Here is a 107,907-nt window from a genome sequence, read left to right as displayed (position 1 = left end):
TTGTCAAATAATTTAGACAGAACAAAGACTCCTTGTGATAAGACTTTCTAAATTGCTGTGTGAAATACTTTTCATCCAGTTTAAGGAGAGTCGTTACCATAACTTTGTATTTCAGCAAGTTGTATTTCAGTGAGTGAGCGCTTTCATTAAAGTTACCGAATAAACAGTTGCTTTATACAGATCTCAGCGATGAGCAGTTGACTGAGTCTCAGACTGTCCTTATATAGCATTTTGGGCTTTCTAACATCCATCATGAGCTGGAGGGGAATTCCTTTGCTGTCAGTAAAATCTACCCCTGTCATTCAGAACAGCCGCAGCCAGTTGGATTACACGCTTTTCTAGACAACACAGAAAACGGATTATTAGCAGAAACTAGTGTTCTGTTCCAACACCTCATGAGCTGCCTGGGAGTGTTTTGGGGATGTGAGAGTTTCTAGATTGTCAAGTTAAGAGGTGGCTGACAAGTCAGACCCCCGATTTGGCAGGGACATGGATAAGTTGGTGGATCATCCTGGTCAAGACCCCTATTAGGAAAAACTATCATACGAACATAATAGATGGCAGTTTGTAAGTTATTGGTACAAGATGGTCATGGTCCCCACTTCTGATATTTCAACTGGTCAATGTAAACCAGCTACGACATACCGTAACAGTTATCACTGTTAAGGGATTATCAAAAAAAGTATTTAATCATGGTTGGTCAACATAATACTTTGTGTATTTAAAAGTCAGGTGTATGTCAACTTCTGGACAGGGTGACCAGTGTAAATTGTTATTTTGTTTAAACATACAGCCGTGGAAACAATTAAGAGACCATTCCAAATGTTCATTTAATCAGCATTTCTAGATGTATTGTGGCCATTCCAGTTCAGTCAGTGTGTGTTGAATTTCAACAAAATCAAACCTCATGAGTGACAAAGTCATTCAACAGCAATGTGAAAGACTGACAGCATGACAAGACTCATGCAAACTGTGATAAAAATCCAGGTTATCACAAAAAATTGTTTTTGACGCACGAATGTTCAAATAATCGATCCGCAATAACTATTTGAATATTAAAAATGCTATTCGCAAATTCATAAGAATAAAACTGCCTCACCACAAGATTAAGTTACCGCTACAGAAGACCTTAGAGTTGTCACGTTTTATTTAACGCTTCTTCACTTCATCTGTAATGATTTTATAATATACAGAAAATATAAAAAATAATTTGTATGTGTTCCTAAATCTTTGTTCACTCAGATCGTTTAAATATTTTAAGTTTACACACCGGATGCCCGGATCACGTTTTATGCTTGGCTCACATCACCATATTAAAATGTTTCAAAACTGGTGAGCCACAGAATTTGTTAACATTCCTTACATTAGGTATGAAAATGCCAACGTAATATTTAAGGATTAACAATAATTCATTTATTACCATAACTTGTTTGGGGCGGTTGTTCTTAGTAAATTCATATTCGTTCGTTAACAATGTATTAAGTAATGCTAATATGAACAACTTGAAACATGAAAATGTACATTTCACTGCAACTAATGTTAATGAATTTTGTGTCTGTTGAATTTAAACAAAATCAAACCTCAGGAGTGACAGTGTCAACCAACAGAATGATAAGAAGTAAAGGTTATTAAAGTCCCAGTGAAATTAAAAATGACAATTCTTGTTTTTTTTTATGAAATTTTGCAGCATTCATAGTAAATAGCTTATCAAGGTGGGTCATTTTCTTTTTAAAATTCACCTACCCTTATAATCTTCAGTTAAAATCTGAAAATGCACTGCTGCCCTGAAATGACGTAAATTAGACTGCTTAGCCGGAGCATCCATTAACTCCTCCCCTTCAAATGTCAGTCTGCTGCCAGTTTCATTTCAAAATCAATGCAACAGCTGTTTTTACACATCCAATCAATTCGCAGTGAAAAACGCAAGCCACACCCACTAATTTTCTCCTTTGAAATTCCTTTTCACTCGGAAATGTGTCAGAATACGGAAGTAAAAACGATCACAACTTCCGGTTCACGGGGACTTTAAAAATCAAGGTCATCACATTAAAAAAAAACATTTTTTTACTTTTCCTAAATACATGCACAAATATTACTGTTGTGTTGCTTAAAGGAACAATACGGCATTTTTAGGAGGATTTATTGACAGAAATGCAATATAATATACAAAACTATTTCTTCAGAGGTGTATAAAGACCTTACATAATGAACCATTAAGTTTGTAATACCTTAGAATAAGCTGTTTATATCTACATATACAGAGCGGCCCTACATACATTGAATTCACCGCCATGTTTTGTACAGCAGCCCTAAAGGACAAACAACTCTACAACCCCCGTTTCCTCTTCCTCTCCGCTGCGGTATCGTGGTGAAACGGATCGCGAGAAGATCCGTGATCCGTACGGATCGTGCTCTCCGGTGCGGAACGCATGTGACCCATGGATTAACTGAAAGTTTATTCATCATTGAGTAAAAGAGAAAAACGCGCTCTCGCTCGCTCTCTCCAGTATCTGGACGAGCACAATATTAAAGCGGTTCCAGATGAAAAATGACGCTCAAAACTGCTCCGTCACACAGCTAACATTACAACAACAACATCTTGGTATGTTACTCACATACTGATCCGAATCAATGCAACCTCCTCGGGGGTGATTTTTAGACGATCTTTCTCTCAAACGTCTCTCTTCTGGAAAGTATATCCATAGTGAGTATCTCTGCTAAAAAGCCTTACCGCGGGTCCTAACGCGTCTCTGCTGGATAGTCTTTATAATATTAACACAGGTCCTTGCTCCTGCCTGACTTTTATCCTTCTTTTTAAACGTAAAATCCGCAAACCTTTTATTTTATGTAATACATAAGTTATAGCTCTTTCTACAGTCTTTCTAATGCCCGCAAAATCTCTTCCCTGCGTCAACATGAGAACGACATCTTTTTGTTCTGTGGTGGCCACCGTCGTGTTTGGACTGAGCGATTCATGGCAAATCTATAATACAACGCTAGTGGCCGCTGTTAATTAAGAACTGCGCCTTTAAAAGTGAATATGAACTTTATTTGATGTATTTAAGGTCTGTCTGTTTTTTTGCAAATAAATGCAAATAGAAACAATGTTTTTATTCGAAATTTGGGAGAAATATTGTTAGTAGTTCATGGAATGAAACAAAATAGTGAAACAAAATATTTTTACCAAAACACATACCTGCACAAAACTGAAAATAATTTTGATATGGACTCCTAATTTTTTTCTGTGGCTATATTCTTCCATTAATGCTCTTAAGAAGCTATAAAATACATACATGTATCTCAGAGGACAAAGTAATAACAATCGATGCTAATGACCATTTTCATAGGTTAAAGTCCCCGTGAACCAGAAGTTGCGATCGTTTTTACTTCTGTATTTTGACGCATTTCCGAGTGAAATGGAATTTAGAATGAGAAAAATAGTGGGCGTGTCTTTAGTCTTTCTCTGCAATTTGATTGGATGTACAGTCCTGCTCACCATTATTGGCACCCTTGGTAAATATGAGCAAAGAAGGCTGTAAAAATAAATCTGCATTGTTTCTCCTTTTTTTCTAAAAATCTACAAAATTCCAACATTTCATTGAAGGAAAACAATTTGAAGTGGGGGGAATATCACATTGAGAAAAAAAAAAATTCTTCCATATATGTTGGCCACAATTATTGGCACCCTTGATTTAATTCACCCCGCAACCTTAATTTATAAGTGTTTTCTTTTCAAGCTGATGAGGTTTGAGAATACATTGAGTCATCGGAGTCCATTCCTCCATAAAGAATTTCTCCAGATCCTTCAAATGTTGGTCCTCCCTCTTCTTCAGTTCATATCACTCATTTTCTATAGGGTTCAGATCAGGGAACTGGGATGGCTATGGCAGGATCTTGATGTTGTGTTCAGTGACTCATTTTTTATTGATGTTGATGTTTATTTTGAACCAATGTGCTGATGGACGATCTAACCACGACCCATTATAATATTTCTAGCAGAGCAAGTCAGGTTTTGATTTTTTTATTTGTTGGTATTTGATATAAAACATGATGACGTGTATCTGAACAAAATGTCCAGAACCTCTGGTATAAAAATAGGTTCACAACAATGAAGATATGGTGACATATTTAACTGTGGACATAGGGCATTCTTTTATCCCTGTGTGCACCAAACCTATCTTGTGTTATTGCTGCCAAAAAAACTCTTTTTCATTTCATATGGCCATAGACCCCAGTCCTGGTTGAAGTTCCAGTATGGCAGATTAATATGGTGCAGTTTATTTTTGCATAAGAGCAGAAGATTTGTTTCTTGAACAGTGTCCCAAACAACTTGTGGTGATGGAGGTGCAGTTTTCCTTTATTTTTATTAAATGCTTTCTGACCCCAAAATTCAACTGATTACTGCAATTTTCCATCTGTGCTCTTTGAAGAGTCTTTGGCCACTCAAATTCTTCTCCTAGTTGTGCATTGAGACAATATAGACACACATCCTGTTTCAAGCTGATTTTCAACATTTCCAGTCCATTAAAACTTCTTGATCATTGCATGCCTAATATTTATTCTCCTGTGCAACAAGAAGTCATAACTGGACAATGTCATGTTTCTAGTCACATTGGTGTGCTAAGAAAATGTAAATATCAATGGGAATATACTTGGGAGGTATTTTACTAGGGGTAATTATACCAATAATTGTGGCCAGGGTGTATTAGAGAAAAAAAATTCTCAATGTGATATGCCCCCTACTTCAAATTTTTACTTTAATGAAATGTTGGAATATTGTATATTTTTAAATAATGTAGAATTATTTTCACAGCCGCCTTTGCTCATATTTACCAAGTGTGCCAATAATGGTGAGCAGGACTGTAGGGGTGTGCGATATTATCGTAAATCTTGTTTTAACGATGTGCTAAGTCATGTCACGCGTTTTTTAAGCTCCACTAAAAACAGCACTCAGTGTTCACAAATACTTTGGTCAAGCACTGCACATGCACGTTCACAGAGCAGCTCTATTTCTGCTCTCAAATGGAGCAGAGGTGCTCAGCGCGCGATCACACAGTGGACAGCGTCAGGTGATGTGATGTTACCCGAGGAGTTAATTAGTGTTTTCCTGATGAAAACTGACAGTTCAGAAGATAAAATCCATATAGATTTAGAAGGCTCAATGCAAAGCTCTGATGTGGGAGCAATAAGGCTTAAATCCAAATGAGAGCATGCGTGAACGAGCCGTTCGACTTTGTTTAAAAACAGTTCCAAAGAAAAGAGCAATACAACTAACTTAATCTAAAACATAAGCATGCCACACAAGTTTGCTTTTGGTAGGCTATTCTTTTCTATTTCAGATTGCTTCTTGCTTGTATGCTGCACAGCTCACCAGTGATGTGTTGCGTTTCCACTTGAATGATTCCATTTAAAGACAGTTTCCTTAAAGGGTAGTTTATTCAAAATATCATAATTTCTGTTCATTCAAACATAATTTATTCTAGCATTGTTTATCTACCCTTATGTTGTTGAAAACCTATATATGACTCTTCTGTGAAACACAGAAGTTATTTTGAGAAATGTCTCAATGGTTTTGTGTCCATACAATGGAAGTCAGTGGGGTTCAGTGTTTACATTTGTTCTTTAAAATATCTTTTAAGTTCTGCACAAGTAATAGTCACTAAGGTTGACATGAGAATGTGTGAATGCTGACAGGATTTAATGAGAAAATCTTTCTCATTCTCTATTAATAATATCAACAATGAATATTCTGGTAACATGTAAGATGGAGCTAGTACAACATATTAAGATGCAAAATATCATCTGCTTATTGTTATCAGGAAATCCCAGAAAATATCTAGATATAATTTTTTGAGCCAACATCGCATATCCCCATTTTTAAATGGAACTGGTAGCAGACTGACAGTTGAAGGGGAGGAGTTTACGGATGCTCCACCCAAGCCGTCTAAGTTACATAATTTAAGACAGAGCCATTGAGAGAGTTGTGTCAATTCTGCTGACTCCAACGATTTATCACATTAAACTATTTACAACTACAACATTTCATGAAAAAATAGGCATTCTACTTTTTAATTTCAGTGGGACTTTAACAGCCACTTTACTCAGATATATTGTACTGACTTATTGAGCACCAGGGCGAAAAAAGTCAGGTGTAGGTAAACTTTTGGATAGGGTGACCATAGTAAATTATTTAATTCTTCATGCTACATTTTTATCTCTTTTTCATTTAGTTATGCCTTTCAGAAGCTATTAAACATATATACGTTTTCATTTTCAGAGGTTTACATCAACCTGACTTTTAATGCATCATGTTGCCTTGAGTATCAGGGAATGTTTGTAACACCGCGTCTACACCGGACGCGACCGGCGCGACACGACATAAGACATTAGAAACGCATTAGAACCCATTATAATTTTACATTTTTTCCACACTGGATGCAATGGGACAAACCCATTAAGAACAAGCAGGTTGTCATGTCCACGCCGGTCACATCCGGTGTAAGTTTTGTAATAGTTGTGTATGAGTTCATCATCATTTAGTCACTGCTGGACAGGGGTCAAATATGCAGAAGATGCTGAATAAGCAAAGATCGTGGAGGATTTTCTAAAGGCTAGTGAATGTGAAATGGCTCTGGACTAACAAGAAACTATTTAACAACAATCACAAAACAAAAACTGTCATTGATTGCCTACAACACACAGTATTAGGAATCAGGTGTATGTAAACTTTCGAGCTGGTTAATTTTATAAATTTATGTAAAATAACTTCAGGGCACTCAACATTAAAAAGATAAATAAAAATGTATCAAACAAATTTAAACATTTTCTTTATTTTGCTAGGTGTATATAAACTCGACCACAACTGTATATATGCACAAGTGGGTTTGTGGGCCTATTGTAGGATACCTGGTTCATACACAATGTATTATTCTGCAAGGATATAGACCACTTCGCGAGATGTAAATACTGGTCCAGCAGCACTTCCACTTTCATTTTTTTAAATATATATATTTTTAATCTTACTAATATAAATAAATCTATCTGAACAAATGTCTTCAAGATTTAGTTATATATGCAAGATAAAAAAAACGAATAACATTTTTTACCGTAAGGACTTCTAGGCCAGTCTTTACATCTTGCAAAGTGGTCTATAGAAAATCTTTAAACATTTAGATTCGGTTAAGAATGTTCTGTTGGTTGTATTCGGTTCAAACACTTGTGCAGTGTTAAAAAAACTAAAACAGTAAGTTGTTCTGGACCAGCGTTGTTTACGTCTTCCAAAGTGGTCTATAGAACTGCATATGCATATCTTATATGCATAACTGTTAATGCTTCAATACAAGAAAACTTTAATGTTTTGTAACTTTTTCTTCTATTGAGCAACTCTTATTTCAAATTCATAATAAAAAACACAGAACAAATACAGGATCCAAAGACGTACAACTTTATTTATTTGTAAACAACAAAACATAAAAAACCTGCATAGAAAATGTTTAAAGTCCACAAAAGACGAGAGAACAAGACAGCAGACCACGAAGTATTTTCTACAGTCTCATCAGCCTTATTCTCAAAATAAAACATGACGGTTCTGTTGCTTTGGTTGAGGGGGTGACAGATGGAGGGCTGGCGAGTGCTGATATAAAAGTCAAAGAGAGATGGAGAGAGTCACAGGCCTCTTCAGCCATCATCCTCCCCAACCGACCCGGCATCAGAGTTGTTACTTTGATCCCGCTTTAATCGTTATATTTTAAAAAGGCAAAACCGATGCCAGGTCTGTGCTTCGGGGTGAATTCTCCCCACATCTCTTTGCTTAGCCCGTCTCACAGCCAAACACTGTGACTTTAAGAGATTAAAAATATCGTTGTATATCAAATTTCAGTGCCAGGGACACCGGGTCTAAACCTCTGTCGCCTCAATTACATTTACGAAATAAACAACTGGCCTCGGAAAGCTCTTGAAAACCAATTTCTTGAGCTTTAAGGCATTTCTGATTCATCTCAAGGCAATGAATTGTGTAGCAGCCATTACATTTGAGCACATTCACCGTAGTACACGACGCAAACCCAATTAAAGAGGAAAACGGCAAGCTGTTTTATTTACCTCCAAGGTCAAAGCTATAAAACCGAGTCAGGACTGTGTGAATATCATGAGGTTGAGACATATGCTGGTATAAATGTTACGAGTTCACCCCCTCCCTGACTGTTAACTGTTAAGTGGTATGTGGTTGAAAAAGATCACGTGGAATTCAACGACAGCATTTTCTTTCCATCATAACACACAAAAACTAACAAAGGATTCACTATCAAACTGTAGGAAAACAAATATTGAATTTTAATCAAATCTCTACAAAGCTACCTGAGTTGTTTTAATGTGTGTATACACATTTTTTCCATAAGATAATACAATCATAAAAAGGGTCTATGACCATACAATTCTGAACTGTTACATTTTCTGTTTTTTCCCCGGTAAGGAAGAGGTCATAAGCTGGAATACACCAGAAATGGTGACAAACCCGTACAATTAGTGACCAGAGGTCCAAAAACAAAACAAAACAAAAAAAACACATGAAAAAAGGATAAACAAAATAGTAGTACACAATGTTAAATTCAAAAACACAAACTGAGTTTGATAACAGCGTCTTTCTATTAAACGGAGCAAAATCTATTTTACAGACAGCAACATTATCTGGATGACATATCAGTTCTGAAAAAGTGATTCGTCTGTAGAAGCTACACTTCTGTAATGTTCTGATTTCTGTCGGAAAAAATCACTGCTCGAGTGGCTTTTACCAATACTAGATCTCGCACGAGAAGCACAACGTGTAAAACGACCGATTCCTTCACCAAATCTAACACTACCAGCACATAGACGGAGATCGGTGGTAAACAATCTGCTCATAAACTTTAATAGCACACGCATAAGAACATCTTCTTCAGGCATTTTACGTTCTTTAAAGCCATCAACAGCGTGTTGAGATACAAGAACTTTCTATGTCAGTTTTATTCATCTTTGGGCAAACGTGAAAAAGATTTTCATAAATACATCATTATACCACGGTTTAATTTGAAGGTCTTTGGCAGTTTTCCAGTACTGATTCCAAAAGCTAAAGCTAAGAAGGGCTGCGGCAAGGCATGTGAATCGATCTCAATGAGGTACCTTACTCTGTAAAGCTAAAGAGTACAATCTTAGTCAACCACTAACCCAGCAAACCTTTTTTGGTATATCATAAAAGTGGCCGTTTACCTCCTCCCCTTGACATCCATATTTTACATCCACCTGACCATTTCAGCATGCAAAAATATACATTTAAACGTTCCCTCTTTAAGAGAGCAGGGATAATAGATTGAATGCGATAGTAATACTGTAAGACAGAGCAGATCTGTGTTTAGGTGGAAGCAGCACATCTTTCATTCTTTATTGCATAAGCTTTCCATTAATACAGGCCTTGCTGGTCTTGTGGATGTCTCTGTGTGGAACGTCTGTCATCGAACGTCTTTGTTCATTTTAATAATGCGTTTATAAACAAAACTATATAATTACCACGTCTCTTTAAAATCCAACATAAATAACCCCATGATCTACAACCAATATATTTTTATAACAACAATGTCATATATTTAAGAATAAAGATTCGCAGAATCACAGGGTGATCTGCATAATAAATGAGAACGAAACGCTACTGTGACTATCAGAATTTTTTGGCACACGTCCATTCCCTATAAATTACCCTTTGGCAAGATATTCGATTAAGATTTTAAGCATCACAAAAAGGCACGGCTAACTACAAGCAAGCACATTAATACTTATCATTGGACCGAATGGACACAGGACAGCTGCAGCCAATAGTAACAAGGCCAAGACGAAACATTACGATTACTTGCAAACAGGTCATCAAAGGTTCCTGCTGAATTTGAATGTTCAGTCATCTAACTGTGTAAAACTGAAACATTAGCACATGAATGTGTATGTTTAATAGGACTACATTATGCGAGCGGTCATCACATGTATGAACCAAACTCAATGGCATTGGGGTGGTACAACTAGTCATTCTCAATGCCACTTCCAAAAATTCATATCACAACAGACTTTCCTGTTGGTCACAAACAGTACCATTAGATCACACCGGGCAGACTAAAATTGGGGAGGGAAGCGTGTGCTTTTGTTCAGTGCTATAAATTCTCATTTTCATTCCCCAATGCTTTGCTTCCAATTTCCCTTTAATCAATTGAGCACAGAACAAACAACACATTCAAACGGTTACTCGCAAGTCAGACACAAACGATCCAATTTTTAACCGGGCTCAATTGATTCTAAGTGTTTTCAAATGATGTTACGCTGACACTGAATGGTCTCCATGGAGATCCTTTTTCACGGCCTGCAATGCTTCCTGTGTCCATTTAAATCAATAGAACAACAAACCAAATTGTGATCTAATGCAGCTGTTTGTAATGAGACCCTAACAAAGCAAGCTCAGGTAAAAGTCTTGAGCCTGTGTGTATATATATGTCCAATTTTGAGACATCTTTAAAGAATACAATTAAAATGTAATAATAATAATATAATCAAAAACATCTTTGTGAAACTGGATTACATCCTTGTTTTCCCAACTGTATCAGTCATGTGCCTATACGGTTTTTACTTGAACAAAATCATCTGGGAGAAAAACAACAAACACGAAGATAATGGCCTACTCATTTTTACACTTTGATATTTAGTGTCTACATTCTGTTTGTATGCCCCACCCCCCAAAAATATCTCAAGATCATCTTTAAATATTAAACTTTTTCCCTCATAACACATTTTAAATAATCATGGGTATTTGTTTTTTTGCATTTGCCAGAGAAAACGTCTTGATTACATCACGAGGGATATTTGAAATGTCTACATTCTAATGATTTTCCGTCCATAACATACATTTTTGGTAATCGCTTCCAATTGCATAACATTCAAATGGACATGACCGTAAAGTGAGGTAAAAGTGTAATGAGGCTCACGAACCCAGAGGTAAAGTACGGTAAATGAGGTAAGAGGTTTAGATGAGGTACACTATAAATGTCCAATTTAAAATATACATGAGAATTCCAAAGGACATAGCAGTAGATATATCAAAACCTTATCCTAATGTTCCTGCCAAAACACGTGGCTCTTTTTTGAGAAACATTCAGGGATTTCACTTGCGTTCTGTGCACAGTAACAATCAGGTAAATTTTGTGCGAACTGTGCAAATAACCAAACATTGCTTCATTTTTTTCAATTGTCCTGTCCTCACATTCTATGAAAAAACAACATTGAGGTAGACATTTTTTTATAAAACTTCACGGACTAGGTCTCTGCACAAACGCAAGTACATTCATACATAAGCTAGATGAGGTAGGTGTAATGCAGAGAGAAAATATTTCAAGAATGCAAGAAATTCCCTGAGAAACAAAAAAGAAAAAGAACGATTTGAAGACACATACCAAGAGCAAAACCCTTTCAGCGCGCAGCAGGCGAAACCAAACAATCATTTGGTGGTAAGCCATCAGTGAGAATCATACAAAGCAAGACAGTGTCGTCTTAAGTCACCTTAATATCATTAAACTGCATTTGCTCCTGATAGATGCGCAAAACCTTCTTTTCCATTCGTCTACATCTACAGTTCTGTCTCGAAATTTAAAGGTCAGAACATGAGGATTCGGTTATTCCCAAAGTCCACAGCAACGATCATTCCATCAGGGGTAACCGCTATACCCGAGGGGCGGTCCATCTGCCCGAAGCCGCTTCCGTGAGTCCCAAACTTGCATAAAAAGTTGCCGTTGGGTTCAAACACCTGAATGCGATGGTTGCGCGAGTCAGCAACGATAATTCGATCCTCCTGGTCCACGGCTACGCCTTGCGGGCGCAAGAACTGACCGTCTCCCGTTCCCTCGGACCCGAGGAAGCGAGCCGACTGGCAGTCGGGCCTGATGACGAGCAGCCGATGATTGTTGAAATCCGTCACCACGAGATGGCCTTCCTGATTGAAGGCCACACCACGCGGCGAATCGAAATGTTTCCAGAGGGCACCCTCAAAGCCGTATTTGTTGAGGAATGTCCCATCAGGCCCGAAGAGTTGCACGCGGTGGTTGCGCGTATCTGAAACCAGGATCTTTCCCTCGGAGTTGACGGCTACATCCCACGGGTAATTGAACTGCCCGTTTTTGGTTCCCTTCTCGCCAAATTTGAGAAGAAACTGCCCATCGAAGGTGAAGATCTGGATGCGGTGATTGTCCTTATCCGCCACAATGATTCTTCTCTGGCTATCGCAGGCGACCCCCGCAGGCCGGTCGAACTGACCTGGACGAGAGCCCAAAGTGCCAAACTTGTGGTGGAACGTGCCGCACGGTTTGAAGATCTGCACTCGGTTGTTGCTTCTGTCAGCCACCACCACGTAGCCTTCCTTATCCACGCAGATGCCCCAAGGTCTACACAGTTGCCCATCCCCATCCCCCTCTCCTCCAAACGTAGCCATGGGCAAGCCAACCCCTCCGTAACTGCGACCAGACTTGACCATCACCTTGAAGGGACTTCCCTCGATGTGCTGATTACATATGAGCACTGAGAGCAAATGCTCCCCTTCGCTCTTGGGAAGATAGCTGACCGTGTACGTTCCATCTTGGTGGTCAGAAACATCGGCGCTGAAGAGATTACCATCCGGACTCATGAGCACAACAGACACGCAGTCACCGCCAGACATGCGGGGCTCACCGTCGTGATCGTACCCGACAACGGTAAAGGAAGCCAGCTTTCCCTGCAGCGCTCTTTTGAGGCCTTCGCCGTGAGCTTTTGAAGCTGTGCCGAAGGCTCCACTGCTAATGAGGCCCATAGACTTGATGGCGATCAGGAGAGCCTGATCCGGTGGAGTGAACATGATGCGATCGTCTTCCTGGGGCTGCAGGATGCAGCGAAGGGATTTGAGCTCCTGCAGTTGATTTAACATGTGCTCGCGTGCTAACAGGATGTCTATGCTCCGGCCCTCTTCTAGTACCTGTGTCACTGTGGCGATTGTGCTATCCAACTTAGTGAGATTCTGGTGTAGTTTCTCAACCTGCAGGTAAAGTGATTTAGCCTTCACCTGTCGGATCTTTTCCACCTGTGTAGGAAACCAAAAGACGTCTTTATAGAAAAACAAAAATGGTGGAGTTGGCACTACAGAAACGAAAGAATGCTTTAGTATACTACAGTCTCCAGTGTGCAATTCTAACCCGGCAAATATCTAGGGTGTAGCATTTACTGGTTATTTTTAGCATGTACTTGTGTTTGTTTACCTTCCAGAGCAGTTCACACTCACGTTCCTCTAGAGCTTTCTTATGTCGGAGAGTGATCGTCTTCACCTCTGACTGCACAACCTTGGCCTTTAGCTCCACCTGCTCAGCAATGGCCTGTGCTTTCTCGATGCTCAGCTGAAAGATTTCAAGAATCATGAATTAGACCGAATGCATACTCATCCGTTAACCATGCTAAATTAGCATTTCAGAGATTTAGCAATTCTACAGATAAATTACAGCATTAACGTTACAAGAATGAAGACGACAACAACCTACTCCAGCATTCAAAACAACTAAAATGTCTTAATTTGAAAGGATGCAGGAAAGCGCTAAGGCGTCCATTGTGATGTGTCACAAAGAAGGGATAAAGGTCAATCTCTGGTGCCCTGCCCCCTAACATCTGCTTAAACACCAGATTGGATCCGTACACAGCCCCACACTTGCCAGCTAGCATCAAAACTGTCCACCAACCCATTGGAAAGTCTTCATATAAACCAAAATCTGCCTTTCCTGAAGTTTCCTGAAACCAGGAATCTCGGTTGCTCCCATTTCATTAAGAACTATTTAAAATGTAAAGCGTTTTTTAGCCTCCATGCCTCTTCTTTCACACTTTCAATATTTTGGATTACTGATAAAACAAAATTGAATCAGTGATGGCACCTGAAACGCTCACAATGGTAGCAAAATATCAGAAGAATTGTCACATGACCTAGGGTCAAAGAGTTTCACTATTTAGGAAAACACTGTGGGAAAGAATAGTTAAGTATTAAAAAAACCTAGTCTAAGCTAAATCTATGGCTAAAAAGGTACCAGCACCATAAACATGACGTACAACAAAAGTACAACTGTTAAAGTCATAGACACTCAACACGAATGTAACCGTTATAAATGTTCAATTTATGAACACATCCATCATGGGAATTCACTACTTTTCACTGTAAATATCCATCCTAGCATTAAAATCTTTTATAAAAAAAGTTATAAAAACTTTTATGTATAATTAAGCTGTCAATCAAAGAAAGCAGGCCAATCAACAGTCAAATATGGGAACCGGGCAAACAGAAAAGGCAGCTGCAAATGACTGTCGTAAATGCAGTAAATGAGATTATACAGCGTTACAAAAACCTACACTGCCAGAGGCTCATTTATAGAGTGGGCCCTTCTCAAACAGGGTACTTTCAGAATAGAGATTATGGCCCCGGGCCTTCAGCATTGTTCAAACTCTGGGTGTGCTTTCAGACCCATAAATGTTTAGAGGCTTCTTATTTAACACCATCCAGTAACAGGATTAGAGACATATTGGGACACGCAGCCAATCAAATGCATTAAAGCACAGGTCGGCATCATTCAGTTGATGTGACAGGGCAGAACATGATGGAGCGTTAGGAGCGGTTCAGACAACTAATGGGTAAACACATCGCCTGTGTATAACATATTCATATAACATATACTTCATTTTAAAATATGCTTTTTAAAACGCGTTGTTTATTTCAAAGTTGTCGTCTCTTTTTACGGGCATTCCTGAGTGATCGATTCGTTTGAGTCGATTCTTTTGAAAGCATTAATTGAACAATGGGCAAAACCACTTGAATAGGCTAATGAATCAGTTCAAATGATTTGTTCAGTTCGCAGCACGATCTGAATCATCTGAAGCAGGATTACTCATTCCTCGTAGCTCGAAACTTAAGAACAGGCAGAACACAAAGAGCGTTGGATGAAGTGGATATTAATCTATATCTATACAATCAAAACTGCAAATGTGTCATATTGTTTGCCAGCAATGATAATTGCCCGCCATATGCGCGCACCCGCGCGACCTGTTCGTCAGACACAGCAACATGCGCGTTACCTGTCAGACACAGAGACGTGGGCTTGCAGAAATATACATTTGAAGAACAGAAGGAAGAAAACTTGTTGATGGGCGTGTGGTTCACTGTTTACTGTTTGTTTACAAGTAAGAGCGTTTCACAACACACACGTGACAACACGAGAAAACATGAAATTTGTTCAAAAATGTGTAGGCCTAGGCCTATTTCCTTTAAGAGAGCACTGCAGATGTTCTAATCTAGATCATTTTAGGAAATGTTCTGAGTTTAGTTCATGCTTTAGTTTGACATGGTCTATTATTCTAAATAAGTTGTGTATACTACATTGACATCAGGACTAGATGAAATTTACAGAAATGCTTGTCTCTTCTGTGTTTGTCTATTATTTAGTCTCTCTAGTATATTGCAAAGATATCTGCTTATGATAATTAAAAATATTGATTAAAATGTAATATTAAAATATTGGCGTTAATATTAATTTTATGTAGTAGGCCTATATAATCAGATACAAAGTAACTAAGTAACTAGCTACTTGAGTAGTTTTTTCATTGCATACTTTTTTTCTTTTACTCAAGTAAATTTTAAAATAGTGACTTTTACTTGAGTAACAATTTCTCTAGTTACTTGTACTTTTACTTGAGTAAAGATTTTGGCTACTCTATCCACCTTTGTGTACATTCACAAAAAACAATTCACGTGCGTAAAATAAAATTATATTCTTATAAAATATGTTTCACAAACGCTTGATACAATTCACAGACGTACAACTGTGCACAAATATTTCGAAAGTTTAAAATGTACAAGTTTATCATTGAATGTGCAAATTCTCACTCGCGTGTGAATTGCCCTGGATTTGTGTGTGTGTATTTTGAGACTCTTGGCAGCGCTGTCCCTCCCACTTGAGTTGTCATCCTGTTTAGCCAATCAGATTCAACCTTACCATTCAACCAATCATAATCGTGGAGAGCACAGAACTCAACTAGTGTTAGCACTAAAGGCTCGTTTGTACAGCTTCGCTAATCTACTCTCTGAGCTGTGATGCAGTATTAAAACATAATACAGCCACGCAATAAATCTGTTTTTATTTTGTAGAAAAAAAGTATGAAATAGTGAGTGAACATGACCATTAAAACTACACAACCAGCAGTCACTTCCACTGAACTGCTAAAATCCGTCTGGGTAACAAACTGTGCCTGTTTGAGATGTGTTCATGTTTGTATGTCCATACAATTAGGGCTGCAGCTATCGATTCTTTTACTAATCGAGTATTCTACTGATTTTCCATCGATTAATCGGGTATTCGGATAATAAGTACTTTTTCTTTATTAAAAAGCAATACTAAATATACAAGAGAAAATAAGACAGGTCTCTTAAAATGAGTAAAACAACTAATCTGTTTCCTTTTTAGAACAATTAGTTTTTATTGCTGAAATAGAATACATTAATATCTGCAAAAACTAAACCCATTTAGTACATTCCATTGCCATATTAAATTCAAAATGCAATATAATACAAATATATAAATAAGAAACATGAATAAAAATGGAACTAATAATTTCAAACAATAGCCTATGACTTTTATTTTGGAAGGTTGTCAGAAGACCCTTATTTTTTAGTATGTCTGTTTCTTCACTCAAACAATAACATGTTTGTGAAATAAACTCTCAGCGCAACTCTGGAGGTGAAGTTCATGTCCTCATTCAACGAAACGACAGACAGATGACATGTGTAAATACAGGATCGGTGTCCACTAGTCCGCATCTAGTTTGATGGACAATGCAGCCGGAAAACAAGTTTCACTCGTAAAATAGACTAAAACCAAGTCAAATATCAGTTCACCATTTCAATAAGCTATTAGGGCTGTGGCAGTTTTTTACCACCGCGGTGTAATAGACAATTCGACCGCGATGGTGCGGTGGTTGAGAAATATATATATTTATATAAATATATTTATATTATTATATTTGGCGTGTAGCAACCAATGACGATGGAAAGAAATATAGACCTTATTTAAATACTTGAATTGTTAAATAATGTGAATATTGATATTATAATAATATGAGGATGAAACATCCTCAAATGTTTAACGCGCAAATCCATCAGTGAAACGGCACGCTACAGCATATAAAACATTGAAATAAACATCAGTAAATAATGAAAACTTAAATGATATAAGAAAGCTAAATACTAAATAAAAAAGCTCTTGTTGCAGTAACTTCAGTCAGTGGCGTATTAACCCTTACAGTCCTTAACAATTCCATTGAAACGAACTGTTTAAACCTACCTTGGCTTTCCTATTCAGATTGCCATAAAAACTTTACTTTTTCCGACTCGTTGATGTGAAACTTACTTGTTGACATTGTCCAGATTAAAATGTGTTCAGCTGCACTAAATGCGAGTTCAGAAGATGTGCACAGGAGCGCAAATGAAGAGATGTCTCTCCGCAACTGCGGCAAAACCTGCGCGCGCTCCGACACTAAGCAAGCGGGTCATAGCCAGTTTTGATTTTACGTATCTGTTCATTTCTCAACAAGATCCATTGCAGAAGCCGCAGAATAACCTGGGTTTTGCCGTGCAGGCCTGCGCTCGAACGCACCAACGGACACGTATGCCAATAATTTCTGTTAATTTAAAATCTTTTAAATAAAACCACCCACAACTGAAAGGCTACAACTAGCAATCGTTATCGCAACTCTCATATTTATTACACCTATATTTGTCAGAGTGACGTGCATTACCGCCGGTGGCAGTTCACCGTCATGGCACTTTACCACCGCGGTGGTGCGGTTGTTACGGCAACCGTCACAGCCCTATAAGCTATCAGTTATTTATCAGCATGAGAAACACGTGTGAGCGTGTGAACATACTAAAATGCGTGTGTCTCACGGTGAATGCATGAGACTGTAACATGAATAGAGTTTAGCGGGCTGTGCGTCAGTAATAACGGTCCGTGGGGAAACGCAGTGCTCCGTGTGTACTGTAGTTAAATGGATTAAACGAGGCTTCGAGGCAGCAAAAATTGCCTCGATGATTTTTTGTATTCGAATAACTCGAGTTACTCGAGGAATCGTTTCAGCCCTACATACAATGTATGTTTTAAATGAACAAGGGCAAACAAGAACAATAAATGACTAGTTCTTGGAAACATTGTTTTGTATGGGCACATAGATTTGTAGCTAGCCGCCTGTTGGAAAATATCTCGCTTAAGGGGGCTGAAAAATCACTAAATTGGCAACACAGGAAGTAAGTCAAACTGCGCAAAAGGTGCGCAGAGCAGTTTTCCTTGAGTCCTGTGCTCTCCGCGTTTATGATTGGTTGAATGGTAAGCTTGAATCTGATTGGCTAAAAAGTACAACAACCCACGTGGGAGGGGTTGCGCTGCCAGGAGTGTCAAAAAACACACACACATCCAAGGCGATTCACACGTGAGTGACGATTTACACATTCACATAACACGATAAACATGCACATTTTAAACTTTCGAAATATTTGTGCACGGTCGTATATTTGCGAAACGTACTTTATGAGAAAATAGTTTTGTTTTACGCACGCGAATTGCTTTTTGTAAATGTATATTTATACTTTGTGCACGTAAATTAGGTTTTATTCATGTGAAACTATTTACGCATGTGTGTATCTTGTTTTACGCGTGAATAATTAATGAGACTAAAATCGCTCCATAAACAGAAAACTAGTATGTAAATAGTACATTTAAGTAGCACATTTGTATACGATTTGAAACAAAAATATTGACCAAAGTCCATATACCACTTTAAAAATGCAACGTTCTACATAAACAAGTGTGCAATGTTGTAAGGCCAGACAAACAGTGGCGGCTGCTCATGCGTGAAGCAGGTTGGGGGCTTATTCAAATGTAATCGGGGCTCAGGGACATGAACTCCCATTGGAATTCATTTTCTATAGTGCCCTCCTCTAAATGAAACCAATCTCTTGTGCTTTACACTTTCAAATTCACTGCTGGTTTCCTTGCCAACAGGCCTTGTGTCACTGGAAAAGGATGGATCTGAACGGCCCTAATGGGGGCTTTTTCACCCCCCACCCTTCGCTCATGGTTCCTCTCTAAAGAGTGACAGAGATGGAAACATTTCCTCTGTGTGCGACTAATGATCCGCCCCGCTAGGGCCATCAGAGAGCTGAATAGAGGCAGTAAGCGAGCACTGGGCCACCCCCTCTCCTTCTGCATCTATTCTCTTCATTCAGGCTGAGTGGGGGTGAGCACGCACAGTGATGCTAATGGAAGCACATTTCTACAGTTTTAAACCTTTTGCTTTGACAAAGCAGAGATCAGGACCCTACGCAGAGGCGCATGACTTGTGTTTATATAGGTGATGGGCAAGGCAAAGAATTCATGTATATGAAACAAGCTATGTAATAAATGTATAAATTGCATTTAAATGGACATGATCCGAGTTTTATGAAAGCAGAAAATGTTCTGCAGCTCATATAGTATTTTATTACACATCTCGCTGGAATGCTTGATTCTGATTGGCCAGTCGCGACATTTACAGGTTCGTTATTCCCAGATAACAGTATAATAAGTTTTTTTGACAAATTAAATATAAATATGTCTTTCAATAACATATATGACATTATATTTACAAATGATTAAACCAAATTGCATGTTTGTGACATTTTAACGTTGTTTCTTACCTTAAAACCGAAAGTAAACAGCTTTTCCTCGCGGAAGGTCTGCTTTCGTTAAAAATTAGCTAATAAAATATTTCAAATTCACATTTCATGTCCAGTTTTTGCTCATGTGCCAAGTGGCCGGGTAATAAGCGGTATAATGTACAAAGCAGCCGGCTGTTATCGCGAAATAATAAGCCCCTTCAGTGCGATACCTCTCCGCTTCGCCTCGGGTCCTGACTAGGGTTGGGAATCGAAAATCAATTCCAATTTGGAATCGGAATCGAAAGGCTAGGAATCGGATCGGAATCGAAAGGAATAGGAATCGGATACTTGAGATTAAAATTTGAATTCCTCTTATCAATTCCTGTGTGCATATTTTCAGAAAAGTACATGCGTTGCATGATCTGCTGATATCTCAATAAAAGCCCTTATGAAAATTATCGATATTTTTTACTATAGTAAGCATAGTTTAGCTATAGAATTTGCATTAAAGCAAAGTAATCACAAATTAACCATAGTTGCATTATAGTAACTGCAGTTTAACCATGATGTAGTTCAACTATGATAATACAAATTGTAATAAATCAGAAAAGGTGTGTTTCTATGTGTAAATATACACAAAACGGTGCTCATAAATATATAAATATATTTTGCAAACAAGTCAATAAGCAGGCTAAATGACCATACAGGTTGGTATCTGAATGTTTTACTTCAACTGTGGAATCGAAACTGGGAATCGATAAGAATCGAAATCGATAAGCAGAATCGGAATTGGAATCGATAAAATTGAAACGATTCCCAACCCTAGTCCTGACCACACTGTCGGGGCTTATTTCTGCGATAACAGCCAGCAGCCTGTACATTTGTGCCTGCGCTTGTTATACCTGCTAAACATAGTGAGGTGCAAGTACAAAAAAGAAGATATTTTAAAGAATGTTGGTAACAGAACAACCCATTGACTTGCATTGGCTTTGTGTCCGTACAATAGAGTTGAATGGGTGCCGCCATCGTTTTATCATTAACAATCTTCAAAATATCTTCTTTTGTGTTTTTTGTGTTCTGCAGAAAAAATTCATACAGGTTTGAAAAGACAAGAGTGTACTTAAATGATGACAGAATTTTCATTTTTTGGATGAACTATCATTTAATACAGGCAGTGAAGGACGCAGTCATGCAAAGAAAATCTCCACTAAATCTGTATTTTATGTGATCACCGGAGACACATCTGAAATGCACATGATCAGACCACCAGAGATGGATCTTAATAGCAGGCATAAACAGGTCACATGAGGGGAAAGAAGACCCAAGATGTTCACAAACCTGCACGGCCTGTCTGCCCTGCTGTGCGTCTGCAAGCAGCTGGATGGTCAGAGCTCTGGAGTCCTGCAGGGCTTCCTGCAGGTAGGTGAAACTGTGACCCGCGTGTCTGCCCACGCTGCACTCCCTGCAGATCGGCACGGCGCAGCTGTCGCAATAAAAACGCAGCACCTGTTAATGAAAGCAAGAGAAAGCGTGTGAAATCGATTGATTTGCAAATATGAACTTACAACGCAGACCATTACAGCTTAAGAAACTAAAAAAGGTTTCTCATCAGAAGCATTAAGAGCCAGACACAGATGAGTGGCAGTCTGTGTGCGTTAAGGGCAAAGGTCACGCTAGTGCTAAAATGACTCTGATATAAAGCTCATAAATAGTTATGTTGGTCAACTGCCAAGACTATAAATGTTTACAGTAAGATGTACGAGAGAGATGTGTTTATCACATATGTTCCAATAAAAGCATATGCACACATCCAGTTCAGACAGAGTACATTTATTTCACTCCTCTGAAATCTAATAAGCAAACCTTTTATAAACTTGTGTTGTAGAAAAGATAACAATGGTGGCTACAAATACTATTCCCTTTTAAGTGCACTTTATAGCCACTTTCATCTGAGTCGGCCTGCATTGTTCCAATATTCAGCATGCAGTTTTGATTTAGCCACCAATAGAATGTCTTAAATCCGTACCATGACACAAAACACTGAATGTAGAATCTATTCAATGACTTGCCAGAGGAAATGATGCGAGTTTCCTGTGCTCTGACAGTCTGCTGATGGATTGCTTGAAGTCTATTGTTCCATCACTCAACTCACCCCTTTAAAAGTCTTTTCATTGTTTCTTTAAATGCATTTTGAAACATTGCTCAAACAGGACACGTCCATCAATCAAAGCATAAAAGAACTTTTACAGTGACACTTGGGGTGAGTTTATAGTTGGGCTAAAACATTTATAAAGCAGAAATTGGGAATTGTTTGACAACAGTGATTATTTTCTGTTTTAACGCCATGTCAGCTTCTATGGCTATGTTCATGACGAGAGACGGGTTTAAAAAAATGAAACAAAGATAAGAATACATTTGGATTAACGTGATTAAAAACCTTTGAAAAAGTATCAACAGATAAAACAAGACAACTGGACTACAGTGCACCCTTTAAAATCACATACAGCCATTCAATAATATATAATTAACATTTTTTAAATGGTTTTTAATTCAAACATTGTGAAATGTTTTTTGTTTATTTATTTGTATTTTAATAAATTATTGAAATTCACTTATTTATTATATAATATAATCTTTACATCAGCCTCTGCTTTGTCCTGGGTAGCACAAAGAACCTGGGACCGGATTCACAAAACTGTTCTTTTTTATTGGAATAAATCCAGAGAATAACAATAATAGTGAATCTATACATTCATTTTTCCCCTTAACAATTACTAAGGGTGTACATAAACAATCAAATCACAACCCTCAGTACGAAACGAATGTCCTTTTGACAAAATATAAGATTGTTCTTAAGATAAACTATAGGAAGCTCATAAGAATGTTTTTTTTTTAAGAAGTTCTGAAATATTTTCTTGAGAACATCTTCATTTTTTCATAAGAATAAAATGTTGTATGCTTTGTAAATCAATCTTGCGGAAAAAATGTAAGAACTGCCTTAAGAAGTTTTTTCGGGAATATAAAACAGTCCTAACTTTTTCTTGAATTACAGTTTAAGAAAACATCTGGCAGTTAAGAATTTTCTTCTTAAGAGTGTTTTGTGAATCCGCCCCGCGGAAGATGTAAACTTTGAAAGAGGATAATAAGTATCATTCGCTATTTTGTCTTAAGATCTCTTATGCAACTTTTTCATGTTAATATTACTTTAAAAAACAGGACAAATCAAACAGTTTTTTGCATGCATGCATTTATTCCGATTTGTTTCTGCAAAGGATGTATAAAGCTACACACACGTCAATAACTTTTGCAATATGTTATTTACATGACAGAATCAAACATCAGCCAACAATTCACGCTTCTGACAACCCTACCAGAGATTAACAATTAAAAACCGAGTAAGTAGCTTAGATCCATCTGCGCCAAACAATCTCCAGCTACCTCAGAGTCAAGTGTCAGGTACAGTATTCACTGTTAAACCCCACCAGGTCACCTTCTCATACCTTAATGGTTTTACCAAAGACCAGATCAAACCCTAATTATATCTCGCTCGGCGCTACGACTCCGCCAGCTGCGCGTAAATCTAGAGTCGTGGTTCCACTAGAGTTAACTGCTCGTAAAAGCGAGTCCCCTCTCTGCGGGCCAGATGCTACAACCGCTCTTGTGTGTGCAGAGGTCACGTGGCAGCGGGGCCCTGGAAGCGGCCTTCCGGAGTGACGGGAATTAGCAGGAAGCCCCCCACAGAGGTAGGGGAAAACAGACTGAACTTTGAGTAACCACCTATCATTTTCGTGCAGTTGGTATGTAGCCTGTTCAACCGTAGCCAATTCATAATAATCACACCGCCAACAAAACTCAAATTTCACTAACACAACTATACAGCCGCGGAAAATTAAGAGACCATTTGCAGTTTTTCTGAATTTACTATTTATAAGTATGTGTTGTTAGTGTGAACTACTAACAATATTTCTCCCAAATTTCAAATAAAATTATAGTTTCTATTTACATTTATACGTTTATTTGTTTCCATTTACATTTATTAAAAAACTGGAGAAACCGGTCAAAATAACAGAAAAGATGCTGTGTATTTTTTAATACTGCAAAGTATTGCAAAGAAATACTGCAACGAAAACAAGTTCGAATATTCGTTTATTTAATGTAAGTCAATAATGACGTAATTTGTTTCATTTTTATTTAGTCACAATTTCACATCAAGCTCATAATTATCATTAAATATTCATAACGCATTAATATTATATCCAGTATATAGGTTTTTTAATGTTGAAAAACAAAAACTGCATTTAAACCTGCGCAGAACGGTATAATACAAAAAGAAAACAGACAAAACAAAACACAATGCATATTGACAGTCTGTGATGTATGGTTATCTTGTTTATTTTGTTTTACATGTTCTTCATAAGAAAAACAAGCATATATTACCTCTAGTACCTGTAACTTGAAGGCGACGACCATATTTGAACTTCTAGAAGGAAAATTCAAGCTTATAGGTATGGAAAAAGGTGCCAGTCCTATGTTAAGGCAAAATTCATTAACATTAGTTGCAGTGAAATGTACATTTTCATGTTTCAAGTTGTTGAAATTAGCATTACTTAATACATTGTTAACGAACGAATATGAATTTACTAAGAACAACCGCCCCGAACAAGTTATGGTAATAAATGAATTATTGTTAATCCTTATATATTATGTTGACATTTTCATACCTAATGTAAGGAATGTTAACGAATTCTGTGGCTCACCAGTTTTGAAACATTTTAATATGGTGATGTGAGCCAAGTAGTGTTGTCAAAAGTACCGGTACTTCGGGTCCAAGTCGGTACCTAAAAATAAAAAAGTTGTCGGTACCTAATTTTCACAAGACCCGGTAGTACCGACGTACCGGGTCAACCGGGTACTGATGCTCTGTCTGACAGGTTGTCAGTCGGAAACTTTTCATAGACGCAATAAGACGTGATGAGCGGATAAGCGCGGCTCCGATCCACAAGAGATGCGCACAGAAATACTTCAGATTAAAGTCATATCACGAAGAAAACGAACAGAGTTTTGTGGTGAAACGAGGAAGCATCCGGATTTAAGTTAACAAGTTCAAGCGGTAAGTTTCAAATTCTGTTCGCTTTTGCATTATGAATGTTGTAGCATATGTTAAGTTAAAGGTTACGTTAAAACAAACGTCCCTGTTTGCGTGTTAATTTGTTAGCGCCAATGCTAATCCAGTCAAGTGTCCTTATTAACCATTTAATGCTTTTATAACTGTAATGGAGTAAAATAAATGGGAGGACAGGATGGGGTTTACAGTACCTATTTTATTTAGGCCTATCATACTAACTGCATGACTAGCAATGTGTATGTCTTGGATGGATAACTCTATTAGGTTTAAAAAGCCACATTTAAACTAAAGAAAAATCTATCTGTTGCATTTATTATTTTAATATACAGTTACCTTAATGTAAGTAATCTTGTGTAAATGCAGTATAAAAACTGAGGTTTGATGTAATACTGCATATGCATGTTTGTTCAGTCAGTTGACTTACTGAAGTTTATTCTATTTGTCTTCTACAGCAGCAGACTGAGGAGGATGTTCATCAGCATGAAAGACCCCAGTGAGCACACAACCGTTTCAGCAACAATTAACTTATACTTCATGTATACAAAATGGCATTGCTTTCTATACATTTATATTAACAATGAGCTTTATTAATAAAATTGGGTTTCAATTAGCATGTACTGGTGTTTTGCTTTGGTACCGAAATTGGTACCGAGAACCGTGGAATTTTACTGGTACTGGTACCGACTACTGAAATTTTGGTACCGTGACAACACTAGAGCCAAGCATAAAACGCGATCTGGGCATCCGGTGTGTAAACTTAAAATATTTAAACGATCTGAGTGAACAAAGATTTAGGAACACATACAAATTATTTTTTATATTTTCTGTATATTATAAAATCATTACAGATGAAGTGAAGAAGCGTTAAATAAGACGTGACAACTCTAAGGTCTTCTGTAGCGGTAACTTAATCTTGTGGTGAGGCAGTTTTATTCTTATGAATTTGCGAATAGCATTTTTAATATTCAAATAGTTATTGCGGATCGAATATTTGAACATTTGTGCGTCAAAAACAATTTTTTGTGATAACCTGGATTTTTATCACAGTTTGCATGAGTCTTGTCATGCTGTCAGTCTTTCACATTGCTGTTGAATGACTTTGTCACTCATGAGGTTTGATTTTGTTGAAATTCAACAGACACTGACTGAACTGGAATGGCCACAATACATCTAGAAATGCTGATTAAATGAACATTTGGAATGGTCTCTTAATTTTTTCCACGGCTGTATGTCCAATGGCTCTATGCAGTCGAGCAGATACGGTCCACTAGACTATGACAAAGACAAACGGTTATCTAAAATACACAAGCTGTTTCTCATCTCTAGGAATTGTATGAACCATGTTAGTGTCATCATTTTCATGGTAAAGGCCTAAACACCATTGCAATGATGTAATTGTTTGTTTCTATGCATAATGCATAATAGTGATGCATATACAATGCAAATTTTGCATCTTTATTTTACTAACAATCTTGGGCTTGTTTGGCAAGAGAATTTTCTTCCCCAGCATGCAATACAGACCCAAGCTCCCTTGACTTTCAAGTTAACTGCTTCTCTAAAGAAACTGCTATGACGGCAGGTATAAATCTTTGATGAAGCGCCTGCATTTCTTTCTTGCCTGTGCATTCGCTTATCACACAGCAAGGCTCTCGGTTCGCTTTCGCTCTTTTAGCCTTCCTGACCCCTGCTTAAACTTTCCAAAGCATTCGGACTCAGAATCTTCAACCTGGTGGTTGATAAAAAGTGGGACCAGATCCGCCTCTATGGACCCAAGAATTATTGAGAGATTTTTACTTTTACTCTCAGAGAAAAGTGCACAAGCTTCTTGTTGTGCCTGTGGGGTCCATCGGTCTTTCTTTAAAGCATGTGTGGGAAGACATAGTTTCTCATTCTGAGGTAAAATGAGAGTCAGTTGATTTTCAGAAGCGTGCTTGTCAATTTAGGAGGTGAATATACTGTAGGTGCTCAAATATAGCTTGAATGGCTTTGGATAAAAGTGTCTGCCAAAATGTAAAATGTCTGTTACATATGGCGCACAAAAGAGGCATCCACTTTTCTTATACCTCTAACCAACAGTTATGATTAGAGGATAGAGTTATAGTAAGAGTTGGGTCAAATGACCTAAAAATCCCTTTGCACCAGATGGACCTTGCCAAAGGTGACATCTATTATTTTTTCGAGCATTCTGTATGTTAGGCCCGGAAGACCTATCGTTTCATACAGTCATGTGACCACGGTAATATTGAGACAATTTTGCTTTTACGATAACACGATATCGAAAATATTGTTACATATAGCAATAAGCCCCAAGCAGTGGGGAAGCAGTGGGTTACAGTGCATTTTATAACAGCTAAGGGCGTTGTGGCATGACGTGAAGCGCCAAAAACCCCTTAGCTGTTATAAAATGCACTGTAACCCATTGCTTCGCAGGGCTTATTGCTTTTATAAAACGGTTATTCCATATGTGTAGCAAGGTTTCATAAAATAAAGTAAATTAAATTATTTAGGCTATAATGTGGTCAGCCGTTATAAATCTGGGTATTTTAGTATTTTATAACGGGCTTAGAACTCGGCTCAGCCAATCAGAATCAAGGACCGGAACTGACCGTTTTATAATCTCTATTAGAACAGCATTCTAAAACATTGACTCTGCAAAACCCAATAAACACTGTCAGTGACATCATACTTAACGGAACAGTTCACCAAGAACTTAAATGTTCCCCATAATTTACTCATCCTAATGCCATTCTATGTATACTGGTTTTTATGTGTCTTATAGTCATTGTTTGTAAAAGAAAACGTATTATGTATTAACCTCCTGTACTGGAAAGAATGACTTATGATGAATTATGCACTTTTGGAGCTTCAAAAACTGGTGCTTTTCAATAGCATTACATTGATCACTCTGGTTTGTCTGAAGAAAAAAGGTCACATACACCTAGGATGGCATGAGGGTGAGTAATTATAGAGTAAATTTCGTTTTGGAGTGAACTATTCCTTTACCATGTTTAGATGGTTCAAATAAGAGTTATAATAATGCAACTGCTTGAGCTTTTAGCTGCAGGGCAAGATCAGTCGCTTATCGGTTCTGACTGGATTCTGAATGCCACAAGCTTGTGCAGATGAGCACATGGGTTCACTTTGGGCAGTAAGACATAACAGAGGGCTAGCTTGATGTGAAACATCCTTTTGTAAGTGATGCAATATGCAAAAGAGACCAATTCATTGTGGATTATGTCAAAACTTAACGCCTCACAAAACATCAGAAATCCCAATGCAGACCAGATTGTGCCTTAAATTATTTGCAGCTCTAGTCAAATGATAAATACATTAATCTGGAATGACAGCCACTAGGGGTGTAACAATACTTCGTACTACGATATTTCGCGATGCAAAAAAGTCACAATGCGCATCGAAGAGAGATGGGGATATTTTACGATATGATGTTTAATTGTATTCGTTGAGCGGTCAAGACACTACCTACTCTGCGCCAGCGTGTCACGTGTGCTTATCTCACATATGCGGTAGAGAGAGAAGTCTCTGGGAGAAGTTGAAGCATAAGACACAATCTGTGTCTCCACGTAATTTACAAAGCGTCTTATTTTCCCTCACAATTGCCGGTAAAACACAGCCAACTTGAAGTTTAGTTTAGCACAAACATTTTTATATGCCAATGTTAGTTTATCCGCTAACGTGAGCTGCTGCATAACGTGATATGCAACAAAGCCAAAATAAACTAGCGCTGTACCGATTAGAGAAGTGAGTCGTACTGTAGGATTAAAAGATTGAATGACATGCTAAAAATCGAACCATGTGATTTGCATGATTGAAGAAATGTAATGCAGTTTATGTAATATGTCTTTTTGAAAAAAAAATCTCATTCATTACTGTCTCAAGCAAAGACAGAGCAGCTTCAAAGAGACATGAGCCAATAGCGTTTGAGTGTGAGCTCTGTTAGAGCGTTTCATTGGTTGAATGTACTGAATGAATACGCCCTTCACTGAACGAACGAGTCAGTTGAGTCAAAATGAGACTGAATGAACTGCTACATGTCGTTCATGGTCTAATATTCTCTGTTATAACAATGCATATCCAGTAGTTTGTATGACCTGGTTTAATTTAATTCCAAGTCAATTATGTCGAAACAGTTAAATCTTTGTATGGAACATTTAATTACACAATTTAAATTAGTTAAACCAGATAGATTTTAGTAGACTAAATATAATGTAGATTTAGTGTAGACTAAAACTAAAATGATGGGGATGACTAAAATATGACTAAATCTAAATCAAAATTTGCTGTCAAAATTGACACTCAGTGACAAACCTGCAGTACAGCAGGTTCAGTTAAGCCTTAAAATGTTAAAATTCTTTATTAAGTTGTATGTGCAACAAAAAAAGTTACTGAAATTGTTCATATTTTGAAAATAAGTGTTATTTGAATTTCAGTTTCATTTTTTAATTTTGTTCAAAATATCGAGATGTGTATCGTATTGTGAACCCAGCATCGAGACGTACCGAATCGTGAGCTGAGTGTATCGTTACACCCCTAATAGCCACATTAGAGCTTTAATACCAACAAACCCAGGCAAAGCTTATGTCACACTAATGTAAGCACTATGAACTATCCGCCAGGTGAACTTTTCTGGGAAGTCACACAACCCTTTGAGGTTTTCCCTTTTCCCACAACACACACCATCAAAATTTACTCAAACGTTTTTCTCCACACACAACCACATGGCTCTGTAGCACCCAGCTGCCAGGGGAGGTAACAATCCTACTGGCTGTTCATGAAGAGGCAAAAACAAAATCAGCTGGGCCCCTGACACACTGGACTTCTGCACACACACGTGCGTGAGAGTTTCGTGAAGCGTGAATGAGTTTATACAGACATGCTCTGCAGGTTTGGTCTCAACGCGCTGAATTAAAAAAGGTTTTTTGCCCTAAAAATACAGAATCATCAATGAATTCCAATAAATGAGAGGAAAATGACTAAATTAATACAGATAATACAAATAAAATGAAAAAAAGACAAGTGAAATGCATCAGCCCTGTTTCCATTACATTTCTGCTTTTTAAAGGTCCAATGTGTATTTTTTGGAGGATCTGTTGACAGAAATGCAACATACTATACATAACTGTGTGTTCAGAGGTGTATAAAGACCTTACATAATAAAGCGCTATGTTTTTATTATCTCAGAATGAGCAATTTCTATCCACATACATTTTCTTGTCTTGCTTCTCAACGGGTGATGACCTCAAAATATTAACCTTTTACCACAGCTTTGTACATTAAACTCAAAATTTGCACAATAAGCAGTTTCACAACATTGAACACAAGGCTTGTAATATGAAAACCTTCCTGAAAGCAATTACATCATCGCATATTAAAATTAATTCAGCCCCAAACAGCACAATACAATTAACAAATTTTTTTCATTGACTGTTGTTAAACCACCTTATAAAACTGAAAATACCCCCACATAAAACTACATTTAAAACATCTACAAAACAACATTTCTCAGCCAGCCCAAACTAAAAACTGACGGTAGACAAAAAAACTCCTACTTTTAAGTCGCTTTGGATAAAAGCATCTGCCAAATGAATAAATGTAAAAACGACAGAGACCTTTCGTCTCCTTTGATGATCCGCACCAGAGGGATGAAAAAACCCTAAACACACAAAGACAAGCTTCTAGACCCATCACCACCTCAAAACGTGGTATCCATCCCATACCAGACCCTTTGATGAGCTGCCAGAGGTTTCTTATATAAAATTCCACAAGCACTTCCATGTGGTAATGCTGTGTGTATGTGGACGAGGAGAGGAAACTCCATCTGGAGAGCCGCTAAGCCAAACACACACACATACATGTGTAAAAATGTCAGAGGTGAAGGTTGAACAGTTCTGATGAAGTCACACTTGCACAATGCACTACTGCCACATGCTGCTGTATATCAGGATGGCATCGATGGCACCACAATGACCAAAGCAGCTGTTTCCGTCCACAAGCTCATACAGATCTAATTTCAGCATATAAGGGGGTAAAGAGGAACATGTAGACCCGGCAGCACGTCATCAACATGCTGCACAAACTTACGGTTAAAGGGATAGTTCACCCAAATATGAAAAATCTTTCATCATTTAAAGTCATTCCAAACCTCAGTTTCCACTATATTCATTTCGCCACCGTGGCAGCCACCATGCCAAAGATCCTCCCCGCCATGACTACAGTTATGCACTGTTTCCCATACATTCATAATTTGTCCGGCCATTGTTGCCAAGTTTGCAACTCTTTCACTAGATTTAGCAACTTTCCGACCTCTTTAGCAGCTTTTGTTCAGAAGACGCATATAACGACAAACCTAGCGTCTTTTTGGATAAACCACTCATTCAGTGGGAAAATTTCGATAGTACTGCCCGCTTGCACGAGGTCTCGCTTTCCTGGGGCAGGAAACGCATCTGTGTGTGAGCGGTAGACGGCAGGGAGAAGCCGAAGACGCTAAACGGAAAGCCTACTACTTGCCAAAAAACACGGTTGCCTGATGACGTCAGACTCGAAACACCAAGGATTTAGTGAGAGAACGGCTAATGATAATGCCCTGGCTTCCACTCTTTAAAGGTGTGCTGAACTGGCCGTTTTTATTATTTTATACTGTTGTCTGAGGTCTACTTATGACTTCGCATGGTTTTTACATTTGAAAACATCAAAATCAATAAGTAATAGGCTATTTTCTACCCGGGTTTTGAGGCTGTCTGGTCAAACGCTCTGTTTTAATGGGCGTGCCGTGCCGCATTGAAGACTTGGAAGTAAATGTCCACTGCTATGATTGGATAGCAGTTTGCGTAGTAAACTTAGTTGGAGGAGCCTTCTGTGAATTTGGTTAGACACCTAACGTTAGGTTACACATTATAAGGACATATCAAGCGATCCCTATTACAAAAGCAATAGTGACGCATAGGACAAAAATGTTTTACTCACATAAGATTGTTGCGCCATTCCTGTCAGATCCAATATTGACTGCACAGCACTGCTTTTTAATTTTAGTCTCTCTGCAAATCCAGCGCCTTGTTCACAAAGGAATCCAAATGAAGCGAACAAATGCTCAATGTTTCATCCACGTGAGCAGGAACATACTTAAAAATAAACTTCAACCACGCATTCCTAATATCAGAATCCGAAGGAAGCGACTGTGTTCTTCCACAACCAGGCGCTGCACAATGTTACATGTTTGTTGCTTGGTTAGGGCTGTCACGATTATTAAATAATCGTCTCATCGCGATTGCTTGACCTCATCGCGATGATTTTGGATCATCGCAATTATCGCACATCTCTATAGAAGACACTAGGGGGAGCTGTAGTGCATCTGCATATTGCATATTTTAGTGTATATATTGTTACTAAAGCATGGTAACACTTGTAAAATGTACCACCACAACACAATCACTTAAAAAAAAAAACTAAAACATATACCATAAAAATAACCTGCAGTACAATTTAATATTATTTAAGCAAATCTCAGTGTGAAAACCAGTCTACCAAAATTTCATTAACACACAAGTAAAATTTTACTGTAGTCTTGCAAGTGAGAAAAAAACAGACTAGAAGCTTTTCTATGACTGATAGTATTTTAATGGTGGCTTCAATTCACACCTCTTCAATTTACTTCATTTACAAGTATTTGGCGGTTGTATTATTGACAGGTAAAAACCTAAACCTTAAATATATGACGACCCAATTTTTTCCGATGTATTTCCAAGAAAAAAACATAGTCTTGTATTCAGAACAATATGGTCATTTCAATCGCTGAATCAAAAATGAATGAGAATTAAATGTCAAAGCTCAAAAACAGACAATTAATCGCCATAATCGTCAAAGCCCTAAAACAGACAATTAATCGCCACAATCGCAATGATTTATTAGGCAATTAATCGTCAATCAAATTTAATAATCGTGACAGCCCTATGCTTGGTTGCTCTAAATAAAAATAACAGTGAAAGAAGTTAGGGCTGTGCAAAAATATCGATACATGTAACTATCGCAATATTTTTCTTTTCGATAGTGTATCGATAGTGATACCTCTACTATCGATATTTTTTTTAAATCATGTCATATACATACGGCCAAAAGTAAGTGGAAGCGAGCATGGCGAAAAATATAAGAACACTTGGAGCTCTCAGAGCTGATGTGTGGGTGTGCTCTGGTATTCAAAATAAGTCATGGAGTAATGAGTTATATAAAATAATGCTGTTTGTAGGCTTCACAAGTCATGACACAAGTCACTTGGCTACAGCAGTGCATTAGACAAAAAGTTTATTAAAAAAAGTAACAATGACATTTATTGTGCTTTCACGGATGTGACACCAGCACATTTACAGCACGGATGAAGCAGAGGTTTAAACTGTCCATGTTCAGTGTTTTAACTGTAATGCACCACAACAGCCAAGTGACTTGCGTGAGCCACCTTATTCCCCTGTGCTACCTAGGGCTGTCACGATTATGAAATTTGATTGACGATTAATTGTCTAATAAATCATTGCGATTATGACGATTAATTGTCTGTTTAGGGCTTTGACGATTATGACGATTAATTGTCTGTTTTTGAGCTTTGACATTTAATTCTCATACATTTTTGATTCAGTGATTGAAACGACCATATTGTTCTGAATACAAGACTATGTTTTTTTCTTGGAAATACATAGGAAAAAATTGGGTCATCATATATTTAAGGTTTAGGCTTTTACCTGTCAATAATACAACCACCAAATACTTGTAAATTGATCACGTGTGAATTGAAGCCACCATTAAAATACTATCAGTCATAGAAAAGCTTCTAGTCTGTTTTTTTAAAAAAATAAAATTTTACTTGTGTGTTAATGAAATTTTGGTAGACTGGTTTTCACACTGAGATTTGCTTAAATATTAAATTGTACTGCATTTGTATATGTTTTTTTTTTTTTTTTAAGTGATTGTGTTGTGGTGGTACATTTTACAAGTACCATGCTTTAGTAACAATATATACACTAAAATATGCAATACGCAGATGCACTACAGCTCCCCCTAGTGTCTTCTATAGAGATGTGCAATAATTGCGATGATCTGAAACCATCGCGATGAGGTCAAACAATCGCGATGAGACGATTATTTAATAATCGTGACAGCCCTAGTGCTACCCACTTGAGGGGTGCAATCCACAGTTTGAGAACCCAAACCTCTGATCTAAAGGTCCATGCATCGCACATCATGGCCACTCTGCAGAGGTAAGGGATGTTTTTACACTTATCCTTACAGAAAACCCCCGGTGGTGCACAGCATGTTGTATTTCTAGCTCTACTTTTCACATATTCTATTTAAAGTAGGGATGCTCATATTGACCATTAACTGATCGTTAAAATTTTGACTGGTTAATACTATCTGTTAAACGATTTAAAAGGTATGTTTATTTTAAGTTTAATAATATTAATAATATAATAATAATGACGTTTTTAAATGACTATTTAATCGTACATGTTTTTAGTTTTCTGTATGGTGAAAGAAAAACATGCTAAGCATCAACTCACGGAGCGTGCAGACGTGTGCGACTAGGTGTAAATGCCCTCCGAAACGTTTTTGAGACAGATTAAAATCCGATCACGCAAGTCACTTGACGAAACAGGACATGTGTAATTCATCTGATTGTTGAGGCCACCTTTGTCAGGGCTTTACTCCTCCAAACGGAGTGCCACTGCCAGCCTTGCTCCAGCTCAAATTCTTTGTTTTAAATGTAGACACGGGACAATCACGCTCACAATGCGCTGTGACATTCTCTGTCTTCCCGGCGTGTCTACGGCTCAGCAAAGATAATAGCGGAGCTACTGCAAGGGAATTTCGGTGCTAGCCATCAATTTATCCTTTACATAAACTTATCTCATGGATGCTTAGCATCGGCTGCCCGTGCGCTTTGGAGAAGGTGTTTTCTGCCACGGGTCTAATTGTCAACAAGCTCCAGACTGTCACCACAACACGTAAACATGTTACTTTATTAAATAAAAACTCCAAGCTTTGGATTGAGGTAGGCCTGCTATTTTTATTTGATGAAAAAACTTTCTGACGGATATAAACTTTGCCAGTTCTTCTGTGTTTTTGTTTTGTCATATTTTGTTAATTAATTCATTTTTTTTCTTGCCTGTTTATTTTATGCTTTGGATTTATATATTATTTTAGTTTTTCTCTATTGTCCAAAACGCCGCAGGTTCGTGAAAATGTGATAATATGTGAATGCAGGTGCGGTTGTTGATGTATTCGTTATGCTGCTGTTTGCATGTTAAAATAAATCTGTGAAAAAAATGTTTGTATATTTAACGTGTCACAGACCCTCGTCAACTGTAGCTGTGTCTCATTTCGAAGTCTGTGTCCTCCGGATGTCGCATGCGAAGGTGTATGCGGCGGACAAACGCGACCTCCAGAGGATGCAGCCTTCGAAATGAGACGCAGCATGTATTTTTTTAATTCCAGTTTATTATTAGAATCTTATCGGTTAACGTTCGGATAACGAGTGTCGGTTCTCGGTTAGGGAAATTAACTGAAATGAGCATCCCTAATTTAAAGTATTGCAATATATCTCAAATGTGTATCGTATCGAAATACATAGCAATATATTGTATCGTGACCCATCTATCGTGATATGTATCGTATCGGGAGGCACTTGCTAATACACAGCCCTAAAAGAAGTCCTCACTTTTGCACATATGACACGGAGCTAGCCGCTCTCGAGAGCCCTTTGCTAAAGTGACAGGGTTGCCAGATCTTCACAGAAAAAATAAGCAAATAAAGACAAGACAAAAACAAACCTTAAAATGCAAATTGTTTATATATTTATAGTTTGTCAATCATCACAAATGCGGGAGTGTGTACTATGTGTGGCTAAAGTCATTCGCGAACCAGTGGGCGGGGCTAGAGAAGTAGTCATTGATATTTTTCTGTGAAGGCGGTGTTCAACCTATGTCATAGATAGGTGCATTTCAGGACCTGGCATTCGCTGGGCCTGGTGTCAATAACAGTTGTAATTTCAGTAACAACGGATTTTTCAGTTCTGACACTTACAGGATGTTCGCTTGAATACAATTCCCTCTTATATAACAAAAGCTCGGGTTAAAATTGAGGTCCTAATTCATTGCCCCTTTAAGGTGTGTGTGGTGATTTTATCAGACGATGTGGCTTGGTTATGAAACAGAACTGACAACAGAAACAGAAAATATGTAAATGACAATGGCTTAATTGGGCAATAAGCTGTCTGTAATGTCCAGAGAGTAAAATCGAAAGGGGTCTGAAGTTGCAACTTTCGCTGCCTTCGTGCTCTCTCAGAAATTCGATAATTCCCACTTAAACCCAGAAATAATTCATGAAACGGTGCTCTTTTCATGTTACTAATGATTTAGTAGCATTAAAACATAACATGTTACTAAATACTTTTAATAAAAGTAAATCCAGACGTTACTTTTGGGTTTCTGGTGGGAAGTATCCCACTTCCTAGGTGTCTTGAATGCAGTATTAAATCTACATCATGACGTCACGACTATGTTAATTAGCATGTGACGTCATCAAGCGCCACAGTTTCACAAAATCCTAGCGGAAACACTGAAACCTGTATGACTTTCTTTCTTCTGCAGAACACAAATAATATTTTGAAGAACATTGGTAAACAAACACATTGGACTCCATTGACTTCCATTGTATGAACACAAAATCACAGACACATTCCTCAAAATATTTTCTGTTGTGTTCCACAGGGAAAAAAAATAATATACAGATTTAGAACAACATGAGAGTGAATAAATGACAACAGTTTCATTTTATTTTGTAGGTGAAAATCAAACACTACTTATTAATCCTTACAAAAAAAAGCTTTTAATGTGTTTAATGTGTTTTTAAGAACTCTTAATGTGTACAGAGTCTATGAAAAGAACATCTTTCTATTGTTTTTTTCTTTAACTAATCCATTGTCCAGGATTAAATACATGACACCAAATGGCCTGTTTGTTTCCTCAGTTTCAAATGTGACAAATGACTTCCTGTTCAATTCTGGTTATAAAAATCTCGCTGCTGAGCCCTGAAACAAAACAACCCAAGTCTAGACGATGGAGACGAATGTCTGGTAAAACTTGGACTAGAGTGTTTTGACTGGTGGAAACAGTAAAAGTTTCCACTGTGGCCCCTACCGAGTGCACTCCTTTCTCCATCCTGACTGACTACATCTGCCTTTCTTCTTCCAACAGCATTAAATGTTCAGACATGTGTTCCTCCAGCACTGTACCCTGCTTTACAGCTACAGGCCAGACACGTTTAAAAACGCTTGGGGGAGAAAGGAATGCAGTAAGCCCAGTTAAAACCCTGTTTAAAGCCCTTTCTGTTAATAACGGAATTGTAATGTTTCAGCGTTTTTGAGCACATATAGAGAATCACTTGGAGTCCAACAGACGGCTGGGCTTTGTATCAGCAAGAGATCTGCTGTATAATGTGCTGACATGTTCACATTCCTCTCGGACGTCGCCTCCACCGGAGGAAAACCCTCTCGGCAAACTCCACTTAACCCCTGAAAGCTTCTCTCTCCTCCAGATGGCCTGTGTCTCGGCTCCTTAGAGCGGAGTTTGTTTTAAGTGTAGCCCGGCATATTCTATATCAAAGCCGCAAGATGAGTGCATATGAACATGGTTAAAACCAAGAGAGACATGGGGTAATAGAGTTCCAGCGACAGGCTGTAAAACACACACTGAACAGCATTCATGAAAGACCCCCTGCCAAAGCCAGATACATACCATGAAAAAGTTCTCAGAGCGACCAAAGACCACGACAGAGGCCCGTTGCGTAACTTGTTTCAAGTACGTTGCACGTGCAACATGATGGTCTCACGGCAACTTGTTTTGGCCAAGATAGAACAGGACACTTACATGGACAAAGGTCACTTGGCAAATCAATAAAAACTATAGTTAAACCATGGTAACCACAAATAAAGTAAAGTATTGCTATAACCATAGTTATAGTAATAATCTATACTAGTAGACTAGAATTCAACCTGGCAAAAAACATCCAGAGGCAAATTGTACTGTTATTCACAGCCATAACTCTGACACATTTTTTTGCAAACAAAAGCCCTATTCGCACGGGATTAGTATTACCTGGGGACCTCTGGTCATTTGTAATAATCGCAGAGATTGTCTGTGATCTTAATCCCGTGCGAATCGGCCATGTCTGTAATTTGTAAAGTAAAAATTCCCTCACAAATTACCTACCATATTTTGACGAACACCAAAGTCCTGTGATAATATTAGTCCAGTGCGAATCGGCATCTCTGTGATTTGGCGCGCTCATATATCATTTTTCAAGGTTTATCCACCGTTTGCTAATAATGTAGGCTGTTTTGATATTAATTTGGTTGCGGATTCATTTCCACACATTGTCAAAACTGTTGTTTTGACCGGGAGTCTTCCGTTTATTTATTTATCTTGGAAACGCTTGTAAAAGCACTTTTCACATAGAGATCCCAGAAAATACACGGAAAATGTGTCCGGGAATTTGTCCCGGGATCGTTAGATTTTGTTCATCCACACTGCCAGTGATTTTCTGGAATCTGTGCGTGCATTCACACACATTCCGTGAAGATCCCGTAAAGACACATGGCGTAATATACTGCAAAGTTATGTAATGTGCATTTTTTTTGTTGTGAAATGAGGGTTGATAACTGTGAACGATACTTGTGTTTTTAGGTGGCTAAATAGCGCAGTTATTATTGCCTTCCTTTATTAATTAGGCCTATTTTATTTAGGCCTAATTAATAATCTCTTTTTTTGGTTATTATTCTGTAGCATGTATTTTTGCCTTTTGCAAATGACAAAGACGTCAATTTTAAAAAAACTTAGGCTATAAAAAAGGCTACAGCCCAACAAGATTATGCTAAATATTAGCTAAACATAAAATGTCATATGAATACATATAAATGCAAATTGTTCAGTATTGTTCAGTGCAAATTTACACAACCTTAATAAAAAAATATAACGGAATCCTGCGAAGTTAAAATGAGCCAGTATTTTTGCAACATAGCCTAATGCAATACAAAAGGCACGGTATAATATTTTTTCAGTAATATTATGTACAACAATGTGAGTTTAAAAATAAGTTTATCGTTTTTTAAAACAAAATTTGAGAAAAGTTTTTGAGCATTTAGATTTTGTAACCATTTCGGAATAAGATCATGCAGATCGAATGAAAAACCCGCTAATAGGACCTAAAGCATATTGCACATAATTCTATTAAAACCACAAATAAACACTAAGGTCGGTATATGATCATGATGTTTATAAATTATATTTATAATGTTTTTGTTGAGAAAAACAAGCACATAAATCTTCGGGTGATAGTTTGGAGTTAGTGTGTTAACAAGCGGGTTTCCATCACTCTGGTTTTATTCGCATTTTGAAGTTTCGCATCAGAAACGAGTGATGGAAACACCAAATTTCGAATTAAAAACCTTTAATTCGCAAAAAAAAGCCTTTACGCTCGCTTGAGGTGGTTTTTCATTTTTCGAAAAAGAGTTACTGCGAATAATGGGAGATGAAAATGCATTTGCCGAATAAATTCCTCCAAAAAGTCACGTAACTTCACTATGAGACGGCGAAACCTGACTAAACAGAGTACTGATCTTGCATTTATTGTGTTTCGTAATAGTCTGCTTGTGCAAGTATTATTATATATGAAAATTATAATATTTAGTGGCTTCTCTTACTATTCTTACTGATATTTAGTGGCAGTTTATTAGGACAGTGACGGCTGACTAGTTGGATGGAAACGGTTCTTATTCGCAAATGTTTTATGCGATATTTCCAATTTTGCACAGAAACACTCGGGCTTCTCCGCAGCACGAGCACGGAAGGTGCACACAGCCGTTTTTAAGGTTGGTAAGCGATCAAGTTTATTGAAGCGCTGTGTATTTTCGTGTTAATATTTTTGATAGAAGTAATTTCAAGTTTAAACAGCGTTTAGAAGCAGACAACTCTATTCTCGCATCTGACCTTATGTTTGGTGATTAGGACTCTTGCATTCATCCATGATTAAGCTAAAGACAAATAGTAGTTTTTTATTTACAAACGAAAAAAAAATAATCGCTTAACTAGGCTATATTTGTTTTCATAGCCAAATTATTTACTATTTATTATAGATGTGTGCCATCACTACATGGCTTTTACGGCATTGTTTCTGCCTTTTGTTCACACAGGGCGCTTTCCGGGACTGATCCCGTTAATGTTATAGGTCCCCTTTCCAGAATAATTTTTCGGATCTATCCGGGATGTTGCGTTCACACAGAAGGCACTCTGGCAATTTTCCGGGATCAGCGGGCTGTGTGAATGGGGATTTAACATTGTCAGCATTTGAGACCCGTGATCGCGCACCGGACAGAAGATCACCGCGATCGCGGGTCTCAAATGCTGACAGGTCATATATCATTAAACACCATACAACAATAGGCTATTCAAACTATATGCAAAGCCTTGCCATCACATCCGGGAAATAAGTCAGTAAATTTGAGTAAAATCACAGGCTTCACTTATCCCGTGCGAATGCGCTACATGATCACAGACAATCTCTGCAACTATTACAAATGACCAGAGGTCCCCAGCTAATACTAATCCCATGCGAATAGGGCTATAGCCTGTAATTTTTTCAAAAGTGATCTTATATCACATCAGCTCCAAGTAAGTGTCGAATAAAAGGAAGATATTAAGTTAAAGGGACAATATCCAGCTAAAGGGACAATATCCAGCTAATCAACCCCTCCATCTGCAACATTCTTTAATCCTTTAATCCAGCAACAGCTCAGAATTGGAAAATGAACTAAAAGAAAAAAGAACTCTGCAGTTCTGTCACAGAAAAAGATGGATAGCTCATGAGAGACAGCTGGGTCAGGGCTACTTTCTATGGTACTTCATTGACCCAACTAATCTCACATAGAATCCATACTGGCAGTTTGGGACGACCCCTAACCCAAGCCAGACCCTAAGGCAAGAGACAGCAAGCTTTTAGATATTATGCTTTCTCTTGTTCGTATATCAGGCAAGCAACTATGAAGGTATTTCAGTAGCAAAACTTGAGAGCATGTAGATTTTAATTTGTGAACTTGTAAAGTAAGTATTTGTACCTGCAAACTAAAATGTACACTCACAGCCCCAATGTGAAAACTTGTAAAATAAAAAACTGAAGTTGAATGTTGAGATTTGCACTCGTGGACAAAACTCACAAATCTGTCTTCTGAATTTGAAGTTGCAGAAAAATAGTCATAATGTGTAAACTGGCATTTACAAAATACATTGGCAGATACAAATGAATAGCACATATTTACACGTTTTCCTAGATTCAGATTTGAATTGCAACCACAAATAGGCATCTACAACCTCTCAAATCTGTCACTGCAGTTTCAAATCTTCCCGCCTTGACTTTTGCTACTACTTTCGCGATAAACCTGTTGCAAAACTAACTTGTGCACTTGAAAGCTCAGAGGCGAGAGAAAGAACGGCATTTGATGACAACACGTGGCTGAGCCACACCGCCCCCTATTGGTGGGAAAAATCACAAATGAATGGAGTTTTTTAAATCACTAATACAGTATTTAATTAAAGATGAAACTCTAAATCAATAAATACATTTTCCTTAACAAAAATACTACTTACGGACACTTTTTTACTACAAATTAAATTTTCTATTTTATTCTCTTTTATATTTACTGCAGTATATCTTAGTTCACATCATGGCCACTCTGCAGAGGTAAGGGATGTTTTTAGGGCTGCAGCTATCGATTCTTTTACTAATCAAGTATTCTACTGATTTTTCCATCGATTAATCGGGTATTCGGATAATAAGTACTTTTTCTTTATTAAAAAGCAATACTAAATATACAAGAGAAAATAAGACAGGTCTCTTAAAATGAGTAAAACAACTAATTTGTTTCCTTTTTAGAACAATTAGTTTTTATTGCTGAAATAGCATACATTAATATCTGTGAAAACTAAACCCATTTAGTACATTCCATTGCCATATTAAATTCAAAATGCAATATAATACAAATATATAAATAAGAAACATGAATAAAAATGGAAATAATAATTTCAAACAATAGCCTATGACTTTTATTTTGGCAGGTTGTCAGAAGACGCTTATTTTTTAGTATGTCTGTTTCTTCACTCAAACAATAACATGTTTGTGAAATAAACTCTCAGCGCAACTCTGGAGGTGAAGTTCATGTCCTCATTCAGCGCAGACGCAGACAAATTCATGAGCATCACGCGTGTAGCACGTTAAACTGTGCAGTTCATTCACTCAGACACGCAGACCAGACAGATGAAATGTGTAAATAACAGGATTCGGTGTCCACTAGTCCGCATCTAGTTTGATGGACTCAATGCAGCCGGAAAACAAGTTTCACTCGTAAAATAGACTAAAACTAAGTAAAATATCAGTTCACCGTTTCAATAAGCTATTAGGGCTGTGACGGTGGCAGTTTTTTACCACTGCGGTGGTAATAGATGGTGCGGTGGTTGAGAAATATATATTATTTATATAAATAATATTTATATTATTATATTTGCGTGTAGCAACCACATGACGAGTGGAAGAGAAATATAGACCTTATTTAAATACTTGAAATTGTTAAATAATTGAAATATGATATCTGAAATAAATGAGGATGAAACATCCGTCAATGTTTAACGCGCAAATCCATCAGTGAAACGGCACACTACAGCATATAAAACATTTAAATAAACATCAGTAAATAATGAAAACTTAAATGATATAAGAAAGCTAAATACTAAATAAAAAAGCTCTTGTTGCAGTAACTTCAGTCAGTGGCGTATTAACCCTTACAGTCCTTAACAATTCCATTTGAAACAAACTGTTTAAACCTACATTGGCTTTCCTATTCAGATTGCCATAAAAACTTTACTTTTTCCGACTCGTTGATGTGAAACTTACTTGTTGACATTGTCCAGATTAAAATGTGTACAGCTGCACTAAATGCGCGTTCAGAAGATGTGCACAGGAGCTCAAATGAATAGATGTCTCTCCGCAACCGCGGCAAAACCTGCGCGCGCTCCGACTAAAAAAGCAAGCGGGTCATAGCCAGTTTTGATTTTACGTATCTGTTCATTTCACAATAAGATCCATTGCAAAACCCGCAGAATAACCTGGGTTTTGCCGTGCAGGCCTGCGCTCAAACGCACCAATGGAAACGTATGCCAATAATTTCTGTTAATTTAAAATCTTTTAAATAAAACCATCCACAACTGAAAGGCTACAACTAGCAATCGTTATCGCAACTCTCATATTTATTACTCCTATATTTGTCAGAGTGACGTGCACTACCGCCGGTGGCAGTTCACCACCGTCATGGCACTTTACCATCGCGGTGGTGCGGTTGTTACGGCAACCGTCACAGCCCTATAAGCTATCAGTTATTTATCAGCATGAGAAATACGTGTGAGCGTGTGAACATACTAAAACGCGTGTGTCGCACGGTGAATGCATTTGCATGAGACTTGAGAGCCCTGTAACATGAATAGAGTTTAGCAGGCTGTGCGTCAGTAATAACGGTCCGTGGGGAAACGCAGTGCTCCGTGTGTACTGTAGTTAAATGGATTAAACGAGGCTTCGAGGCAACAAAAATTGCCTCGATGATTTTTTGTATTCGAATAACTCGAGTTACTCGAGGAATCGTTTCAGCCCTAGATGTTTTTACACTTATCCTTACAGAAACCCCCCGGTGGTGCACAGCAAGTTGTATTTCTAGCTCTACTTTTTACATTTTCTATTTAAAGTAGGGATGTAACGATTCACCATGAGCCGGTTGAAAATCGATTATAATGTGTGACAATTCAAATCGGTTGAAGTGTGAACTGAATCGCAACACATTTTTTGAACGGCAGGGGCCGCCATGTTCACTGCAAACTAAACGTGGACATGCTGATATTTCTTAGAGTACATTCCTCGAGATCATAAAAAATACATTTCATTTAGTGTTTAATTTTGCCGTGTTTGAATGTAAGCAATCTGCCAAGTTGTAAATCCGAAGGTGAACGAATAAAGTTATTAGCTTATAAAAAGGTAATTGACTCTGAATCACGCGAACAAGTCATGACCTGTCCGAATCTTTAACCACAATGTATCTACGTCACTAGAAATAATCCCCGCCTAGGACTGACTGCGAAAACTTAACTCTCTCCTCCCCAAACACTGTACTAGCTCGTTCGTGACGTGTGCATCATGTCTAAGAGAAGCTGTGTTCTATGTAGTGAAACTAAGTCAGTCTTATTTTCACTACCAAAGGAAGTACCTCTGAGGAAAAAATGGTTACTATTTATTTTTCAAACGACACCAAAGGAGTATAAACCGAACGTTTTACTTTGCGCGCGTCATTTTACCGAAGATTGCTTCATCAATCTTGGCGCCTTTACTGCAGGATACATTAAACGTCTTTCCTTAAAAGATGTTGCAATACCAACTTTATTTGGACCTGTAAGCTCCACCGAATCACAACCTGTAAGTGTGACTCTTTATTTTTGTCTTTACTTAAAATTAAATTTGTGTGACGTTATCTCATGTCTGTGTTTAGCTAACGTTACCGTTATTTTTGGGGTTGTTACTGTTTGTTTACCTAATGTTAGCTATAAACTCGTTGCGCTAATGTAAGTGTTCAACCATATTAACTCACAAAGTCTTTATTTCAAGAACTGCGTGGTGTACTATAGTTATAATAACATCTGAAGATACGAACACCGTACACTGTATGCCGTGATAACTAACTGTTACAAGAGAAGTGTCTAAAACAGTCCTTTTTCTTACTGGCATCTGTATAAGGATTAAAGAATGATTCGTCAGACTCGGGCTCGAACTGGTAAGGTAAAATCGACGCCATCTCTCTCTATACACTGTTAATATCCAACCACCTGCAAACCGTAATACAGTAGTAATGATAGGCGGTCCATTTGTGACACATGCTGAACGCGTTTGACCAATCACAGCAGACTACACCATCTGACCAATCACAGCAGACTACACTATCTGACCAATCAGATCAGACTACGCTGGCGGAAAGGTGGAGATTACACAGATGAATCGCGGAACGAATCATTTGAGAGTCAGTCAAGAAGTAAGGTAATAAAAACTGATTATTACGAAATAATAGTATTTTTACATCATGTATGTACGTAAACTTGTTGTCGGACACTCCATAAACCAAAATAAGCCCTTAAAAATATTGAGGAATGTACTCTTTAAATGTTTCTTAAATGCAAAAAAATCCAAGGAAAGCACAGACAGTATTAGTTTGTTTATATTAAAGAGACCTTTTCTATTATTCATTTGTTTTAAAATTGCAGTTTAGTTTTTGTTATTTGAAATAAAACAATTTTACTATACAAAGAAACGTGAAGCATTTAAGAAATAATGCAAGGGAAGTTGTTCATTTCTCATTTGTTTCAACTCATTTTGTAAAAATAAACTGAGTAAATCGTGAATCGCATCACATCGTGAGCTGAGTGAATCGTTACATCCCTAATTTAAATACACAGCCCTAATGTTTTACCCAAAAGCACATTTTCTGCCATTTTTTACTTACAATTATATTTGCCTAAACTTTCCTGCATAAAACAAAAAAGCCAGGATGTTCAGACTTAAGAGTCACTATTTACAGTTCATACACTGAAAGTGTATGGTGACTGAGGCTGTTAGTCACGAAAGTTCAGCCAAACGTCTCATTGTTTGTTCCGAGAAAGAGAGATCATCACACGTTTGGAAGCAAATCATGTGGGAAAGCAAATGATGACTTTTCAAAATGAAACCATCCCTTTAAACTCTCTGTGTAAGTACAGTGTACTAGACCTCTTCCCCTACAACAAAAGAAGTCAATAGTGTAAACTGTGGACAGTGCATAAATAATGCAAAGGCAATTACTTTCAAACAAAGAGATGCACACACCGTTACTACGTCCATTCATTTAAGCGGGAAATTTAAGGTTTTAGTTCAGACTTCAGTGCATGATGCCATGATGACTAGCGCTGTTAACCGTAAGCTATGAATCACTTTGGGAGCAGGATGTCACTAGATGTTCCTCACTGACCCCGTGCTCTAACACATTACTGTTTGACCTTTCATCAGGAGGGTTTCTTGACCTCCAACACACACACACAGCTTTCCTCACGGAGTAGCAGGAATGTAAAAAGCATCTAATGGCTAGATCTGTTTACTTTAACCAAAGAACTCCATCAGGACAGAGAAAGAGCGAGATGTAAACGGTGATTGAGAATCCCACCGCTCTCCCAGGGGGATTCTGGGAAGTGATGTCATAGGTTTCTGTAGACACAGTCTCGGACCAAGAGCTTTTTTATTCCCCCCTCACTGAGCATCCAACCCGATCTCCTCAATCTGCGTATAAATAACAAGAGTTTTGCTTTCCGATTGCATTAATACATACGCCAAGACCCGATTTTGTGTTGCTTTCGGTCGTTTGCCTGGTGTCATAACGAGACGCTGAATGATTTTATAAATACATATTATTCGTACTTAATAGATATTTTAGGTCGCTTTCACGTTTGAAGTTTAGTTCGGAACGAGGCGCGGTTCGCATGAAAAAAAGCTGTCAAGCGAACCCGGGTGCTCACCTGGCTACCGAACCCGAGACTACCTGAAGGAGGCGGCAGGACAATGGTAATCCACTGTTTCCTCAAAATAGTCTGTTTGCAAGCAGCAGAAAGCCGTCTGCATGCAACGCGCTTGCAGTAAACCCAAATGTCATTTACTGACATATTGATCCGTGTTCTGTCATGCGCAGTGCACATTTTTGATGAATTAAGATGAACGCAAACGCACCAGGGTTCAACAGAATCAAGTCGAGTCTGAAACCAAACCAACGCTGCGGGGGGCGCCAGGAACAATCGCACTCAAGTTCGGACCGCAGCAAACGAGCCCAATCTGAAAACGCCCTTAGTCGCATTGTGGATGCGTCTGCCCTCCAGCGAAGCTAATGGGAAATATTGGCATATCATACGGCGTTTGTATTACTAGGGCTGTCACGATTATTAAATAATCGTCTCATCGCGATTGTTTGACCTCATCGCGATGGTTTCAGATCATCGCAATTATTGCACATCTCTATAGAAGACACCAGGGGGAGCTGTAGTGCATCTGCATATTGCATATTTTAGTATATTGTAACTAAAGCATGGTAATACTTGTAAAATGTACCACCACAACACAATCACTTAAAAAAAAAAACTAGATTTTTTTTTTTTAGATTTAGATTTTTAAAATTTTTTAGATTTAGATTTTAGATTTTTAAATCTAAAATCTAAAAAATCTACTTGTAAAATGTACCACCACAACACAATCACTTAAAAAAAAAAACTAAAGCATATACCATACAAATCACCTGCAGTACAATTTAATATTATTTAAGCAAATCTCAGTGTGAAAAACAGTCTACCAAAATTTCAATAACATACAAGTAAAATTTTATTGTAGTCTTGCAAGTTAGAAAAAAACAGACTAGAAGCTTTTCTATGACTGATAGTATTTTAATGGTGGCTTCAATTCCTCCTGATCAATTTACTTCATTTACAAGTATTTGGCAGTTGTATTATTGACATGTAAAAGCCTAAACCTTAAATATATGACGACACAATTTTTTCCGATGTATTTCCAAGAAAAAGAACATAGTCTTTATATTCAGAACAATATGGTGGTTTCAATCGCTGAATAAAAAATGTATGAGAATTAAATGTCAAAGCTCAAAAACAGACAATTAATCGTCATAATCGCGAAAGCCATAAAACAGACAATTAATCGTCAGAATCGCAATGATTTATCAGACAATTAATCGTCAGTCAAATTTCATAATCGTGACAGCCCTATGTATTACATGCAATCGGAAAGCGAAACTCTTATTATTTATACGCAGATTGATGAGACCGGGTTGGAGCATAAGCTTGGCTCTCTTAAGACATCACTTTGTGTTGATTCACTACACGTGTCTTATCATTATTCCTCCAACTCAATCAACATGACAAAAAAAACTTTATACGTCTCAGTTTGAGAATTAAGGATCAGTGGGATCCAGTGTTGTCATATATGGAGATAGAACAATGGCCAGTCTCCTGCGGTTTATAAGAGAGGCAGTTTAAAACACACAGTGAAACTGGAGTCATGTTGTGCGTATGTGGTTGATGCACAGTGTGGTGCATTTCTGGTTAAGAGCAGAACATTGTGATCCACTGAACAACATCTATACCATAACTGACAATATATTAAGAGTTCAAAAATGAGATTACGATGTTAAGTGAATGTCCTCCACACATACTATATGTTACTCAAATAATTTTGCTTCAAAACCCGCTTAACATTCTGCTCGCTCTGAAATATCTGCTATCGCTTAAAGTAAATGTAGGAGCCTGATGAAAAATGCTCATTTAAATGAAAAGTCATCTGACGGATTTAGAGGGTTTTGCATCTGAACTCTTCATATTCTGCATTAAAAAAATGGCCTCTCTCTCTCACCATCCTATAAAAAAACCTCACACACACATTACAATGTGTTATGTTAAATGGAAAATAAATGAACACATGAAGGAACTATCCAAGTATGTTGAATATTACAAGCTTATGTTGAAGGTAGACATATGCCCGGTTAACCGAAAATATATATCACGTAATTTATGCACAACTTGTGAGTGAAGCACGGTAAAATGCTGCTGCATCCGAAAGCCAGAGGGCGCTCTCGTGCAGAAACTCCAAATACGCACTGCAGAAGAAGACCATAACCCACGTAGTAGTAGGAAATGCCTAAGGACATGTTTTTATCACCGATCCTCAAGCCTCCTCAGGTATTTTCATGATAATAAAGTATATTTATAATGATCATGTTTGACGGGTGTTGCTTTTTCAAATGCACGTTATAAGCGACTCAAACTCGCACTGCTTTTAGATCGAGCAGCATTTCCTACTGATCCCAGAGCCATGCTTCACGGACAAGCTACGCATCAATAAAATAAACGATACCTTGCATTATCGCAGCCGGCTCGGTTTCAGCAGGATTTGGTGGTAACCGCGGTTAACCGGGCACATGACTAGTTGAACGCAATACAAGTAGTAACAAACCAAGTAGTTAACTTAAATAAATTAACTCTCAATCAGTTTTGAAAAAACTGAACATGAACGTGGAAACAAAATGAATTAAACATGTTTCAATATTATATAGTAATAAATGTAATATTCAATGTTTTGGAAAGAAATCCATCATTTACACACCATTATGAAACGTATTATTTCAATGAAAACCTGTATTTAAAAAACATCTGTCATCTGAACTCGGTTAGCTAAAATAGGCCTTTTCTGGCCTTACATGGCCATTAAAAATTCTGCCTTTACAGGCCACTGGTACATACACAGTGTGCAAATATACATAATACAATATATAAAATAATAGACATGTGATGTTTATGCAGACGTATGTAATAACAATGCTCCGGAAAAAAGAATTTGCACATATAAACAGCACTTCCACCTCAATTAAGAAAATATACAGATGTTGCATAGACCATGCCACACAAAAAGACATTTCTGGAAAGCATCATTAAATCCAATCCAAAGTGCCACCCAGTGTAACGCGCTCCAGTATCAGTGTTGGGCTTATTACTACTAAACACCAAAGCGCAAAGGCACAATACTGATGGTTTGAACACACAAGCTTTCAGTATCAGCCCACCCTGCTGAAAAAAAAAACAATACAATTTCTTATAGGGTCTATTAATTTCCATTAAAACCATTACAAAGTTACGTAATGTAGTGAGTTAGTGTTTTGGGCATCTCGATTTTATGGTTCTCAATTGGTTCCCATCCACCCGATAACATCCCACAAATAGAACACAACACATTACCAGATGAGACCCAAAGATATGAGAAGTTTCTATTAAAACCTATACAATTCCCATTATATCTGTGATGGTTTCTATTGTTTTTTTCAGCAGGGCAGGTACTTAACCACCATGCAAATCCTTATAAAAGATAACTCACCATGACGTTATGGCAAGTTATCATGCTTTATCATTTATCATCCAACTCACCGCATTGTCATGTTGCTGGCAGAAGTCCATCCTCTCCTGGAAAACATTCAGCATTGCGAAGCTGTTATGGAAGGACTGAGACATGTTCACTGGGGTGTTGGAGTTGCTGGTGCGGTTGGCCAGGTGCAAGCTCTCCATCAGCCCCTCGATGAAGTGGTCTTTGGTGAGGCGAACCCTCTGGTGGGCCCGCACACAGTTATCACAGAGGTACTCCTGGCAGTCCAGGCAGTGCGAGGTAGCGGGGTTACCCTCATCACAAGAGCTGCACTGAGGATCCGAGAGGTGCTGGGGTCTCAGAAGACCACCGTGATGGACCACCGAAGAAGACCGCCCGTTCTTGCCTTGCTCTTCAGCGGAAACCACCACATCCAGCAGGTTGCTGAAGAGGAAGTTGGAGGAGGGCAGGGAGTCTACGCCTGATTCGGATAATGATACTTTTTGGTCACATGTGGGGCATCTGAGCTTCAGAGGGTCACAGGGGTTCCGGTGGCCCTCCAGGCATTGCCGGCAGAAGGCGTGCAGACAGGGCAGGACGTGCAGTCTCCTGGTGGATGAGGTAGATGACGAGCTGGAGGTCTGGGAGGAAGAGGAGGAGGTAGAGGAGTTGGAGGAGATCGGAGCAGAGCAGCCGCACAGCTCCTTGCACAGCGGACATGTTTGCAGGTCGGAGTCTGGGAAAGACGCCATTTGCGCAGCGGACCAGAGGATAACTTTAGACATAAAGATGCGTTAAGACACACGACGGCTTGCGAAAAGATTTCCCTGATAAATTTAGCAAAGGTGATGCAGATTGAACAGGCTGTTACGTTACTGTTTACTACATTCCGCTATTAAGATATACATTTACCACTTGCAATTTGGTGCCGCTGTTTTTATTGTCGATATTAACTTGAATGCAGCTGCATTAGCGAAGCTCAATTAAAATAATCTTCCTGATCTACAATAACGCTCGGACTCGTATAATAAACTCTATGCTCTAACTTCTCTAGTGCACTTTAAGCATTTGGAAACAAAGTGTCATTTCGAGGCCTTATAATCCCTCGGTGTGGGCCATTAACATTGTTGCGAAACATGAAATCCGCTGCAAGGTCCCTGCTCCGATCCTCCCCCACCGCCGCATGACGAGAGGGGCAAACGCGCACGATACACTGTCACTTTTTATCTTCCCAAACGCAAAAATGTCCGTTTTCCATGAACGCGCGTCATTCGACCATCTGCGCGCTTTTATTCTCGATATGCAGCTTATGCTCTCGTGCAGGACGCAATTAAATTATTCAAAGTATGTCCCATGTAGACCTTTAGCACGCCTTCAAGCTCTCGTTACGGTTATGTATCTCATGCAAAAAAAGCCCATTTTAACTTCCCTCAGTCCAGTTACGGTACAGTTTGGCGAAGAGTAAATGGCAACCGTCCGACCTTACGACGATTCCACTTAATGCAACGAAGCAGGGTTGCGGTTTTCCCAAGCTTTCAGCTGCACATCCGACGGGAAAGACACGCACAGCCCATGTTCGTCTCGTAGCAAAACAAACGCGCCTCTTTAATCCGCGTTCATTTTCAATAGTGAATAACGCTCGCGCGAACAATTCAACAGCGCGTGATCGTCAACCGAATGCGTACGTACTGGAAGGCTCGTGCACACTTCCGCCAGAGATCACTGGGGAGGGGCGGGGACGAGAGGGGCGGGAAAGGGAATCGACCAATAATATTCTGCGAGGGGGGGATATTTTACTGGGAACGTGTTTTTGGGGCATTGTTTACAATAAATAAATATTTTGTTTTTGTTGTTTATTTTGTTGTTTATTTGTTGTTTATTGTTTAATTCAATTTTTTTCAAAAGCTGGTTGTCCCAATCAATTGACAAATAGCTATTAATATGAAGTAAATGTATTTCTTTCTTCTCAAGCAGTTCTTACAGAACAGTGATTTGTAAATCCTATGACTGCTTTTCTTTTTTCTTAGGAAGTCGTTTTTTGTGATGGGGTGTGCTAAGAGTGTAATTTTATACATTTGTGTGGGTGACCCTCAAAGCAGAAAATATGTGCTACTTGCTAGGTCAGTTTTTTCACCTACAGTATTATTTTTTTTAATAATGCCATTCATAATCATAATTCTAAATGATGTTCAGAAGAATGTGAGTTAAAAGGAACATGTTTCTTGTTTGGTTTGATGAAAAGATGTTTATTTATAGGAGTCACAGGACTGTGGCAGTACATTGGACAAAAGAAGTTGATAAACCGTCTCCTTGAACATGAAGACCCCCTGTGTGTTCCCTCACTTCAGTCATTACTTAAATCTCTCACAGCCATCATCTCTCAACAGTACACGTTCATTCCCCCCACACACCTGAAACTATGAAATCAATTTCAGCCCTTTGTAATTGATGCTACCCCTCCTGAGGCCCCCTTGTGTAATAGATAGCTACCACATGTAGAACTGGCTTTTGTGCGCATTTATGGGCACTTAGGACAGGGTGCTGGGGTGGCTCTTGTGACAAGGGAGGAAGCTTCTCGGTGGGGCTTAGGCTCCAGATGCAGGCTGCCCAATAAAGCAGTGGGATGCCAGGCTGAAAGACAGAGCTTTGGGAGGGACCCTTTGACCCCATTATTGTAGGCTGGGATTAGGGGTTGTGCAGGCTGCCCACACTCCGGCCATCCGAAGGACATTCCATTGATCTGCATGAGGAAAAATCTGGAACGGGGGTTGGGTGAGGGCAGAGGCTCAGCAAAACTAAGCAAAGCAAGGAAGGGTCATGTCACATGGTGGAAATGACCACAGGCCATGTGGACAAGGGTTATGACTGTGTGCATGTGTGCGTGCACGTAATCAGGACTGTTTTTTTCTCATTCCCAGGAAATAGCTCGTCTTTCAAACTGTCACTTTTAATCAACATCTGCAATTATAAGATAGTTTTATAAAAGTCCAATTCCTGTCCATTTAGTTTTAAAAATGTTTGTAAGGATTGGAGATGGCAACTCTCATTCAGAAGTTGCAGTGTGCAATTATGAATGTACACAAATACAACAACATCAAAACTAAATATATATATAAGTGTGATGCAGCCAAGGGACGGCTTTTGTGCATTTGTGATTGCCTTTAATATGTGCGTCTACGCCTCAACAATGCATCTGATAGATGCATTATCAGCGGAGTTTTCTGCAGACTTGTCTTAATCATGGGATTACATTTATATCCACTTACTGAACAAAGACTCCTGTCTTGTTGATCACCATTGCCTTGACTAATTGATAATTAGCCAAATTTTTTGTGCGAACAGCTTTCATTGTTATTAATACGCTCAACTCAGTACTCAGAGGAAGAGGTTATTTGATTATTTGAAAGGATATTCTAGTTTATTTCTAGATAACTGAATTCAGGCAGATTTCAGTAAAAAGCTGTTTGAATAATGAACTGCTTGAATATGAACAAAAGCACCAGTAATTGTTAAAGTTGTTGACCGGGTCAACCAGGGGCGCAACTGCACATTTTCTGAGGGGTATGCGAGATCAGTATTGGCGCCCCCCATCGGCCACCCCAATGTAGAAAACACACAAAAAATACAAAATCCGCAGACGAGCTGTATATTACCTTTGGAGTCATTCTAGTTATATTTTACATCATGTGAAGGTGACAATCAGATTTGCATCTATAACAGAAGCATGAAGGTTTCCTTTTAAATAAACACTTTTTCAACTGCTTCACAGTGTAACAACAGATACACAATTCTGAAAAGATAATAACAATCTGAAAAATAATGAAACAAAGGAGCAAAAAGTAGTAAAAGTACATAAAGTTTATGTTCAGGCATACACAATAAATTAGGGCAGAAACTAACGATTATTTTGATCATCGAATAATCGGACGATTGTTTTTTTTTATTAATCAGATAACAGGCTAAACAATTTTTAATTTGATCTTTTGCTTATAATAACTAAATAAAACCCCAAATAAGGCTATTTATTGTATTCTTGGAAAAGTGAGTTTCACTATGTCTAGAATTTTGACATTTAAAACCTTTAACAAAAAAGCTTGTCAAGTTTTAAACAATAAAACTTCTTTAAATATCCCAAATAAAAGTAACAATCGATAGCCCATTAGAGATGTGCTGATGAGGAAATAAACTTATTTTGATCTTCAAAGTTATACATTTAGATTATTCCCTTTCCTTCAACAAAAAGTATTATTAACATTATTTTTTATTATCAGAATAAGACGAATAAGACGTATGACATGATATATACTCGTGTTTTATAACACAAATAAAGAAAAGGTCAAAAGGGCTCCACTTAGGCCTACTTTAAAACGAAGGCAGTTTGTGGTTCATTAATATTTAATAAAAACACAACAATGAAATGGCCTATGTTAAACATACTTTTGCTGAAACTTTATAATTTAACGTTTATTGAAAAACGAAATAAGACGGATAACAGACATTATAACGCAAAATAAATAAAAAAATCTTTGGATTCTCCCCTTGCTTTTAAATATTTTTTGTTTGTGGTTCACATTTTACGAAAACACATGATTAAAGTAAAGACAAACTCACTTACATTGAAGGCATAAATTATTTTTTTTAACAAACGTTCTTTTGCGCTCTTGTCTCTGTCATCCTGTCAATCATTGCGCTGTTTCAGTGTCCACACGCAATATCTCCGGCGCTCTGTGCTGCGCGCTGTTTGCAGAAGATCCATCTGCTCGCGTTATATGAAGAACACGGACCTGACATTCAAACTGCACAGCTCCCGTCATGGTGAAAATGCATCCGACGTTTAATGAAGAACCCGATACCTTATGTGCGTGAGAGAGGGAGACTTAACAGCTTTAACAACCGTCTCAAACTCTCCCGAATGTAATTATAAAGCTCCTTCACAATCATAGATTTATTTCATAAGCGACAAAGATGTATGAGTTGAACTGATATTGTATTATGGTATGAACTACCTCTCAGGCAACGTTAAATAACTTGAAGATTTACAGAGATGAAATGATAATCGATATTTATCCACTTGGACATTGTTTTTACTTGTCAATTTACTTGTTTTCATGTTCTGTTCTGCGCTTTGGGAAGTTTCTTTGCTTGATCCATTTGGTCATTTGACTGTCAAAGAGTGATTGGTTGACATAATAACTTCATTAAATAAAATATATATTTATTGAACTCGTTTAAAATGCTAGACAAAAAAACGTTTTAGATAATGAATTTTTGGTCATATTTTTTATTATTTATTTAACGTTTTATAAAAAAAATATAATAATATTTTGGCACAATGGCGCCCCCCCCTTGTGAGGCGCCCCTATGCACTACATATACTGCATACCCCATTTTTGCGCCACTGGGGTCAACCAAATTTGCTGCAGCAGCCTAGTCTTTCGTTGAAGAATGAGATTTGGCTGATCTCTTTGTAAATCTTTGATTCTAATGAGAATGTTTCTCGAACGAAACTAATGAAGGAAATGAAGAATGCCTGTGAGAGTTGTGACTGATCGTTTCATTATCTTCACAAATCATTTGTAGCCCTATGTGTTTGTATATGAATAAAAGTTTGGAGCGATTACATTCATATAAAACAGATTATGGAGTTTTTAAAATAAACTTTTTAATGAAGAATTCTAACATTTTCCAACAGTACATTCTTGATTCTGTAAAGTTATTTTCTAAAAATGCCAATTTGTAGGAATTATCAATATAAAAATACAACAATAGTGTGGTTACACTTCTGTTATTTATTATTTCTTTTTTCTGATTAACATATATAACAACAAACGTTATTTATACACTGTAAAAATCCTGTAAAAACAGGACATTTTCTGGCAGTTTTTTTCACGTAAAATTATGGTTTTCGTGTAAATTTTTCTTTCTTTTCTGTAATTTGATGGGTTACTGTATTTAAAAAAATCTGTATATTAAATTTTTTTACAGTAGCCTATACTGTATACGTGTAGTCCTGATCCATTGGTCAATATAAAATATAACCTATTATCTTGAATGGATTCATGAAATGGATCTAATTGTTAATGCTCTGTCAGGGTTCAGGTTTAGAAGAGTATTATAATTTTCTGCTTTATAGAAAAACCTTGTTATTTAAATTACATAGGCCAAATGCAACTGTGTTTCTCTAAAAACGCCATATAATTGCTGTAGCTTCGATTAATTTATTTATTTACATACCGTATGATATATAATTGATTATTAAGTGTGTAAAACTTCTGGCAGAGTTTTGTTGTATAATGACTAATATGAAAAGAAGACCAGACAGGCCTCTACCCAGAGTGAAACAAAAAACGCTGCTTGGTCTGTGACCCATTGCTAATGCGCTATGTCTTGTGCCTTTGAATCTGTCTAAAAGCAGACAGTGCAAGCGGTCGGGCCATGAACAAACACACAGGTAATGTCTGAAAGAGACGAGTCACGTGTCATTTAGTTCAGCGCTAATGCTCAGCAATGTGGGGGGCCTGCAAGTTCACCTTATAGGAACAGTATATGGCTTCTTACTTAATATATGAATATAATAAGTAAAAAAAAAACTATTTTTGTACACACACATACGCACATGCACATGCAATGACCGCTGGCTGTGTATTTAGGTGCTTAAAGTCACCATGAAATCAAACAGGAAAGTGTTTAACGTAGTGTTGCAATGATTATTATAAATGATTTATCCGTGCGCACCATTATTTTTTTATTCATTTGCATTTGTAATATTTAATTAAAAACATTAAGGTCCTCTCCCCCTCTCAACAACAACTCTTCACCGTCAGCAACAAAAAAGAGGTTGGACTATCCTGACTGTCCAATGGCCAGGCATTTTTAGCCCTCCCCTCCAGGTCCGCCTTACAACAAACCAATCAAAAAGGGATAGGCAAACTAAAGCCCCGCCCTACATTTTTTCAAATCTCAGAAGCCGTTTCACTCGGATAAATGTCATGATGCGACGCGGAAAAGAAGTTAATCGCAACTACTGTTTCATGGTGACTTTAAGACTTTTCCTATCATTGTTAGCATGGCCCTGTCCCAGATGGCGCACTTGCGGTCTCGTGGACTTAAATTGCGCGTTCTCGCCAAGTCTACGAGTCTGTAGGAGGTCCCATTTGTCTTTTTAGCGCTCAGAAGTCTGCTCGCGAGCGCCTCCTTCCGCATTGAGTGAGACTCCACTGAAGTTCCCTACCCAGGAATCCTTGCGAACGCCCAATCACAGAACGGATGGGAGGAGTGTCGTGGATGTCAGACATATACGTAAACATGACGGATGCATTTTTAAATATGTTTTGATAAAATTCTAAATTAATTTATTAATTAGTTACTTATTCATATTATTGCTTACTTATTTTCTATTAAGCCAGCTATTCAAGAATAAAAACTTTTAATGCAGTGCATTTTCTTACTTAAGGTAATAAGACATGTTTTGTTGTAGATTTATATCTAGTTGTCTCTGGGCTCTGTAAAGCTGAACAACACAGCTTCTGTATTATAGAGAAATATTAAATAACAACATATGCAAATTAAGAACACATTATGCACATTAAGTATAGTGTAAACAAATATATAAATATAAATTCATGACGTCATTTCAATGAATGCATTACAAACATAATTATCTATTGCATAATGCTCGGGTGGCATATCAACATATGAAATACAAACATATGAAATACAGAACAATAAAAACCGGCAGCTCCAGTCCAAAATAACAACAGTGGGACAACAAGTGGTCGACTTCACGCGGCGCTGCGCAGACTGATCAGCGAATGACAACAAAGTACCGCGAGAGTGATTAGAAAGCACCGCTTGCTTTTTCCGGTGTGATGACCTCAAGTCTGTCCCAAAATGCACTCCCATGTACCCTTATGGACTCGTGCCTAGTGCCCTATAGGTCTGCACTTCCTGACGTCACCAAGTGTGGACACCAAGTGGAGGTCCTCAAGACCGGAGTGCGCCATTTGGGACAGGGCCGATGTTGGCTTCTGGCTCAGGACTATGGTGCTACCTTGATATTACTGTGGTTCATTGCTTCCACACAGCTGTGGACAGTGGCCCCCTGGTGGGCCTTAGTGAATTTTGTAGTAGCCAACATGAATACTGTACTTTACCATAGTATTTACTGCAGTAAACTATAATAAATTGTAGTATAATGTAGTAAATAGTGTAGCGTAGTTACTATAGTACACAATAATATTCTGTAATAAGTATAGTAAATACTGTATACTTTTATAATTACCATAGTAATATTAAAAATACTTTAGTATATAGAAACTTTACAAAAGTTTACTTACTAAATACAAAAGTATTTTTTATGTGCACATAATTCACATAAAATCCATACAAACTATTATTATATATTCTCTAATATATATTATTATCAAGCATTGCAAATAAATTGTTTACATTGTTTACTTCTTTGTGTATGTTTTTGACCAGCAAACTATGTGTAATTAAGAATTTCTGTCTGTAAAGATTTTTTGGTCACCCTAATAAAATCACTGGGTCTTACCTGGCCACATCTAAAAAAAAGGTTCTGGCTACGCCCCTGACTATACAGTAAACTGTAATAAATTATAGTATAATGTAATGTAAAATATACAGATTTTGGCACAATCTTATATGGCAGTCCACATTGAAAATGTTTGGGACTCTTTCTTTACACACTATCACTCCAATATGACTGAGAGATTATAATATAAACAGTTAGTATTTTACTTTTTTATATATAATACAACTGAACATTACACATTCATATTTGTCAGTCAAAAAGTCATGGACATAAAACCTTTGTAAATCAACGACCAAGGAAATGCTTAACACAAAAAACAAATAACCAAAGAAATTCTAAAAAAAAAGATGACTGTTAAAACTTACTTAACTCTGTGGTCACACAATTTGATATTTATGAAACATAGAGTACAGCCATCACATTATAAACTTTGAATTACAACAGCAGCAAAACAACATTAACACACTGCACTCTACATCTCAAGATAGAGAATATTACAGCATGTAAGATTGATGATGTACATTTAATATATCTGAAAAGTACATATGCCAAACCTGAATACTTGGACACACAATAAATCATCAGAATGATATTATACCATTCCATTCTACAGAAAAGTTATGACTCAACATTTGAACATTGTCTGTGCATTTTATTTTTGGCAGTAGGTACCATTAAATGTTTACCTTTTGTAAATGTGAGGCAGTGATATTTTGGTTTAGAAATGATAAAGGAAATGATAAAGCAGCCATTCATGGGGTGTACCGCTTTAGCACCACTTCAAAATTAGAACCAAGAAACGTTCAATACTGAAAAGCTCCACAGTTGTATGTAAAACTGCCAAGAAAATAAGAATTACGATATTAGAAATATGCTTTTTAAAAGTGATTGTTTAAAGGCAAAATGGAGGTCTATCAGCTCTCTTACAGCTGTTTAGACTGATAAACAGACCCTGTTTTATTGCTTTAAAATCACCGGTTTCTGACTTTCTTTTTAACCAAAATTACCTTGCACAATAGTGTTTCTGTTGAACATGTAGATATATATAATAGTATAAGGTTGGCAGTGCAGTCAACACATTTTCTGTGCCAAGCTACAATATTACATCACTGGGAACCATTGCCTTAAAAGCACGACACTATGCATGAGTATTTTAGGACCAAAGTGCATTTATAATAGTGCCTATACATTAGGCTGCTTCCATTATAACAACTACATCAGCCTGAGAGACATAGGTTACCATAATACCATGTAGAAAACCTATTAGTAACACTTCCAGTCTGTTTCAGCCCTTCCAGTCCCAGGGAATACACAGATCCCCGTCCTGCATGACGGAATAGAAATGTGAAACGCAGAGGTGAAGGCCTTGCATCTGAGGAGATTTTTCTTCCATCAGACGCCTGCAGCAGGGAATCATCTGACTGCTCGACACGCTGGGCTCTTTCGACAGACTGTACAGAGACAGATCCTGCCGACAGCTCGAAATGATGTTCTCTTCCTCTGCCTCCAACCTGTGCACATGAGAATACATTCCATTTTAATGGAGCTTCCAAGGCTGAATGAAAGCTAAATTAATGGTCACTGTGAATCTAATACTGTCCTTATAGTTATACATCGAGATTATGTAGTTATACATACACTGTAAAAAAAATCCTGTAAAAAACACAGATAAAGTACTGGCAGAAAATTGCCAGTACATTTTCCTTTATTTTACGGACATTTCCTTTGATGCTAAAATGTAATTTAATGCAGTGCAAAATGTAAAATACAGGTAAAACTGTAAAAAATGAATACGGAAAATTCCTTCATATTAATACAGTATATTGTGTCCCATTTTTACAGAGTGTATGAATATCTTTTTAATAATAATACCAATAATAATACCAGTTTTTCTAAATTATTGCTTAATAATTAGGTAATAAATTACCAGTAGACTGGATTGTAAAAACCTAAATGTATTTAAGGCCCACGATTGGTTAATCAGCAGAAAAGCAAAGCGATTTTAGAGGTGGAGAAAGTTATTGCCTTCATTTTTATATCTAACATGTCATGCTCTGAGGAGTCATTATCAGGGACATAAATTAAAAATGTAAATACAGTGAATTTTGATGTTTTATAAGAGTTCAGTGCTTACTGGTCCTTGCGTCGGGTGCGTCTCCGGGCCTCCTGTGCCTGGCTCTGGAGGAAGTTCTGCAGCAGTAGGGTGTCACACATGGTGGGGATGATGAAGTGCCCCATCTCATGCAGGCAGGGGGTGGAGCGGTCACTATGGCAACAGAACAGAATAAAAAAAAACACGACTGACTGGACATTCAACAGCACAAAGAGTTCTCAAGACTGTTACTGGTCAACAGTAACATCTGTCAGAATCCTTCAAATGAGACAGATGTGAAAAGAACAGAAGAATGACAGGAAAAACACCTTCAGTGTCTGAAACCTCTATGCCATTCATCATCAATCTGTTCAACTTGGACAAGCATGTTCTTTCTTTATTTAATTTCCATCTTTTTTTCTCAATACTATTCTTTAATGAAACATTTCCTATATGAATAAGATGAAGAATGCATTTCCACGCATTTCAGTTCTGTAACGTCGCATAATTCAAATGAAACATTCAAGAAAGGAAACATTGGTACAAAGTTAACAAACATTCTTTATAACATTTTTATAACAAATGCCCTTTACATCACCCATATTATACTGGGGCATTTATAGATGAAATTGTAATTTTATTTTGTTTAAGGAAGTACATTTTAGCCTGTTCTTCACACAAACATATCTTCATTTTTGGGTCAACTGTCCATTTAAACTTGATATTCAACTGCACACAGACCCAAAGCCGGTTGCATAAACTACTTTAACTAGTCTTACAAGTTAGTCATCCAGTCACATAAAAAGGTAGATTGGTCTATTAAAAATCTAAAAAGTAAGACTTATTAGTCCTAACTAATTGCTAGCCAATGAGACTAGTTGTTAAGACACAGTCTTAACTTAGCGGCCATGTTTGTGCAACTAGCTCCTGGTCACATGTTCCAGTTCACCCAAAAATGAACCCACAATGTCATTGTTCCCTGATGGAGGGAACGAGACGTTGAGTCGAACCGACAGATGGGGTTTGTCGTGAGAACCTATCAACTTCGACTAGACTTAGAAAAGGCCAATGAAATTGGCGAATTAAATTTGCATGCCGGACTCCGCCCCCGGATATCCGGGTATAAAGGGGAGACGGCGTGCCTCATTCATTCACCTTAGCTCTGAGGAGCCTGAGACCTCTCACGACTGCTGCAGTGGGCGGCACGTGTTGTGGCAAGAAGTACACAACGTCTCGTTCCCTCCATCAGGAAACTGAGGTTACATCCGTAACCAAGACATTCCCTTTCTGTCGGTCTCTCAACGTTGTGTCGAGCCGACAGATGGGGTTCCTATGGAAAATGCCACAACACTGTGCCCTGTCACAATCTCTAGCGAAGCGACGGTGACTGGCCTGGGCGTGTCAGCCGTGAGCGCTACCGCGAAATTGTAACCTACCAGTGGGTAGGTAGGGGGTCCCAGAGCTTTCTTGAAAGGTGGGAAGGCCCCTGCCTTCGGCCTCACAGGCGGCGGCCTTGTTTCTCTAACAGCGAGAAGCCGCCCGGTACCGTAAGGCCACTGGGTAAGCGCTACTTCCTCAAATGGGGGATGCGCTACAGAGACCACTTCCTACCGCAGGGAGGAGTTTAGTGGAGATACCAACATGGTCTCACCGTTAGGGGAGAACTCATGGGAGGAACTGAAGGAGTTAACCGTGAGGTGGAGGTCCACCTAGGGAAGGTCATGGGTTACCAAGGTGGGAACCAATCATGAGGATACATCAGACGGAACCGCCCTGCTGGGGGGTTACAACGTCCGGTAGCACTAGGTCCGGTTAGAGCTATGTTGTGGATAACTCAGTTGGTACCCGGCCTAAGGGGCAGGGCTGCTCAGCCCAGCCCGCCCGCAGGAGGTGCTTGCTTAGTGATGGATGGAGTGCCTGTTCTTCACCCAGTGGGGAAGAAGGGAGGCTAATTTAGTACGCTGAACCACCTAGAAGAAGGGGGGGAGGTACTGTCATAGGCATACACCCTACCGGCCGCCGGTCTTGCCTGATGCCTGCAAGACTCGAGCTGATACCGGTTTACGCGGAGGCTGTAGGACCTCGCAAAGGTGATGGTTGTAGCCCAACCCGCAGCTCTGCAGATGTCTGCCAGAGAGGCACCTCGAGCCAGTGCCCACAAGGAGGCTATACTCCGTGTGGAGAGAGCTCTCACCCAGTGGGCGCGGGCGATCTTAGGACAGGTACGCCGTAGTGACGGTGTCCATGATCCAGTGCGCCAATCTCTGTTTGAGACAGCCCTCCCTGCTGATCTCCAAAACAGGCAAAGAGCTGCTCAGAGCTCCTGCGGCTCTGCATGCGGTCCAAGCAGAGGCGCAATTGCGTGTACTGGACACGACACGGATGGGGTTGGGTCTTCCTCCCCGGTGGGGAGCGCCTGTAAGTTCACCACCTGGTGTCTAGGGGGAGTGGTGGGAACTTTGGGAACGTAGCCGGGCCGGGGTCTCAGGATAGCGTGAGAATCACCGGGCCCGAGTTCTAGGCAATCTGTGGACACGGAGAATGCTTGTAGGTCTGCTACCCTCTTGAGCGCCATCCGGAGAGCCGTCTTCATCGTGAGATGAGAAAGAGCGGCATCTCCGAGGGGCTCCAGGACCGCATCAAGGTCGCAAGAGGGTACGGAGCGCGGGTGAGGCGGTAGCCTTCCCGCGCCCCTTAGGAACCAAATGATCAGGCTGTGCTGTCCTAGAGACTTACCAGCAACTGGGTCGTGATGAGCTGCAATAGCGGCTACATACACGTTCAGTGTGGAAGGGGAGAGATTACTCTTGAGTCTCTGGAAGGACAGCACGTTCCCGATCGAGCAATTCCGCGGGTCTTCTTTTCGAGAAGAGCACCAGGATGAGAAGAGGCACCACTTACAGGCATATAGCCTCCTAGTGGCCAGGGCCCTAGCCTGAGTAATGGTCTTAACCGCCGCAGGGGGTAGGCCACTCAGGATCTCCTCGTCCCGTTCAGGGGCCAGACATGGAGGTTTCAGAGGTCTGGCCTGGGATGCCATAACATGCCCTTCCCCTGGGAAAGCAGATCCTTCGTCAGGGGAATCAGCCAGGGGGTAGCTGTCGTCAAGAGCATTAGCTCCGAGAACCAAGTCCGGTTGGGCCAGTATGGCACAACTAGTACACATGATGCTCCTCTTCCCTGACCTTGCACAGAGTCTGTGCAATGAGGCTCACTGGGGGGAAGGCGTACTTCCGCTTGTCCCACGGCCAGCTGTGTGCTAGAGCATCCGTGCCCCGACACTGCGTGCCCGTTGCACACGGCACCCCAACCCTGCAGGGAGGCATCTGTCGTCACCACCAAAACTCTTAGAAGTGGGCTGTTGGGACGGGGCAGGAACCGTCCCGGATCGACCAACCAGCGATGGAATGGCTGGGGTCGGGCCCGAAGGTATTCTCGATCTCCCTGGGGTCTTCCCATGAGGGCCGCTTTGGCTTCCGCCATGGCTGCTGACGGGGTGGTGGTCTCCTCTTCGATGTCTTCTTCCGGGGGGCCGCCTGAGTGGGGGCGCCGAAACCGGAAGGCGTCGAAGAGGACCAGGGCTGCTGGGAAGCAGACGGTGCACGGGATCTCGATGGCCAGAGGGCGGCCGAATCACGGCGGGGGAGGATATCTTGATATTCTCTGTCTGCTTCTTTACTGTCGAGAACTGCTGCTCGACAGTATCAACTAACTGCCCCCCCCTTGCGAGATGGGTGCTTTCTTGGCGTTACTCATCTGTGCAAGGTTCAGCCAGAGGTGTCTCTCCTGGACCACAAGTGTGGACATCGCCCGACCCAGGGCCCACGCGGTCACCTTGGTCGCCCGTAGAGCGAGGTCGGTGACGGCGCGAAGTTCCTGCATAAGCGCTGGGTCGGTCTTACCCTCGTGGAGCTCTCTCAACGCCTTGGCCTGATGGACCTGCAGGATGGCCATAGCGTGGAGAGAAGGGACAGCTTGGCCCGCAGCAGAGTAAGCTCTCGAAACCTAAGATGCCGAAGAACCTACATGCTTTGGACGGGAGTCTAGGTCGAGCCCCTGGGGTCATCGACGTATACTCTAGCTGCCCCACCATCGAGGGAAGAAAGGGCGATGGAACTAGTTGACGTGCATGCGCCGAAAGGGGGAATTCAAGGTCGTACTAAGTTCCTCATGCACTTCCGGGAAAACACGGCACTGGGGGCGAGTGCGGCTTCGAGCCGCTCTCAAACCTGAGGTACCATGTATCCAGCCGCGAGCGTTGGGAGAGGCAGTGCGGTGCACTGCAACCCAATGCCGGCGGCCCGGGATAGCATGGCTGACATTTCGACGTCCGCTTCTTCCTGGGCTCGACCCCCCGAGGGAGGGTGCGATGCCAGTAAGTCACCCTCCGATGCTGCAATGGACATCTCATCATCACGCACCGTTTACGAATACGTGGTTGAGGAACAAGACGGTGGGACCGTCTCGTGGGGAACGGTCAGACGAGCGAGACGAGGTGCGAACGGTCCGCGAGCCAGTGGCTGACGGATTAGCGCTCACAGTAATCCTCATATCACCCTCGCTGCTCGCCGTAGCGGGCGGCAGGGCCGTAGTCCTGCCGTCACGGACCGGGAAGCAGACGAGGTGGTGGCTGAGTCCCGTGGGAACACAGCCACCCGTGACGCAACTTCTGAATCGTCAACCGCCGTTTCCACAAGGGCTGCCCCAGCGTACTGGAAGCAGACCTCGTGTCCGTCCCCCTCCTCGATGAGTGTGTTGCACCCACGAGAACAGCGGGACATGCCACGCTGGAGAAATTTGCTCTTTTAGAGAAAAAACTCGAACACTTCTGGAACCGCCGAGACGCCCAGGGGAAGTCGCCGCAGGAAGGGACAGTCCGCTGCACCACATCGTAGAACCGGCAGTCTTGTAGTTGCTATTTGTAGCGAAGTCTGTTGATCATGAGCGAAGGCTCCGAAGAACAAAACGGTGAATGAATGAGGCACGCCGTCTCCCCTTTATACCTGGATATCCAGGGGCGGAGTCCGGCATGCAAATTTCATTCGCCAATTTCATTGGCCTTTTCTAAGAAGTCGGAAGCGATTGGTTCTCAGGGACGAACCCCATCTGTCGGCTCGACACAACGTCGAGAGACCGACAGAAAGGGAACTCAATTTGATCCTGCGAGCCGAAAAATAATGCATCACATGTTTAAAGTTTGAAAGGAATTTATCAACAATTAGATGATTTTATCTCTTCAGGTAGCCCTCACTTAAAAAAAGGTTAGAGACCTCTGCATTACAGTGTATAAATGCTGTCAGCATTTTTATTTTTAGGTGAACTACTCTTTAAAGAAATTATCTCTTTTATTTCAAAACCGTTACATAAACAAATGGATGTATTGACTATAGATTCTTTACTTCTCCAGGGTCATAGAAAGGTCCTGCAGGCTGCGGGGATGCAGGGAGAGGCGTTTGGGCATCAGTCTCTTGTGAAAGGTGTTGAGCGTGTTGTAGTGTTCCTCTAGAGGCAGAGCTGGACCCAAACGCTCGATGTGGATCACCTGAATCTCTCCCAACAGGTTACTGATGCGCTCCTTCAACCAATCCGACTGCTGAAACAGCCTGCGGTAGCTTGGTAATCTTTCAAAGAACTGAACGCAGATGCGGGCAGATACAAACACACATACAGATTTTTATCCATCACAGTTAGCATAAAGGTTTGTAGTGACATTTTAATCCTGTTTAGAAGTAAACACTAGTTTGAATGAATGAGTTTGACCTTTGTCCACTGGTGGTGGACATCCATGGTTCCCAGCATCACATGACCGGAGGCGTTCATTCCTGATTGGTCGGTGAACACGATTACGTATCCTGTGATTTGGAAAAGAGAGAAAACAAATAAAGGAATACATATGTACACATTGAACATTTGTGGCATCCCCTATAATCTTATTTTCATGGTTACCTCTCAGGTTGTGCAGAGCTTCAGGGCTCTGTGTGAAGAGACGACTCAGACTCTGAAGCTGACAGCATTTGTGTGCAACTCCCCATTTACGCTGCCACCTACAGGACAGACAAGCACATGATCACAGGAGACATTTTGACAACAGGGTGTTTGGCAGGAATCTCTATTAAATCACGTTTTCTAATGGTGAAAATGTTTCACCTGGTTGAAAAAACTTAACTTAAACATTTAATTTTGTATTATATTATATTGTTTTTGTAATATATTATCAGCTTAACAATTTGATTAAGAAATCATATTGAATGAAAATAATGAATCAGTTTCATAAAATATGCACCTTTTAAATGACAGAATAAGTTCACAGATTTGCTTATTTGATTTGTTACCTACACTGCAAAACATGACTTTCTTACTTAGTGTTTTTTTCTTGTTTTCCAGTAAAAATGTCTACAAATTCTTGGATCAAGATGCATTATCTTGATAAGCAAAATTACCTAAGAAAATAAGTAAAAAAAATCTGCCAATGGGGTAAGAAAAATAATCTTGAATTAAGGTTTACCTTTTTCTTAGTCACTCAATTCAAGATTATTTTTCTTACCCCACTGGCAGATTTTATTGTTTGTTTTAAAGCAAACAAAAGCATAAATTCACTGAAATCTCATATTTTTCGACTAAAAACAAGACTTATTTTCTTAGGTCAGTTTGCGCATCAAGAAAATGCTTCTTGATTCAAGAATGTTTGGACATTTTTACTGGAAAACAAAAAAAAAGACTAAGTAAGAAAGTCATTTTTTGCAGTGTATAAAAAGCTTAAAGCGGCAGTCCGCAAGTTTTTTGGAGTAAAAATGAGCTAAAACCAATTATTGAGCAAGTACATGAAAGAAAGGTGTTTAAAACTGTGTCACTACCCTTGCTGGATTCACCACAGAAAGCTTGTAATAATGGTTTGTAATTTGCCCTGTCGGGTCGACTTTTACGGAGATCCTTATTTGGTGTCTTTCGTCTGTGCGTCATTTCTTCACATTCGTACACAGAACGAAGAGGATCCGGCTGCGAACCAGAGCATGTATGCTGCGAGTGACAGGCGGTTTGTAGCGTGTACTCACGACTGCTGGGTAGGATTTCATACAACGTTTAGTATTATTTATGGCGGCGTTTAGTACTTTTACTTTTAAACGCCAAGCAGTGTTGACATCTTGGGATTCATCAGTTGTGAAAAACAAGAAAGAACGAACTGAAGATGGTTTACAAAGAAACAGGGAATGTGATCGGACTCGTGCGAAAACAAGAATTAATATTGGCAAGGCATTTCGTAGGTGGCGGGAACTCCGTGATCTGAAAGGATTGTAAACGGATGCAGACATCGCTTTATTTCTTCTGAACAGGTAAGACATTTCAATAGATAACACAAAAACCGTAGCGCACTTGTTGTGTTAATACAGACGGGTACAGTTTCATCGATTGTTCTTTCTCTCTTTATGTTCATTATGATAAATGTAATTTAAGACCTATTCGCCCGGGATTAGTATTATCTGGGGACCTCGTGTGATTTAGAAATGACCTCCCAACATCTGTATTTCATTAGCACGGACAAGTGAAGCCTGTGATTTTACTCAAATTTACGGACTTATATCCCGGATATGATGGCAAGGCTTTGCATATAGTATATATAGTTGTATGATGCACAATGATTTATGACCGAATCACAACTCACGCAAAGAAATATCTCCGCACATCACCTGCAGTAGCAGTTACAAACTGAGATGGCGACAAAGAGGCCAATCCTACGGACTGCCGCTTTAATATTCATTTCACCTTATTACGTTTTATTTTTTAAATTTAAATAACTTTCTATTTATTTTTTATTTCAAATGTAGCAATTTAATATGTTCTCAGACTTCTGGGACTCACTGTACATTGATTTAAAACCTGTATCATAGCGGTATCATAAGAAGCTACATATTGTAGGAATTTTGTATATCATAATTCATTTGTTATTGGCCGAGCCCACAGGTGCTAATGATGACTAATAATACAAAATATATTTTTATTAAAGGTGGGATAACATGCTATGTCATGCATTCTGACTTCTTTACACTGTTGAACGTGCTGGCTTCTCATGCTTAACATGGTCAAAAAAACGAGTTGGACGTATGACGTAGTATTTCTGTACTTGATGCACTCCCCCAGCACTCCAACTTGTTTTGGAAAGTTTTTTTATAAGTCTGGATCCCTGTTTCGTAATAGGGATCCCATTCCTTTTATTGGGCAATTCTCCCGGAAAAGCACGCCCACGCGTCAACCGACGAGCGATAGGAAGACCCGCTTATCAAGACTGGCTGCGCTGTGGGCCTGCAGCTGCAGCTCGTTACTCTTGCGATAGTGAAGTTGAGGTGTGTTTGTTTGTTCACGGCATTTCAGTCATGGATGTTATATAAACGGTGGATATAATGGTGGATTTGGAGATAGTTTGAAACTGATAGATGGCGCGGTCCCAGTGCTAAAAGATGCCGGACATGAACTGCACATGGTAAGTCAAACGAAGTCATATGTCTGTGTTTTGATGGCAATCAGAGCATATGTGCATAATAAGCGATAATGCAACGATGTATTGTGTGTTCGTGCTATAGTTCCGTCCCCCTGTACACCTCCAGCAGCTTGTCTTTTTCAGGAAATAATCGTACAGCTGTATCTCTCTTTTATAAATTTGTTCAAACAAAAAACTCTTCGAAGATACGACGTATACAATACTACTGTATAGGCACTCAAGATTAATATGAGATTGGCAGAAACTGCGTGTTTTATCCCATCTTTAACATAACTGGGACTGGTAAAATTTACTTTAAAGAGTACATAACTAGGGATTTTTAAGGTCCTACAACAAGTTTATGTACATATAAGGTGTAAAAACTAGTGCTGTCAATCGATTAAAAAAATGAATCGGATTAATCACACATTTTCTGTGATTAATCACGATTAATCACACATTACAATAATATTTTAATAATTTCACATTTAATCTTCAAATTGATGTAGAAACAACATATCTCTTTAACAGTGTCATTTTATGAATGAAAGAAAACATTTGGTATTAGTACTGTAACTAATGTCTCTATTAAATTGATTATTTTAACATTAATTATAGCCATTCAACAATATAATTGAGAGCCATCGTGAAATATACAGAAATTGAAGGAAGTTCTCAAACACTTTACAGTCTTTAATGCTAAATTATCAATTAAATGCAGAATAATTCTCACTAAAGCTATAAAATCACAGTGATTTCTTCTTTTATTTTGTTCTTTGATCAACATTAGTGACATTAGTTTAAGAACGTGGCCCCTTTAAGAGCTTTCTCAGTACGCAGATCTAACCGTCACCGCACTCCCATTTTCACAACTCTTTGCATTCATTTAAGATTTTATTTTACACTTTGAAGTCTTGCTTAAGAAAATTCTAGACAAAACGGGCTTTCTGACATAATCTAGTATGGTTTTATCCATTCAAGCACGAAAGAGAGCTTAACACGGATGCGCTGTCTTGACAGAGATTCACCGACGCAGCCTTCAGCCCATGACTGTTTACACCAGATTGGACCTCGCGTTGCGTTTTGCCGCGTCCCACAGTTTAGAAGCTGTCTATCTTCATTGAACGCGTCAAAGCAACTCTTTAAAATCGCGCTTGTGGTTTAAAAGCCTGTACACGAATAAGAGCGTGATTACATAATGTAACGCTAGACAAAGGATGTCAAAACAAACGGATGCTGCGTTAATTGCGTTAAATATTTTTCACGCGTTAATTTGAAAAAATTAATTTGACAGCCCTAGTAAAAACACTATTATTTCGTAACAATAGGCAGTTATTCTTACCTTAATTCTTGGCTGACTCTCAAATGATTCGTTCCGCGATTCATCTGTCTAATCCCCTCCTTTCCGCTAGCCTAGTCTGATGTGATTGGTCAGATGGTCTAGTCTGCTGTGATTGGTCTACCGCGAATGAGGCTCACGAGCTACAGTGTTTGGGGGAGAAGAGTGAAGTTTTCGTGGGCAGTCCTAGCAAAACGTAGGCGGGGACTATATGTAGTGACGTAAATCCGTGGCGGTTCATGACTCGGACTAGGGACGACTCGTTTGCGTGATTCAGAGTTTCCAAGCCAGTAACTTTGTTATTCATTCACCTTCGGATTTACAACTTGGCAGACTGCTTACTTTCAAACACGACAACATTTCACACTGCATGAAATGTAATTTTCATGATCTCATGTTATGTACTCTTTAATACAATGCCACCAAACAGGGACATGGACCTATTCTCTTTCTCAAGGGCACAATAGTGAAGAACAAAGACTCTCTTCATGGGATCAACCCAATTAATCAGCCCTGATCTCTAACCACTGCACCACTACCCCACCTCATATTACCTGAATTTCTAAAACCATAAGACTATAAAAGCTGTAAAGCTGAGTTAGGGCTGACCTGATGTCCAGCAAGCCAAGCTTCTGGATCAGTTCTCTTTTAAGTCTCTTCAGCTCTTCACGGCGTGGCACGCTGGCGTTTTGTTTCTTTGTGGCCTCTTGCTCATTGTTCCTCAGCCATAAACTAAAGACAGACAGACAGAGAGAAACAATGCTTCGGATCAGCCACCCTATTGAACAAAACAACATTTTCATAGAACATCCAAAGCCTCAGACACAAAAAAAATGCTGTTTATGCAGAGCTTAAAGCTCAAGGCTATTCACCTTATTTTTGAACACGGAAGTAAACGATGTGACGTACTTCCTATTTGTCTTGAGACTTCCGTTTTATTAGACGGCCGGTGGAAAACAATGGAAGTAGTGTCGCGGGAGGATGCTCAAAACACCATTAAAACAGCTCTGGTGAATATTTTTCACACCCGCGATGTATTACACAGTGGGAGGATGAAATGGCCTGATATATCATATCAAGATATATTCAATTATTTTGTATTTTCTCTCGGAGTTGACGGGTCTTCGATGCGCAGCTATAAAAGCACAGAGACGTAACTGTACCAGTACATGCACAGTGGGAAAGTCGGTCAAAATTTTTACATGACAGACCATGAATTCGTGTTTTTAAAAGCAGATGTGACTCCCAGTCAAAGTGGAGCAAACATTCCTGGATCCTTACAACTAATAACGGAAGAATGGAGACGGATGGTTGCTCTTGTATCACAGGTCTCCACCGGCTGCAGCATCCATCACAACTTTCTAAAAACATACTAACCAATAACTGTCTGTTTTTATGTCTATTAAATAAAAAATATTTCATGTTGTTCATTCTCTCCCTTGTTTACTTCAGCTTTAATCCTCCTAGTAACATGGCCTGGTAAACTAGGCTATCAGTACTGTTTAGCGTGTTGATACAATGTTAAATGTGCTTTGGATAAAAAAGTCTGCTAAATTAATGAAAGTGTAACGTAATGACAGGACAAGTCCTGTAACTGTTAGTCATGCAGCTGCGATCCTCTGGCAGGTAAATTAGGTTTGCTTTAGCCTGTTAAGTTTTAAATGGCTAAATACATATAAAAATGCTGACAGCTAAGTTTTAACTTCTGCTAATATTATTATACCACTATTTGCATACTGTTTATTAAATTTTGCTAAATACGTTTTGTTTATATGTAATCTATGATATATAATTATGATATTTTTCTACATTTAGTGTCACTCTCCCCATAAACGCCTGCCTTTAAACGATGTTTATTACACAGCAAAATCATCAGTGTTAAAAAAGTTCAAATTAACACTCACAGTGTATATATAATCCACACTATCGAAGTGTGGATTATATATGTCATGGTCCTGCCTTGTTCATGATTTTCGAGTCTTGTGGCAGGATCGTGACAGATCCCTTATGTTTAGTGTGAGAAAGTCATGGGTTGTTTACCTTTGACATTCCATGTGCTTTCTCGTGTCTCGTCATTGGCCCCGCCCCTCTCGTTTCCCGTATTGCCTTCCTGCCGTGTCTCATGTTCCTTACCTGCCCCTCGTTAATTATCCTTTGTTTGTCTCCCTATAAAATACCCTCGTGTTCTTTGTCCTGTGCTCGTCCGTTGTACTTGTACCTTGTACCTGTGTATTCCGTAGACCTGTGTATTCTGTGTACCGCTGTTCCTCATATGTTCACCGTGAGTTCCTGTTGTTACGATTCCATCAGTCTTAGTAAGTGTCTAGTTCAGTTTTGTTCTTGCCTAATGTTATGCAAGTCTAGTGTTAGTTAGTCTATGTCCTGTCCCTTGTATTATATCTTGTTTATTCTGTTATACCCCATCGTGGGTATTTATTTTGTGTTTCTTTGTTTAAATAAATATCCCTGTTAACCCCATCACTGCCGCTGCCTGCATTTGGGTTCTTCTCCACGCAAACCGTGACAATATATACACTGTGAGAGTTAATTTGACCTTTTCTAACACTGGTGATTTTGCTGTGTAGTTATTGTAGTCAACAAGGTGAATTGTCCAGAAGAAAGGACATCCATAATGATTAATGGATGCAGATCATAAGGTGCGCGACATCCAGGTTCAGTTCTGATTCTGGATTACGGTCAGAACAAATGTTTTGTAGACATTTTTTTGCGTTTGTACTGGATATTATGGCAACCTATAACTGCACACATTAAGCATGTACCTTTGGGTTCCATAATAAATATGAACTAGCCAGTCAAAACAGCGATTTATTCACGATTTACTCTCGATTTATTTTTACAAAATGAGTTGAAACAAATTAGAAATGAACAACTTCCCTTGCATTATTTCTTAAATTCTTCACGTTTCTTTGTATAATAAAATAATGTTTTATTTCAAATAACAAAACTAAACTGCAATTTTATAACAAATTAATAATAGAAAAAGTCTCTTTAATATAAACAAACTAATACTGTCTGTGCTTTTCTTGGATTTCTTTTGCATTTAATAAATATCAGCATGTCCACGTTTAGGTTTGCAGTGAACATGGCGGCCACTGCTGTTCAAAAAATGTATTGTGATTCAGTTCACACCTCAACCGATTTGAATCGTCACACATTATAATCGATTTTCAACCGGCTCATGGTGAATCGTTACATCCCTAGTGGCTCACCGGAAGTCTAAATACAAACAGCACAAAGATGGCGGCGCCCACATTTACGTCAAAAATAAGGTGAATAAGGTCTCTGAAGGGATTTCTATTCAGCTCAATAGGACTTCTAGCCCTGAGTGCACCTGTGGTTGTATGTACACGTTACTTCTGATAATAAATGGCACAAAAAACATTGTCGAGTCATTATTCATGCGTCAAGCCCGCTAGGTAGAGTGCCCTCATGCTCCACCAGAGGGCACTCCCTCTTGGACTCTGTATACACTCTGGACTATACATCCCATAATCCCATTTACCACTCTTTATCCCAATTCCATTTACCTGTGTCTTGTTAACTGTGTCTATTCATACCTGGTTAATTCTCTCATTCATTGCAAAGTCTTGTTAGTTTTACATCCTGCATTTCTGAACATTCTTGTCTGTTGGATTATCATGTATGATCTTGAATTGTATTTCTTTGTTTTAACAAAAATGTAAAAGGTCCAACACAAGTTCAAATATGGCTTGCAAACTCTCAAAAGGGGAAGTGGGCAGAGAACTTTTATCTAGATAAGCTTTACTGAGCGTAATAATAGTCTCTGTAAGTACCTGAGTGTTGGATCCACTCTTTTGGCTTGTTCCAACTCCTGCTCTGGGTCTCTGAACCCTGTGAAAGTGTAGTAAGTCTTGTCCCATTTGATTGGTCGATAGAAAGATGTCCCAGGCTGTTGTGATTGGGTGTGTCTAGTTTGCAGCTCCTGCATATGTTCAACTGAGAGGCTACAGGACTTCAGAACATCTAGAACTGTGCTCAGAACATCCTTAGACTGAAGGGTGAAGCTCACTGTGCGGAATCCTGGGAAATGCAGGCCTATCAAATTCAGTTATACACTCAAAAACATTGAAAATCCTACATTTAAAATCTTTTTGTTATTTACCCACCCCCACATCACTTTTGTGTGAATTTCTGTGATTTTGTCTTGTCTTATCTATCTTTTATATGGCTTCAGAAGATTTGGAACATGAGGTGTTTTGAATACCGGAGTAAAAATCACCATTAAAACATAAAAAACTAAAATCAATCAAATAGCCTTAAAAAAAATGATAGGGGGAGAGCGGGGTTGAACGTAACGCTTTTTGGTTATGGCTCAATCACTCAAAAAACGTTTAAGCTTGATTAATCAGGTTTTTCGAAGCCAAGTTAACAGTTGCTATGAGTATCTGACATGTTTCAATACGGTGCTGTTTTATGCAACAAGATAATATAATTGATTTAGATAATGTAAGGTTGAATTTGGTGACTTACACAGCCAAGTGAGCAATCGAAAAAACATAACAAGATGAAGAAATTTACTTCCATGCTGCCACAACACACTTTGTCCAATATCTCTGTGAAAACACATAAAAACTTTGAAACAATTTCACAGATAATCGTCATCTGGGAATGAGAGAAAACGACAGAGAGCAGAACTCGGTCGACCCTGTCCAACGCCTGTGTTACAGTTAACCCTGCGTTACTTTGTGCCCTGCGCTCCCCTACACGTTTTGAAAAAAGTAATTCATCAAAGTACTCTTATTTTGGGGTGAACCATACCTTTAAAAACATTTAGTGCATTTTATATTGACATGTCATAATCTGTTGATGTAAATGTATAGTAGGGATGTAACGATTACCGGTTTAATGGTTTACCGTGATAATAACGTCCAACGGTTAGTATTACGCATCATATTTTAATTACCGCTAAACTGTAGCAGTGTTATGGCTTGAAAAACCCTGTTCAGCATCAAACAAAGTTATCAAGAGTATAACGTAGATGCAACATGAAACGTGGGTTTTGTTCATATAAGTCAGGAGAATAAATCAGGAGTACTGACATTCGGAACAAAATAACGCGAGACATACCTACGTCTGCTCCTGTAAATTTGTGATGACAGTGCTCCACTAATTTGGACTTTAATCCAAAAATGTGCACATTTGCAGAAATTTAGATATACTGACAGACGTTTACTTCATATTTCTTTATACAGACCCATCATTTCGATTCATTTTTCATTAAATGATTTGATGAGTTTGAAACTCAGTTAAGCTTGTTTCTTTTGCTATGAGCGCAGATGTAATGCCACTTTCTCCTGGGTCCTAAAGTACACCAAATTTCTCCCAACACACACAGACAGATTTGCTGAATTGTGTTGTGTTTAGATGCAAATCTGATTCACTCACTTAAAGGTGCCACGAACTAAGACCACAATTTTAACCCGAGCTTTTGTTATATAAGAGGGAATCGTATTCAAGCGAACATCCAGTAAGCGTCAGACCTTGTTACTGAAATAACAACTTTTATTTACATGACCCAGCCAACATTGGTATGTGGGCCCCATGTGGGTTATATCTGGGCGACATGGGCTCCACATGGGCAAAGGTTTAAGATGGGCAAAACATATGGGCCCGTGTGGGATACCAATATGGGTCCCACATAGCTTCGCCCATATGAGACCTTCATGGGCTCCAAGTGGGCATATGATTTCATGCTTAAAATACATTATGCATTTGAACTTTTTAAAGTTATTATATTTTGTTGATAATCCTTTTAACATACAAATATCTCAGATATTTAGGCTGATTTTGTTATGTATTAAATGCAAATGGAGTTTCTGGAATATTTTTGTTAATTTATTCAATAGGCCTGTATCAGTATTTTCTTCCTTTCACTGTCCTAACTGTATGAAAATCAACCACGATAGATAAATGTAGAAATCCAGGTCCATTTACATGAGTCTCACAAGCGACGTTCTTGCTCAATGTTATAGATACTTTCGACTTCGTACTTAGCTGCGCAGACCGACCGCTTTACGTCACACTACCGCGAGATCGATCAGGAAGCACTTGCCTAGAAACGATGTCGCGGTATCTTGATGTCATAACCCGATTGCTTTGCGCAGGTGATGCATGGAGTGGAGCACACCCCTGACCGAGAACACTTTGTTCCGCTTGACAAAGTAGTTCTCCTGAGTTTTGGTAGATTTTTCTTATATCACATAATTAAATATTATTTTGTTGAAAATGTTTAATGTTTAAATGACAGCTATGATTTAAATCAAATAAATAAATCAAACTACAGAGGAGTTTCTTTATCGGCGGAAGTATATCTTTGGCAGAGCAGTGGCGCGCTGGCAACTCCACCGAGCAGCAAGTTTATCGAGTCTGGACTGGAAATAATCAAAAATAAGAAGGTAAAAGTCATATTTTCTTAAGCGTGTTTTTGTTATCCGTGTTATCAAGCTCCGGGAACCCTGTTTTGACCGTCATTTTCCTTTGCATTTTGTAAGCCTGCGTGTACCTGCCATTTTTCCACCTGAGGTAAAATTGAATTGACTTTACCACAGCCTATGACGAGTGACACTAATTTACTATATTTAATGCCATTCTTTTAAATTCCTCAGACGTCTAAAGCTCAAAAGGCTGATGTCAGAAACGATGTAACGTTAGGACATAAATTGTAATGTGTTCTGAGACCAGATTTATGCAGCCCGCGCAATCGTTGTCTGCAGCCTGTGTAGTGCTAGAATGCTAGTTCCCATTACATTTTAAATACGTTAATGTCTTCTTCAAGAATCTTGTTTTTTTTTTTACTGAAAATGTACATCATATAACACGGATTTGTTGTATTTGCTTTGTTTGCGTGATATTTCTGGTTCGTGTAGTGCTAATTATAAATGAAAAGCCTTTGAGGGTTCTCAGCGTAACGTTACCAGAGAGTGATTGACAGCACAACGTGATAATGTCCCACCACTTATAACGATGTATTAAAATATGGGTGCATTACTAAAAAGCACAAATCTCAGGACATGACAAAATTTCTCCAGGATTTAAAACCAACTCGGACCCCAGGGGGGTTAAATGACTGATCTGCACATAGATGCAGCATCTTTGCCTTCATTATGCAGACTACACATAACAGATTGTTCATAAGAGTATACAGGTGCTGGTCATATAATTAGAATATCATCAAAAAGTTGATTTATTTCACTAATTCCATTCAAAAAGTGAAACTTGTATATTATATTCATTCATTACACACAGACTGATATATTTCAAATGTTTATTTCTTTTAATTTGATGATTATAACTGACAACTAATGAAAATCCCAAATTCAGTATCTCAGAAAATTAGAATATTACTTAAGACCAATACAAAGAAAGGATTTTTAGAAATCTTGGCCAACTGAAAAGTATGAACATGAAAAGTATGAGCATGTACAGCACTCAATACTTAGTTGGGGCTCCTTTTGCCTGAATTACTGCAGCAATGCGGCGTGGCATGGAGTCGATCAGTCTGTGGCACTGCTCAGGTGTTATGAGAGCCCAGGTTGCTCTGATAGTGGCCTTCAGCTCTTCTGCATTGTTGGGTCTGGCATATCGCATCTTCCTCTTCACAATACCCCATAGATTTTCTATGGGGTTAAGGTCAGGCGAGTTTGCTGGCCAATTAAGAACAGGGATACCATGGTCCTTAAACCAGGTACTGGTAGCTTTGGCACTGTGTGCAGGTGCCAAGTCCTGTTGGAAAATGAAATCTGCATCTCCATAAAGTTGGTCAGCAGCAGGAAGCATCAGAAGCGTCTCGCCTGGGCTAAAGACAAAAAGGACTGGACTGCTGCTGAGTGGTCCAAAGTTATGTTCTCTGATGAAAGTAAATTTTGCATTTCCTTTGGAAATCAGGGTCCCAGAGTCTGGAGGAAGAGAGGAGAGGCACAGAATCCACGTTGCTTGAGGTCCAGTGTAAAGTTTCCACAGTCAGTGATGGTTTGGGGTGCCATGTCATCTGCTGGTGTTGGTCCACTGTGTTTTCTGAGGTCCAAGGTCAACGCAGCCGTATACCAGGAAGTTTTAGAGCACTTCATGCTTCCTGCTGCTGACCAACTTTATGGAGATGCAGATTTCATTTTCCAACAGGACTTGGCACCTGCACACAGTGCCAAAGCTACCAGTACCTGGTTTAAGGACCATGGTATCCCTGTTCTTAATTGGCCAGTAAACTCACCTGACCTTAACCCCATAGAAAATCTATGGGGTATTGTGAAGAGGAAGATGCGATATGCCAGACCCAACAATGCAGAAGAGCTGAAGGCGACTATCAGAGCAACCTGGGCTCTCATAACACCCGAGCAGTGCCACAGACTAATCGACTCCATGCCACGCCGCATTGCTGCAGTAATTCAGGCAAAAGGAGCCCCAACTAAGTATTGAGTGCTGTACATGCTCATACTTTTCATCTTCATACTTTTCAGTTGGCCAAGATTTCTAAAAATCCTTTCTTTGTATTGGTCTTAAGTAATATTCTAATTTTCTGAGATACTGAATTTGGGATTTTCATTAGCTGTCAGTTATAATCATCAAATTAAAAGAAATAAACATTTGAAATATATCAGTCTGTGTGTAATGAATGAATATAATATACAAGTTTCACTTTTTGAATGAATTAGTGAAATAAATCAACTTTTTGATGATATTCTAATTATATGACCAGCACCTGTATACTGTACTTGTCAACTAATAAATCTGTTATTGTGAGGTGATGCATTTTTGAATTGTTTGACATTAAATTGATAGCATGTAGAGTACTCATTTGTGCTGTAAACTATGTGATGCTGGACATATCAAATAACAGTATTTGTGTTCTTCTGTTACAGGTGTGGGACTGAAACCACTGGAGCACGAGACACGGGGTGGAAAAAGAGCCCTTAACGCAGTCTGACACAAAACATCAGACTGTCAGCAGTTTAAGCGTTCAAAATATTTTTTGTTCAGTTGAGTTTAAAGTACCTTTTCTAATCTGAAATCTATCAAACTATTTTTAATGAATTTAACATTTAAAACTGTATTTAAGGTTTAGTTAAATATTCTGTGTTAAGGATCAGAAAATTATAATAAATTTGATATTGAACATCCATGTGTTTTTCATTTTCAGAATGCACCTATTATGTTTATGATGTACAGGCAAATATAAAGTAGTAGATTATTCATTTTGAAGACTAACATCTAATAAAGCAACATCCAAATGCTGCAGTTATCATTTAATCAGTAAAAATTGCATTGTATTTGGTAGAGCATAAGAATGGAAAAGGTCAATTATAATTTAGCAATCACAAAAATTGTACTGTCCAGGTAGAAAACCTCAAAAAACATAATCTAGAACCACTGAAGTATACACTATGCAGGGCTCCTCCATTAAACATTGGTTTAATCCACATGGGCTTTATAAGGTGGGACCAATATGGGCCTTATGCATGTTTCCCACTTGGGTCCCACATGGGCCCCACTCAGATTCTACGTAGGATTCATATGGGCTAATTCACATAGGGCCGACATGGAACCCGTGGACAAACCCACTTGGGGCCCATGCCTCAAGCCCACATGGGGCCTACATTGGCCCCACAAAAAAATGTTGGCTGGGGAGGCTCAGCAAACAGCGGGTTCTGGAATGCACCTATCTATGTCATAGATAGGTTGAACACCGCCTCCACAGAAGAATATCAACGTTAAAGATCGCAAAATATTGTGCAGTGCCTGGTTGTGGAAGAACACAGTCGCTGCATAACCTTCCTTTGGAATCCGACAGTAGGAATGCGTGGTTGAAGTTAATTTTTAAAGACGTTCTAGCTCACGTGGGGAAAACATTGAGCGTTTGTTCGCTTCATTTCAACGCGGATTCCTTGAACAAGTCTTTGCGGAGAGACTAAAATTTAAAAGCAGTGCTGTGCCGTCAATATTGGATCCGACAGGAATGGCGCAGCAATCTTATGTGAGTAAAACATATTTGTACTATGCGTCACTATTGCTTTGTTAGAGATCGCTTGATATGCCTTGATAGTATTACCTGGGGACCTCTAGTCATTTGTAATAATTGTAATCGGCATCTCTGTGATTTGGCGGGCTTATATATAATTTTTCAAAGTTTTATCCACCGTTTGCGAATAATGGAGGCTGTTTTGAAGTGTTTTGATATTATTTCTGGTGCTGGGTCATTTTGGCCGGGAGTCTACCGTTTGTTTATTTATCATGAAAACTATAACATTTGAGACCCGTGATCGCAGTGATCTTCTGTCCGGTTCGCGGGTCTTAAATGCTGACATGTACGGTCATATATCACTAAACACCATACAACTATAGGCTATATCAGGGCTGCAGCTATTGATTCTTTTCCTAATCGAGTATTCTACTGATTTTCCATCGATTAATCGGGTATTCGGATAATACATACTTTTTCTTTATTAAAAAGCAATATTAAATATACAAGAGAAAATAAGACAGGTCTCTTAAAATGAGTAAAACAACTAATTTGTTTCCTGTTTAGAACAATTAAAGTTTTTATTGCTGAAATTGCATACATTAACATCTGTGAAAACTAAACCCATTTAGTACATTACATTGCCATATTACATTCAAAATGCAATATAATACAAATATATAAATAAGAAATATGAATAAAAATAGAAAGAATCATTTCAAAGGTAAACAACTAACTTCAGCTTATGCATGACGCATTTAGCTCATCTAAATTAGTTTTGGTTTCTTTTTTTACTATTAAATAGCCTATGACTTTTATTTTGACAGGTTGTCGGCAAACGCTTATTTTTTAATATGTCTGTTTCTTCACTCAAACAATAACATGTTCGTGAAATAAACTCTCAGAGCAACTCTGGAGATGAAGTTCATGTGTTCATGTCCTCATAAAGCGCAGACAAATTCATGAGCATCACGCGTGTAGCACGTTAAACTGTGCAGTTCATTCACTCAGACACGCAGAACAGCCAGATGACGTGTAAATAACAGAATTCGGCATCCACTAGTCCGCATCTAGTTTTATGGAATCAGTGCAGCCGGAAAACAAGTTTCACTCGCAAAATAGACTAAAACTAAGTAAAATAGCAGTTCACCATTTCAATAAGCTATCACTTATTTATCAGCATGAGACATACGTGTGAGCGTGTGAACAGACTAAAATGCGTGTGTCTCACAGTGAATGCGTGAGACTTGAGAGCCCTGTAACATGAATGGAGATTAGCGGGCTGTGCGTCAGTAATAACGGTCTGTGGGGAAACGCAGTGCTCCGTGTGTACTGTAGTTAAATGGATTAAACAAAGCTTCGAGGCAACAAAAATTGCCTCGATGATTTTTTGTATTCGAATTACTCGAGTTACTCGAGGAATCGTTTCAGCCCTAGGCTATATACAAACTATACGCAAAGCCTTGCCATCACATCTGGGAAATAAGTCTGTAAATTTGAGTAAAATCACGTTACGTAACGTTACGTGACTAACCAAATTCACAGAAGGCCCCAACTAAGCCAACTACGCAAGCTGCTATCCAATCATAGCAGTGGGCGTTTACTACCAAGTCTTCTATGCGGCCCGCCCTTAAAAACCGAGCGTTTCTCCAGCCGGCCTCAAAACCACTGTAGAAAATAACCTATTACTTATTGATTTTGATGTTTTCGAATGTAAAAACCACGCAAACGCCATAAGTAGACATCAGACAATAGTATAAAACAATAAAAACGGCCAGTTCACTGCACCTTTAAGGTTGTGTTTAATCTGAACTAGGAAACTTTTACCTCATGTCCCCAACGTGCCGTGACTAATATTCATGTTATTTATTTGATGTAAATCAAACAAAAGTACATTTACAGGTAAACTCAATATTAAATTTGGTTTACATCAGCACTTTTTTGACATTTCCAGAACATGTGAATAAAACCGTGATAATATTGGTCACTATAATCGTGATCTGAAATTTTCACACAGTTACATCACTAATTTATAGATCATTTTTCTTAAAACAGAGGAGGCGTGTCTTGTTGTAACTAACCAATCAAAGGTGAATTAATTTAATCAAAGGTGAATGATCTTACCTGAGGCTTGCAGACTGTCATTGGAGTCTGTTCTTTCCTTTGTGTCCCTCACATAAAAAGTAAGGTTTGTGGGTTTGGGGGATCTCGCACCAGGCTTCTGAAGATTTTCCAGATAACCATTTAGCCTTTTGAGGGAGTTTTCATTCACTTCCTGCAACACAGAAATTTAAACAGAATTTGGGCTTTTGAACACATTATATGAAACACTTGAACCTGTTTAACACAGAGCTGTGGGCTACAGTAGATTGCCAGACTCAAATATTATCATCACAAGTTATAATTAAATAGTTTAATGCACGCAATAAAAACTTTAGGGCTTAGGGATAACATAAAATTATATTAAGGGCTTATGTATATAATAAAACTGCAAATTAATTATTACTCTCTCTCTTGGATGCTGGCCAAAGAAATCAGGGTGCACTGCAAAGTAAAACGGGCGCAGGGCATTAATGGTGTCCGCTCCTGAGAGATTTCTCCTCTGAACGATCTGAAGAGAAAATCTACCACCAAACCTGTGAGAGGGAATGAAAAATGAGAAGACTTGATACAAAGCATGAGTACAATATACCTTATTTGCATAAATTTTATTTCACGAAACACAACAGAATATTGTCATTAACCATAGGTGTTAAACAAACCTCATATATCCCAGGAAGGTGGTCACATACATCACGCTAGATGCTGGAGAGAGAAATCAAAGTACATGAAACTCAATAACAGATATTAGACGCTTTAGCAGGTCAATAGTACAAAACAATGATTACACCATTAAGTCTGTTTTAAGATCTGGTTACATTTAAAGATGTAACCAAATATTCAAGAATGAGGAGGACTAAATGTTTCAAATGTTGGGTGTTCTACTAGATGTTCTCAAATCACAAACAATTACAGTATGTTCCCCTCCTCCACAACATTTTTAAAGGACTGTTTACACACGCACACAAATCTTGATTTTGTTCGCAGTAGCAAACATGTCAGTGTATACAGTATAATATATATTAAGAAATGTTTATTCATTTTTTAATTTTTCTTATAATATATACATGCACATGTACATGTATGTGTTTATAAATGCAAAATTAATATGCACAGTACACAGACATATATTATGTACTAAACAAAAACTTTTATTCTGAATGCGATTAATCGTTTGACAGCCCTAAAAATATGTGTCGTATTTGAAACCAAGATTGTGAAAATCACCCAGCTATTGTAGTTACCATATTTTTTTAGTTTATTTGCAGTAAAATCATAGTAATTACAAAAAATATGGTTGTGTTGTAGTAATTTAACTATGATATTTGTAGTTAAACTATATATGGTAATACAAATGGTAAACAATCCACTAAAAATTAGCCACTACTATGGTTACATCTTCTAAGTGTGGAGAATTTGTCAGTTTGATCAGACAAACGTTAGATTCAGGACCAGGACAGGTAACGTTCCCGTTAAAGACATGTACGTGATCTTGACCTATAACGTTACTGTTCGTGTTGTAAACGATGTCCTCTTATTTTGACTATTTACAAACAAACAAGCAAACAACATAACAGCAAACATTTCCGCTCCAAAAACAAAATATTATCTCTAATGATCTTATAACCTGTCGACTATCTATAGTGTATGAACACAATAATCAGCTGTAAACAAGCACAAACAAACTGTTTGCGCTTTATAAAGACCCACAACACACGCAGAATGCATCGCACAAACACATTATTCATGTCTGAATAAAAGATCAAAATGTCGACAACAACATAACATTCTTTACCTGTGTTTATGCAACGTTACATGTTCGCTGCTGGTATGTTTAAACTAACGTACTTGACTCAGGCACTCCATTCAGGCCAAATGATACATACAGACAGAGCTAATCGACTGCCTGCCTATCGATCGACGCTCCTGTGCGTTTGCCTTGACATGCGATTTGTACGGTCTAGCGCCCCCTGTAGGTGCTTTTTGGATGATAACACAAAACTGAAAAACACGGTAGGATTCTAAGTGGTTTTTATTTATACTACAAACTAGAAAAGTTTCTTCATCAAACTTGGCTAGACTTTGAAAAGTAAACCTTTTTGAGATGATTTGAGTAAAGATCACTCCAAATTTGTTTATGTTTTTCTAAATCATTTTCTGAATTTAATTTTCGGATTATTTTTGTTTAATTTTATCATGATTCACTAAAACTTTCGAACTAAAATTTATTCTAAATATAAGAAAAAAGATAGGAACAGCTGAAAGCACACATACGCAAAAATCACCAGTCTCTCTCTCTCTTTCTCTTTCTCTCTCTCTCAATTTCAATTTAAGTGTGCTTTATTGGCATAACAAAATGTACAGTGCATTCATATTGCCAAAGCATTTGCAGCTGGGCTCCATACAAATAGTGCAAGTATGTATACAAACGAAAAGAAAGATAATTATAGTAATAAAATAAAATGTAATAAAGTGTGATGTATGTAGTGCAACTTAAAGTGGTTTATAATATATGTACATATATAAAAACAGAATAGAGTATATTTTAAACAAAGATTTACAAAAGCAAAATATACATTAAAGTAGGGTCCGTGTAACGCTTTGCAGTTCTTTTTTCAAATTTCACCATCAAAATTAATCAAATGAAAATTGGTTTCAAACTTTCATTTTCAATTTTCATGGGTACTTCACAAATGGATAATTGTCTGTCAGTTTCATTTTCAATTATACGTGTTTGGGTAATTGCTTCAGAATTTCAGATTTTCGAACAAACACAAAAATTACTTGTTTTTCTAATTTTACATTTATGTGCTTGCGCTTGCAGCTGGATCCTACCATTATCGCCGGTGGTAGGGGTGTATTCTACAGCCGCCCACCGACCCACAACGCTGTCGCGTTATGAAAGGCCTACGGTTTATCTAATCATATTTATCTCCCTTATGTATTACACATGTATTAAATATATTTTTACTAACACTACTGTCTGGTCTGTAATCATTAATCTATTCGACATCGGTTGCCGTTTTGGTTTTAGTCAGATGGCAATGCTGCGGATCTGTATGTCATTGGGAACGGCCGGGCAGCAAGTGCACGCATAAAAAGTAGAAGTGATGGATAACATGTATCAGTCGCAGCCCGAGATATTACGTACGGTGGCGTATTGCTGCCACATACATTTTATTTTCCCACTCAATTATGTCATAATAACGAGATCATATGTCGTTAAAACAATATATTTTCTCGTTTTGACAGGATAATACAAGAGTAACTTTGGTTTGAGAAGTGGGGGGGACACAAAATGGGGGGAAATGTTTTTTATTTGAATCCTACCACAAATTCAAAATACCTATATTTTGCGTTGTTTTTGGTTGTTTAAATTGATTAAACCAAAATGTGTTTTTATTGTGTAGCAAAAGTGGATGTTCATGAAGGGGGAAATGGAGCATTGACTGAGAAACGGAGGAAAACGTGGCTTGTAAACCTATCTGCGGTCGGAAGGAGACGAGGATGACTTTCTAAAATGCTTAACGAGGTTTAACGTACCGTTGTCATGTCAAGCCTTGTCATAAACACTAACTGCTGTTAAAAGAAGGAGTCCTTATTAAACAAAAAAAGTAATAAATCACGCGTTGCGCGTTTCTTCCTCACAGAAGTCCATTATAAGGAAACAGCTTAACATAGCCTAACGAAACAACGACCATGTAAAAACAGGTTTCTATTCAATTCATATCAAAACCACGTGATTGAAAACAATCTTTCAGTGATCTTTTTTTAGAGTGTGCACGCGACGTGCGCATAGACACAGGCAGACTCTCTGTTATCTCCGTGGCGATGACGGCGTGTGGTTAAAAAATCATTACAAACACATTTGAAAGTGATGGGGACACGAACGGGATTTTGAAAAGTGAGGGGGACATGCCCCCCCCCGTCCCCAGTGGAAATGACGTCCCTGGGATAATACGGCATTTAAATGATATATTTTCTTGTTATAAAGGGATACGTCTCATAATAATTAGGCTACACATTAACCGTGAAAGCGACATATTTTCTAGATGGACATTCTACCAACCGACGGATCACACTTTCATATGAATCAAGCGCACTCCACTCACTCATTGTCCAGACAATGTGGTCAGTGTTGCCAACTCTTTTCAATGGAAAGTAGCTAAAGCCTGCCCAAAAAGTCGCTAAATGTCGCCAGATTACGTCACGCGCTAATTTGCATATCAGCGACGTCATCACGTAGTATCTGACAAACTAAGCGCTTCAGGTCTGCTTCATATCTCTACTCTCTGAGCGGTTGTATACAGTATTATATTAAAACAATACATCCAAATGCACAATACATAGGTTCTTAATGACTTATTTGTCTGTTTCTGTTGGCAGACAACAAAAACTATGTAGTGAACTCAACCACTTAAAACTACACACGAGCAGTCACTCTCGTTGAACAGCTAAAATTATGGCGTTATTTTAATGACAAATGTAGTGAGCGCATTATTACAAGGCGAGAGCGCATTCTTGTCATACGAGCGCGCGAATCTCTCCGCTCGCACGCCGATTTCCTTTGCTCGCGCACAAAACTGGACGCGCGCTTTCAATTATACGCTGCTCTCTTATGAATGTTCTCTCCTCTCGCTCAGTGAGCGTGTGCGCACTCAAAATGCGTGCCGTGCGTCCACGAATCCTTTGGTACTCTTGCTCTCGAGACGTCCTCCTGGCGTGTGCCAGGCATTATAGGCTGTCAAAAGTAGTCAACCAATCAGGGATAGGCTTCACGGCGGGCCAATGAAAACGCGACCTCTTACATGCCATCTTATTGGTTGAAAGTGACTCGGGGTATTCAACGACGCAAGATGGATCCACCACGTTCTCAGGTAACAATTTCAATATATTTGATGCAACATTACTAATCAAATGCATATTAGAAATGAAGGGGAAGAGGGCGTTTGGATGCTTTGTAGGCCAAATCTTAGGCAGTTTAACTACACTACCCCGTTATTCAGACAAAACAGGCCAACATCCACCAAGTTCATGTGGTCCTTATGCATGTCGTGTAACAAATGATAAAATTTATGCACTTTGATATTAACATGTTACTCCAACCATGTTAAATTTCCAAAAACATGGTTACATATGTAAATGTCCAAATACAGTTGTAACAGACTGATCCAGAAGATCATGTCAAATGTTATGGTTTAAAATGTTGTATACTATTCCAGTCCATTGATGAAGCAACACGTCATCTGATCACTTTAATAAGTGACCAGATGCGCTCAGACAGTCAGCAACAGACAGGGCAGCAGCAGCAGCAGGCCACTGCACAGCAAAATCTGCCAACTTTGCAGCCATTGCAGCCATCGACTTCTCAGCAGCAGACGGCAGTTCAGAGGGAAATGTCCAGGTTATTTAAAGTGTATTTAGTGAAGTTAATGTAGTAATTTGTCAGTTAATGTAGTATATTAATATGTTTAATTTAGTGAAATTGTGACAAATGAGTTACAAGCACTTTGACCAATTCTTGTCTGTTAGTCTTATTATCAGACAGTAATAGTAAGCTTTCTGAATCACCAAATTTTATTTAATGAGCAAACTCTATGCATTGTTTTGTGATTTTTGCAGATCTTTCCCAGGTTATTTTCTGAAGGCTCAGCTGAAGGGAAGAAAACGAGTTCGTTCTGCCTGTAAAGTGGTCAACACAAGCAACAAGACTGCATCTATGCAGTTCTATCTGTTAAATAAAAATGTGGAAAGGACACCCACACCCGCAGATGAACTTAAGCTTCTACTTGCTGGCATGGGAAGACGTACAGTCATGCTCCATGATAATGCTGACCACTTACAGGTAAATTAATATAAAAGGATCTATTAAGTGAATTTTATTCATTTTTATCTAAAAGTATTTAATTATGTATATTTATGTAGCATTTTGTTCAGCACTTTCTTCATGATTTAAAAATTAAATATGTGCATTTGAAATATTAATAAATAAATACATAAATGTTAGCATAATATTAAATTGTTTGGTTACTCAGAAATCTGTTTTTGGGGGGGGCAGATTACAAGTCACCTGATGGACCATTACCCAAAACTGTCTAACATGACTGGAGGGTGGCTTCTGCACAAGGCTCTTGGTAATATAGATTGGTGTAATCATTATCAAAATACAGTTTTATTTAATTTAACATATTTAATTTAAATTTAGATACAGAGGTATCTAGAATAGTGTGATTGTGACATTTCAGAACCTCAGATGTATTTTGTTATAGCGTTACCAGTTGTCATTCATCAAATTTGTTGTCTTCAAAGGTGGATCAGGACAGAGGAAATTAATAGTTGTCCCACCGGAGGCTGACGGTTACAATACTCAGTATTTGCGATCTGTCAGTGGAGGTGGAAAGATAACAATGTACATAGTTCCTCTCCAGCAGGAACTAGACACATCACCTCTTCCTCCAGATGCACATGAGTTCAAAAAAATGCCAAAAGCAGCCTGCCAGATCTGTGGTTTGGCTATGCCACTCCAAGTTTTGGCTGTGCATGTAAAGTCATGCGGTACATATGCATCTTCTACTGAGGATGACGCAGAGAGTTCTGTAAGGATAATGGAAATTTTAGGAAACATTTAACCTCACTGTGTCTATAATATTTCATGACAGTGATAGTTTTATAAAGATTAATAAATATCTTATATTTTCATTGTAGTCTTCCCCTCCTGTTTTCACTGAATCATCAGCCATAGCAGAACCAAATTCAGCAGCCAGCAGTACTGCTCATAAATCAAGCCCTGAGGTATCAAATTAAAAATAAAGCTTTTAGCAAGACAGTTTTAAAAATATATTTAATTAATACATATATTTCCATTGTAGTCCTTTCCTCAATCAACTACTTCTGCATTGCTCTCAGAAGAACGAACTCCTGGAGCCAGCTGTAGTGCTATTAATTCAAGCATTGAGGTATCACAGAAACAATACAACCAGACAACTACTACCCAGCACTAGCAGTTCTTCTTTATTCATTAGAAGTGAAGTAATATCTGTACAATCACAGATCAGAATTCCAAGAATAAACAATGAGATATAATTCTCCCCATTTGGCAAACAAACTGACAACATAGGTTGAGTCAACGACGTGTTAGGATGCACAGGTCACTTAAAACAAATGAGAGACTGTTCATGTGATGTGATTGTTGATTGATGTTTGCATTGTTGTCTTCGTTTTAGGCTGCCTGTCTGCTCTGTCTCATCAGATTTCCAGCAAATGAACTAGAAATTCATGCAAGCTTCTGTGGCGAAAGGTATCTAAACCTGTTTAATAAATTATACTTATTAGTCTTTGGCCTGGTTCCATAGACAGGTCTTAGATTAAGACGGGACTAGGCCATACAGTAGATAAATTAGGACATTAAAGTAACTTTTATAAAATGTGCCTTAGATAAAAACACGGCTAATGTGTAATCTTGAGACAAAACAATGCAACTGACATTTAAGACCAGTCAGTGCAAGTTTTTTTTAAGTTAAAACAACCCAGACATGTTGTCTGGGACAACACTTAAGCCTTGTCTGTGAAACCGGAGGATTCTTTTTTTAATTCTGTAATGTAATTTGTTGTACATGTGTGTTACAGCATTTTCGAGGATTCCATTACACCTCTCTCTGATGTGGATGATGTTTTTGAAGGACTAGACTGTAAAATTGAATGGTGTGACCTTTTTTTTTTTTACTTAATAGCCAACATTTATTTGTTTGTTTTTGTTTATTACAGTTGTTAGAAGTATTAAATAATTAAACAGTAACTTGTCTTGTTTATCTTTGTCTAGCCTTGATGATGTTCTCAAAAGAATCAGTGCCGCAGTAGTTACTGAAGGCAGAAAATTTGAGATCACTATGTCAAGACACAACATGTTGGAGAGAGGCCTTGTTCATTGGCAAAGGCAAAAAAAGTCACCTCCAGTCAACAAACTAAAAGTTGTGTTTTTAGGCGAGGCTGGAATAGATACAGGGGCTCTCAGCAAGGAGTTTCTGACAGGTATAATTGCAGTATATGAATGAATACATTATATTCAGCAATTATGTAGACCATGGATTTTCCACCTGTTTCTTGAGCCGTCCCAGATATGCACATTTTGTATGTCCCCCTTTTTTAAAACGGCTGAATTAACTTGTCAGCTGATTATTAGAGTTTCTCTATGACATGAGCTGGGTTTCAAATAGGAAGGGTTTAAAAACCCTGGTGTAGATGTGCAAATTATTATAAATGTGCAGAACTGTAATGATAATTTTTGTTTTGAAGAAATGGTTGGAGGCATCGAAAAGCGTTTCTTTGAGGGTGGAAGGCCAAAGTATTCACTCACTGATTTAGATAAAGGTCATTTCAAGTAAGTTTTTATACTTTTTACATAAAACATTTTTTTTTTGCATTTAACATATCTCCAGAAATGTTGTCACATCAGTTATCAATATACTTAAAAGTGCTGTAAGCAATCACCTGTTTTCTGCGACCATCTCAAAACTACCAAAATGAAGGACAGGCAGAGATTAGTGTGGTTGAAAATCCATCCGACAATAGTAACATTTTATGAGTACATTTACGGTACTCTAAGTTATGAATGACAGCATTTGGATATTTTCATTGCTGTATGTCACTTTGTTATTAAGTATGTTTGAATGTAGAAAACGCTAAAGAAAAACTGTATATCTTTAGGACTGTAGGAGAGATAATGGCTGTCAGCGTAGCCCAAGGTGGTCCAGCTCCAAATTTCCTGATGCACTGGTGCTACAAGTTCCTATGCAGTGGGTCTCTACAGTTTGAACGACTGAATAGAAATGATCTGGGAGATGGACAATATCAAGACCTTATAGCACAGGTAATTTTATTCAAGTAATTATGATATATGTTTTTGACCACTAAGATCCCACAGTCACAAAGTTGACACAAATATGGGTTTTTAAAGTTTTTTTTTACTTTTAACTCATTAAGTCACTGACTATTGAATGTCTGGGTTAGGTCATGTGACAGTGTGAGTTTTGTGTTATGACAACATTTCCAAATTTGTGGTCTGCCTGTCTGGCAGATGTTGCAGTGTCAATTAAAAATGTTTTAATAACATGTCCTTTATTACATGTAATCCGTTTTGGTTACATATGTGTCACATCAGGCCAAAAAGCCTAAAACAATAGGCGTTATATTTCAGAAATTATTTTAGAAATGTCTTGCTGTCCAATTGGTGTGTTTTATATCCCCCATTTTAACCCACCTTTGTCTTTTAGGGTCAAATGTGTCTGGGCTCTTACGGGTTAATCATGAGGTATGTTTTTTACAAATATCTTTGAATAATGCACCCTTCTGTATTATTTCAGGTGGAATCAGCCACAGAAGGTTCTATTACAGACCTCATGGAAGACATCCTGAGCTGTGGATATATTGGTATTGTCAGTGTGGAGAAGAAGGAAGAAATAATCCGGTATGTGTTCCTGTGTAGCTCAGTAGGTAGAGCATTGTGCTAACAATGCAAAGTTGTGGGTTCAATCCCAGGGAACACACACTGATAAAAAAGGCATGTATAGACTAAATGCACTGTACGTCGCTTTGGATAAAAGCGTCTGCCAAATGCATAAATGTAAATGTTGGAATGGTTAATGAATATCAATTTGAGTGAGGTTTTTCAAAATTAAACTGATTTCTATTCCTCCAGAGCTATTACCCTTCATGCAACATTGAAGTTGGTCTCTATGCTGCAGGAGATAAGAAAGGGGTTTGAGCTGTATGGCCTTGGTGATGTAATGACAAAACACCCAGAGATATGTCAGTCACTATTTGTTCCAGGAACAGAAACAGAGGTAAGTATCTACCTATCTACAGTTTAAGTCAATAGTTTACATCCCCCTTGCAGAATCTGGAAAATGCTGAAAATCTGGGAAAATAAGAGGAATTTTGAAATTTATGGTTAATTTTTAATTTATTACTGCCCTGAACAAGTTATTTTATGAAAGAAATGTTAACATAAAGTTCTCACCAAAGAATAACAACATAATTTCTAAAATTAGCCCAGGTCAAAAGTTTATATCTCCCTGATTATTAGTACTGTACGATGTTACCTGCTCAATCAATGACAGTTTTATGTTTTGTTTGCCCCGAGTCATTAAACTGTAATGTTTAATGAACTGTAAATGTTTGGATATTTTTTTCAACAGGCTGATGCAGACTTTGTCATCTCCATTTGCCAGGCTGAGTTCAGTGAGAAGGGGTCATATAGAGAACAGGTGGAGGTTGCCATAATGAATCATCTCCAAGACCTTCTCCAGGAGCTGGAGCAAAGTAAGAATAATAGATTGTAATTCATTTGAATTAATAATTAAGTACACAAAGTGAAACAACATTTGTATATCATCTTCAAAGTGAATGTATGGTTCCCCCTAAATGAATACCGTATATCTTGTCACTCTTTCATTGTATAGAAAAGACCAGTTTTAAATTTTGTGATCTTTGGAAAAAGTAAATACAGGTTTCTAAGTTGCTATAAAAAATGACACAATTTTCATTTTTGGATGAACTATCATTAGATGGAATTGTCTTTATAAATGAACACAGATTTTTGTGACTGGCCACCTGTTTCCCTGCCCTTCAGCACTACAACGCTTGCTATTTTCACCACCCTGAATATAAGCAGTGTGAAAAAAGGGATGGATTGGTTGATGTTTGTTTATGGTTGAATATTATATTAAATAAATTTCATTTGTTTATCAGGTGACAGTGCTTCTGGTATTGAGGCAGCTTCTCAGCCTTCCATGAGTCCGAAGAGCTTCCTTCAGTGGGTCACAGGGCAGGGACACATTCCCTATCTGTCTCAGGAGAAGAATCAGTTCAAAATCACTGTGCAGTTCAACCATAACTGTGATGTCAAATATTGTGAGCACAGGATCTGTTATCCAACTGTAGCAGCATGTAGCAATACCATTGTCCTACCAGTTAGACACATGTTGACGTATGAGGATTTCAAAATGGTAATGATGGAAGCCTTTTGTCTTGGCCAGGAATTTCTCAGAATATAGCAACACAAGCTTGTCTAACTGTTCAACGTAAGGTTTCAGTTAAATTTGTTAAAGTTGTGGTTGGTTGTTTCTTGCTTAACATTTAAGGTTCAAGTTCCTGTAAAATTTGGATAATATGTGGACATGTTATTTCTTGGCCAGGAATTTATTATTTAACATTTTACTTAATGTAAGGAGAATAAAGAAAACGGTATTAAAACAAACAGTATTAGTTGTATTCATTAAAGTGTCACTGGAAAATATTACAGTGTGTTTCCATCATTGGTAGATATGAACAACCAAATAAGGAGACTTGGCATATACCAGTTTCTCAACGAAAAATATTAAGGCACTGAACAAAGATGTCTCGGCCATGTGAGTATGATGTGGCTGTAGGATCAACAGAAGCTTGGAGGTGTTGCATTTCTTGCTCATTTAGGGAGGGGGAAAGTTCAGGGATCACAACTCCACATTCTGTTAATGATTCCTCATGGAAGATGGCACTTTCCCAGTCTATGTCAAAGTCCTCTTCACCCTAAGGATTCATAAGATATAATCATTAAAAATATCCAATCACATTTGCACACACTCTGTGCCCTGTCATAACTGAGAGAAATTAAAATAATTCCTACCTCTACATTCTCAGGCTCGTGAGTGCTGTTCTGTAGAAGTCCCACCTCCCACAACTGCTGGGGGCTCATATTGCGCTCAGTGCGGAGGGGGTGATGGTTCCAGCCCTCAGCAAATGTCTGCAAGTCTTTGCGGAGACGGGGTAAAAACACAAAGTGGACAAGGAAGATGTGTAGTGCGCTTGAGATGTCCAGTAGGCCATCTTCTTCAAGACTATGCAGGACATCGTAATACGTGACAGTCACTGCTGTCCACACGTCACGCCAGAGCCTCTCAATCCTGTAATATGAAAGAAGCTTAACATTATGTCTGAGATGCTAATGGACATATATGGTGCTTAACATCATCTTCAAATGTAATAATTTATCCTACATCATGTATGGTATGGATGAAAAAACTGAACAAATATAAGGAAACATCTTGCCTTCAACCAGCTTTTTCTCAACTTGCCTTTGATTGTGTACACTTTTTCCAGAGATGAAACTTGCTCGATCTGTTCCCCTTACAGTGAACATGAACCGCGCAATGTCGAGGTTTTCAACTCCTTGATCAGCTCTAACCCTTTCCACGAAAGTAAAAGATTTTGAAAAAATAATAAATCAGTTTAAAGGACAAGCATTTTTTCCCCATTTACTCACCCTCCTATTGTTCTGTCTGTATGACTTAAATTCTTCTACAGAACACAAAAGAATGTTAGACAGTATAATAGTCTCAGTCACACAATGCAATTGAATGGTTTGAAACATCATGAGGGTGAGTGAATGGTGACAAAAAATACATTTTTGAATTATTCTTAGAAAGTAATGTGTTAAGAAATCTTGTTCAGGGTAAGAAAAGTTATTTACATGACATTTACCTTGAAGGCAGTCCATTCAGCTCAATAGAGTCTAAAAAAAAGGTGAAGCCAGTTGATGCCTTGTTATTGTTAGATGCATCCAAGTACATTATCTAAACACAGAGGAAGCCCATGAAGCATAATATCTACGTACAATGAACAGCAGATATAACAAAATACGTAAAGACTGGACCATTATAAATATATAAACACATCTAATTACCTTTCTGGAAAAGCCATCAATGCCCCCAAAAATGACAAGGTTGTATCTAATTGAAAGAAAACACATTTTTTATTATTTATTTTGCAATTTTGATGTGCAATTTTCAAACATTGTTAGAAACCAACCTTATCAGTTTGTGGTTCGTATCCACATGCACTAGACTGAGAGGTGCCCTAACAGAATATTTTCTCCTCACTATACAGCCTAGCTGTGTCATACGGGAAAAAACACCAACTGCATCTATTCTGTGCATTGAGGCCCTCAATCTGCTCCACTGTATCCTGTGACCTAAAGATCTCAGCCTTCCCATCATCAATCTATATCCCACATGAGGCATTTCTGACTTGATGTTGGACACTAACATATCAAGCTCCTGGTCACTCAGTGTACTGTATGAGTCTGACACAGACAACTCAAACTCCATCATCCTACGAAAAACTGTTCTTTCACTAACTCCCAAGAGTTTAGCTATGCAAGGAATGGGCAGCTGAATGTCTAGTAAAGACCTGAGCTTCTCTTTTTCTATTATGTATTTAGGTCGTCCCATAACTCCTGCAACTGCCTCCAGTTCAATTTGAAGTGTTTCATTCTCAACCTGTCCTCTCACCATTGTACAGAGCTCTCGAAGAGCATTTACAATACAATCAGGGACAACATTTTGTTCTTCTAGTGCATCAATAAGTATTACTTCATGTGTGCAGATGAAATGGAGATAATCCAGGTCAAGGCCTGAGGCAGAATGGCTAACAACATACTGCAGTTTATTTAACAACCTCTCCAAAACTAGTCGTCTAAGCAGGACCTGTTGAAACAAAAACAGAACAGACATTCATACAATTACATATTGTTAATTAGTTGTCATCTTATGTATTAATATTACAAATGGTTTCTAATAGTGGTTAAAATATTTCCAGAACTAATAGCAATCATTAGGATTAGGGTCTCGAGGCAAATTCCACAATTATGTAAAATGTGGAGTCCAATATAAATGCAGTGAATTTCACATTTATTTAATTGTGACCCGTTATATCGCATTTGGAAATATCATGTAATATTCTAGACCTATTTTCCCTGATAGCACACATACATCTGGTTTACGTCTATTTGACGTCTGCATTTACATCTGCAAGACATCTACAATACATAGTTTGCTCATCTGCAATACGTCTCGGAGATGTCTGCTGTCAGACGTCATATAGACATCTAGAAGATGTCTGTAAGATGTTTATGATTTAGAATGGATGTACAACAGCTCTTTTACAACAGAGCAAACTATGTATTGCAGATGTTTTGCAGATGTAAATGCAGACGTCAAATAGACATAAACCAGATGGATTGTGCTATCTGGGTTAAGTATGCATTTAATGCATCTGCATTCAGTGTTCCAGAAGTTCAGGGCATACAACTGAACTTTGATAAAATATACCAAACGCCCTCTTCCCCTTCATTTCTAATATGCATTTGATTAGTAATGTTGCATCAAATATATTGAAATTGTTACCTGAGAACGTGGTGGATCCATCTTGCGTCGTTGAATACCCCGAGTCACTTTCAACCAATAAGATGGCATGTAAGAGGTCGCGTTTTCATTGGCCCGCCGTGAAGCCTATCCCTGATTGGTTGACTACTTTTGACAGCCTATAATGCCTGGCACACGCCAGGAGGACGTCTCGAGAGCAAGAGTACCAAAGGATTCGTGGACGCACGGCACGCATTTTGAGTGCGCACACGCTCACTGAGCGAGAGGAGAGAACATTCATAAGAGAGCAGCGTATAATTGAAAGCGCGCGTCCAGTTTTGTGCGCGAGCAAAGGAAATCGGCGTGCGAGCGGAGAGATTCGCGCGCTCGTATGACAAGAATGCGCTCTCGCCTTGTAATAATGCGCTCACGACATTTGTCATTAAAATAACGCCATAAATGTGCTGCTTTTCCCTGCCGCTCACTGAACAGAGTAGACACAGAGAGGCGGTGCTGCGCTGGGAAGGCAAAAACTCGCTCTCGCTGGGCAATAGAAGTAAAGCAGAATGTTTCGCTAAGTCGCCAAAGTTCATTCAGAAAGTAGCTAGATTTGTCGCTAGTCGCTTTTTGAAAAATAAGTCGCTAAAGGGGTCTGAAAAGTCGCTAAATCTAGCGACAAAGTCGCCAAGTTGGCAACACTGAATGTGGTTAACGTGCAAAGATAACGGTGATCTGATATAAACAGTAGTACGCACTTTAAACCCCTACTACCGGCGATAATGGTAGGATCCAGCTGCAAGCGCAAGCACATAAATGTAAAATTAAAAAAACAAGTAATTTTTGTGTTTGTTCGAAAATCTGAAATTCTGAAGCAATTACCCAAACACGTATAATTGAAAATGAAACTGAGAGACAATTATCCATTTGTGAAGTACCCATGAAAATTGAAAATGAACGTTTGAAACCAATTTTCATTTGATTAATTTTGATGGTGAAAATTGAAAAAAGAACTGCAAAGCGTTACACGGACCAAGTAGCAGAATAAAGGGATATAATAATATAATGTTATGTACATTTGGAAACATCAGGTCAGGGCAGATTCATTGTTTTCTTTTTTGTTATGACAGGCAGACACATATTGTGCAGCTAACACACAGCAGTCCTTGTGTTTTCCTAACAGATATGGCAGTTTCTCATCGTTTGACAGACTTTCAAAAGTCTGGTGTATGGACTTGATTTTTCCGTAAAACATTGTCCGTATATCCGTGTATTTTGTGCATTCTTTTAGGAAGTGGAGTTCCGTCTCAATGTTGTTGAGATCACAGTGTGGACAGAGTCTATGGTCCTGTGGCAGCTGTCTGTGTCTGCCCGTACGAATGATCTTACCTTATAATTGACATATAACGCCCCTATAAATTCAGGGTGTAGACGCCTCGACCCTAGATACTGCGACATGTAGAAACGTAATCCGGCAAAAAAGAGGAACTTTTCCGATTTAGAAAATAAAGTTTAACCTTGGAAAGCGGAATCAAAGGAAGCAAAAAACAGTTTTGGAAAGAGATCGCTGCGGTCAACAGCGTTGGTGAACCGATCTCTTGCTGAGGTTTGTATTTTTTATTGGATATTTATGTTTTGTAAATATGACAGCAAATATTTTATTTTATTATAGTGTTTCACTATTATAAATTTACACTAAATGTATTGTTTTACATTACTTTGGCTGTATAATGCATTTAAATTTAAACAAAATTAATCTGACTTCAGTCTTGAAAAACTTTAAGTTACATTAATGTGTTAATGTAAAAACTAGATATAAATTACTGATCATTTTTTGATCAGGGCATCTTGCATCCCATCGAACATCGCAAACATTAAGTCATGCGTTTTGTCTGTTTTCATTAGAATGCATATTTGTCAAACAAAGGGTATATATTTGGCATTAACATGCGACCTGTATCTGGATGTTGTCTACATACACATTGAAAAGACAAGTGTAAACGCGCTTCTGATCGGAATGTCATCCGATCAGCGTGTCCTGATCCAGAGGTAGTCGAGGACGCATTGTGATCGGATCTCAGTGTAATGTAAATGCAATCCAGACAGTTTATCTACATTTACCGGTACAATTTCACAGAAAACCCCGCCCGGTATCATTACTCTCTCGTCTGTCCAAAATTTTAAATTCTGGTTGCAGCACACACATAAGGAGAATCTTGACAGATTCTCTTATTTAAAATCATAAACCTGGCTCAGACTACAGGTGTCACGATGGTGCGTGGAGAGAAGAACCCAAGCGCAGGCAGGTGTGAAGGGGTTAACAAAACAAGACTTTAATAATTAAACCAGAAACCAAACACTTCCCTCGGTGGGGCAAAACAAAACCAAACAAAACACGACACAACGTCCAGGGGCAGGAAAACCAAAAGAACCAACACGGCAAGGTGAATACTCACAATAGTAAGCACACAGGACAGGTAAACACAGCACATCAAACGTATGTACACATGCAATACACGATCACAGGACAAAGAAACATGAGGGCATTTATAGGGAAGACAAACGAGGGATAACGACACGGGGCAGGTGTGGGTAATCAAACACTCAGGGAAAGATAACAAGGAAACGAGAGGAGCGGGGCCAATGACGAGACACTGGAGAGAACGCATATTATTGTCAAAAGGACAATAATATGTTTCTCTCCACACATAACCAAAGACTTTGTCATGGCTCTGCTACAGGACCAAGAAAAACATGACTAAATGAAGCAGAGCCATGACAGAAGCCCCCCCTTTAATGAGCACCTCCAGGTGCTCACCAAGGGGTAGACGGACGAGACAAGACAGACTGGGAGACAGACAGGACAAGGCAAAACAAAGAAAATAAAATCAAGGGCAGACAAGACAACATAATAACAGGACTTGGATGGGACAGTAAAAATAACAAACAAGGGAGGGGGGGTGGGGCCAAACAAGAGCCCATAGGGGGCAGTCCAAAAAGGTTGGGGGGAATAGTCCCAGTCCCCGGCTGCGCTCGAGGGCGCGAAGTCCTGGGGGCCTTAGGATAAGTCCTGTGGGGAACAGTCTTTGACCCTGGGAGTCTCCCAGGGACCGGCTGGAAGGTCGGCTGGAAAGGGCTGGGCGCCGGCTGGAAGGCCGGCTGGAAAGGGCTTGACGCCGGCTTGAAGGCCGGCTGGAAAGGGCTTGACACCGGCTGGAAGGCCGGCTGGAAAGGGCTTGATGCCGGCTGGAAGGCCGGCTGGAAAGGGCTTGACGCCGGCTGGAAGGCCGGCTGGACAGGGCTTGACGCCGGCTGGAAGGCCGGCTGGACAGGGCTTGACGCCGGCTGGACAGGGCTTGACGCCGGCTGGAAGGCCGGCTGAACAGGGCTTGACGCCGGCTGGATCACCGGCTGGGACGCCAGCTGCACCACCGGCTGGGACGCTGGCTGCACCACCGGCTGGGACGCCGGCTGCACCACTGGCTGGATCGCCGGCTGGATCACCGGCTGGGACGCCGGCTGCACCACCGGCTGGGACGCTGGCTGCACCACCGGCTGGGACGCCGGCTTGCACCACTGGCTGGGACGCCGGCTGGATCACCGGCTGGGACGCCGGCTGCACCACCGGCTGGGACGCTGGCTGCACCACCGACTGGGACGCCGGCTGCACCACCGGCTGGATACCGGACTGGACGCCGACTGGATGCCGACTGGATTACCGGACTGGACACCGGGCTGTACACCGGCTGTTGCACCGGCTGGGATGCCGGCTGCTGCTCCGGCAGGGAGGGAAGTCCGCGCTGCCCGCCGCTGCCTCTTTCTCTTCAGCCGAGCCACCCGCCTGGAGGTCGGCTGAAGGAAAGAGGCAAAGGGTGCGGCTGGCTCCGGCTGGGACTCCTCAGACGTGGAGCCCCAGGACTCACGTCTCCCCCGCTTCCCGCCGAGGCTCGCTGGCGGCGGAGAGGACGGTGTGGCGATGCCCACAACCCCGATCCGGAAGGGACCGTCCTCGGGGATAGCCGCCAGCCCCGTGAGAGGCTCCACCATGGACATTCCCCTGGGCTCCTCACGATTCATCGCGAGTTCGACCTGGTCCGCGAAGCCCAGGTGTCTCAACCGGCGCATCTCAGCTGGCTCGAAGGGTTCATCGAGGCAGCCGTTGAATATTACTTTCAACTCTGCCTCGGTGAACCCCGAGTAGCGCGCAGTGGACAGGAAGTCCATGGCGAAGTCTTTCACGGGGGTCCCCTTCTGGCGGAAGCCGAACAGGACGTGAGCCTGGCGGCTCCTGTATGCCTCGTCCGACTCCATGCCGCCCGCTGGGTTCTGAACTGGCTCATGTATTCTGTCATGATGGTGCATGGAGAGAAGAACCCAAGCGCAGGCAGGCGTGAAGGGGTTAACAAAACAAGACTTTAATTACAAACAAAGAACAAAACAAAAACCCACGAGGGGGTGTCAAAAACAGGAACAAACTAAAACACAAAACCAGAAACCAAACACTTCCCTCGGTGGGGCAAAACAAAACCAAACAAAACACGACACAACGTCCAGGTTTACACACTGCACAGCTCTTCATCAGCTGGCCTCCATTACACTCACCCCCCTAAACCTCACTCCCATCCGGGTCACGGCACCAATGTAACCGGTCCTAATCGCAACGCGATGCGCGGGCCTCGAACCGGCGACGGTCCGGATGGGAGACGGGCGCCCTAACGAGGAGGCTAAAGACCGCAGTCTCTAGTGTCTGTCGCTAGAGCGTCTCTGTTGGTCGGGGAGTGAGGTTTACACACTGCACAGCTCTTCACTAGCTGGCCTCCGTTACACGTGCGTGAGTGAAACCCGCCACAGCTCAAGTACAAAAGCTTGTGTCATTTTACAAACATCCTCTGCTTATACTTTCACATATAAGATCATTAATCGTTTTAACCGCGGTTTACTTCCCACCGCTGCCTCGAGTTCAACATGGCTGCGTATCAAATCTGTAACATGCTCATCCTCCCCGTTATACATGTGACCGTGAAATCTCCCCGCACTGGGGCTATTTTTAAATTGCAGGCTTATTAAAATAATGGGCGGGAAACTATAGAGATCCGATCACATTATCCAGATGTGGAAGCCACTTGATGACAAGTGTAAACGCGCTGTGTCCTGATTGTCTGAAGATCCGATCTGCTTGTTCGGATCACCGAGATCGCATGTTAATGCCAAATATAAACGCACCCAGAGAAGCTAACATCTTGCAAATAGGTAAACTAACCCATTGCATATAAATATATTGATTAAGCCTCTTGTAGTTCTTAAAATGTTTGACTTTTAACTGTGCATTTTAATTGTCGTAAATTATCTTAGAAGTAGCCTAAAATTTCCTTAAAAGTTTTGTACACCAAAGCAACCGTTAACCTTGTAATTTCAAACAATTAAATGATCATATAATAAATAATGAAATCATTAAAAATACTTTATTAATGTAATGAAAAAAAGAAATCGCATCGGAATCTATTTTTACATTTGTTATATTAAACGAAAAAACCCAGAATCTTTCTATTTGTCATTATTCCTTTTCAGTTATCAAAAGGGTAAAGCGTACACAGACCTTCACCCTATCTCAAAACTTGCGTACACGAACTGAGACCTGTCGTGAGATTTGATCATGGCAACCGCTCACGTCCATATTGATAAATGCCAAGTTTTGCGTGGAAACGACCGTACGCCCAGTTTTCGGTCCTAGGCTACGCTCGTTTCATAAATGAGGCCCACTGTGTCTTAGATGTTTCCAGAATTTGACTGCCCTTTTTTATCTTTTATCTTTAGAATCAGTGCATATTTGCCTAATTCTGCCCTGCATGCATTGTTTGTTGTGTGTCTGTGCATTTGTAAGATATTTTTACAGAGTTCTGTATATATAGGCTTTCAATTGGATGTTTTTCCCATTTAGTAAAATCTTGATTTGGATTTGTCAGTGGACCCCACACTTCACTGCCATAGAGGGGATGTAACGATTCACCGTGAGCCGGTTGAAAATTGGTTATAATGAGTGACGATTCAAATCGGTTGAGGTGTGAACTGAATCGCAATACATTTTTTGAACAGCAGGGGCCGCTATTTTCACTGCAAATCTAAACGTGGACATGCTGATATTTCTTAAATGCAAAAAAATCCAAGAAAAGCTCAGACAGTATTAGTTTGTTTATATTAAAGAGACTTTTTCTATTATTAATTTGTTATAAAATTGCAGTTTAGTTTTGTTATTTGAAATAAAACATTATTTTATTATACAAAGAAACGTGAAGCATTTAAGAAATAATGCAAGGGAAGTTGTTCATTTCTAATTTGTTTCAACTCATTTTGTAAAAATAAATCGTGAGTAAATCGTGAATAAATCGCATCGTGAGATCAGAATCGTGAACTCGCATCGCATCGTGAGCTGAGTGAATCGTTACATCCCTAATAGAGGGCAATCGTTCAATTACTGATTTCTAATTGCTGACTTCTAAGGACATCGACGTTTGATGGCATAGAAGGCCTGCGTGCTTTATCTCATTCACTGTAGAAATAAAGTTTCCTGTGGATGTGATTTTTAAACCAGGTAATTGTAGTGTGTGTGTGTGTTATGGGGTTTGTGCCTAATGTAAATGTGTGTTGTGATAGTTGGGATCTGGATCTTTTCACAAAAGTTAGGTGCACCAAATTTTCGACCGCATCGCATTTAACACCGCAGTTTTACAAGTTCACTTTTTTTTTAAATCGCTGTCCATATAGGCAATATTGACTTGTAAATGATTAACTAACAATCTGGTCAACATAAAGTTCTTTATTTGAAGCACAATTCTACAAGAAAGCAGGGCTCTAGACTAACACTTGAGAGAGGTGGCACTGGTGCTACCAAGTTATTCAGTTGGTGGCACCAGCCCTTAATTTGATAGCACCAGAGTCGTGGGGTGAGGTAAGAAAAAAGAATCACTAAAACTTCATTAAAATGTGTTTAATACATTAATAAATCAATTAGAAATTAATACAAATCATTGTTTATGATTGAATTATTTTTATTGTATATGTAAACTCTCTTTCAACACTTTACCATATTTAAAGCACATCTTTCTTAAAGCTACTTTCTTCCTTTATTTGTTGTGAACGACTCCTATAAGAGAACACAATTCCTTTAATATCAGTGAGTGTTTTTGGGCCCGTCCGTTGTTGTTTGATGAACATTATAAACAGAGATCTTTATTATGCTGCTGCCCCTTTAAGAGCTCGCGCAATATACTGGAACACGTGTTTTGTTTCCCAACTGTTTGGTCACGAAACAAACTGAATACCTTTACAAGGTTTCTTGTTAATATGGGAATTTTTAGGTTATTTTGTGTTAATATGTCCGTTTCAGAGTAAGAAGGCGTGAAAGAGAACTCCGTTTAGTATTTTGTGCTCTGACTCTCTGGGCGCGCGCATCTCAAACAACCCGCGAGACCTGAAGGCTTTTAGTGATTATTCTTCATGAAAGCTGCATTGATACACGTTTGGCTTCTATCAATAGCGACTCACAAATAAATAGTATTTAGCGTGATGTATAACGTTTTGTATGCTTTGCAGTATTGTTAGAGATCTTTATACAATAGTTCAGTGCTTAAAGTTTAAACACGTGTTTCCTGCATTAGCTTCACATGCATACAATACTTGCAACACATTTCGTTATCTTTGCTGTTTTGTACCTTAGCAGGGGAAATTCTTGTATTCTGCATATTTATTTAAGTTGCAAGATTGAGCGCTTCACTCGTCTGCTCTTTCGGTCCTTCGCCTCTTACCCGTAACCCGCGAATTACGTCTTTGGGGGCGGGGCACTGATAGATAAGTGAATGGTTGAAGGAGGGGAGACGAAAATGAGTGACTGAATGCGCCGCTTGCGCAATATAACATTTCTGCGCATTAAATTTATAATACGCAAAAATTATATATTGATCAGTTTGACAGTCGCACCGGTGCGACCATTAAGAAAAACTTTTCGCACTGGCAGGAAAATTTGTGCAAAATGAGACCATTTAGTCGCAGTCTAGCGTGTCAGAGAATTGGTTATGATTTTCGGACTGATCACGCCTTATCTTAACATTTTTAACGAAAAAGTTGTCAATCGTTCATTTCATCTTCTCTCATCATCCGCGGCTACATCCACTCTGTTTATATGACGGGTCTATAGGCTACTCACCTCTCTGTCCGGACTACAGTATGTGTAACGGAGGCCAGCTAGTGAAGAGCTGTGCAGTGTGTAAACCTCACTCCCCGACCAACAGAGACGCTCTAGCGACAGACGCTAGAGACTGCGGTCTTTAGCCTCCTCGTTAGAGCGCCCGTCTCCCATCCGGACCGTTGCCGCTTCGAGGCCCGCACAGAGCGGGGCGAGTAGGACCGGTTACATTGGTGCCGTGACCCGGATGGGAGTGAGGTTTAGGGGGGTGAGTGTAACGGAGGCCAGCTAGTGAAGAGCTGTGCAGTGTGTAAACCTCACTCCCCGACCAACAGAGACGCTCTAGCGACAGACGCTAGAGACTGCGGTCTTTAGCCTCCTCGTTAGAGCGCCTGTCTCCCATCCGGACCGTTGCCGCTTCGAGGCCCGCACAGAGCGGGGCGAGTAGGACCGGTTACAACAGCACAGCATTTTCAAACGTACACACACATACAGGAATATCTGGACCACGGCCAATCAGAGGGGGGTCCGCCCTTCACTATCTCTGATTGGTTTAGACCACGATATGGGCCTAATGTGTCTGTTGTTGAACCACAGGGAGACTTTCGCAGAGACTTTTTTCCCCCTCGAACGGCTGGTCGCACCGGTGCGACCTCAGATTTTTTTTAGTCGCACCATTGAGAAATTAGGTAGCATGTGCGACCAAATTGGTCGCACTCTAGAGCCCTGCCTATTTAATGCCCTCTTGTTTCATTGTCCTGTGCTCTTGCGTTGTATGTGCATGTATATGGTTCCTTGTCTGTGTACTTACCTCCGTGCCTAGTGCTGTGTGTTCCTGTTCCTGGTTGTTCCGTGAGTTTAGTTATTGTCAGTTTATTGTAGTTTTGTCCAGTGTGGTGTTTAGTCCTTGTATTTTAGTTTAGTCAGTTTATGCACCTGTTTTGTTATCTTCCATTTATTATCGTGTTTTGTTCCCCACTGTGGGTTTTTGTTTTGCGTGTCTTTTTGTAATAAAGTATCCTGTTAACCCCTTCATCACTGCCTGCCTGCACTTGGGTTCTTCTTCTCCACCGCGTATCCTGACAAGAATCTAGAGGATTCATTCCTATATACGTATAATTTGTGTAGCTGTAATTCATAGGCGGGGATTATGCTAATTATGAATGAGCGTGCACGCCTTATTTACGAATGATTGGAAGTCATTAACATACGCAGGTTTTACTATCAAAACTACTATCAAATCTGACTTTTAGAAAGTATTTGTGAATCGCGGAGAAGATTTTAAGGGAAGGTTCGTTTTACCCGCAACTCATATACTCATACTCATATACTCATCTACTCATATATTTAAGAATGATCATGAATGCAGGGGCGTAGCCAGAACTTTTTTTAGAGGTGGCCAGGTAAGACCCAGTGATTTTTATTAGGGTGACCAAAAAATCCTTACAGACAGAAATTCTTTAACTTCTACTGTAATTTACACCAATTATTCATTACACATAGTTTGCTGGTCAAAAACATACACAAAGAACGTAAAGTAAACAATTTATGTGCAATGCTTTCATGTGCTAACATTATTTTAAAATAATTTGCTAGCTATCATTTGAAGTAAGTTAGCATTTTTTATAGAAAATAAACATTGCTGTACCCCAACTTAAACTTTCGCGAAAATGTAATTAATGAATGAAATCCAGTTAAACAAGACTGATTTTACTGACCTGATCCTTCTGCTCGCGATGAACTTCCATGGTACACAGACAGTACACTGTCACGGAGCGGTTAGCAGCTGTTCAGCTATAGCGCTCAGACTGTTTACGTCAGTGCATCAGCGTATGACATCATATTAACGCGAGAGTAATGTTCTCGCGTTACTTTCAGTGCATAGGATAAATGATCTGCGTAGCACTCCGTAAACTCCGGCACACATCTTAAAACTGCTTCGCACAACAGAGGTGGCCAGATAGGTGGCCATCGATCATTCAGGGGTAGCCGTGGCCACCCATGGCCACCATGTAGCTACGCCCCTGCATGAATGAGACCCAATGTATGTTTCATCTTAGGAAAATAGTTATATACTTTAAATAATATATACACACACACGCACACGCACACGCACACGCACACACACACACACACACACACACACACACACACACACACACACACACACACACACGGCTTTGGTTGACTATCCCCGTGGGGACAGTCCATAGGCGTAATGTTTTATACTGTACAACTGTATATTCCCCTATCCCTAAACCTAAAGATCATAGAACACTTTTTGCATTTTTAGATCTGTAAAAAATATTGTTCTGTACAATTTATTAGCTTTTTTGCCCCTGGGGACCTCAATTTTGGTCCCCATGGTGACACGAGTCCCCATGTGTTGGTGTGTATTCAGGTTTAGGTCCCCACCGGGATATACAAACATGAACACACACACACACACACACACACACACACACACACACACACACACACACATATATACTGTATATGTATCTATTTCGACCTCACTCAGACCATCACCACGGTCCTAACCTGAATGACGCCATTCCTCCGCCTATCCTCGAGACCTAATAGCAACAATGTCATGTCACTGACCTTTGGGGTTGGCCGCTATATAACACCCGGATGGACCAACCACTTCCTCTTGCCTTTCTCGCCTCATCCGAGACCGGATTAGTTGATTGTGGTAAAAGCCTAAAATTCAGGAGAAACACTGCAATATCAATCCGTCATATTGTTGTGCAGGTGCTTTAAGTCCCTGAGGATTGTTGTAGATTTCTCCTCATTTCTGTGTATAGACGCTTGGAACGTGCGTAGGTAAGTATTTTTCTTTATTCTGTTTTTCTTCTAGGCTATTGTTTATTGGTATCTCAGATCCACTGTTCGCAGCGGATGCTTCCTTTTTTCCCGTATAGTTTGCTGCATGTGTGCACGTAGTACGGTGGATATGTAGGAAATCTAGGCTATATGATTTTGTTTTTCAAAAAGTATTGATCACGGACTTTACTTTGAATGATTAATCGTTGAGCTGTGATTCGTCACATACTGCATGT

The 107,907-nt window shown here is 39.2% G+C and overlaps 5 protein-coding genes across 7 annotated transcripts; 2 read left to right on the top strand and 3 right to left on the bottom strand.

The window, feature by feature from the left end:
- Positions 1-7,421: 7,421 nt before the first annotated feature.
- On the bottom strand, positions 7,422-51,647 carry trim71 (tripartite motif containing 71, E3 ubiquitin protein ligase). The gene is made up of 4 exons (XM_057339973.1): positions 50,006-51,647; positions 21,083-21,250; positions 13,287-13,421; positions 7,422-13,111 (listed from the first exon to the last, which is right to left on the bottom strand). The coding sequence occupies exons 1-4, from the start codon at positions 50,723-50,725 to the stop codon at positions 11,660-11,662; spliced, it is 2,475 nt and encodes an 824-aa protein (XP_057195956.1). The 5' UTR covers positions 50,726-51,647; the 3' UTR covers positions 7,422-11,659.
- A 7,043-nt stretch (positions 51,648-58,690) lies between these two features.
- Positions 58,691-84,403, bottom strand: tcaim (T cell activation inhibitor, mitochondrial). 3 transcript variants are annotated; one of them, XM_057340403.1, is made up of 11 exons: positions 84,288-84,403; positions 83,155-83,197; positions 82,899-83,028; positions 82,517-82,667; positions 74,214-74,475; positions 71,008-71,130; positions 66,533-66,630; positions 66,347-66,438; positions 65,986-66,218; positions 60,629-60,760; positions 58,691-60,005 (listed from the first exon to the last, which is right to left on the bottom strand). In XM_057340403.1, the coding sequence occupies exons 2-11, from the start codon at positions 83,184-83,186 to the stop codon at positions 59,780-59,782; spliced, it is 1,479 nt and encodes a 492-aa protein (XP_057196386.1). In that variant the 5' UTR covers positions 83,187-83,197; positions 84,288-84,403; the 3' UTR covers positions 58,691-59,779. The 3 variants fall into 3 exon arrangements, with proteins under 3 accessions (XP_057196386.1, XP_057196387.1, XP_057196388.1); XM_057340404.1 differs by having other exon boundaries at positions 74,214-74,460; XM_057340405.1 differs by lacking the exons at positions 82,899-83,028; positions 83,155-83,197; positions 84,288-84,403 and adding an exon at positions 74,911-74,993 and having other exon boundaries at positions 82,517-82,632.
- A 2,588-nt stretch (positions 84,404-86,991) lies between these two features.
- Positions 86,992-90,341, top strand: LOC130558601 (uncharacterized). Its single transcript, XM_057341107.1, has 9 exons — positions 86,992-87,369; positions 87,715-87,896; positions 88,115-88,337; positions 88,551-88,626; positions 88,802-89,088; positions 89,198-89,284; positions 89,362-89,789; positions 90,119-90,193; positions 90,312-90,341. The coding sequence occupies exons 1-7, from the start codon at positions 87,301-87,303 to the stop codon at positions 89,491-89,493; spliced, it is 1,056 nt and encodes a 351-aa protein (XP_057197090.1). The 5' UTR covers positions 86,992-87,300; the 3' UTR covers positions 89,494-89,789; positions 90,119-90,193; positions 90,312-90,341.
- Positions 90,342-90,417: 76 nt separating this feature from the next.
- LOC130558603 (uncharacterized) lies at positions 90,418-93,793 on the top strand. Its single transcript, XM_057341108.1, has 6 exons — positions 90,418-90,869; positions 91,196-91,358; positions 91,852-91,955; positions 92,187-92,331; positions 92,686-92,809; positions 93,239-93,793. The coding sequence occupies exons 1-6, from the start codon at positions 90,787-90,789 to the stop codon at positions 93,541-93,543; spliced, it is 924 nt and encodes a 307-aa protein (XP_057197091.1). The 5' UTR covers positions 90,418-90,786; the 3' UTR covers positions 93,544-93,793.
- A 60-nt stretch (positions 93,794-93,853) lies between these two features.
- LOC130558600 (uncharacterized) lies at positions 93,854-99,620 on the bottom strand. Its single transcript, XM_057341106.1, has 7 exons — positions 96,712-99,620; positions 95,336-96,012; positions 95,211-95,256; positions 95,009-95,100; positions 94,603-94,713; positions 94,155-94,431; positions 93,854-94,057 (listed from the first exon to the last, which is right to left on the bottom strand). The coding sequence occupies exons 1-7, from the start codon at positions 96,778-96,780 to the stop codon at positions 93,854-93,856; spliced, it is 1,476 nt and encodes a 491-aa protein (XP_057197089.1). The 5' UTR covers positions 96,781-99,620.
- Positions 99,621-107,907: the final 8,287 nt, after the last annotated feature.

Source organism: Triplophysa rosa, linkage group LG8 (assembly GCF_024868665.1).
Source record: "Triplophysa rosa linkage group LG8, Trosa_1v2, whole genome shotgun sequence".
Classification (NCBI taxonomy): domain Eukaryota; kingdom Metazoa; phylum Chordata; class Actinopteri; order Cypriniformes; family Nemacheilidae; genus Triplophysa; species Triplophysa rosa.
The sequence above is the reverse complement of the archived record's forward strand: the minus strand, read 5'-3'. Positions and strand labels throughout refer to the sequence as shown.

Excerpts from the sequence above, each read along its gene's own strand:
- LOC130558603 (XM_057341108.1), top strand. The coding sequence starts at position 90,787 with ATGGTTGGAGGCATCGAAAAGCGTTTCTTTGAGGGTGGAAGGCCAAAG. Across the intron at positions 92,332-92,685 it reads TTCCAGGAACAGAAACAGAG|GCTGATGCAGACTTTGTCAT; the intron begins GTAAGTATCTAC and ends TTTTTTCAACAG. Across the intron at positions 92,810-93,238 it reads TCTCCAGGAGCTGGAGCAAA|GTGACAGTGCTTCTGGTATT; the intron begins GTAAGAATAATA and ends TTTGTTTATCAG.
- LOC130558601 (XM_057341107.1), top strand. The coding sequence starts at position 87,301 with ATGCCATCTTATTGGTTGAAAGTGACTCGGGGTATTCAACGACGCAAG. Across the intron at positions 87,370-87,714 it reads TGGATCCACCACGTTCTCAG|TCCATTGATGAAGCAACACG; the intron begins GTAACAATTTCA and ends ATACTATTCCAG. Across the intron at positions 88,338-88,550 it reads ATAATGCTGACCACTTACAG|ATTACAAGTCACCTGATGGA; the intron begins GTAAATTAATAT and ends TGGGGGGGGCAG.
- trim71 (XM_057339973.1), bottom strand. The coding sequence starts at position 50,725 with ATGTCTAAAGTTATCCTCTGGTCCGCTGCGCAAATGGCGTCTTTCCCA. Across the intron at positions 21,251-50,005 it reads GCCAGCAACATGACAATGCG|GTGCTGCGTTTTTATTGCGA; the intron begins GTGAGTTGGATG and ends TTTCATTAACAG. Across the intron at positions 13,112-13,286 it reads AGTGTGAACTGCTCTGGAAG|GTGGAAAAGATCCGACAGGT; the intron begins GTAAACAAACAC and ends TTTCCTACACAG.
- tcaim (XM_057340403.1), bottom strand. The coding sequence starts at position 83,186 with ATGTATGTGACCACCTTCCTGGGATATATGAG. Across the intron at positions 71,131-74,213 it reads AGAGTGGATCCAACACTCAG|TTTATGGCTGAGGAACAATG; the intron begins GTACTTACAGAG and ends GTCTGTCTTTAG. Across the intron at positions 66,631-71,007 it reads CTTGGCTTGCTGGACATCAG|GTGGCAGCGTAAATGGGGAG; the intron begins GTCAGCCCTAAC and ends TCTGTCCTGTAG.
- LOC130558600 (XM_057341106.1), bottom strand. The coding sequence starts at position 96,780 with ATGCCATCTTATTGGTTGAAAGTGACTCGGGGTATTCAACGACGCAAG. Across the intron at positions 96,013-96,711 it reads TGGATCCACCACGTTCTCAG|GTCCTGCTTAGACGACTAGT; the intron begins GTAACAATTTCA and ends TTGTTTCAACAG. Across the intron at positions 95,257-95,335 it reads ACGAACCACAAACTGATAAG|ATACAACCTTGTCATTTTTG; the intron begins GTTGGTTTCTAA and ends TCTTTCAATTAG.